This window comes from Phaseolus vulgaris, chromosome 2, assembly GCF_051622355.1.
Source record: "Phaseolus vulgaris cultivar YP4 chromosome 2, ASM5162235v1, whole genome shotgun sequence".
NCBI lineage: Eukaryota > Viridiplantae > Streptophyta > Magnoliopsida > Fabales > Fabaceae > Phaseolus > Phaseolus vulgaris.
The window spans coordinates 3558400-3698688 of NC_143499.1; the positions used below are offsets into that span (position 1 = coordinate 3558400).

The 140289-nt window shown below is 32.5% G+C and overlaps 16 protein-coding genes and 2 non-coding genes across 26 annotated transcripts in view; 8 read left to right on the plus strand and 10 right to left on the minus strand.

Annotated features, from left to right (window-relative positions):
* The first annotated feature begins 25795 nt into the window (after nt 1-25795).
* Nucleotides 25796-28198, plus strand: LOC137810257 (mannan endo-1,4-beta-mannosidase 7). Its single transcript, XM_068611431.2, has 5 exons — nt 25796-26287; nt 26376-26570; nt 26775-26897; nt 27097-27299; nt 27397-28198. Exons 1-5 carry the CDS (start codon nt 25964-25966, stop codon nt 27845-27847), a joined length of 1296 nt encoding a protein of 431 aa, XP_068467532.2. The 5' UTR covers nt 25796-25963; the 3' UTR covers nt 27848-28198.
* Nucleotides 28199-28665: 467 nt separating this feature from the next.
* On the minus strand, nt 28666-32813 carry LPPEPSILON2 (Phosphatidic acid phosphatase (PAP2) family protein). The gene is made up of 4 exons (XM_068611433.2): nt 32053-32813; nt 30144-30366; nt 29521-29594; nt 28666-28948 (listed from the first exon to the last, which is right to left on the minus strand). The coding sequence occupies exons 1-4, from the start codon at nt 32392-32394 to the stop codon at nt 28724-28726; spliced, it is 864 nt and encodes a 287-aa protein (XP_068467534.2). The 5' UTR covers nt 32395-32813; the 3' UTR covers nt 28666-28723.
* Nucleotides 32814-38066: 5253 nt separating this feature from the next.
* LOC137809869 (uncharacterized) lies at nt 38067-38922 on the plus strand. The gene has a single exon (XR_016519029.1). It is a non-coding gene; the product is annotated as an uncharacterized LOC137809869 (transcript).
* A 1911-nt stretch (nt 38923-40833) lies between these two features.
* LOC137809590 (heavy metal-associated isoprenylated plant protein 43) lies at nt 40834-42210 on the plus strand. 2 transcript variants are annotated; one of them, XM_068610704.2, is made up of 3 exons: nt 40834-40960; nt 41099-41196; nt 41268-42210. In XM_068610704.2, the coding sequence occupies exons 2-3, from the start codon at nt 41112-41114 to the stop codon at nt 41594-41596; spliced, it is 414 nt and encodes a 137-aa protein (XP_068466805.1). In that variant the 5' UTR covers nt 40834-40960; nt 41099-41111; the 3' UTR covers nt 41597-42210. The 2 variants fall into 2 exon arrangements, with proteins under 2 accessions (XP_068466805.1, XP_068466804.1); XM_068610703.2 differs by lacking the exon at nt 40834-40960 and having other exon boundaries at nt 40972-41196.
* Nucleotides 42211-42745: 535 nt separating this feature from the next.
* On the minus strand, nt 42746-48263 carry LOC137810260 (THUMP domain-containing protein). Its single transcript, XM_068611435.2, has 7 exons — nt 48104-48263; nt 47897-48013; nt 46995-47462; nt 46186-46325; nt 45973-46093; nt 44218-44358; nt 42746-43075 (listed from the first exon to the last, which is right to left on the minus strand). The coding sequence occupies exons 1-7, from the start codon at nt 48179-48181 to the stop codon at nt 43001-43003; spliced, it is 1140 nt and encodes a 379-aa protein (XP_068467536.2). The 5' UTR covers nt 48182-48263; the 3' UTR covers nt 42746-43000.
* Nucleotides 48264-50259: 1996 nt separating this feature from the next.
* On the minus strand, nt 50260-54649 carry LOC137810259 (hexokinase-3). Its single transcript, XM_068611434.2, has 9 exons — nt 54091-54649; nt 53084-53234; nt 52809-52988; nt 52257-52331; nt 51912-52067; nt 51735-51833; nt 51536-51663; nt 51008-51089; nt 50260-50917 (listed from the first exon to the last, which is right to left on the minus strand). The coding sequence occupies exons 1-9, from the start codon at nt 54360-54362 to the stop codon at nt 50564-50566; spliced, it is 1497 nt and encodes a 498-aa protein (XP_068467535.1). The 5' UTR covers nt 54363-54649; the 3' UTR covers nt 50260-50563.
* A 5607-nt stretch (nt 54650-60256) lies between these two features.
* LOC137810262 (beta-adaptin-like protein C) lies at nt 60257-67617 on the plus strand. Its single transcript, XM_068611437.1, has 15 exons — nt 60257-60829; nt 61907-62104; nt 62462-62575; nt 62693-62943; nt 63122-63257; nt 63353-63532; nt 63656-63748; nt 64065-64276; nt 64379-64442; nt 64527-64706; nt 65483-65575; nt 65820-66220; nt 66499-66688; nt 66766-66969; nt 67208-67617. Exons 1-15 carry the CDS (start codon nt 60743-60745, stop codon nt 67505-67507), a joined length of 2703 nt encoding a protein of 900 aa, XP_068467538.1. The 5' UTR covers nt 60257-60742; the 3' UTR covers nt 67508-67617.
* Nucleotides 67618-69355: 1738 nt separating this feature from the next.
* LOC137810261 (uncharacterized) lies at nt 69356-75526 on the minus strand. 5 transcript variants are annotated; one of them, XR_011080860.2, is made up of 11 exons: nt 74238-75433; nt 73782-74021; nt 72759-72888; nt 72503-72655; nt 72152-72396; nt 71946-72015; nt 71581-71787; nt 70812-71047; nt 70404-70495; nt 70190-70327; nt 69356-70022 (listed from the first exon to the last, which is right to left on the minus strand). XR_011080860.2 is itself a non-coding variant. In XM_068611436.2 (11 exons), the coding sequence occupies exons 1-11, from the start codon at nt 75113-75115 to the stop codon at nt 69828-69830; spliced, it is 2571 nt and encodes an 856-aa protein (XP_068467537.1). In that variant the 5' UTR covers nt 75116-75526; the 3' UTR covers nt 69356-69827. The 5 variants fall into 5 exon arrangements, 2 of the variants coding, with proteins under 2 accessions (XP_068467537.1, XP_090154216.1); XR_016518356.1 differs by having other exon boundaries at nt 70404-70482; nt 71946-72035; XR_016518357.1 differs by having other exon boundaries at nt 71946-72035.
* A 6324-nt stretch (nt 75527-81850) lies between these two features.
* LOC137810263 (CCCH-type zinc fingerfamily protein with RNA-binding domain-containing protein) lies at nt 81851-87887 on the minus strand. Its single transcript, XM_068611438.2, has 9 exons — nt 86152-87887; nt 85864-86043; nt 84199-84378; nt 84024-84121; nt 82998-83252; nt 82773-82917; nt 82441-82636; nt 82282-82339; nt 81851-82178 (listed from the first exon to the last, which is right to left on the minus strand). The coding sequence occupies exons 1-7, from the start codon at nt 87039-87041 to the stop codon at nt 82459-82461; spliced, it is 1926 nt and encodes a 641-aa protein (XP_068467539.2). The 5' UTR covers nt 87042-87887; the 3' UTR covers nt 81851-82178; nt 82282-82339; nt 82441-82458.
* Nucleotides 87888-90009: 2122 nt separating this feature from the next.
* Y14 (RNA-binding (RRM/RBD/RNP motifs) family protein) lies at nt 90010-92953 on the minus strand. The gene is made up of 4 exons (XM_068611439.2): nt 92557-92953; nt 92335-92471; nt 90921-91072; nt 90010-90360 (listed from the first exon to the last, which is right to left on the minus strand). Exons 1-4 carry the CDS (start codon nt 92828-92830, stop codon nt 90315-90317), a joined length of 609 nt encoding a protein of 202 aa, XP_068467540.2. The 5' UTR covers nt 92831-92953; the 3' UTR covers nt 90010-90314.
* A 5513-nt stretch (nt 92954-98466) lies between these two features.
* Nucleotides 98467-101392, plus strand: LOC137810266 (porphobilinogen deaminase, chloroplastic). The gene is made up of 5 exons (XM_068611440.2): nt 98467-98701; nt 98866-99271; nt 100215-100421; nt 100694-100871; nt 100975-101392. The coding sequence occupies exons 1-5, from the start codon at nt 98532-98534 to the stop codon at nt 101085-101087; spliced, it is 1074 nt and encodes a 357-aa protein (XP_068467541.1). The 5' UTR covers nt 98467-98531; the 3' UTR covers nt 101088-101392.
* Nucleotides 101393-103835: 2443 nt separating this feature from the next.
* On the plus strand, nt 103836-110444 carry LOC137810267 (uncharacterized). The gene is made up of 10 exons (XR_016518358.1): nt 103836-105185; nt 105620-105729; nt 105819-105881; nt 106004-106090; nt 106535-106698; nt 107053-107245; nt 107444-108238; nt 108894-109511; nt 109618-109683; nt 110234-110444. It is a non-coding gene; the product is annotated as an uncharacterized LOC137810267 (transcript).
* Nucleotides 110445-113486: 3042 nt separating this feature from the next.
* Nucleotides 113487-116441, minus strand: LOC137810268 (exosome complex component RRP45A). Of its 2 annotated transcripts, none has more exons than XR_011080861.2 (5): nt 115750-116441; nt 115479-115667; nt 115113-115365; nt 114250-114308; nt 113487-114063 (listed from the first exon to the last, which is right to left on the minus strand). XR_011080861.2 is itself a non-coding variant. In XM_068611447.2 (5 exons), exons 1-5 carry the CDS (start codon nt 116386-116388, stop codon nt 113864-113866), a joined length of 1344 nt encoding a protein of 447 aa, XP_068467548.1. In that variant the 5' UTR covers nt 116389-116441; the 3' UTR covers nt 113487-113863. The 2 variants fall into 2 exon arrangements, 1 of the variants encoding a protein (XP_068467548.1); XM_068611447.2 differs by having other exon boundaries at nt 115113-115369.
* A 1865-nt stretch (nt 116442-118306) lies between these two features.
* On the minus strand, nt 118307-123740 carry LOC137810272 (Protein kinase superfamily protein). The gene is made up of 8 exons (XM_068611451.2): nt 122619-123740; nt 122244-122528; nt 121688-122005; nt 120757-120984; nt 120169-120269; nt 119624-119738; nt 119245-119517; nt 118307-118618 (listed from the first exon to the last, which is right to left on the minus strand). The coding sequence occupies exons 1-8, from the start codon at nt 123069-123071 to the stop codon at nt 118481-118483; spliced, it is 1911 nt and encodes a 636-aa protein (XP_068467552.1). The 5' UTR covers nt 123072-123740; the 3' UTR covers nt 118307-118480.
* Nucleotides 123741-124995: 1255 nt separating this feature from the next.
* LOC137810273 (Pentatricopeptide repeat (PPR) superfamily protein) lies at nt 124996-128523 on the plus strand. 3 transcript variants are annotated; one of them, XR_011080862.2, is made up of 2 exons: nt 124996-127896; nt 128250-128523. XR_011080862.2 is itself a non-coding variant. In XM_090298091.1 (2 exons), exons 1-2 carry the CDS (start codon nt 125593-125595, stop codon nt 127449-127451), a joined length of 1767 nt encoding a protein of 588 aa, XP_090154217.1. In that variant the 5' UTR covers nt 125110-125592; the 3' UTR covers nt 127452-128110. The 3 variants fall into 3 exon arrangements, 2 of the variants coding, with proteins under 2 accessions (XP_068467553.2, XP_090154217.1); XM_090298091.1 differs by lacking the exon at nt 128250-128523 and having other exon boundaries at nt 125110-125624; nt 125717-128110; XM_068611452.2 differs by lacking the exon at nt 128250-128523 and having other exon boundaries at nt 124996-128110.
* Nucleotides 128524-130798: 2275 nt separating this feature from the next.
* On the plus strand, nt 130799-132985 carry AAE1 (acyl activating enzyme 1). The gene is made up of 2 exons (XM_068611453.2): nt 130799-131093; nt 131313-132985. Exons 1-2 carry the CDS (start codon nt 130890-130892, stop codon nt 132786-132788), a joined length of 1680 nt encoding a protein of 559 aa, XP_068467554.2. The 5' UTR covers nt 130799-130889; the 3' UTR covers nt 132789-132985.
* Nucleotides 132986-133119: 134 nt separating this feature from the next.
* LOC137810276 (ethylene-responsive transcription factor ERF020) lies at nt 133120-134450 on the minus strand. The gene has a single exon (XM_068611456.2). The coding sequence runs from the start codon at nt 134208-134210 to the stop codon at nt 133677-133679; it is 534 nt and encodes a 177-aa protein (XP_068467557.1). The 5' UTR covers nt 134211-134450; the 3' UTR covers nt 133120-133676.
* A 4924-nt stretch (nt 134451-139374) lies between these two features.
* Nucleotides 139375-140289, minus strand: part of LOC137810275 (Rieske (2Fe-2S) domain-containing protein) — a 3760-nt gene continuing 2845 nt past the window's right edge. The window contains exons 2-3 of the mRNA XM_068611455.2: nt 140149-140289; nt 139375-139769 (exon numbers count right to left, since the gene is read on the minus strand). The exon at nt 140149-140289 is cut by the window's right edge and continues 117 nt beyond it. Coding sequence (XP_068467556.1) covers nt 139581-139769; nt 140149-140289 — 330 coding nt within the window. The 3' untranslated portion in view covers nt 139375-139580. The remainder of the gene's footprint in view (nt 139770-140148) is intronic.

Here is a 140289-nt window from a genome sequence, read left to right on the forward strand (position 1 = left end):
GTATCACCCCTATAGAGTAGTTTTCGGATTATGTAATCCGAAAACTCACTTGAAAAAAGATTTTCGAATTACATAATCCAAAAACTATATAAGACATTCAAATTTTGTAATCCGGAAAGTAATCATGCATCTGAGAAAAAGCTTCTGGATTATGTAATCCAGAAGCTAATTACAAATTTGGAAAATTTATGGAGGTGAGAGAAGAAGGTATGGGGATGCAGGAAGAAAGAGTCCTCCAACCACTATATCTAGATTGATGATACCTTGTTGGACCCTAGGCACCCTTGAATCCATGACACTCATTTTTTTTACAAAAATCTCATTTGTGAAAACATGCAGCACATAAATCTCTAGTTGTGTGAGTTGTATGCTTTTTCCTAATTTACCTTCAAGATAATGCAACTTCTCTTTTCGCTCATCATCTCTTTAGTTATAAGTGCACCTTGTAATAAATTCTTTTCTCCCAAGAATGCACTTTGTGACTGATTGATAACCCTTTGTAAGACATGTTTCAGCCTATTGGCTGGAACTTTATGTATAAAGTATTTCGTAGAAATTTAGAAAATAAAAAACACATTAAAATTATTTTATGTATAAAATATTTCGTAGAAATTATTTTATTTAAATTTTTTCCAAATTAAATTTTTAATTTATGTATAAGTTGGTTTTAATTTATTAAACAGATCATTTTACATTTTTAATTTTTTTTTCTTTTGAAAGTATGTATTGGAGAAATTTATCAAAAAATAAATTTGTATTTTAGCTTCTAACAATAGCTCTGGAAATAATATTTAGCTTATTCGATGAGAACATTACAAGAACACGAGTTCTTCCTAAAAGGATCTTGAAAAAATTTCTCAACATATAGTTAATTTAGTTTTAAAGGATAAGATTACATTTTTTATTATTTTCTTATTATCTTTACTTACAGGGTAACTAGAATAAAACTCAACATGAATGCTACAGTAATTAAAATATTGAGAGAGAAAAATATTATTATCTTTTTACAGCGCACATACATGGAATAACCGGTGAGATAGCTCTATTATTTAGTATTTCTTTTAAGAAAATATTTCATGTAATGATGAATTATATTTACTAAATATTATGACAAAATTTAACACGAAAATTTATAAATCACAATTGTAAACTTGAATGAGTGTAAGTTGTCCCGACCAGTTCTTGGTCATCGATTTAGAGGCTGACCTCAGACATCGCACACTAATGCATGGTAATGAAAAGGGGTCGCTTAAGGTGGGCCCCAAACGCACTTACCAGGGGGTTGGTTAGTTTTTGGGTTGCTACTTTAAGCCTGATGTCGAAGATCGATATTGGACCTCACCAGTAGAGGGAGAAGATCGGGCATCGACCGTCAGGATGAAGTGAAAGCCCATAAGGTGGAACCTAGAAATTCGTTAAGATAACAGTTAAAGACAAGGGATATATGGGAAGCTTGAGGCACGAGGGATCCATGCATGTGGGATGTATGACGCATGAAGGCGCAACATCATGGACAATCCTAGGAGGCGTAAGGGCCCAGTAGAATTAGGGTTTCAAGGGAAGTTGCATGCATGGCACGCGGATAGTTAGGGCACCCGCGAAACAGATGACGCTCGATATTAGGTGCACCAAGTTGGAACCTGGGCGGTCACTCTGATGATTCGTTGCACTCCATTTAAAGGAAGTTCATGTGTCAGATACGCTAAGATTACACAATAGCAGCATAGGGACACTTCCCAAGGAACCCTAGACAGTGGTAACAGAACATAAGTAAACCCTAGTTTCAATCTATATAAAGGGTGTTAAGAACCCTAAGAAGGTACGCAACTTTTGAGACTAAAGTTATTTTATACACTTGAAAGGAAGGTTCGTTTGTGTGTGAAACTGTTTGATTTTTTTCCTAGGTGAATACTCATCCGTAAGACGTGAAATTTCTGGCGTTTTGTCTCAAATTCAGTCCACATTCTTACGTGCAATTTCAGGAAAAAATTATTTAGGGACAATTTTTCCGAAATTTTGTGAAAAACCAAGGCTATCCTCTAGAAAAATTTGTGAAATTTCGCCATACTTTCTGCAATTTTATTCTGTTTTGAAAAATTCACACAAGTACTTTCATGTGCTGTTTGCACCCTGCGAAGGAGGCACGTCCATAAACAAATCACAAAAAGGAGATATAGGGAAGAAAAGCCAGGACATTTTGTTTTCAGAAAACCGGTTTTGTTCACTCTCGGTCTGGGTCTTACTACGCCCTATTCCTTGAATTTTTTGGTCTGAAAATTTTACCAGACATTCGTCATTGTGTGTATTGAGTTTTGGTTGATATTCGAGACCCAGATTCGTCCCACAAGATTTTCAATAAATTTTTTATTCATCACTGCCAGGGTTAAAAGGAAGGTTCGTTTGTGTGTGAAACTGTTTGATTTTTTTCTTGGTGAATACTCATCCGTTTGACGTGAAATTTGTGACTTTTTGTCCCAAATTCAGTCCAGATTCTTATGTGTAATTTTAGGAAAAAATTATTCCAGGACAATTTTTCCGAAATTTTGTGAAAAATCAAGGCTATCTCTAGCAAAATTTGTGAAATTTCGCCCTACTTTGTGCAAATTTATTTTGTGTTGAAAAATTCACACAAGTATTTTCATTTGCTGTTTGCACCGTGCGAAGGAGGAACGTCCATAAACAAATCACAAAAAGGAGATATAGGGAAGAAAAGTCAAGACATTTTGTTTTCGAAAAACCGGTTTTGTTCACTCTCGGTTTGGGTCTTACTACGCCCTATTCCTTGGGTCTTTTGGTCTGAAAATTTTACCAGACATTCGTCATTGTGTGTATTGAGTTTTGGAGAGATTTGAGACCCAGATTCGTCCCACAAAAATTTCAATAAATTTTTTATTCATCACTGCGAGGGTTCAAAGGAAAGTTCCTTTGTGTGTGAAACTGTTTGATTTTTTTTCCTTGGTGAATACTCATCCGTTTGACGTGACATTTGTGGCGTTTTTTCCCAAATTCAGTCCAGATTCTTACATGGAATTTCAGGAAAAAATTAATCTAGGACAGTTTTTCTGAAATTTTGTGAAAAACCAAGGCTATCCTCTAGCAAAATTTGTGAAATTTCGCCCTATTTTCTGCAATTTTATTATGTGTTGAAAAATTGCGTTGAAAAATTCACACAAGTAATTTCATGTGTTATTTGCACCCTGCGAAGGAGGCACGTCCATAAACAAATCACAAAAAGTAGATATAGGAAAAAAAAAGCCAGGACATTTTGTTTTCATAAATCCGGTTTTGTTCACTCTCGGTCTGGGTATTACTACGCCCTATTCCTTGGGTCTTTTGGTCTGAAAATTTTACCAGACTTTCTTTATTGTGTGTATTGAGTTTTGGCTAAGATTTGAGCCCCAGATTTGTCCCACAAGATTTTCAATAAATTTTTTATTCATCACTGTCAGAGTTGAAAGTAAGGTTCGTTTCTGTGTGAAACTGTTTAAATTTTTTCCTGGGTGAATACTCATTTGTTTGACGTGAAATTTGTTGTGATTTGTCCCAAATTCAGTCTAGATTCGTACGGGGAATTTCAGGAAAAAATTATTCTGGGATAATTTTTCCGAAATTTTGTGAAAAACCAAGGCTATCCTCTAACAAAATTTGTGAAATTTCGCCCTACTTTTTGCAATTTTATTTTGTGTTGAAAAATTCACACAAGTACTTTCATGTGCTGTTTGTATCCTGCGAAGGAGACACGTCCATAAAAAAATCACAAAAAGGATATGTAGGAAAGAAAAGCCAGGACATTTTATTTTCGGAAAACCGGTTTTGTTCACTCTCGGTCTGGGTCTTACTACGCTCTATTCCTTGGGTCTTTTGGTCTGAAAATTTTACCAGACATTCGTCATTGTGTGTATTGAGTTTTCGCTGAGATTTGAGACCTAGATTTGTCCCACAAAATTTTCAATAAATTTTTTATTCATCACTACCAGAGTTGAAAGTAAGGTTCGTTTGTGTGTGAAACTTTTTTATTTTCTTCCTAGGTGAATACTCATCCGTTTGACGTGATATTTGTGGCGTTTTGTCCAAAATTCAGTCCATATTCTTACATGGAATTTCAGGAAAAAATTATTCCGGGACAATTTTTCCGAAATTTTGTGAAAAACAACGTATCCTCTAGCAAAATTTGTGAAATTTCGCCCTACTTTCTGCAATTTTATTCTGTGTTGAAAAATTGCGTTGAAAAATTCACACAAGTATTTTCATGTGCAATTTGCACCCTGCGAAGGAGGCACGTCCATAAACAAATCACAAAAATGAGATATAGGGAAGAAAAGCCAGGACATTTTGTTATTTGAGCCTCAGATTCGTCCCACAAGATTTTCAATAATTTTTTTTTCATCATTGCCAAGGTTGAAAGGAAGGTTCGTTTGTGTCGCAAACAATGTGATTTTTTTCCTAGGTGAATCCTCCTCCGTTAGACGTGAAATTTGTGGCGTTTTGTCCCAAATTCAGTCCAGATTCGTACGTGGAATTTAGGGAAAAAATTATTCGGGGACAATTTTTCCAAAATTTTGTGAAAAACCAAGGCTCTAGCAAAATTTGTGAAATTTCGCCCTAGTTTCTGCAATTTTATTCTGTGTTGAAAAATTGCGTTGAAAAATTCACACAAGAACTCTCATGTGCTATTTGCACCCTGCGAAGGCGGCAAGTCCATAAACAAATCACAAAAAGAAGATATAGGGAAGAAAAGCAAGGACATTTTTTTTTTCGCCAACCCGGTTTTGCTCAAATTTGGTCTAGGTCTTACTACGCCCTATTCCTTGGGTCTTTTGGTCAAAAAATTTTACCAGACATTCGTCATTGTGTGTATTGAGTTTTGGGTCAGATTTGAGCCCCATATTCGTCCCACAAGATTTTCAATAAAATTTTTATTCACCACTGCCATGGTTGAAAAGAAGGTCCGTTTGTGTGTGAAACTGTTTGATATTTTTCCTAGGTGAATACTCTTCCGTTTGACGTGAAATTTGTGGCGTTTTGTCGCAAATTCAGTCCAGATTCTTACGTAGAATTTCAGGAAAAAATTATTCCGGGACAATTTTTCCAAAATTTTGTGAAAAATCAAGGCAAGCAAAATTTGTGAAATTTCGCCCTACTTTCTGCAATTTTATTCTCTGTTGAAAAATTGCGTTGAAAAATTCACACAAGTACTTTAATGTGCTGTTTGCACCCTGCAGAGCAGGCACGTCCATAAACAAATCACAAAAAGGAGATATAGGGAAGAAAAGCCAGGACATTTTGTTTTCGCAAAACCGGTTTTGTTCACTGTCGATCTGGGTCTTACTACGCCTTATTCCTTGGGTCTTTTGGTCTGAAAATTTTACCAGACATTCGTCATTGTGTGTATTGAGTTTTGGCTAAGATTTGAGAACCATATTCGTCCCACAAGATTTTTAATAAATTTTTTATTTATCATTTCCAGGGTTAAAAGGAAGGTTCGTTTGTGTGTGAAACTATTTGACTTTTTTCCTAGGTGAATACTCATCCGTTTGACGTGAAATTTGTGGCGTTTTGTCCCAGAGTCAGTCCAGATGCTTACGTGGAATTTCAGGAAAAAATTATTCCGGGACAATTTTTTTGAAATTTTGTGAAAAACCAAGGCTATATCCTCTAGCAAAATTTGTGAAATTTCGCCCTACTTTCTGCAATTTTATTCTGTGTTGAAAAATTGCGTTGAAAAATTCACACAAATACTCTCATGTGCTGTTTGCACTCTGCGAAGGAGGCACGTCCATAAACAAATCACAAAAAGAAGATATAGGGAAGAAAAGCTAGGATATATTGTTTTCGGAAAACCGGTTTTGTTCACTCTCGGTCTGGGTCTTACTACGCCCTATTCCTTGGGTCTTTTGGTCTGAAAATTTTACCAGACATTCATCATTGTGTGTATTGAGTTTTGGCTGAGATTTGAGCCAAAGATTCGTCTCACAAGATTTTCAATAAATTTTTTATTCACCACTGCGAGGGTTGAAAGGAAGGTTCGTTTGTGTGTAAAACTGTTTGACTTTTTTCCTCGCTGAATACTCATCCATTTGACGTGAAATTTGTGGCGTTTTGTCCCAGAGTCAGTCCAGATTCTTACGTGGAATCTCAAGAAAAAATTATTCTGGGACAATTTTTCCAAAATTTTGTGAAAAACCAAGGCTATCCTCTAGCAAAATTTGTGAAATTTCGCCCTACTTTCTGCAATTTTATTCTGTGTTGAAAAATTGCGTTGAAAAATTTATACAAATACTCTCATGTGTTGTTTGCACCATGTGAGAAGGAGGCACGTCCATAAACAAATCACAAAAAGAAGATATAGGGAAGAAAAACCAGTACATTTTATTTTCGGAAAACCGGTTTTGTTCACTCTTGATCTGGGTGTTACTACGCCCTATTCCTTGGGCTTTTGGTCTGAAAATTTTACCAGACATTCGTCATTGTGTGTATTGAGTTTTGGCTGAGATTTGAGAACCAGATTCGTCCCATAAGATTTTCAATTTTTTTTTATTCATTACTGCCAGGGTTAAAAGGAAGGTTCGTTTGTTTGTGAAACTGTTTGACTTTTTTCCTAGGTGAATACTCATCCCAAATTTGTCATTGTGGCGTTTTATCCCAAATTCAGTCTAGAATCTTACGTGGAATTTTAGGAAATTATTATTCCGGGACAATTTTTCCAAAATTTTTTGAAAAATCAAGCCGATATCCTCTAGTAAAATTTGTGAAATTTCGCCCTACTTTTTGCAATTTTATTTTGTGTTGAAAAATTCACACAAGTACTTTCATGTGCTGTTTGCACCATTCGAAGGAGGCACGTCCATAAACAAATCATAAAAAGGAGATATAGGGAAGAAAAGCAAGGATATTTTGTTTTCTGAAAACCGGTTTTGTTTACTCTTTGTCTGGGTCTTACTACGCCCTATTCCTTGGGTCTTTTGGTTTGAAAATTTTACCAGACATTCGTGATTGTGTGTATTGAGTTTTAGCTGAGATTTGAGCCCCAGATTCGTCCCACAAGATTTTGAATAAATTTTTTATTCACCACTGCCAGGGTTGAAAGGAAGGTTTGTTTGTGTGTAAAACAGTTTGACTTTTTTGCTAGGTGAATACTCACCCGTTTGACATGAAATTTGTGACGTTTTGTCCGAAAGTCAGTCAAGATTCTTACGTGGAATCTCAAGAAAAAATTATTCTGGGACAATTTTTCCAAAATTTTGTGAAAAACCAAGGCTATCCTCTAGCAAAATTTGTGAAATTTCTCCCTACTTTCTGCAATTTTATTCTGTGTTGAAAAATTGCGTTGAAAAATTCACACAAGTACTTTCATGTGTTGTTTGCACCCTGAGAAGGAGGCACGTCCTTAAACAAATCACAAAAAGGAGTATTAGGGAAGAAAAGCCAGTACATTTTGATTTCGGAAAACTGATTTTGTTCACTCTCGGTCAGGGTCTTACTACGCCCTATTCCTTGGGTCTTTTGGTCTGAAAATTTTACCAGACATTCGTCATTGTGTGTATTAAGTTTTGGCTGAGATTTGAGCACCATATTTGTCCCAAAAGATTTTTAATATATTTTTTATTCATCATTGCGAGGGTTGAAAGGAAGGTTCGTTTGAGTGTGAAACTATTTGACTTTTTTCCTAGCTGAATACTAATTTGTTTGACGTGAAATTTGTGGCGTTTTGTCCCAAAGTCAGTCCAGATTCTTACGTGGAATTTCAGGAAAAAATTAATCTAGAACAATTTTTCTAAAATTTTGTGAAAAACCAAGGCTATCCTCTAGCAAAATTTGTGAAATTTCGCCCTATTTTCTGCAATTTTATTCTGTGTTGAAATATTGCGTTGAAAAATTCACACAAGTAATTTCATGTGTTATTTGCACCCTGCGAAGGAGGCACGTCCATAAACAAATCACAAAAATGAGATATAGGGAAGAAAAGCCAAGACATTTTGTTTTCGGAAAACCGGTTTTGTTCACTCTCGGTCTGGGTCTTACTACACCCTATTCCTTGGGTCTTTTGGATTGAAAAATTTACCAGACATTCGTCATTGTGTGTATTGAGTTTTGGCTGAAATTTGAGCCCCAGATTCGTCCCACAAGATTTTCAATAAATTTTGTATTCATCACTGCCAGGGTTAAAAGAAAGGTTCGTTTGTGTGTGAAACTGTTTGACTTTTTCCTAGGTGAATACTCATCCGATAGACGTGAAATTTGTGGCGTTTTTACCAAATTCAATCCAGATTCTTACGTGGAATTTCAGGAAAAAAATATTCCAGTTTTTTCCTAAATTTTGTGAAAAACCAAGTCTATCCTCTAGCAAAATTTGTGAAATTTCGCCCTAATTCCTTCAATTTTATTCTGTGTTTAAAAATTAACACAAGTACTTTTATGTGCTGTTTGGTCCCTGCGAAGGAGCCACGTCCATAAACAAATCACAAAAAGGATATATAGGGAAGAAAATCCAGTACATTTTGTTTTCGGAAAACCGGTTTTGTTCACTCTCGATCTGGGTCTTACTATGCCCTATTCCTTGGGTCTTTTGGTCTGAAAATTTTACCAGACATTCGCCATATTGTGTATTAAGTTTTGGATGAGATTTGAGCCCCAGATTCGTCCCACAAGATTTTTAATAAATTTTTTATTCATCATTGCTAGGGTCGAAAGGAAGGTTCGTTTGTGTGTGAAACTGTTTGACTTTTTTCCTAGGTGAATACTAATCCGTTTGACGTGAAATTTGTGGCGTTTTGTCCCAAATTCAATCCAGATTCTTACGTGGAATTTCAGGAAAAAATTATTCCGGGACAATTTTTCCGAAATTTTGTGATAAACCAAGGCTATATCCTCTAGCAAAATATGTGAAATTTCGCCCTACTTTCGGTAATTTTATTCTGTGTTGAAAAATTGCGTTGAAAAATTCACACAAGTACTTTCATGTGCTGTTTGCACTATGCGAAGGAGGCACGTCCATAAACAAATCCCAAAAAGGAGATATAGGGAAGAAAATCCAGGAAATTTTGTTTTCGGAAAACCGGTTTTGTTCACTCTCGGTCTGGGTCTTACTACACCCTATTCCTTGGGGCTTTTGGTCTGAAAATTTTACCAGACATTCGTCATTGTTTGTATTGAGTTTCGGCTGAGATTTGAGAACCAGATTCGTCCCACAAAATTTTCAATAAATTTTTTATTCATCACTGCAAGGGTTAAAAGGAAGGTTCGTTTGTGTGTGAAACTGTTTGACTTTTTTCCTAGGTGTATACTCATCCGTTTGACGTGAAATTTGTAGCGTTTTGTCCCAAATTCAGTCCTGATTCTTACGTGGAATTTCAGGAAAAAATTATTCCGGGACAATTTTTTTCGAAATTTTGTGAAAAACATAGGTTATCCTCTTACAAAATTTGTGAAATTTCGCCCTACTTTCTACAATTTTATTCTGTGTTAAAAAATTGCGTTGAAAAATTCACACAATTACTTTCATGTGCTTTTTGCACTCTGCGAAGGAGGCACGTCCATAAACAAATCACAAAAAGGAGATATAGGGAAGAAAAGCCAGGACATTTTGCTTTCAGAAAACCGGTTTTGTTCACTCTCGGTCTGGGTCTTACTACGTCCTATTCCTTCAATCTTTTGGTCTGAAAATTTTACCAGACATTCTTCATTGTGTGTATTGAGTTTTGGTTGAGATTTGAGCCCAAGATTCGTCCCACAAGATTTTCAATAAATTATTTATTCATCACTACTAGGGTTGAAAGGAAAGTCCGATTGTGTGTGAAACATTTTCACTTTTTTCCTAGGTGAATACTCATTCTTTTGCCGTGAAATTTGTGGTGTTTGGTCCCAAATTCAGTCTAGATTCTTATGTGGAATTTCAGGAAAAATTATTCCTGGACAATTTTTCCGAAAATTTTTGAAAAACCATGGCTATACACTGGCAAAATATGCGAAATATCGCCCTACTTTTTGCAAATTTATTCTGTGTTGAAAAATTGCGTTGTAAAATTCACACAAGTACTTTCATGTGCTGTTTGCACCCTGCGAAGGAGGCACGTCCATAAACAAATCACAAAAAGGAGATATAGGGAAGAAAAGCCAGGACATTTTGTTTTCGGAAAACCGGTTTTGTTCACTCTCGGTCAGGGTCTTACTACGCCCTATTCCTTGGGTCTTTTGGTCTGAAAATTTTACCAGACATTCGTCATTGTGTGTATTGAGTTTTGGCTGAGATTTGAGCCCAAGATTCGTCCCACAAGATTTTCAATAAATTTTTTATTCATCACTGCCAGTGTTGAAAGGAAGGTTTGTTTGTGTGTGAAACTGTTTGACTTTTTTCCTAGGTGAATACTCATCCGTTTGACGTGAAATTTGTGGCGTTTTGTCCCAAATTCAGTCCAGATTCTTACGTGGAATTTTAGGAAAAAATTATTCCGAGACAATTTTTCTCAAGTTTTGTGAAAAACCAAATCTATCCTCTAGCAAAATTTGTGAAATTTCGCCATACTTTCTGCAATTTTATTCTGTATTGAAAAATTGCGTTGAAAAATTCACACAAGTACTTTAATGTGTTGCTTGCACATTGCGAAGGAGGCACGTCCATAAACAAATCACAAAAAGGAGATATAGGGAAGAAAAGCCAGGACATTTTGCTTTCAGAAAACCGGTTTTGTTCATTCTCAGTCTGGGTCTTACTACACCCTATTCCTTCAGTCTTTTGGTCTGAAAACTTTACCAGACATTCTTCATTGTGTGTATTGAGTTTTAGTTGAGATTTGAGCCCAAGATTCGTCTCACAAGATTTTCAATAATTTTTTATTCATCACTACTAGGGTTGAAAGGAAAGTCCGTTTGTGTGTGAAACATTTTGACTTTTTTCCTAGGTGAATACTCATCCGTTTGCCGTGACATTTGTGGTGTTTTGTCCCAAATTCAGTCTAGATTCTTATGTGGAATTTCAGGAAAAAATATTCCTGGACAATTTTTCCGAAATTTTTTGAAAAACCAAGGCTATCCTCTTGCAAAATTTGTGAAATTTCGCCCTACTTTTTGCAAATATATTCTGTGTTGAAAAATTGCGTTGTAAAATTCACACAAGTACTTTCATGTGTTGTTTGCACCCTTCGAAGGAGACACGTCCATAAAACAATCACAAAAAGGAGATATAGGGAAGAAAAGCCAGGACATTTTGTTTTCGGAAAACCGGTTTTGTTCACTCTCGGTCTGGGTCTTACTATGCCCTATTCCTTGGGTCTTTTGGTCTGAAAATTTTACCAGAAATTCGTCATATTGTGTATTCAGTTTTCGCTTAGGTTTCAGCCCCAAATTCGTCCCACAAGATTTTCAATAAATTTTTTATTCATCATTGTCAGGGTTCAAGGGAAGAATCGTTTGTGTGTGAAACTATTTGAGTTTTTTCCTAGGTGAGTACTCATCCATTTGACGTGAAATTTATGGCGTTTTGTGCCAAATTCAGTCCAGATTCTTACGTGGAATTTCAGGAAGAAATTGTTCCGGGACAATTTTTCCCAAATTTTGTGCAAAGCCAAGGCTATCCTCTGCGAAATTTCGCCATACTTTCTGCAATTATATTCTATGTTGAAAAATTGCGTTGAAAAATTCACACAAGTACTTTCATTTGCTATTTGCACCCTGCGAAGGAGGCACGTTCATAAACAAATCACAAAAAAAAAGATATAGGAAAGAAAAGTCAGGACATTTTGTTTTCGGAAAACCGGTTTTGTTCACTCTCGGTCTGGGTCTTACTACGCCCTATTCCTAGGGTCTTTTAGTCTGAAAATTTTACCAAACATTCGTCATATTGTGTATTAAGTTCGGGCTAATATTTGAACCCCAGATTCGTCCCACAAGATTTTCAATAAATTTGTTATTCATCACTGCCAAGGTTTAAATGAAGGTTGGTTTGTGTGTGAAACTGTTTGACTTTTTTCCTAGGTGAATACTCATCCGTTTGACGTGAAATTTGTGGCGTTTTGTCCCAAATACAGTCCAGATACTTACGTGGAATTTCAGGAAAAAATTATTCCGTGATAATTTTTGCGAAATTTTGTGAAAAACCAAGGCTATCCTCTGCAAAATTTCGCCATACTTTCCGCAATTATATTCTATTTTGAAAAATTGCGTTAAAAAATTCACACAAGTACTTTCATGTGCTGTTTGCACCCTGCGAAGGAGGCACGTCCATAAACAAATCACAAAAAGGAGATATAGGGAAGAAAAGCCAGGACATTTTGTTTTCGGAATACCGGTTTTGTAAACTCTCGGTCTGGGTCTTACTAGGCCCTATTCCTTGGGTCTTTTGGTCTGAAAATTTTAACAGACATTCGTCATTGTGTGTATTGAGTTTTGGCTGAGATTTGAGCCCCAAATTTGTCCCACAAGATTTTAAATAAATTTTTTATTCATCACTGTCAGGGTTAAAAGGAAGGTTCGTTTGTGTGTGAAACTGTTTGACTTTTTTCGTAGGTGAATACTAATCCGTTTTCCGTGAAGTTTGTGGCGTTTCATCCAAAATTCAGTCCAGATTTTTACGTGGAATTTCAGGAAAAAATTATTCCAGGACAATTTATCTGAAATTTTGTGAAAAACCAAGATTGTCCTCTAGCAAAATTTCTGAAATTTCGACTTACTTTCTGCAATTTTATTCTGTGTTGAAAAATTGCGTTGAAAAATTCACACAAGTACTTTCATGTGCTTTTTGCACCCTGTGAAGGAGGAACGTCCATAAACAAATCACAAAAAACAGATATAAAAGCCAGGACATTTTGTTTTCAAAAAACCGATTTTGTTCACTCTCGGTCTGGGTCTTACTACGCCCTATTCCTTGGGTCTTTTGGTCTGAAAATTTTACCAGACATTCGTCATTGTGTGTATTGAGTTTTGGCTGAGATTTGAGCTTCAGATTCGTCCCACACAATTAATAAATTTTTTATTCATCACTGCCAGGGTTGAAAGGAAGGTTTGTTTCTGTGTGAAACTATTTGACATTTTCCCTATGTGAATACTGATCCGTTTGACGTGAAATTTGTGGCGTTTTGTCCCAAATTCAGTCCAGATTCTTACGTGGAATTTCAGGAAAAAATTATTCCAGGACAATTTTTCCGAAATTTTCTGAAAAACCAAGGCTATCCTCTAGCAAAAATTTTGAAATTTCGCCATACTTTCTACAATTTTATTCTATGTTGAAAAATTGCGTTGAAAAATTCACACAAGTATTTTCATGTGCTCTTTGCTCCCTGTGAAGGAGGCACGTCCATAAACAAATCACAAAAAGGAGATATAGGGAAGAAAAGTCATGATATTTTGTTTTCGGAAAACCGGTTTTGTTCACTCTCGGTCTGGGTCTTACTACGCCCTATTCCTTGGGTCCTATGGTCTGAAAATTTTACCAGACATTCGTCATTGTGTGTATTGAGTTTTGGCTGAGATTTAAGACCCAGATTCGTCCCACAAGATTTTCAATAAATTTTTTATTCATCACTGCCAGGTTTGAAAGGAAGGTTCTTTTGTGTGTGAAACTGTTTCACTTTTTTGTAGGTGAATACTCATCCGTTTGACGTGAAATTTGTGGAGTTTTGTCCCAAATTCAGTCCAGATTCTTACTTGGAATTTCAGGAAAAAATTATTCCGGGACAATTTTTCCCAAATTTTGTGAAAAACCAAGGCCATACTCTAGCAAAATTTCTAAAATTTTGCCTTATTTTGTGCAATTTATTATGTGTTGAAAAATTGCGTTGAAAAATTCACACAAGTATTTTCATGTGCTGTTTGCACCCTGCGAAGGAGGCACATCCATAAACAAATCCCAAAAAGGAGATATAGGGAAGAAAAGCCAGGACATTTTGTTTTCGGAAAACCGATTTTGTTCACTCTCGGTCTGGGTCTTACTACGCTCTATTCCTTGGGTCTTTTGGTCTAAAAAATTTACCAGACATTCTTCATTGTGTGTATTGAGTTTTGGCTTATATTTGAGCCCTAGATTCGTCCCACAAGATTTTCAATAAATTTTTATTCATCTCTACAAGAGTTGCAAGGAAGGTTCGTTTGTGTGTGAAACTGTTTGGCTCTTTCCTAGGTGAATACTCATCTGTTTGACGTGAAATTTTTGGCGTTTTGTCCCAATTTCAATCCTTATTCTTACTTGGACTTTCAGGAAAAAATTATTCCGGGACAATTTTTCCGAAATTTTGTGAAAAACGAAGGCTATCCTCTAATCAAATTTATAAAATTTCGACTTACTTTCTGCAATTTTATTCTGTGTTGAAAAATTGCGTTGAAAAATTCACACAAGAACTTTCATGTGCTGTTTGCACCCTGCGAAGGAGGCACGTCCATAAACAAATCACAAAAAGGAGATATAGGTAAGAAAAGCCAGGACATTTTGTTTTCGGAAAACCGGGTTTGTTCACTCTCGTTCTGGGTCTTACTATGCCCTATTCCTTGGGTCTTTTGGTCTGAAAATTTTACCAGAAATTCAAACAAGTATTTTCATTTGCTGTTTGCACCCTGCGAAGGAGGCACGTCCATAAACAAATCACAAAAAGGAGATATAAGGAAGAAAAGCCAGAACATTTGTTTTCGGAAAACCGGTTTTGTAAACTCTCGGTCTGGGTCTTACTATGCCCTATTCCTTGAGTCTTTTGGTCTGAAAATTTTGCCAGACATTCGTCGTTGTGTATATTGAATTTTGACTGAGATTTGAGCCCCAGATTTGTACCACAAGATTTTAAATAAGTTTTTTATTCATCACTGCCAGGGTTAAAATGAAGGTTCGTTTGTGTGTGAAACTGTTTGACTTTTTTCCTAGGTGAATACTATTCCGTTTGACGTGAAGTTTGTGGCTTTTTATCCAAAATTCAGTCCAGATTTTTACGTGGAATTTCAGGAAAAAATTATTCCAGGACAATTTATCTGAAATTTTGTGAAAAACCAAGGTTGTCCTCTAGCAAAATTTATTAAATTTCGACTTACTTTCTGCAATTTTATTCTGTGTTAAAAAATTGCGTTGAAAAATTCACACAAGTAGTTTTATGTGCTTTTTGCACCCTGTGAAGGAGGAACGTCCATAAACAAATCACAAAAAACAGATATAAAAGCCAGGACATTTTGTTTTCAAAAAACCGATTTTGTTCACTCTCGGTCTGGGTCTTACTACGCCCTATTCCTTGGGTCTTTTGGTCTGAAAATTTTACTAGACATTCGTCATCGTGTGTATTGAGTTTTGGCTGAGATTTGAGCTTCAGATTCGTCTCACACAATTAATAAATTTTTTATTCATCACTGTCAGGGTTGAAAGGAAGGTTCATTTCTATGTGAAACTGTTTGACATTTTCCCTATGTGAATACTGATCCGTTTGACGTAAAATTTGTGGCGTTTTGTCCCAAATTCAGTCCAGATTCTTACGTGGAATTTCAAGAAAAAATTATTCCAGGACAATTTTTCCGAAATTTTCTGAAAAACAAGGCTATCCTCTAGCAAAATTTTTGAAATTTCGCCATACTTTCTACAATTTTATTCTATGTTGAAAAATTGCGTTGAAAAATTCACACAAGTATTTTCATGTGTTGTTTGCTCCCTGTGAAGGAGGCACGTCCATAAACAAATCACAAAAAAAAAGATATAGGAAAGAAAAGTCAGGACATTTTGTTTTCGGAAAACCGGTTTTGTTCACTCTCGGTCTTGGTCTTACTACGCCCTATTCCTTGGGTCTTTTGGTCTGAAAATTTTACCAGATATTCGTCATTGTGTGTATTGAGTTTTGGCTGAGACTTGAGCCCCAGATTCGTCCCACAAGATTTTCAATAAAAAATTTATTCATCACTGCCAGGGTTGAAAGGAAGGTTCGTTTGTGTGTGAAACTGTTTGAGTTTTTTCCTAGGTGAAAACTCATCCGTTTGACGTGAAATTTGTGGCGTTTTGTCCCAAATTCAGTCCAGATTCTTATGTGCAATTTCAGAAAAAATTATTCCGGGGCAATTTTTCCCAAATTTTTTGAAAAACCAAGGCTATCCTCTAACAAAATTTGTTAAATTTCGCCATACTTTCTGCAATTTATTCTGTGTTGAAAAATTTCGTAGAAAAATTCACACAAGTACTTTCATGTGCTGTTTGCTCGCTGCGAAGGTGGCACGTCCATAAACAAATCACAAAAAGGAGATATAGGGAAGAAAAGCCAGGACATTTTGTTTTCGGAAAATCAATTTTTTTCACTCTCGGTCTGGGTCTTACTACGCCCTATTCCTTGGGTCTTTTGGTCTGAAAATTTTACCAGACATTCGTCATTGTGTGTATTGAGTTTTGACTGAGATTTGAGCCCCAGATTCGTCCCATAAGATTTTCAATAAATATTTTATAAATCAATCCCAGGGTTGAAAGGAAGGTTCATTTGTTTGTGAAACTGTTTGACTTTTTTCCTATGTGAATACTCATCCATTTGACGTAAAATTTGTGGAGTTTTGTCCCAAATTCAATCCAGATTCTTACGTGGAATTTTAGGAAAAAATTATTCCGGGACAATTTTTATCAAGTTTTGTGAAAAACTATCCCTTCACCACCCCCATGCGGATGGTCTACAAGGTTCATAAATACACCTCTTACTATAGGACGTTTACCTTGCCAACATTTAGATCCGGCTCTTCCTAAATTTTTCTGGTTTACCTCAACATTTCCCACTTGTCCAACTGTTGTCGAGCAGTTTTTGGATATCAAACGGACCTCCCCATAAGGTGATTTTAGTGTGGCCGATTTCCCCTCTTTTCTCTAGCAAAATTTGTCAAAATTTCGCCCTACTTTCTACCATTTTATTCTGTGTTGAAAAATTAACACAAGTACTTTCATGTGTTGTTTGCACCCTGCGAAGGAGGCACATCCATAAACAAATCACAAAAAGGAGATATAGGGAAGAAAAGCCAGAACATTTTGTTTTCGGAAAACCGGTTTTGTTCACTCTCGGTCTGGGTCTTACTACGCCCTATTCCTTGGTTCTTTTGGACTGAAAATTTTACCAGACATTCGTCATTGTGTGTTTTGAGTTTTTGCTGAGATTTGAGCCCCAGATTCGTTCCACAAGATTTTCAATAAATTTTTTATTCATCACTGCCAGAGTTGAACAGAAGGTTCGTTTGTGTGTGAAACTGTTTGACTTTTTTCGTAGTTGAATACTCATCCGTTTCACGTGAAATTTGTGGCGTTTTGTCCCAAATTCAGTCCAGATTCTTACGTGGAATTTCAGGAAAAAATTATTCCGGGACAACTTTTCTGAAAAGTTGTGAAAAACCAAGGCTATATCCTCTAGAAAAATTTGTGAAATTTCGCCCTACTTTCTGAAATTTTATTCTACGTTTTTAAAATACACACTAGTACTTTCATGTGCTGTTTGCACCCTGCGAAGGAGGCACGTCCATAAACATATCACAAAAAGGAGATATAGGGAAGAAAAGCCAGGACATTTTGTTTTCGAAAAACAGGTTTTGTTCACTCTCCGTTTGGGTCTTACTACGCCCTATTCATTTGCTCTTTTGGTCTGAAAATTTTACCAGACATTCGTCATTGTGTGTATTGAGTTTTGGCTGAGATTTGAGCCCTAGATTCGTCCCAAAAGATTTTCAATAAATTTTTTATTCATCACTTCCAGGGTTGAAAGGAATGTTTGTTTGTGTGTGAAACTGTTTGAATTTTTTCCTAGGTGAATACTCATCCGTTTGACGTGAAATTTGTGGCGTTTTGTTCCAAATTCAGTCCAGATTCCTACGTGGAATTTCAGGAAAAAATTATTTCGGGACAATTTTTCCGAAATTTTGTGAAAAACGAATCTAGAAAAATTTATGAAATTACGACTTACTTTCTGCAATTTTATTCTGTGTTGAAAAATTGCGTTGAAAAATTCACACAAGTACTTTCATGTGCTGTTTGCACCCTACGAAGGAGGCACGTCCATAAACAAATCACAAAAAGGAGATATAGAGAAGTATAGCCAGCAGGTTTTGTTTTAGGAAAACCGGTTTTGTTCACTCTCAGTCTGGGTCTTACTATGCCCTATTCCTTGGGTCTTTTGGTCTGAAAATTTTACCAGACATTCGTCATTGTGTGTATTGAGTTTTGGCTGAGATTTAAGTCCCTGATTCGTCCCACAAGATTTTCAATAAATTTGTTATTGATCACTGCCAGGGTTCAAAGCATGGTTCGTTTGTGTGTGAAACTATTTGACCTTTTTCCTAGGTGAATACTCATCCGTTTGACGTGAAATTTGTGGCGTTTTGTTCCAAATTCAGTCCAGATTCTTACATGGAATTTTAGGATTAAATTATTTCGAGACAATTTTTCCGATATTTTGTGAAAAATCAAGGCCATCCTCTGTGAAATTTCGCCCTACTTTCTCCAATTTTATTCTGTGTTGAAAAATTGCGTTGAAAAATTCACACAAGTACTTTCATATGTTGTTTCACCCTGCGAAGGAGGCACGTCCATAAACAAATCACAAAAAGGAGATATATGGAAGATAAGCCAGGATATTTTGTTTTCAGAAATCCAGTTTTGTTCTCTCTCGGTCTGGGTCTTACTACGCCCTATTCCTTGGGTCTTTTGGTCTGAAAATTTTACCAGACATTCGTCATTTTGTGTATTGAGTTTTGGCTGAAATTTGAGCCCCAGATTCGGCTCACAAGATTTTCAATAAAATTTTTATTCATCCTTACCAAGTTGAAAGGAAGGTTCGTTTGTGTGTGAAACTGTTTGACTTTTTTCCTAGGTGTATACTCATCCGTTTGACGTGAAATTTGTGGCGTTTTGTCCCAAATTCAGTCCAGATTCTTACGTGGAATTTCAGGATAAAATTATTCCGGGACAATTTTTCCTAAATTATGTAAAAAACCAAGGCCTCTAGCAAAATTTGTGAAATTTCGCCATAATTTCTGCAATTTTATTCTGTGTTGAAAAATTCACATAAGTACTTTCATGTGCTGTTTGCACCCTGCGAAGGAGGTACATCCATAAACCAATCACAAAAAGTAGATATAGGGAAGAAAAGTCATGATATTCTGTTTTCAGAAAACCGGTTTTGTTCACTCTCGGTCTGGGTCTTACTACGCCCTATTCCTTGTGTGTTTTGGTCTGAAAATTTTACCAGACATTCGTCATTGTGGGTATTGAGTTTTGGCTGAGATTTGAGCTCCAGATTCGTCCCACAAGATTTTCAATAAATTTTTTATTCATCACTGTCAGGGTTGAAAGGAAGGTTCGTTTGTGTGTGAAACTGTTTGACTTTTTTACTAGGTGAATACTCATCCGTTTGATGTGAAATTTGTCGCGTTTTGTCCCAAATTCAGTCCATATTCTTACGTGGAATTTCAAGAAAAAATTATTCCGGGACAATTTTTCCGAAAAGTTGTGAAAAACCAAGTCTATCCTCTAGAAAAATTTGTGAAATTTCGTCCTACTTTCTGCAATTTTATTCTACGTTGAAAAATTCACACTAGTACTTTCATGTGCTGTTTGCACCTTGTGAAGGAGGCACGTCCATAAACAAATCACAAAAAGGAGATATAAGGAAGAAAAGCCAGGACATTTTGTTTTCGAAAAACCGGTATTGTTCACTCTCGGTTTGGGTCTTACTACGCCCTATTCCTTGGGTCTTTTGGTCTGAAAATTTTACCAGACATTCTTCATTGTGTGTTTTGAGTTTTGGCTGAGATTTGAGCCCCAGATTCGTCCCACAAGATTTTCAATAAATTTTTTATTCATCACTGCCTGGGTTGAAAGGAAGGTTTGTTTGTGTGTGAAACTGTTTGACTTTTTTCCTAGGTGTATACTCATCCGTTTGATGTGAAATTTGTGACGTTTTGTCTCGAATTCAGTCCAGATTCTTACGTGGAATTTCAGGATAAAATTATTCCGGGACAATTTTTCCGAAATTTTGTTAAAAACCAAGGCTTATCCTCTAGCAAAATTTGTGAAATTTCGCCCTTCATTCTGCAATTTTATTCTTTGTTGAAAAATTCACACAATTACTTTCATGTGCTGTTTGCACCCTGTGAAGGAGGCACATCCATAAACAAATCACAAAAAGGAGATATAAGGAAGAAAAGCCAGGACATTTTGTTTTCGAAAAACCGGTTTTGTTCACTCTCGGTCTGGGTCTTACTACGCCCTATTCCTTGGGTCTTTTGGTCTGAAAGTTTTGCCAGACATTCTTCATTGTGTGTTTTGAGTTTTGGCTGAGATTTAAGCCCCAGATTCGTCCCACAATATTTTCAATAAATTTTTTATTCATCACTGCCAGGGTTTAAAGGAATGTTCGTTTGTGTGTGAAATTGTTTGACTTTTTTCCTAGGTGAATACTCATCCGTTTGACGTGAAATTTGTGGCGTTTTGTCCCAAATTCAGTCCAGATTCTTACGTGGAATTTCAGGATAAAATTATTCTGGGACAATTTTTCCAAAATTTTGTGAAAAACCAAGTCTATCCTTTAGGAAAAGTTTTGAAATTTCGCCCTACTTTCTGCAATTTTATTCTGTGTTGAAAAATTCACACAAGTACTTTCATGTGTTGTTTGCACCCTGCAAAGGAGGCACATCCATAAACAAATCACAAAAAGGAGATATAGGGAAGAAAAGTCAGGACATTTTGTTTTCGGAAAACCGGTTTTGTTCACTCTCGGCCTAGGTCTTATTAAGTCCTATTCCTTGGGTCTTTTGGCCTGAAAATTTTACCAGACATTCGTCATTGTGTGTATTGAGTTTTGGCTGAGATTTGAGCCCCAGATTCGTCCCACAAGATTTTCAATAAATTTTTTATTCATCACTACCAGGGTTGAAAGGAAGGTTTCTTTGTGTGTGAAAGTTTTTGACTTTTTTCCTAGGTGAATACTCATCCATTTGACTTGAAATTTGTGGTGTTTCATCCCAAATTCAATCCAGATTCTTACGTGGAATTTCAGGAAAAATTATTCCGGGACATATTTTCCAAAATTTTGTGAAAAACCAAGGCTATCCCTCTAGCAAAATTTGTGAAATTTCGCCCTACTTTTTGCAATTTTATTCTGTGTTGAAAAATTCACACAAGTACTTTCATGTGCTGTTTGCACCCTACAAAGGAGGCACGTCCATAAACTAATCACAAAAAGGAGATATAGGGAAGAAAAGCCAGGTCATTTTGTTTTCGGAAAATCAGTTTTGTTCACTCTCGGTCTGGGTCTTACTACGCCCTATTCCTTGGCTCTTTTGGTCTGAAAATTTTACCAGACATTCGTCATTGTGTGTTTTGAGTTTTGGCTGAGATTTGAGCCCCAGATTCGTCCCACAAGATTTTCAATAAATTTTTTATTCATCACTGCCAGGGTTTAAAGGAATGTTCCTTTGTGTGTGAAATTGTTTGACTTTTTCCCTAGGTGAATACTCATCCGTTTGACGTGAAATTTGTGGTGTTTTGTCCCAAATTCAGTCCAGATTCTTACATGGAATTTCAGGAAAAAATTATTTCGGAACAATTTGTCCAAAATCTTGTGAAAACCAAGGCTAGCAAAATTTGTGAAAGTTCGCCCTATTTTCTGCAATTTTATTCTGTGTTGAAAAATTCACACAAGTACTTTCATGTGCTGTTTGCACCCTGCGAATGAGGCACGTCCATAAACAAATCACAAAAAAGAGATATAGGGAAGAAAAGTCATGACATTTTGTTTTCGGAAAACCGGTTTTGTTTACTCTCGGTCTGTGTCTTACTATGCCCAAAAGACTGACTTGAGTGTCGGAGTGCAAACGGCCGCTAGGACGCTCCTTTGTCTTTGCAGGTGAGAAGTTTCTTGACAGAGAAGGTACAGTTCTCAGGCAAGGATAAAATGACCGAAGTGATTGTTGGAGACGACTGGCGAGACAAGTCAACTGGACAGAACATAAGTTAATTTGAACAAAGGAGCAAATTGAAATAAGTAAAATAAAATCATTTATGAATAATGAGAAAATTGAAGAAAAATGAAACCTTAAGAGAAAGCAGTTGAAGCATTAAATGAGAAGTGTGTTAGATTTCGTCATTTATTGCGCCAATCGTGGAGGTATAAATAAACACTCTTCTCATGCATTCAGACCACTTCTTTTTCTATACGTTTCTCTTCTAAAAAAATTTAATTAAGTTTTCAATATTTTATAAATTTAAATACTTTTATTAAAAATATTTATTTTATTAAATATTTAAAAAATTATATTTTTTAAGTAAGTCGCTATTATTTAATTTTATAATTAACTTTGTTGATTTTGTTGTTATTTTTATATCGTCATTATGTATATGTTTCTACCCAGAACATAAAAAATAATTTAATTAAATTTTAACTTTTTTATAATTTTTAATTGAATTCATACTAATTTTTTTAGTATTTAAATTTGTTTTTTTTTAATTCATTTGATTTTACAAATTAAACCATTAAAAATGAAATTTTCTTCATTATATTTTTTACAAACAACATCTTTTATTTTATAAATAAAATGCTGAAATAAAATAAAATCAATTATTTTTCGATGAAACAAAAATTTTAAATTTTAATAAAGACTCAATAAAAATACCTTAGAAAAACTTAAAACTTAATTAAATATTAAAAATATTATAAAATACTTTGCTATCCTTTGTTTATTTATCTAGGTTTTTTTTATTCTACTCTTAAAAGCAAATTCCGGGCGCAAATATAGTTAGTTGAGAAACTGAATGTTGTATAACTGCAGATGTTGCTACAAACCATGGGTCCAATTTCAGTGTTCTTCTTAGAACTTATGACAAAGTTATGACAAAGAAAGTAATTGTATTGTCAGTAGAGTTATAACTTCCACATATAACTTATGCACTTCTATCTATCAATAGTGTTGCTTACTAGAACAATAATTATACACAGTGAATCAGTACACCAGTTAAGTTCTCGAGAAAAAGATAAAAATCACGAACATATATAAATTTCAAGTTTTTCTTTGTCATAACTTTTCTATATATATTTTTCTACAACATTATTCTACCAACAATAGAGTGAAATATAATCAAAAACTAAGATCTGATACCATTATCAGATAATAACATAATAACTCAACTAAAATAAAAGAAGAACCGACACTCAAGAGGTCTATGATAATGATTATGATGAAGCAACGATGACTTGTGGTTTGAAAACACTTTTACATTGCCAAATATTTTTATGAGTAAAGAGCGTTGACCTCATGAAGTGGTAGATCTGTTAAAATTTTGCTTTTTTACATGACTTGAAATATCTTAATACTCCCAATTATATTATTCTTTATTGTTGATTAAAAAAAATATTGTTACAATTGATTTGATCAATTTGATTAAATTACAACCAATTTAATTCAATGGCATACAATTTGATTAAATTGCAATTAATTTAATTAAATTATATATATATATATGTATGTATCTTAAATAGGGATACTTAGAAGTCTTATAATAGTACTGCAACTGGCCCTTTCTTCTGAACTTACTGTTCTTATTTCTCATTTTTATGCAGTGAAAATTGTAGGTTAGCATTTTTCAGTCACTCTGGATGCATGTGGCATCCAATGGACCATGCATGTGTACTCGTTAGGTTACTGTCGGTGCAGTTCAACCAGTTAGTTGCATAATCTTCTTCTGCGTTAATTACACTGCCTCCACTCCATTGGAGATGCTATGGCTATAGATAATTCTGATACTCAAACAAAATAATAGTTCAATTTCAAAGAAAAAAATTTCTTTAATTTTATAGTCATAAAAAATACATTGAATAATTGTGTTTTTTAATTAATACATAACGAACTAAATGAAATTGACGAAAATATCATTGTTAGGTTGAAGTGAAATCGTTCCTCCCCCGTTTATTCACTACAAGAAATAAGGATGGTAGAGTCTCCAAAAAAACGATGCAAAAAGCAAAAGAGAGACGTTATATGGGGCTAATGTGAGCTTAGTGTCCCAATAAAAATAAAAGTTAATCTTTTGGTGATTATGTATTAGAGATGACCTCCAATGGGACACAAATTTACAAGGTAGTGTTGGTTAAGCCTACATAAAAAAATTATATTATTTAACTATAGCGTGTGGGATTATATATTATGGGTGATCCGATAATGGATCGATAGTAGATGGTCTCATAAGCTCAACAAATAATTACTACGATAGGCTCGAAATGGCTCTATACCATATTAAGAAGTGAACTTTAAGCTTAACTCAACCTCATAAAATCAACTTATAAGGTGAGATTGCACCCACTTATATACTATGAAATGTCATAATCTTTAGTCGATGTGGGATCTCTAACAATAATTAAACTTAGCGTTGTCATTGGGGACAATACCTGAGAAACAAATACTAGTGTCGTCTAGACCTATGCTAAATGTAATAAAATATTAACTTGCATCCACTTTGTGTCTCCATGCAATATCATTCTGCAACTTATTTTTGGATTGCATCTATTTTGTGTTCCTATTCTAGATGCTAACTTATTATTATTATTATTTTAATAATTTTTAACTTACATCCACTTTGTATCTTCATTCTAAACTTAATTTTATTTTGTCACTTAATTTTTTCCATTGCATCTATTTTGTGTCCACATTCTAAACGCTAACTTATTATTATTATTTTAATAATTTTTAGTGAATTAAAGATATTTATTGTGAACATAATATTTAACATTTATTTTTGTGTTTAAGTATATATCATCCATTTTAGTTTTAGTAGTTAGGAGTTGGTGATTCTTTTGTCATTTACCACTACAAAAGTTGGTAACATAACACTGTTCTCTTTCATAATGCCTAGTTAAAAAGTACAGTAGTTGGTTTCCCTGTTCTTACGTTATACCTAGCCTGTGTCGGTAGTTATAAGAGTCCTTTGTGGACTTCTATGATCCGCTTTTATGATTTTTTTTTTTTTAACTTACAAAATTATTTTCTCATTTTCTAAATTTTATTTAATAACATTTACAATAAGCCTACAAGTAATGTTTTCGTTTATGAGAACGTATTAAATGAACATTTAATTAAGCTTACCCTAACCTGCAATAAAACAACCTAGGATACAGAATATTTTAAACTATTGCAGCTAAGATCACACTACTTTCCGCGTTTTGGAACAAGAATAATTCCAGTAGGCAAAATGGCTGCAAAACATGAATGAACTCATGGAGAAATTTAGTATTAAACATTATTTTTTTTCCCTGCTACGGAGATGGGATTTAGAAAACTATTGAAGTCTTCGTCTTCCTCTTTCGGTCGAGTAGCTTGCTAGGGTTTCACTAGGATCTTTCTCGTCTTTGTGCTTCTCCTTCAGCTCTCAGTCTCGAGTGAACACCGAATGGGGGTACCTGCTGCAGAAGGCACTCTGACGCTCAAGTCAGTAAAGGGAGTAAATGACGTACCTTTTTTCTTGGAATGTGTGTTATTTATATTATTTTAATGGGCTTACCTTATTGGGCCTGATTAGTGAAATGAATCTCACTTATAAATGTATTACCTAATCCTTAATGACAGATTAGCTTCATTGACTTTGGTTTGAGCGTTAATGGATTTATGTGTCGGTTGATCGGACCATTCGTGATGGTTTCCCTCGTCTCGACCGAGTTTCCCTCATCTCGATCGAATTTACCTTGTCTCGATCGGGTTTATCTTGTCTCGGTCAGATAGATCGATTCTCGGTAAGAAAGACCGAATCTCGGGTCGGTCTCACCCTTACCAGAATAGTCACTTTCAAAAATCCCACATACTCTATTAATAATCTTTTTAAAATTACACACATCTTGTTTTTTCTTCTGAACAAAACTGCATTTGTAATTTAAGAGGACAAACTAGGTTTTCACTTTTCAGGTAGATCCGTACTTTTGCTTTTTCTCTTATCTCTATGGTAACAAGCATATAAACAAGAAGAGAAGCCATACATGTGTTTGTTGTGTAAGAGACTGAGCAAGAGATGAAGCATTTTGTCTTGGTCTTTCTTTTGGCCATTCTGGCCCCTCAGGAGTGTTTCCATGCCACAGTGGAAGCAAGGGATGGTTTCGTCAGAACCAGAGGCATCCACTTCATGCTGAACGGATACCCTTACTATGCAAACGGCTTCAACGCCTACTGGTTAATGTACACAGCTTCTGATCCATCTCAGAGGTTCAAGGTTTCCAATGCCTTCCGAGAAGCAGCAAGTCACGGCCTTACCGTTGCTAGAACTTGGGCCTTCAGTGATGGTGGTTATAGACCCCTACAGTATTCCCCTGGCTTCTACAATGACCAAATGTTCATGGTAAGACACCAACACTTTCGTCGTTTCTTGTTGGGTGTACTGTGTTCATATTTTTAATTTCAATTTCTCTCTGTTTGCTGGTATGAAGGGGTTGGACTTCGTTATATCTGAGGCCAGAAAGTACGGAATTAAGCTCATACTGAGCTTGGTGAACAACTATGAAAATTTTGGAGGCAAGAAGCAGTATGTGAACTGGGCTAGAAGTCAAGGGCAGTACCTTACTTCAGATGATGATTTCTTCAGGAGCCCTGTTGTTAAGGGCTACTACATGAACCATGTCAGGGTTAGTAGAATTTCTTTGTATGTGCAGATTAAAAACTTGGATAGTGAAATTTGCTTCCTTTAACCAGACAAGTTCTTGTACTTTTTGTCTCTTTTATTTATCTGTGTTCCTTCTACCGTTACCATCTCTTAAGATAAAGAAAAATGATTTTTTGGCTCATGGGAAACATAATTTCAAGTTCTGAATTTTGTTCATCCTTCACAGACTGTTCTTAACAGATACAACAGATTTACTGGCACCCGTTACAAAGATGACCCAACCATCATGGCGTGGGAGCTTATGAACGAGCCTAGGTGCACATCGGATCCTTCAGGAAGGACTATTCAGGTCAAATATTGTGTTCCCTTTCCACCCTTTTCCATTTAAATTTAAGCTAAATCTAGCACAGAAACATAGTACTTTATTCAGAAAGAGAAATGAAAATTTGAAGGATATGATTAAGACAAATTAACCGAAAGTGTGTAGTAAAGACGTCAATCACGGGCCTTGTTTCGTTCTCCATTGACACTTTTTTGTTTGATTAAAGGCGTGGATCACGGAAATGGCTTGGTTTGTGAAGTCGATAGACAGGAACCACTTATTGGAGGCAGGTTTGGAAGGGTTTTACGGTCAATCAACACCAAAGAGAAAAAGATTGAATCCCGGTTTCGACATAGGCACAGACTTCATTGCAAATAACCGAATCTCAGACATAGATTTTGCAACTGTCCACTGTTACCCCGACCAATGGTTAGTTTAGTTAGTTGAGTTAGTAACTAACTAACAAAAATTCAGTTAATAACATTCTCAGATTCATGTTTTTTTAATTTGATTGCACCATAAACAGGGTATCCAGCTCCAACGACCAGTATCAGCTTTCGTTCTTGAACAGCTGGCTCAGTGCTCACTTCATGGACGCGCAATACGCTATAAGGAAACCGGTTCTGGTGGCGGAATTTGGGAAATCGTTGAAGGGTTCGGCATACGAGAGGGATGAAGTGTTCAATGCTGTGTATTACAGAATATACGCTTCGGCTAAGAGAGGAGGAGCAGCAGGGGGAGCGTTGTTCTGGCAGCTTCTGACGGGGGGAATGGAATCTTTTCAAGACGGGTATGGAATCATGCTTGGCCAGAGTTCCTCTACGGCCGATCTCATTGCGCGCCAATCTCGGAAGCTGTTTCTGATTCGGAAGATCTTTGCGAGGGTGGCGAACATGCGGCGATGGCGAAGATCCAGAGGCAGCAGAGGATTTTCTGGCTCTGGAGGTGGAAACGGAGGTGGCCACGTTGGCAACTGAAACGGGATTACTACCTTACTACTTACTACTTGCATGTTACACACAGTTCAAGTTTGTTCTTTTGTGTTACACCGGTTTCTGACTAATACACTGCCATGGAGGATGCCCCACCAGAAGATCTTCCAGATGAATAGTTATTTATAGCCACTGGTTAGTTATGTACACTTATGTCTTCTTTGTTTCACCTTCACTCCTATACTCACCACAAGCAGCTCTTGAATTCTCCAATGGTATCTACTTCTAGGTTGCTCGACCTCACTTTACTTTTTAACTTTGGAATGAGAACAAAACAATGTCATTCTTCTTATTATAACCTAAAGTTTGAATGAAAAGTATATTATTGTAGCGTTATGGCCGAACTCAAATTCGTAAACTTAGTTTTTGGCCTCATTGGCTTATGCATGAGACTAGGAGGTTGTAGCATCATGAGCCGAATCTGATATTGTCTATAAACAGATCGCTTACCGATATTTATATTTATATTTAAAGACATTAATATCGTATCAGCATAAATGAAATGAAGAAATATCGGATAATCAATCTTAAATAGAAAACAATATTTAACCGAATTAAGATAATAATAAGACCAAATACAAAAAAAAAAAAAAAAAAAAAACACTGCCTTATATAAGAGAAAGAAAACATCTCACATAACACAATACAAAAAGCATTTTCAACTCATATTTTACATTATACTCATTATATTTTAAGCTCTTACCGACTTGACTTGAGCGTCGGATTATCTTCTATAAGTGGAGCCCCCTCATTTTCTTGTCTATAACAATTATAAATCCAAGACATAACATAAAATCTTAATCTTGAAAGAAATAAAATGAGATGTGTCATTAGCCCATTAAAGCACATTTCAATGTTTTACTACACGTCTTGAAGCCAATAACGAATAGCAAATAAAACAAAACCTATGCAGAGTCCCACCGACCCCAAAACAACAACGATTCTAACCCATAGATAAGATGCGAAAACATCCAGTATAAAACCGTTCCACAGCCAGTACCATAAAATAGAGAAAATGGATCCAATAACAGCTCCAACAACCACTTGGTTCACTGTATGAAGCTGTTGTGACACCCTCAGGTACGACTGCAAACATAGAACAAGCATAAGCAACTCATGCTCACAAATATTTTCTATTTTGATACTATAATCAAATTCAGAATTTCTATAAACCGATTCAGTACGCTAGGGCAATGGAGTTTTCAACTATACCATAAAAAGATAATACTTCTTATCAATTCCTTTCTATGATTTCACTAAGCTAAGGTAATGTACAGTGTGTGTCAAAATGCCAATATTCATATTAACAATTCAACCATATAAGTGAAAACAAGAGGATTTAGTTCTTAGAGAGCACTCTGAGGATTTAATATTCACAGTAGTCTTGTATACAATTTTACCGTGACACTTTGAAAACAATAAACATCAAATAAGTTGTGAAATGGCATGGTACAAGCTAGGTCACAATGTTCTGGCCTAGAAAAGTATACAGTATTTTGTAATGATGCACATGAACCTAATGAAGAGGTAATGGAGATAACCATTTTAAATGGATCATATGGATTGGCAGAAATTTGAGGTACCAAAAACACAAGGAATAAAAGCTACACCAACGAGGCAACAAACTAAAGGCTAAACAAGAAATATTATACACTTACAAAGAAAGAGCCAGATGTCAGGACCAATCCACTCAGGGCAATGGTAAATACATTTAGCCCAAGCCATTCTACGCCTGAAATATAAGAGAAACAAACAAATTTTCATAGTGAAACCATATAATTGTATACGTGTTTAAGAAAAACAAAGAAATCTAAAAACATCAGCACCTCCATGAAGTAACAGAAAAACAATTTTAATTAAAGATTTTTTTTGCTTGTATTTGAGTCTTTCACATGACTGCCACGAAAATTTTTATTGTCATCACTAAAAAAGGAAACTGAGATAATGGAGTTCTTCATTTCTTGAAGCAATTCTAAAACAAAAAGCAACTTGTTTTGCCAAAGAATTTCAAACCAGGCACTTCCCATGTTAAAATTTACAAACACGAAAACAACGTTAGTTCCTTTAACAACAATAACCTTTTGAGCTTCCAGAACTAGGAATATATACTAAAACATGGAAAATATTTAATGAGTGTAATGTTCAATCGCTTTATATTGCTACCTACCAAAAAGAATATATAAAAATATTTATGCAAGGAACAGAAAACTAAGATTTGTAGACCACCTCTCTTGGTAACTTATTTTTTTCTGAAAGAAACAACTGGTACGAGATATATTACCTGACAAAATAACAAAGAAGACAGCAAAGAATATGGATTGTGCATGTGAAGATGGCATCCCTGGGTCAGATTTCAGGGTTGAAGGTCGCTCCTGATTCAGTATATGTTTGAGCAAAACAGAAAGCAATGCATTCAAAATTGACCCTGCGGTAAACCATAAGGCTTCTGCATCATGCCTCCAAAGAATGAAACCACCATAGAGGGCACTTACTATCCACTTGCTCTGTAAATAATAGCACCAAATACATTAGCTTATAAAATATAGTTAAACTATAATGTGGACATAATTCTACAGTGATCACCCCTTAAGATGGGAATTCAAACAGATTGTTGAAATTTAAGTTTCAATACAAGCAAGCCAACCATCTTAAACTTAGTTTCATAAGACTAAAAGGTCTATCATGTGAAATGCCTGTGAATTAATTTATTTGTACAAATAACTTTAAACGATATCACTTAAAAGGAGCATTGATCATGGAGACAAAAATCCCATAGCCAGATATGGTGATTAGGATCAAAAATTGCTCCAAGGAAAACGAGGTCTTATAAGACCCCATCATTGTCTGAAGAACATATATAGAAAACTAAGAATGTTGTGGGAGAATCAGTGAATAATTCAAATATGTCAGTGACACTAGTAGGTTGCAAGTAACTTGGTGGGACATGTTCTCAAAACCACGATATATAACATGAAGTTAGTGACTAGAGCATATTTTTCTGTATTTATGGATGTGCAGTAGGTGCATGAAAGCCTTAACAGAGACTATTTGTTTGTTAAGAGAATGCAGAGTGGTAATGTAATAGGAACTTGGGATGTCTAAGTCCCACATCGAGTATTATAAGATGTTCCGTGGAGTATTATGGGATGTCTAATTCCCAGATTTCCAAGTGTTTGAACACATAACAATTGATGCCTATATCATATCAAAGTGTTACTGGCCTCTGGAAAAATACAACATTGTTGAAGTGCCACTATTTCTGGTTGTGCTAATATTAGCTGTTCTATCAATTGAACAATAAGCCACAACTATGAAGTATGCTCTTAAAGTTGGCTATGCTTAGCTTTTGGCTTTTTTTCTTGTTTCTTGATCCCTTACATCCATTTTTTATTCAAGCTGCATAGCAAAAAAGATAAGAAGTAAAAGAAATCTAGTTCAGTAGAAACTAATGGCGAGCGTGTATTAAGAATGTGTTTTCCAAAACTAATCCCTGAGTACTTCATTATTAAGGGAACATTCAACAAGTTGATCCTACTTAGATAAGCTTCTTCGTAAAGAATCTATATAAGAAGAAAATGAGAAGATAAAATAAAATGAGTATCTTCCATAAGCTAAAATGAACTACTGAGAAACTCAATTCAACTGGATTTTTTATTTCCTTCTCATAATTGAGAGTAGATTGAGTAGCTTCTGCACTCTTTATTTATTGATCATGATTTTTTGGTTTAACTTCAACATGATTTTTTGGAGAGCATATTCAAATGAACCTATTAGTAAGAAAGTGAGCATTTAAACCACGGGCCTAGCAAGCAAATGGATTTGGACTCTTTTCTCACCTTCAATAACATGATACAGATTATACAGTCATGTTAAAAAGAGAGAAAAAAAAAAGTATATTTCAGTGTAACAACATCATTAACTAGTGAATCCTCTTCCTAGCCATCAGTAACAAAATCATCTTTTTCTCTTGCAACCATATTCCACTTCTGCTAACATTCATTTCTCATAACAAACTCCATGCATGTCAGTAACCATGTCAAAAGAACCCTAAGACATTTAATAACATATATAGAAAACTTTGCCTAGAAGAGCAAACATTCCCACCACTAGGGGTGGGGATCAAAAGAGTGAAAATTCAGAATTGCAGTAGTCAAAACACTATTGTAAAACATTAGGGGAACATTACGAACCAGTCGATTGAGCTTGTATTCCACCTCATGGGACAAAAGCTTTGACTGAAACGGGGACGTCCCATCGATGAAAGCTTCTTGTTCAAACACTTGTATGTTTTCATCGCCTTCTCCATCTCTGAAAGCAGAAGTTCTCATAGATTCACCCATGCTTTTGGATACCCAGAAGGAGTTCCTTCTCAAAACAGGTCTCCTTGAATGAAATCCACTGCAAAGTAATGATCTTGAAGGAGGAAAACAACAATCAGGAACTGAAGCGTTTTTCAAGTTTCTTCGTTCAACCCCATTTGACCCCTGAAAAAGAGTAAAGGGAGTTTGGCAAATTGAAGAAGCTGCTGCCATGTGAGAGGAAATCCTCTCCAATTTATCTTAGAAGATGAAGCTCCAATCCAACTGAAAAAAAAAATTTAACACCTTCTACAGTGGAAAAAAATACATCAAACAAACATTTATAATAAAAAGGAATGATATATTTTAAAATCCAATTTTTTATACAACCACACTTTGATTCTTAACACTATTATTATAAAAAAAAAAATTATATTATTTAAATTTATCTTTTATTATATAACTCAATTGATTGATGGTCAAACTATTATTTTTTATATAATAATATAATAATATTTTAAATTAAAAAATAAAATATTAATTTATTGAATGTGAAATATATGTTTTGGTGAAGCTATAACCACCAGTGTTATTTATTATCTATGAAGGAGGGTGTTCCACGGAAAGTCCAACGAACCATTCTCTGTCCTCTCCACAATTCCAAAACACCAGAGACGACTTGTTTTCCTTAATAAAACGAATACATGTATTATTAATACTTTTTATAAAAAAATATATATGCATCTTTACATTTTAAAAAAATAATTTTCAGATCATGTAAAATAATTTCTATTCAATTCATATTATAAAATTCTACACTGTGAGTTTATTCATCTCGTAGTTTTATTATTAAGAGTTTATGATTATTGCAAATCTAAAAAAATTGTTATTTAATTTGTAGTGCTTAACATAAAGTTATTAACTAAAATATAATTTTAGGAAACCGTGACTGATGTTGATTTGTGTTTGTTGTGATCATTGTACACCCAAATGATTTGCAAGTAAAGAGTTTGTTGGTGATTGATGTGTAAATAAAAGCGTGGAAATTAGAGAAAATGTTAAATACGATCCTCCATGTAAATGTGGAATGAAAAAAGAAAGTCACGTTTTGTCGATAAAATATATATTGAGATGTTCGGGGTTTAGGATTTAAGATTAAGTTTATTTTATTGATATATTTCGTATAAGAGGTAATTTTGGATTAAAATGTATTAAAAAAATATTTTTTTAAAATTATTTATTATAAAAAAAATTATTTTTCTTATTAAAAAATTTTATCTGTGGGTTTTAATCTATTTAATTAAGATAAAATTATGAATTTAAGTATGAGAATCGTTAGAAGGTTTAATTAAATATAATTAAAATTTTGTTTTGCATCTATTTTCTTTCATATGCTCTTTTTTAGTGATCATTGTACACCCGAATTGATTTGTGAATAAAGAGTTTGTTCTAGGTGATTGGCGCGTAAATAGAAGTGTGGAAAAGTGAAGAAAGTGTTAAATACTATCCTCCCATAGATGTGGAATGAAAAAAAAAAGTTACATATTTGTATGAGAAACTATGAATGACAATGTGGGTTGGTTTATCCTGCGTTTGGCCCGCAAAAATGCAGGGTTGGATTGACCCTTCATGTGCAAGAAATACAGGTGCATTTTAATACTTCATTCCTTATAAGAGGTAGCGTGTGTCTACGAATCAACCCGCATAAAGAAAATATTTTAAAAGTAAAATTCATTAATTATAAAAAAAATCATTTTTCCTACTGAAAAATTAAAATTTTATCTATGTTTTAATTCATTCAATTAAGATAAAATTATGAGTTCAAGTATGAGAGTAATTATTAAAAGACTTAATTAAAAATAATTAAAGTTTTGTTTTGCATCTATTTTCTCTCTAAAAATGTATCATATGATCTTATCAAAATTTTGGTAAAAAAATATTTTAATAAAGATAACTAATTTTCAAAAAAAATCTTTTATTAAAATCTTTTCTTTATATTAATTTTTTAATAAATTTTAAATTAAATTTTTACACTTAACAACTAAATTTATTTTCGGTGTTACGCGGAAAGTCCAACAAACCATTTTCTGTCCGGTCCACAATTTCAAAACATCGGAGACGAGTTATTTTCCTTAATAAAACGAATACATATACTATGAATACTTTCTATAAAAAAAATATATGCACCTTTACATTTTAAAAAATTAATTTTCAAATCACGTAAAATAATGTATTTTCCATTCATATTATAAAATTCTACACTATGTGTTTATTAATCTCGTAGTTTTATTATTAAGAATTTATAATTATTGCAAATCTAAAATAATTATTATTTAAACTGTGATGATTAACATAACTTATTAATAAAAAAACATTTTAGGAAACCGTGACTTATGGTTTTTCTGGATGATCATTAAATTGATTTACCAATATTGAGATTGTTTGTGCGTAAATAGAAGTGTGAAAAAGTGAAGAAAGTGTTAAATATAATTCTCCAGATTGAATGAAAAAAAATATTTATTTTTTTAATCTGGGAAATCGTCATTTCCTTCACTTGTTAAATATATAAAAAAATTATTTTATTCGACTTGACACCATGATCAACATGGATTTTATTTTGATCAAACACCTAGTCTGACACCATGATTAACATAGATTTTATCTGGTTCCAACATCTACTTTGGCATCATGATCAACATGGATTTTCTTTGGACCAAACATCTAGTTTGGCACCACGATCAACATAAATTTTCTTTACCCAATTCTTACAAAATATATTTTAAAATAATTAATTTATAATCGTATAAATTCTCACTTCTAATCGAAACACGTGTGACCATATTTATTCTCCAATTTGTAACAAAATCTTACTAATTATTATATTAAATTATAATAATAATTTTCCAGTTTATTAATATGATATCAAATTAAGGCTTTCCTCTTTTTTTTCTTTAAATATTTAATTATTACTTAAATTGTTTCAATCAACCTAATAAAAGGTAAAATAGGACGTTTATAAATTATTATCACAATAATATTTTATTAACTAAATTAATTTTTAATATTTTAAAATAGGGAATAAACAAAACATCAATGGCATAAACTTATAACAACAGAGTTGGACACCTAATCACAAAACATGATTTTCTATATATGAATTTGTTTGCACTTTATTTATGTTGATATTTTTTTTGAGTTTTAATTATCAAGAAAATTTCAGAATAATTTTATGTCGCATAGCATGAACAAATCATCAATAAATAATATATAAGAAACGTATAATGATGTGACCGTTTTACTATATTTAATATATTCACATGTTTTTCCATTAAGATGCGTCGGTAAAGGAAAAGTAATGATATGAGAAAGAAAATAATGAATATTTATTCACATCAAAATCAACACATATTGTACAAACTATACAAAATCAACCATTTCATAGTTTAATTTTAATAATGCAATACTTTACTAAAAAACAAATACTAAAGAACAAACAATGTTGCAAAAATATTGAAATTGATGACCACGTCACCCCACATCAAGATATTCTAACCTAGGGTTCTATTGAAAATTAAAACTAGCTTCCTTTAGTCAATTTTGAGTAGGTGTGCTCACAAAGAGCTTTAATCTTACATGATCGAATGATAGCTTAACTTGCACCGCAAAATCCTAATTAATTATCTAACCATATCACTAGGACTCCATATAGACTAATTATGAAGCTAAAAACACCACATGCAACCCATCTTAACCAAACAAACTTAAAAAATCAAACTAAAAGGAAAAAAGAACAAAAATGGACTTACTCTAATTAAGATTCTGATCAGACAGTCTTGTAGTGATAGTTGTTAGGAGTTTAATGACAGACTCCGATCTTTAATCTCATGAGAGGAGAAGAGAAACTCAGAGAGAAAATAAAGGAAGTAAAAAGAGATATTGTAGAGAGAATATGATTTTTTAAAAATAAAAACTGTTTAATTGAATTTTTTTATTTTTTATTTTTTACTTTAATAATAAAATATTTAAATAACATTTTTACTCTGAAATTATTTCTAAATCCTTCCATAATCCAAATATATAATTAATAACTTCATTGAAAAAACACTTTATTTTTCAAAAACTTCATTATAATTGAAAAATATTTACACTATTTTAAGGATCCCTCTAAGACATAAAAGGTTATATCCACTGTGATACTTTTAAAAATTAAAATGTATTAAAATTACAATAATAAAAATAATTAAAAATTATAAACTAAATATCTGTACATGAAATACTTAACTAGTTTTAATTATGATTTGGGAAGGAAGGAGCCTGAAATAATTAATGATAAATCATAACTATTTATAAATTCAACTATTCATTATTTCTCTTTCTCATATCTATTACTTTTCAAAACCTATGCTGCCTATACATTTGTTGAGTGCCTATCCTCTTTATTACATTTACTTACTCATTTGTGTTTAGAAAAGACTTTTAAATATTAAAGTGAAAGAGAATATTAAAATGTCATGCAAATACGGAAACGTCAGTGTTCATATAATGAGGACCAGAATGCACGAGCGATGCCAAAAAGGTCACTTTTTGTTCACTCTTTCACGCATATTTTCATTATTTTACGATTAATAATATTTTGTTTAGTATTTTTTAATACTATCTTATAAATATTAAAGTTTGAAGCTTGTTTTACTTAAAAACAAGATACGAATTTTGTTTTTATTGTCCTAAAAACGTTTGAGAGGATTAAAGAAATAAGATATATATATATATATAAATTGTTTCCACCGTGAATTCTCTACAAAAGTTGCAGGGGTCGTTGATAGAAGATGAGATGACAACTAGTTTATCTTATAAAGAATAAAATAAAAATTTACACTTTATTTTATATATTTATATCTAAATCAATCACATTAATTAAGAGTTGTATAAATATATTTTTCAATGAATTAATAGAGATGGCTATTAATACAAGAAATAAGTCACCCCCTCACGCCGAGAGTGATAGTTAGAAGCTCGTGCGTGGGACGATAGCAGCCCGATAGCGGGTGGCTCTGATACCATGTTAAGAAGTGGACTTTAAGCCTAACTCAACTCCATAAAACCGGCTCATAGGGTTGAGATCTGCACCCATTTATATATTATGAAATGTCCTTATCTCTAGTCGATGTGGGATCTCCAACATTGGGAAGAGTAGATGGCAGCAGGTCTGATAGTTTAATTTTGGCACGCCAGTTATAGAGAGTTCTGCTTCTGGACCAGTTTTGATTCTTTTCTTAGATCACATGCAAGCAGAGAAGAACTCAGTGTTTGACTGCACTTTTCAACTTCCTACCTTATCATCCTTACCGTACGTTAAAGAATCCACAGAGATTGTTGTTCAACAGGATAAGTAAGGATACATCAACTTTAGACGGGTCTTTTGCCATTTAAAAGTTACTTATTCCATGCATATTCCATGGAATAAAACCTTAAATTAAGGAGTATTTAGAATGTAAAATCCATCGTACACATTCTCTAGTTCTCCATAATTCAAAAGTGGTTGTCTTGGTTCAAAAGAATATTTGTTTTTTGGTTTGGTTCAAATGAATATTTGTTTTTTGGTTTGTTCTCTTTTTTCAAGTGGTGTCTCGAACTTTTGATTTGTATGACAATGATTTCTTGATATATCTTTTAGCTTAGGTGTTTATTTTTGTCAGTGATACTAGACGACGATGCAAGTATTATGATGAAGTGTCTTATACCTTTTATTTTGTATAAAAACTGGACCATCCTAAATAGTTTACATTTATTTATTTTTATTGCTGATAAAAAAAATTATATATTCAGAGCCTCGAACCAAACTTACTTTAGTGAAAATTATATTTGATTTGGTGTTAGTTTAAAATATAAATTTAGTTAATGTGATTAATGGGAAGGATGTGAGCATGTGTAAGATATTAACCTCTTAGAAAAGCACTATTAGTGTAGAAAAAAATGGTGATGAGAGAGTTCAGAGTGTGTATATAAGAAGAGGAAGCTCTCTCTCTCTCTCTTGTTCTTTCTTTCTTTATAGACCATGGACGCAGTGGAGTTGAGCAAATTGAAAGCAGGGAAAAGAAGCATCGTTAACAGCATTACCAAGACACTTCGCATTCTCCAACTCTGCGTCGCTCTCTTCTTCCTTACGTGGTTCTTCACGCGCCTCCCTTTAGCTCTGCGACTCTCCGCCGACTACCTCCGCAGTCCTCTCTTCGTCTTCGCGGTCTTCAACGCCATCATCGCCGCCTCCTCGCCCAGTCCCGCCGATTCACCCAATCGAATTCCGATGATCCGGTGGCAGAGGCAGAGCACCGGCAGATCGCAACAGATTGGCGGAGTGTGTCTGAGGAAGAAGAGGGCGAGGATGGGAATAAGACGGCGGGACGAGAACTCCGGCGATCGGAGACGGAGAAGGGTTTGGAAAAGTGGTATCCGCAAGATAAGCTGACGAACGAGGAGTTCCGGCGCACGATAGAAGCGTTTATTGCAAAGCAAATGAGGTTGCTACGAGAAGAGTAGTCATAAAATGAAACATGAAATTGGCCTTTGAAACCAAAATCTCCATCACTGCACTAACCAATCAAATCAACTCTTGTGTCTATTCATTTCTTTCTTTTCTTCTTCTTACTTCTTACTTCTTACTGCTGTGTAAAAATAAATTTCATATTTTACAATTTGTATTACCATGTTTATAATCTTTTTTTAGTTTGAATAGAAGAGAGAAACGTGATTCTCTTTTATATTCTTTTAGCTGCATATCCCATGGTCTTCCCACCAATAACAATCATAAGAAGATAAAAAAGGATGGCAATGGGATCCTTTTAGTTCATAAAATATGGTTGAGTTTCACAATGTTGATTTTATTGGTAACGTATGATTACTATTTTAATTTAAAAATAGTATAATATATATAATATTATATTTAAATTTTGTTATAAAAAATTAAGAAATATTGTAATTTAAATAATATATGCATTTCAAGAAAGATAAAAACAACTATTAAATATTAAAAACTTATTATCGATTTTGTGAATATATTTTGAATTAATGATTAAGGATACTTTCTCCATACACCTTAATGTATTTTTTTCTTGCATTTCATATTTCAAAAAATACTTAAATTACAATTTGATATTTTTCATTGAATGTTTTTTCTGTCCGAATTAGCTCGTCAGTGGTAGAAGCTGGTTCATTGGCTTAAGCCAGTCATCTATCCAAAGAGCCTACCCTACTACGCCTCCTATAATAGATTCCGCTCCAAGCTTTCTTTCTTCATTTCTCTCTTTCATTAGATCATCACACAAACAACAAGTATTAAGGTAAGTTATTGAAATAAATGTTCGTCGTAACATATGTAAATGAAAGAAAAATATTATAATTAACAAATCCACGAACCAATTCAATACAAAATCATTCCATCAATACAAACATATCAATCAAAATAAGCCGCAAATGAGTCTATACCAAATGTTATTCAACAAATAAAATATCAATTGACACCATATGAAAGACATGTGTTAATTATGTTTCATCAGAAACTAACATTTGATCAAAACCAAGACTTAAATTTATAAGCAAACCTAAGAATAATAAAATAGGGTAAATTCATTACAATCCAAACTGCACATTTACATATGTCACAATGTGTAATAACTCCTTCATTAATTTCTCACCATGTAATAGCTTGTTAATAATACAACATATTTTTAATTATTTTCTTCAACTTATTAATAAGATAAAAATATTTGATCTTTAGAGTCAAATTGTAGTTGTTATAACTCTCAAGTCAATAATTATATAAAAGTAAGCTATAAGTATCTAAGAGAGAGAAAAAGATAATTTAAAGTAAATATTTTTGTTGGAAAAGTGCTTATATAGGTTTTTGTAGCTTTATATATTTAATAGGTTAATTTATGGAGTTGTAATTGAATACCATATTTGAGTTATAATAAAATATAATTGAAATGTTATGTTTAAGTTAATTAATATTAATTTATAAGATACTTAGATTATAGTATAAGTATGTTGTCCTTTATTAAGATGTTTGAAATATCTTTTCCATTTGATTAACTTTCCCCATATATTAATTGTTTCTTGATTAAAAAAAATTCTTTAACATTGAGAATGAGTCTAATGAGAACGAAAATCCAAATTATTATTTTTTTATTGTCTTGAGAATGTTGTAAATCACTAGAGATTATGACATTTCATTATATATAAGTGGATGCAAACCTCACTCTATCCTAGCTTGTTGGGCTTATTAGGTCACCCGCTATCGGGTCGTTATCGGACAATCCATAATATGTAATTTCACGCACGAGTTGTCACTCTCGACGTGAGGGGTGTGTTAGAGATTCCACATCAACTATAAATTAGAACATTTTATTGTATATAAGTGGGTACAAACCTCAATCTTATAAGTCGATTTTATGAAGTTGAATTAGACTTAAAGTTCACTTTTTAATAGAGTAATATTTTTATACTTAGAAAAATAAATTTACAGAAATGAAAGTATACAGAAGAAAAAAAAGACAAGAGTTTGGTTGAACCGTTCATTGGCTTGACAGTGTCAAATAAGTATTATAGTTCACCAAATATGAAAAAATAAGCAAATAATAAGTTTGTACGCAGAATTCCAAGGCTTTCGTTTTCAAGCAATGTCACTTCACAAGAACAATGCAAGTTGTAACAAATCGCAGACGGCAAAATCAACATAAAGAAAAGAAACATCAGGTAGGATTACACACGCCAACAGAACAAGAGACAAGTTTAGCCGAGGACGGTAAACAACCATACAAGAAAAGCTGTTAATAATTTCCCCATTTTTGTTTTTGTTTGGTTCACCTGAAATGATACATCTCTTAATATTGGAACACCAACGTTGTTGCTAACTTCACAAAACCTGTTAGTGCGATTTCAGAAGAAGCAGGTCCATGGTTAAGAAGACGGTGTTGAAGGTTGACATCACTTGTGTCAAATGCAAAAGGAAACTCCTCAAGACTGTGTCTTCCCTTCAAGGTAACCAACAACCCCAACACTAGTTCTTAATCTTTGTTTTATGGGGAATTTTAATTTTGATTCAATTTTAGGGGTGGATAAAATTGAAGCTGATGAAGGGAAGGGTACGTTGACCGTGACAGGGGATGCAGACCCATATGACATAATAGTTCGCATTAGGAAAGCTGGGAAACATGCTGAAGTTGTGAGTGTTGGGCCTCCCCCGGCCCCTCCGAAACAGGACCAGAAGAAGCCCGAAGAAAAAAAGCCCGATGAAAAGAAGAAGCCCGACCCAGTGAAGCAGGAGCAAAAACCGAATGAGCCCTACATGCAGATGCCATATTACTACCCGCCACACCAACCGGTAGTGGTATACATGAACAGATACGAGGAGCCCAATCCATCTTGCACTATATTGTAACAGAATGCTCAATTTTCAGCCAAAATCAGGACTGTTTCTTCCTGCACCTCCATACCTTCTTCTCTCACCTTCAGAAATTTTCGAATTTCCAAAATTATCCTTCTATAATATTTCGGATTACGTAATCCAGAGGTCATTTTTTAAATTTGTAATTAGCTTTCAGATTACATAATCTGGAAACCTTTTTTTTTAGATACATGACTACTTTCTGTATGGCATAATCCAGAAGTCTTATTTAGCTTACAAATTATGTAATCTGAAAGTCTTTTTTTAAATGAGTTTCCGTATTACATAATCTGGAAACTAATCTATGAGGATGACACAAGAAGGATAAAAATGTATTTTCATGTTATGTATGGAGGTGACAGAAAAAAATATGGAAGTGAAGGAAGAAACAGTTAGGAGAGAAATAGAAAAGGCATAACCTGTGGGACAAAATTGAGAATTTGTTTGGGCTGATTTTGAAGAAGAATTATTATTGTTTTCATGTATGTTTTGCTAAGCTGCTATATATGGTGTTTTTGTCAACGATACATACAGAACAAATTAGTATGCAGAACACGAAGGGTAATAGTAGTTTTTACTTTCTACAATAACATTTAATTTTTAACTAATTTTGTTTCGCACCTTTTGCAACATTTCTTAAGTTGAAGTTTAATGTTTTTGTTCTTCTAACCCTCAAACCATAACATAATGGATTTTGTTCACGTCTTAATGAGTAAACAAATAACGAATGAAGACAGTGATTGATGTTAATAATATTTATTAATAAATTTTATTTTAAATAAAAAATATTCTTTAAAACATAATTTTAAATAAAAATTTGAACTTAATATATAATCCAAACAATTTTTTTTATAAAATATTAGAATTTTCTTTTTATAAAATATTAGAAAAAAATAGTTTTCAAAAAACAAATTCAAATAAATTGCACCACTATAAGTTTAAACAAAATTAATCTCTACAAAATCAATTATAATTCCACAATTCTAAATAAAAATCCAAAATCTATAAAATTATATTCTAAAGAATTTATCCGTTGATTTTAAAAATATATTAAAACAAAAATGATTATAAAGGAGTAACAAATACTTGCAGGTACGACTACTATAATACCGTATTTACGTCGTAAATAAGTAGGTAGATAACTAAAGTACAAGTTTCCGTTACCATTGGAAATTTGATCCGCAGAAAGGTACATCTACAAATTCCCTAAGAAAGCCTATATTACTCCACTGCTGCATAAGAACTTACAACACAAAAGTAGTCAAAAGAAGTAACACTGGGTAAAATGAGAAGAGTAAAGCAGAAAGCACAAAGTTAAAAGGGTAAGTGAAAATATGATAAACTATTATAATGGTGCAAAATAGAGACAAGTAGATAAGGTGCTGGAAGACTCAGTCTTTATGATGTTAACTGCCTCAGATTGTACTTGGAAAGCTCCTTGTATTTCTCAATCACCCCGATCAAGCACACAGTCTGCCAAGTCAAAGAAAGAGGATCATTATGTCAAACTCAGAAAAACATACAAATTACTTACAATGAACAAACTCATATCACTCTATATAAATCAATTTTAGAAATAAAAAATAATTAATCACTTTATTAACTAAATTAGATATTATTTTAAAGACTAAAACAATACAATTATTGGTATATAAAATAGTTTCTATTATTTATAAAGTATATAAATTAGTTTCTAAATTAGTATCTAATTAATTACTAATTAATTTAAATTTTAATTACTAATTAGTTTAGATTATAAAGTTGGTACTTAAAATCTAAGTATCTAATTAAATACCAATTTATAAACTAGTTTATAAATTTTATTAACAATAGAAACTAATTTAAATACCAATAATTTTTTTAATCTCTAAAGTAATATCTAATTTAATTAATATGATGACTAATTATTTTTTATTTTTAAATTTGATTTCTATTTATTAATTTTATTGTAGTAGTATTAAAACATAATTCACCATTCAAAGAAGAAATGCATTTGTAACATTTTGAGGTATATTATGCCCAAACTATGCAAGTGCTTTTAGGTGACACAAAACAAGACAAAATCAGAAAAACTGCCACAAGAGAAGCCAGAAATTGGTGGTTTACAGCACTAGTGAAAGTACAGGTACAAATTTTTATTTTCCAAATATAGAAATTTAGACAGTTTTTCAAGAAAGCCATTAAATTATGGTTTTACATCAACGTTAAGAGGACAATTTGATGGGGCCAATTAAGCAGCTAAATAAAACAGCAGTCAATTTGAAAAGAAAAATGTAAGACAATAATGTGGCCCGTCATGACATCCAGTTCACAATATTGCTGAAGCTAAGGGAGAAAAAAATGAAATTCATACTTTGACAATCTTTGGAGAGTTGTATACAGCTCCTAATATGATAGATTTAGAAATAAATATATATAATAAAAGATAAATTTATAATTAAATGATATGAGAAAATATTAAAATAGTAATATTTGGAGTTGTAATATGATTGTATAAAATATGGGATTGTCGATGTATCATTATCCAGAAAAAATGACGTGATGAGCACACAAGATAAGCAGAGATGACGACATACAATTTCACTTAAACTCCAGACAGAGCATGGCTTTCTTACCTTAGCAATTTCAACTACTATAGTTTTATCAGGATTTTTTAGGTCAACTTTATGGGGTTCAGGAACTGACTTCGCCACAGCATCAATGATTTCCATCCGGTCAACACCTGTGTTCGCCCGAGCCTCGTACAGTACAGCAAACTACATACAAAAAGGCATGTCAAATTATGTAGAAGAGACACTAACACGGATATTGATATAACACGGACACATTTATAAATTATATAATTATAAATTATATAAATTGACAATAAAGATTTATGTGTACAAGTATATTTCAATTTTTCTTTTGTAGCAGAAAGATGTTTCTCATTGCTGGTTCAAAAGAATTTGTTTCTTATTTTTGTAATCATAATAAAAATTTATACAATAAATGAGTTTTTAGAAAATTAATATATTTATCCTTTTAAAAATTGTGTTAGAACCATGCTAGAATTGTCAGAAATCTTATTTTTTGAATTGAACACTTCACCGATACGTGTCATATGAGTGTCGATGTTCGATACCATGTGTCCGACACGGACACACCATTTAAGAGACGTGTTTGAGCCTCATAGATGTCAAGTACTGACAGTAGAGCAAACAAAAGGACCCAACCAGACAAAGAATTGAGCATAAACTTAGTCAACATTTGTATCTTGTAGAGATATGCATATTAGTACATAAATGAGTAGTAAGTCTTCACTAATGAAATTAGTTTTCCAGAGTGCTTGAAAGCAGACTCCTTATGCAGACAGACATAAGAATTGGAATTAAGTTTAAAATAACAATTTCAAATGCAATTCTGACAAGTCATTCGGAATCATAAAATTGGATTAGATTGTATTCTATACACAGTCACCACTGTGATTTTTAATAATAATATCTCTCCATTGCTTCTGTAAAAAAAATTATCATCATTGCCATAATCGAACTTTTAATAGATACAAATAAATGGTTTTATTGTAGTAATAGCAGCAAGGAATGGTGGTGGTAAGCAGTATAATTAATATTGGAAACCATGAATGGGAGCAGGTAGCTTTTGCAACAGTGCCAACACTAAAAGACACAATATAGGCAGTGCTGATGGAGACAACAATGAGCGCAAGTGATATCACGGTGTTATATCAATGTGAGAGATGAAAACAGTGGTAAGTAACAACATTGAACTTAAACAGCCATGTGCAGAGATTATATTTTTAACATTTGCTTCATGGGTCTGGGTTCAGAATTGTGAAGGATTTTATTTTGTTGTTTTGAAATCAAAACCAATCAGATTCCAATTCTAAAAATCACAACAAACATGAAAAATTACAATTTGATAGCCCTACATCTAACTTCAAATTAAGATCCCAAGGCACCCAAATGTAGCCCCACTTATTTCATTCACCAGAAATCAAAAAGAAATACCGTTGCCCTTGCCCCCCTCTAACAACAACAAAAATCATCTTTATGGTGTTAAAGAAAATTTAAGCTCTTGAAAGCCAGATAACCAGTCATTTTATGGTGCGATTGATGAAGCACGGGTTTGTGTATAGAGTTTCAATAATTTTTTAAGGCAACAAAGCTAGCTTTGCAAGCTTGCAAATAAACATAACTGAGTGTAGAAGTAGGAGCATTAGATAAAAGAGGAATTGTAAAATGCACTATAACGTACCTAGTACCTACTCAGCTATATTAATTTCAAAATATTAACAATGACAACATTTGTGTAGTTTGGAATGCATGTTCAAAAGAAAATGCAATACAAGCTTAAACACTAACGCAGAGTATTACCTTGTGAGGATTTTGAGTTTCCACAGGGAAGTACTGTTCCACAAGAGGCTTCATTGCTCTTGATATTTCCTCCTTTGATGCGTAACATGAGACTTCAATTGGCAAAATTCTCAAAATAAACCTAAAAGTAGTGAACACTGCATTGGTGTTTTTCTGTGCTTATGCTATATATATATACGCATACACATACATAAAGAGAGACTACAAATATACCTAGACATATGTTTCTTTGTTGATGCTGCTGATGTCACTATCCGATGAACTATGTCCTTGGGGCTTCGGTCTCCATCTTTCTTCTTCATTTGAACAAACACCACACCATTACAACCCGAATCCAGCTTGACAAACCGTCTCTGTTGGGAGAAAAAAATCACCTTAGCAAAACACAAAAATTCACAATTGAAAGTTGTAACAAATCCTAGTGTCAGATGTCTGCCACAGTACCCTCAAATCATACTCCAACACCATGAACTGAAGAATTGAACTTAGTGTCTATCTGCAGTTTTAATTTACTCTTTCCTTCAACCAAAAAATAAACTCTACCGAGGAAAAATGATAAATATAAAAGCTGATCCTGATACTACTAAATAAAAAATGTCATAAGCAGTAATTTACTCTTGAAGTCAGTTTTAGCCACCAAAGCATCTTTTGTGTCATTTTTTTATTTTCAAAAGTTTATACAAAAACAGCAAAAACAATCAAAGTTATTTTCTTTGGAACAGTGACCAATACTTACACAAGATGGCTTTTTCTTAATTAAAAGCAAAATAAGAAATGAAAATAGAAGATATTTTCTAAAAATAAGCATGTCCCGGATACAGAAATCAGCATTAGTTGCACGAGTACCAGCATATGCTAATGAATGAGCCACTTGTGGAGAGAATTATGAGAAAAACTATCATTGTCAGATAGGCCACAAAAAATGATTGGGTGAACCCAGTAAATATAAGAACATAAGATCTGTGAGCCAAGTTTTCCACTCACAGAATAAAATATATGCAGAATTAGTCTTATCAAGTCACCTTATTTTTGTCTCCCAATTCTTTGAATTCTTCTTCAATTAACTTATCAATAGACTTCTCTTCGACATTTGTTTTGCTGCACTGTTTCACAGCTGGTAGTTCATCAGCTGCCGCCTCTGTAGTCTTAAGATTGTCAATGTCTCCTTTACCCTCACTATGTTTATCTAATGCCTGAGTGGGTGGTTCATCAACTTTACAAGGATCTGATTCTCCGCCAGTACCACCATCAAGACCAACTTTGTCATCATTAACAGTATCCAATTTGGGCTTTTTCTCCGCCTTTTCCTCATCCCCCTCGTGCCGCTCCTCCGCCTCAGCAGCATCATCATCATCATCATCATCATCATCATCATCATAATCCTCACTACTGGAAGAGTCAGAGTCTGCAAACGTGATCTTTTTATTTATAGGTTTGCTGGGTAATTCCTTTACACTTGAATGTTCCCCATCAACTAACTCTTCATAAAACTGCATGACAAACAAACAAAAGCATGATATTTGTATTTGAACCCTTGCACTAACGGAAATTTGCATTTGCATAAATGCCAAAACTAAAAGTTAGTGGATATTTGTATCTCCCTAAAATTGAAGGTAAAAACTCAAGTTCATAAAATTCGGTCCATAAACATCGTGTTTAATTTCGTAAGGTATTTGAACTGTGCGACTATAGATTAAGACATAGGTGTAAACTTTTCAATTTTAGAGAGCAGTACATTTCATAATATATAAATTGATACAAACTTTTTATCAGAGTTACTCTTAAAATACACTTCATAATTGGTTATGAGATAATTATGAAATGTCGTAATCTCTATGAACATGAACAATTTGAATTGTAAAATTAGAACGGTTATGACGAGGAGAAAGGAAAAGGAAAGATGAAAATAAAACAGATATCATACGGAATCGAGAATATTGAGAGCTTCCCGAGAGGCTTGGTGTTCCCTTCCACCGTCACAAGTGATGAAAAACCCTTGCACGCCAGGCCGCAGAGGATACGAACCCTTCTTCACTGCTTTCTGAAAAAACTCATGAAAACAAACTCAGCCAAAAATTCTAGAAACTTCGAAATGCATAAACTACAGAAGAGAAGAGACGAGAAGACAAACGTTATAAGGAAGATAACGTCTTCTCTTTCTGCCGTTGACGGCGGCGGCGGCTGCATCGGAACTACCGTGGGGCGCCATTGCACACCAAAATACAAATTCGCAAAGCTAGGTAACGGTTCTGCGTCACTTTAATTTACGATTCACGCTCCATGAGGACAATAAATAGATTAAAAATATATTTCATATATTTATTATATTAAAAAAATAAAAAAAAATATATGATTAATGTATAAAATATTTAAAAATAATGTTTGTTTTTATCTGATAAATATATAAAATATTTTAAAAAATAATTTGAATAGAAAATAAAATATACTACAATGTGATCAACTGTATCTACTAAATCATGTAAATAAATAAATAAAAAGTGTTAAAGTATTTTTGGAAATAAAATAAGTAGAAAAATTAAGAAAACGTGAGAATTGAGCAAAGAAAAATGTATTAGGTTAGTGTAGTATTTATTTTTCCAAATATTTGTATGTATATATCTAATTTTGTGTTATTGTGATTGTACTAGCTGAATTAATACGTTAATCTAATTTTTATCTACCAATACTATTATGAATAAAAAATCGGATACAAAATTTGTGAGTACTCGATAATGTCACCTTAATAAATCTAATTTGATAAAGAGTTTTTATACATAATATGTGTTTAATAATGTGTGTTTAGATTGAGAAATAAATTTGTGAAAAAAGAGAAAGTAAATTTGTAGGATTAAAGAGATTATGTGACATTATTTGGATTAAGAGACGATAAAATATTTGTAAAAATAATTTATTAAAATTTATTAATGATATAATAGTTAAAAAAATTAAAAATTATTTTAAAAATAAAAAATATAAGTTACAAATTTATCATTCTTATTAAAAAAATATTTGAAATGAATGAATAAATTTTGTGATATATTTTTATTTTAAATTTAAATTAGTTAAATTTTTCTAATACATAATATCCAAAATTTCTTGTATTTTTTAATAAAAATTAAAAAATATAATACAAAATAATTTTATATTAAATTGGAATAAATTTTTTGGTATAATAGACTCAGTCTGTTCTTAGAATTCTTATGAATAGGTATAATCTATATATGTATCGTTTTTGTTAACATATGAGTTTTAGTCTAGTCCCTCCATATTTTTGTATTTTCTTTCTTTTTTCCTTTTTTTAATAATTTTTTTTTTCAAAGAAAAAGAAAAATTGGAATAAATTTATTAAATATATTAATAATTTATAAATATAATATTTATTATATATATGTTATTTTATATAACTATGTTTTTTTTATATTATAATTTTGTTTTATGAAATAAAAAAGTTATAAATGTGAAATTGCAATTACCGTGGGACTAAATGAAATTAATAACTCTTTTCATAGTAGATATTTACCACTTTAAGTTTTAAATAGGACACTCTCAATTTTTTTAGTTTTTTAATAAACATTCATATTTTTATGTTTTCAAAAAATCACACCAATATCCTTTATATTTTAATAAAATGAATCTTTCTTTCCTTATTTTATTTTAAAATATTATATTGATTAGTTTTAAATGAAAAAGTATAAAAACTTCAAAATATAAAAAAATATTTTTATAATAAAAATTGATTTAATTAAAAATATCATAAAAAATATGTTTTGACTTATAAATATATTAAAAGTTATATTCTAAGAAATGATTTTAATATAAAAAATAAATAAATGCTATAAAACATACTATTAAACTTATTATAATATTTACATATAATGTTGATATAAGTGTATTTGTAAGTAAGCACATCTCCCCCTTCCACTTTCTTTGTTTCACAACTAAAAATCTATTTTAATAAACTCAGTTCTATTTTCTCTATCTAACCACTCAAAATATGTACTCTATAACCTCATAAATAAATTAAAGCTTAAAATAACTGAAATTTAATTATTAGTTGTAAATCATTTGATACATGAAAAATAATTCAGAAATTCAGAAAGATGTTGCTTTACATGTATACCAGACCAACGTTATAGATGATATCTTCCAATATTGAGAACGAAAACTGTTAGGGTTGCCATGGACAACACCATTGAGGCTCTGTACTTGATAGTAAACTAGCAATTGTTAGAGATAACAGAAAAAACATTAGATTTAATATTTTTTAACAGAGAACAAGACAAGCAATTTCAATCTCCTTCCAAAGATTCAACTGACCAGAGATCAATGCCACAAACACTGCGTTAAAAAAAATAATAATCATATAAATGAACATAACTTGGTCAAAGAATAGACGAAACCTTTCTTTATACACAAATATTTAAAATAGGGAGAACAAATTTTGATTTACATGGCTATACGTGTGTGTGTGCCTATATATAAATATATATATATATACATATATATATATAAAGATATAAATATATACATATATATATATAAATATGAAACAATTTATATATATTTATAGCGGTGTACCCTTTATCCACATTTAGGATGAATAGGAGGCAGCAAGGAATGCGGCCCCAATGCCGGATCCATCTTCAGTGACCTTTAGAACAACGTGCTTGGCAATATCTTCCCCCAATATTTCATCTAGAGCTTCACGCAAGTATTCCCTAAACAATGTGTATTTAGAATACAACCCCCCTTCAATTGCCACCACTGTTCTTTTCATTTTCGTATCACTTCTACTCCGGCCACCAGTGATGCCGCCACTCCCATCCCTACCAATCTTTTTCAAGATACCAACAATACCAGCAGCTGCCAATCGACCAGCTCTCCGAGTCACCACATCACACACCTTCACCACTATTTTTCTTGCCTTCAAAGGAACCTCTGGAATCTGAGACAGACACTCAAATACAACAAAAATTAGTATTACTATTACACTACAGCAGGCAAGGGCAAAACATAAGGTGCGTCGCTTCTTTACCTCAAATGTATCAGTGAGGATTCTTGCTACTTCTCTCAAGTCAGGCGAGTTATCCTCATGCATGGCAGCCATCAAAGGAGTCCTGAATTTCCATCGGGTCATAGTTTTAGTTCGAGATTTGGAGGAGAATGGACAAGACATGCCAATATGCTCACCATTCCAGAAATGGAGCAAAACACAGCATATCTTGACCATCTACATAACTTCTAACACTAAGCGAAATTTTTTTATCAGGCGATCACATCAGGATCAAATAAATGATTCCAAGTTCACTTAATAAATATATAGCAAATTCACTTTCCAGAAGCAATAGACGCTTGCTTGTCGTGTAATCAAAATCATGTAGTTACACAATCTTTACCAACATGAGGAAAAAGTAATGGACAAAAATAAATGGACAACCATCTTTAAGACATTAAAATTGGTTAATAGCAATCAAAATGAACTTGAACGGCTACTATAAAAACCAGACTTTAAAATAAATTAACGGATAGTACATTACACAAACAGAAAGAACTCGGTACTCACCTCAATATGAAAGGCACTGAAAGCTTTGGAGAAATAGGGCCAAACATATCGGACTCTAATGACATCCTGAGAATGACTCTCCTCACTAAGTCACCAAGATACATTCCAGATATCATTTTCTCAAAACCCTGTATCCAAATCTCCAATATTTTAGTCATGACAAATCAAACAACAGAAGTCATCTGATGCAGAACCTCACCTGATCATTTGGATTAGGGCTCTCAGCATCCAAATCAATGTCATACGATGTTCTTGGCAAGTGAGATGACCAAAAGTTCCCCCATTCCATATTGACAACCTAAAAACCGGAAGAGTTAAACTTGCAGAAATTACATAAGCAGCAAAAAACAGAAGTGAAAACAAGAAAGAGCAATACCATGCGTCCAGATGTCATAAGAAGACCTTGACACTTGATAATAGCATCAACTCGTTCCAAATAACAGGCATTTGTACCAGTACCAATTATAATTGCAGCAACTGTATCTGGATCGTGATAATGCCCAACTGCTAATGTTCCAACAGTATCATTAACCTGTTGAAAACAAACATAAAATTATGTTTCACATAATAATAGTAATAATAAATAAAGACACCAAGGCAGAAATTCATTAAACATACATCATACCCAGTTGTGTAATTATTAGACATTGTTCTGGGCAGTACATTTTGGAGTTGGAGGATAGGAAATATAACTGGGGGTTAAAAGAAAGTACTTCCTTACCAAGGCAGCTACCCGAACATCTAGGCCGTTCCGTGTCAAGGCTTCTTGCAAACATGCTGCAACATCTCTTCCTACCTGACAACCCACAGTTTTGTTCTTAATATAACATGGTTATATATTTACACACTGCTATTGTTAGATCTTGTGCAAATTGAGAAGATTCTTTACTTCTATTTTGTAACTGTTAAAGTGGGAAGCACAAACAGCCATTTAAAAAGAAAAAAACTAATTTGGCCTATACAGTTAAAAGGCTGCACTGCACTGAGATCTAAGTGACAGATAACCGAACAAGAATTAAATTCAACTACACAACTAACTAAATGCATTGGGCTTATAAATAATTTTTTTATATAAAGTACAGAACTAAACAAACTATTACCCCATTCAAAATCATGCATTTTTCTCTTAAACATACAAAAAGTACCATTAAAGTTAGTGATCTGTTTTATGAGGAATAATGATACAAGAATTAACCATCTAGCACAATATTCCCTAGGAGTATAAGCTTTTCTAATTCCCAAAAAAGAACTTCTTTAAAGTCACCAGACTAACCATATCTACAATGGAAAACCCTTTCGTCCATTTGATTAAAATGCCAGAGGAAACAGACATTTGCTTCACAGGAAACGAGAATGTAAATCCAAGTTCTCTTCTATCCTGTGAAATATTGGAACCCTCTCCTTCTTTAGCGATGAAATCCTTCAATGAAGATGCAATAAAATCAAAGAGATCCTGCAGGCAGAAAATCCAATCACTTACCTCTACTATATTAAAAGATCACACAAACACCACATAAGTCCAAAATTTTAGAGTTTCGATCATGTCACCTCGCTTGTGCTGGTCATTACATTGTAGGGAATGGGTTGTCGCTCTACTTCATGTTCCAAGTCTGAAGTTGGTTGACCACTTAATTGAACCCGCAAAACCCTAAAATTTGTACCCCCTAGATGAAGTGCATAATAGGTTCCTCTCTCGGTCCTGATAATAGAAATAGAAAAATATATAAATACATCACATTCATATTGAACAAAACATATCAAAGTGGAGACAAAAATTATAGAATCAAATCTATTTAACAAATACCACTCTGCATTCTGAACAAAATTATGCGCAGGCATGATAACTCGTATGCCTCGCATCATGTGCGATCTGAGCATTGTAACTCAGGTAAAAACAGATATAGATACGATCACAGCCAAAACATTTGGATTCTGTAACTCAATCTTGCGTGTTTTCGATTTACCTTGATTATTGACACAAATCATGTGTCATAACATGGATTTTCAAAACCGTACAGTACACACTCGCAATGCATTTGGATGTTGCAAAAGAAAAGTTAAAGTTCAGCAGAAGCACCGGTTGAAAGAGGAATTTAATTAAAAAAAATGACAGTACTGTTAACCAGTCATGAGTCACAGATTGTCATATCATTGATTTTTACTATAAATATTCGAAAAATCATTCGAAATGTTATTTAAAACACTTAAGTTACAGCATATCAAATCAAACACATAAAAAAGAACGCCATTGTCATACTTAAAAGCAATAGATATAAATGCACACGGGTAGGAAATATGCACAAATCATAAGAGTGAAAGCACAAATAAACAGTAGCTTGATGTAATTAGACTACAACTACAAACACGGAATGACATAAAAGACAATAACAACAAAATGCTGAAAAATAGAAAGCGAAGAATCAAAAGAGGGGAAATGCACGTTGACTTCCAAAGAGAAGTGAATGGGGAGAACTTGACTCAATGGCACAGTTAGGGACAGTGAAGGGGCAATGCAATTTGAACCTAAAGAAGGAACAGAAGAAAAAGATTATTACCCATTAGGGAGATTATCGACGAATGTGAGAAGCATTTTGAGCTTGGAGCCACCTTCAGATGCCAAACCAGCGTGCATCTCCACAGCCATGGCATCCACCACTTGCCTCAACCTACCAACCCTAGTGTCGCACCCTTCCTCCAGTTCCCTCACCACATTCGCCACTTTCTTCCACTTCCTCCGGCTTTTCACTCTCCGCCCCACCACCACCGCCGCAACCGCGCACGTCGCCACAGCCACTGTCACCGCCACCCCCACGACCACTCTCCCCATCTCCCCCGATCAACCAAACTACATCCTACCCCACTCTCCCCCGATTGCTCACCACCACCACCAAACGCCGCCGTTTCACCATGCACGAAACGAAACTCTTACGAACCGCCGTCCTCAGACACGATTGCTCTCCGGCAAAGCCTTCCAAGTCGCCGGCGATTCAAGACGCGGTTGTTCTCCGGCGAAACACGCCGGAAAAAACCGTTGAGAAAAAGTGAGAGAGTGTGAGAGAGAGAGAGAGACGGCGGCTGGGTGCGCAGTGGTTTGGAATTAGGATGTGCTGGAATGGAAGAAGGACCTATATGGAAACTTTTATAACGTCTGCGTAAAGACAGATTTGCCCTCCAACTTCTTTCGATATTTCGGATTTGTCACGGTATCTCTTCGCGATCTTTTTACCGTTTATGACAGATTTTGAGGTTAATGACAACTTTGACTTCTGCTCTTCTTTTTCTCTCTTTCTCTTTCTCCCTTTTTTTCACCCTATCCAAATTAATACTCTTTATTTTTCTTTCTCTTTTTTACTTTTAAATTCTAATCAAAGCAAATAACTAAATAATACACAATAATTTTATACCTTTTAGTGTTTATTTTTACCCATTTAGTTACTTTAAATATATAATTCTATTTAAGTTTAAATGAGATTTAATTTCATATTAAGACACAAAAGATATTATAAAACTAATTTCTTAAATTTATGATCTGAGTTTGAATACTACTGTAAAAAATATAAATGTTATAATTATTTTCTTTTATTTTATTGAGATTTGAAAATACATTTTACTTGTTTTAAGAGTGAAATGAATTATAGCTTTTCTTTTGGACATTTTTTTACTAACTACCCACCTTAAAAGCATTTTTTTCAATCTTTCCATATTATTTATGTACACTTTCTATAATCCAATTCTTATTACTTTAAAAAAATTAATCCATTTTTTTTAACTCCAGGACAAAAAAGAATAATTATTAGTAAACTACCATGTAAGTTTCGGACAATATATATAGCATATAAATGCCATAGAATTTTTAAGTTAAAAAACAATCTCATTTTATAAAAAAAATACCATATAATAAAAAATGGTATCGGATAATGATAATATTTTAGTTTTATTATAATTATTCAATTAGTTTGGTTCTAAAATCCAATTAAATATCCTATTTTGGTGCATTTTTCTTTAATATATATTTTTTATGAATTTTATGTGATTCTGTACCATTACACATTTATCTCACTATTCCATTAAGCTTGAAAATTGTGTTACTCCATTTTTTTTCTATCACTTGTCACTTTTTTTCATCACACACATTACATTTTTTTTCTTGAAGGTGATGGATTTTTTCCAATTCTAAACCCCTTTCATAATTCAGAATTTATTGTTCAAATAATTTTTTTAATGCCTATTTAAATATGAAAAGAAAATATTAGCGGTTGAAAATTAGAGATAATTATATTATGGTGTATTTTTCAGAATTTTCTATTTTTTATATTAATTACTGATTATATTTTTTTAAAGTTTTTTCAAATCCATTGCAAATTAAGTAATAGCAAAATTATTTATTTAATCTGTTGCACTTAAATTTCATTACCTCTAGTCTAGATGTAATCAAATTAAAATTTAGATTATTTAATTATAAGAATAAACTATATAATACCTATTTTTTTCAAAGAAATTAAACTACATTTTTTTCTGACAAAAAATGAGAATAATATTTTTTTTTACATTAAAAAAACACAGTACTTATCTAAGATGGTGAATTAGAGCGACACGTGTCAATCAAATTAAAGACCAAAAGTTAAAAAATAATGGGTATTTTGGTAATCTCACACACGACCAGCACATTGTTATAAAATGATCGTGGTTGAACGTTCAAAAGGGCAAGACTGTAATTTTTTAAATTTCCTCGTGGGACCCACCCATCACTTGGCACTGCACCAGTTTTTCCCTTTCACCCAACTCATTTTTAAAACTTTTTTAACCAAAATATTAATCACTGTGTATTTTTCTCGATAATTTTTTAAATTAAACTTTGCACACTGCATAGTAACTAACCAACCTCTCAAAAAAATATTTATAACTATTTTATTTATAATTAATTACATAATACATAATATTTAGATGCAGCTTTTTTTTTAAATATAAAAAAAATGAAAAATAAAAATAAAGAAGAGACAGAAACGGCGACGGTAGCTGCGTATTCAATCCGTACAGTAGCAGCTGGAATCCGCTAAGTCCAGCTGTGTGTGCTCACAGACGCACCAGGCCAAACCAACCAACCTCTATTTATTCACATTCTTCATCAAATAAATAAATAAATAAAATATTTATTTTAACTTTAAGTTATAGAGATATAGTATTTAGAATTAATCATTTTGTTTAAGATATTATTTACTTTATAATTTTTAATATCACGGTTTTTTCTTAAAAAATATTTAATAAATTAAAAAAATAATATATATTTAAACTGTTTTTGAACTCGACTTTTAAACTATGGGAACTATATTGATTTTAAGTCTGAGAGATAATATTTAAAATCAATCATCTCATTTGATATATATTTTTTTTTAATTTTTGAGTTTCATCACGATTTTTTCAATAATTTTTTTTTAATAAATTAAAGAAAAAATATATATTTAAACTATATCTAACTTGGATTCCTAAACTATGTGAATATATGTGAACTATTATTGGTTCTACCAGAAAATTGTGTATTATTTTATTTCATAATAATTAAAAAACTATTTTTTTAATACAACAAGTAGGTAAATAGTTAATTAAATAGTAAATTTATCATTTAAAGAGTTTTTTTTTATATAAAAAAATATTTGAAGTTACTTGAGAGGGAGTGAGGAGATTTTTAGTTGTGAGAATGGGTGCAGTAATTGAAGAGGGAAGTTGGTAGAAGGAATGATCGTGACCGTACATTTATGAACTGTGTTTATGGAGCAACCAAATTGAAACCAGTTGACTTCATCGAGTGAATAAATAAAAATAAAAAATAAAAATATATTTTTGGAATCTTAATAACTTTTTAATTAATATAACACGTGCTAAAAATGAGTGTGGCCTACACCTAAAAAACAAAAACTTATTAGAGCTTGGGTGACCTGTGTCCCATGTGACAATGACAACAAACATCAACCTTTTTCTTCTACAATCACACTTCACACACTTACTACTATAATACTATCAACCTCCACATCACATTCCCAATAAATGTATATATTATATACTCATTAATACAACAACCATAGGCTTAATTAATACTAATCAAACCCATAACATTCAACAAATGGAAACAAGGTTTACCATGTTTTCTAACAATAAATTGCTTCCTTATTGGTTAGACTACTGAGGTGACGGTGCCAACGGATCTATTTTGTGTTTGATCTGTTTTGCGTAAGAAATATAAACTCATTTTATTGATTATGGTCAGTTTGTGTTGTTATTTTTAATTATTAATTCAAGTTGATTTTTTAGTGATGTGTTTAGGTCTTTAGTGTTTCCTTTTGTAATGAATAAACTACCTTTGAGATTCAAAACTATAAACTTTGAGTTTGGGTCATAACATGAAGTTTGGTGGAAGATGCATACACTATTTCTTCCTCACACCAAAGTATATTCATCCTTCTCTATGGTATGTTGTAAAAGTTTAAATGATCTATGATGTTTTTTTAATTGAAAAACATATTTTACACTGAATTTGAAATACCTTTTTTATATTGTATAATTTAAATAAATGTATTTTTAAATTATATGATTCAAAATATATTTTTATATTCTGAAACACATTTTATACAAATGTAAAATATATTTAGATGGTGAAATATGAAATATATTTTTGAATTATTTATTATACAATCTCGAATATATATTTTTATTATGTAATTCATAATGCATGTTCATAATACATTTTTATATTATATAATTTAAAATGTTATCAATCTATTAACCGTTTAAACTATTTCTCAAACCTGTATATATGTAGAAAAAAATTGTACAAGAGTGTTAGTAAATGAATGAAATAGTATGTTGATAAGTAAAAATCTAATTTAAAAACAACTTTTTAATTTTTGTGCTTCCATAATTAGTACTATATTCTCGTATTTTTTAAAACAACTCAGTTTAACTTATTTGTGTCTCTTCCTTGTATTGGTTTTCTTATTTTTAGGTGTGTCGCACGAATTTTGGTGGTGACTTAAAGTTAATTAGCTTCGAATACGTACAAAAGGTATGAGTGAATAATATCAATGGATTTTTTTTAGTAGTTGTCGTGCAATGTTTTGGATCACTTGATCCAAAAATGATTTTTTCAAAAACATATTATGAAATATATTTAAAAAAACAAATATTTCGAATTGGATGATACATAATATGAATTTTGACTTTCAAGTATAACATTACAAGACAATGAGGTCACTTTATATATATATATATATATATTACAATATTTCATAACACTTAATCCATAGAGATATTATATGCTTTTTGGGTTAGGTGTTTTAGTATATAGTGTATACTTTCCAAAATGTGCAATAAAAAATGTTAAATATGTATTGACATTCTAGAACACATTGTTTGTTTTTAAGAATACATAATTCAAAATGTGAAATATGTACTTGGGATTAGTCAATCCATAGCACATTATTTGTTTTTTAGAACAAAAAATTTGGAATGTGAAATATGTTCCAATTGGGCAACATGGAAAGATGTTTTGGAATTAACAATCCAAAACATTCCATAAACATCCACACCCCCTTTTTGGATTATGTAATCCGAAAACATTACGAATTTAATTATTAAAGAGTTTTTAGATTAGCCAATTTGAAAGGTAAAAAAAAACTGACTACTTACAACCATTATTTGATGAAAAGAGGAAGAAGTTGTTGGAGAAGAGGATTGTCACTCAATAACGTTCCATAATAAAATTGTGTGCAAAAACGACAATGGAATGTAACAACAAAAAGTTGAACAATAAGGCATGTAACGAGGGAGAGACAAAATGAAAAAGAAAAAAAACATAAAATAGATGTGAAAATGATTAAGATTGAAGATTAAATTATAACTTAAGAATATTTTGTATTCGTAGAGTAAATGTGATAATCATGGACTAAAGGAATTAAAATGGCAAATTCTTAATGCATCTTCATACATTCCCCCTGCACCTCTGTATATATTTTTTAATTCCAAGAATACCATTCTGAGTATGGTGGAGAGTGTGATGTCTTCTTAATTTTCAAGTGGTGGTGGTTACTTGTGGTGACTGGTGGTGAACGTTGACAATTGAGATAAGATAAGTGGTGTTTTTTATGGTAACTGTGTTTTTGTTTGTTTATTTCCCCCCTTCCCTTTAATTAAAATTGTATTTCAAATTGTACCATTCGAAAACCATAAAACAAAAAAAAAACCAACGAGTTACAAAAATGGAATACAAAATTAATATTCTCACAAACTCTCTCACACATATCAAATGACGAATTTGCTCTATGAAACATGACGATTGGAGAAAAATGGAAGTTTGGAAGTGCAACTGAAATTATTTTAAAAAGTGAAGTTATGCTTCATTTAAAATTATTTAAATTTTTAGAAAAAAATTAAAATTGATTTTTTAGAATTAATATATAAGTATGCAGTTAAAGATACAAAGATATGAAAAATTTGCCATTAAAAACCTTTAAAAAATTATGATTGATTTGATCCATCAAGACACCTTTATCTTAATATTGAACATGAGCAAGAACATAGACAAGCCTATTGAGGGCTTTACTTTTGGCACATCCCTATTTCTTTTTTCCATTCCCATTTCTCTAATTGAAATTTCTATTCTACTTATTCTTCCACTCCCTCTCATCTCCTTTTTTTTTCCTTTTACACCACACACTCATCACAATTCCTCACACCAGTTTTAGTTTGAAAAATAGCAAAACAAAGAAGTTGTAACATAGTTTTGCTCTCTTTTGACTTTGGTGGATGCATAAAAGTCTATAAGAAAAATTATAATTTATAATAAGAAAGTATTTTAAATATTCGCTCACATTAAAAAAATTAAAACTTAATCTTATCTTATCAGTTTAAGCTTTAAATTATTGTGTTATACCTTGAAAAATACATTTCCTTAAATTTTATTTTTTGATTAATTAAAATTAAGAATAATCGTAATGTAGAAAAAACAGTTGTTAGTTTACGATTATTCGAAGGAGTATGTTACTTGTCGTTAAAGGGAAAAGAGTTGCTACGACGCCGTTCTGTGTGTTCTCCCTCCCCGGTCAAGGCAAGCGTAGCGGTGTCGTTTTGCTGGTTCGGAATCGGAAATCGGAAACCGGAAATCGGAAATTGGAAGCGGAAGAAGAATAGTGTTGGTTACAGAATAAAGAAGGGAAGATGAGTAGGAACGATTCGAAGTACTTCTCCACCACCAAGAAGGGTGAAATCCCTGAGCTTAAAGAAGAGCTCAATTCTCAGTACAAGGTTTCTTCATTTTCATCGTTGCTCTTTCCGTTTCCACTTCTATTTCGTTGTCGTTTTTGGATCTGATTTCCATCTTCGCCACGCAATTTCATGCGTCTACATGAATTTATACAAATATTGATAGGCTAATCACTCTTTTGACTTCTCGTTTGAATGTTCACTCGCTGATCTATGGTAACGAAGCATCAATTCATTGGCAGTTGAAGTTTAGGACTCTGGTATACATATAGGGATTTTTAAAGTAGAGAAGAAATCTGAAAAAAATTAGACTATTTTTCATCTTTTTGGGAATTTGGTAGTTAACGTATGTAATGCCATCAACAATAACGAAGCGTTAGGGATTAGGCTGTTGGCTACATGGGTTAAAGGATGTCGTAAAGTTCTATCATGAATCGTGTTTATCGAAAAATAGTTGACCATTTAATCCTTCATCATGGTTTTGCTTTTGCCTCTAGCAATAGGACCATTCTTTATTTGATATGCTATTCTCAGTAGGACTTCTGCATGGCTACTTCTCACATGCACAAATCACCTAAGGCTAAGTTGTAGCAATTGTTTGTGTGGTGCTACCTCAACCTTTTATCTAAAGCATTAATTCCTAAATCCTATCTCGTTTAGTGTGTTTGGAACAGTCTTTGCAACACATTCATGTTTACTATTTCATGCTGAATTAGATGTGGAAGTTATACCGAATGGCTTCACTGTTGACTTGAAAAATTATGTCCCTGATGAGTGACTACTACTAGACACGCACTTAATATGCACTTGTTTAATGCATCATTGTTATATATTTGCTGCACTCTCTTTGGTTTATGCAGCTCAATATTTGACCACCTATGAGGCAATTTAGGTATAGTGTTACATTAGTGTCTCTTCTGTAACTTTTTATTTTCTTCAATTTAAGCACTGATCGTATGGTGGTGATCACTCATCACCATTTTAAATTCTCAGGCATGTTTTCTTGGACTTCTTTGTCTTACCTCTTTGCTGGCACCTCTTTTATTGATGTACCAGATATAATAGATGCAATAAAGTATGTGGATTGTGAAGCTTTTGTTTTTCTTCCATGTTTTGCAGGACAAAAGAAAAGATGCTGTCAAAAAAGTTATTGCAGCAATGACTGTTGGGAAGGATGTCTCATCATTGTTCACAGATGTAGTGAATTGCATGCAAACAGAAAATCTGGAGCTCAAAAAGTTAGTGTACTTATATCTGATAAATTATGCAAAGAGCCAGCCTGACCTAGCAATACTTGCTGTGAATACATTTGTAAAGGTAAAAACTGGAATAAATGCTATTTCCTCATGCTTTGTTGTTTATTACTTATTTTCTTATCCTTCACCATTGTTTATTTGTTGGCATTTTTTTTTTTACTATATGTTCGTTCTCTCTCCACCATCTTGTTATACCTATTTTTTATTATCACTTTATGAAGTTCTTTCCAAATCCACAAACACCAGTGTTGAGGATGTTGGTTTACCCAGGAGATGTGTATCTGAAAGTATAGCTTACTATTATATTGTAATATTTTGTACTCTTAAATCGAATTCTTCCCTTACTTTCCCTGATGGAAGTTATTCTGAAGTTGTAATGATGCATTTTTATCCTTTTTCATTTATAAAATACTGTCAGGATTCACAAGATCCAAATCCTTTGATTCGTGCCTTAGCTGTACGTACAATGGGCTGCATTCGTGTTGATAAAATTACTGAATATCTATGTGATCCCCTTCAAAGATGCCTGAAGGTAGGTACACGGCACTGTTACAACTTAGATGTTACAATTCCTGTAGTTCACAACAATGCCGAAGTTATTTTTTTGGTCCTTTTTGTTACTCATATTTTGTCTGATATATTTTGACAGGATGATGATCCATATGTTCGTAAGACAGCAGCTATTTGTGTTGCCAAACTTTATGACATAAATGCAGAGTTAGTTGAAGACCGGGGTTTTTTGGAATCCCTGAAGGATTTGATATCTGATAATAATCCAATGGTTGTTGCCAATGCTGTGGCAGCACTTGCTGAAATTCAGGAAAACAATAGTAGACCTATTTTTGAGATCTCTAGTCACACTCTGTCAAAGCTCCTCACTGCTTTAAATGAATGTACAGAGTAAGTTTGTTATATATTTTCTAACAAATAAAACTGGAAACTATACTGAATCCAGTTTTAACAAAACTCCCTTTATGATTTGTTCGTGTGGTTATTAATTTTTGTCATTTTGGCCTTTTGTTGTTCATCTATGGTTACATATTGGTTAACATAACATTACTTTTGCTTAACGTGCTAGATGGGGTCAGGTTTTCATATTGGATGCTCTTTCTAGATACAAGGCAGCTGATGCTCGTGAGGCCGAGAACATAGTAGAAAGAGTTACTCCTCGCTTACAGCATGCCAATTGTGCAGTTGTTCTATCAGCAGTTAAGGTGATTTTTTCCTTTTATACTGTTACCTCATGAATTTGTTGATACTTTGGAGATATTGTTGTCTTGGTTTACTAACTACTAATATTGACCATTAGATGATCCTTCTGCAAATGGAGCTTATCACCAGTACTGATGTGGTTCGGAATCTGTGCAAAAAGATGGCCCCTCCACTTGTGACCTTACTATCTGCAGAACCTGAGATACAATATGTAGCACTGCGGAATATCAATCTTATAGTACAAAGAAGACCGACAATTCTTGCTCATGAAATTAAGGTAATGATTTGAATATTATATGGTGAACTTGTTAGTGCCACAAGACCCATGGGCATTAGTGAAGAACTTTTCTGTCACATTTGGGAAGATGGGATGCTTATGGAGTGTATATTCTATCTGCAGGTGTTCTTCTGCAAGTACAATGATCCCATCTATGTAAAAATGGAAAAGTTAGAAATTATGATCAAACTTGCTTCAGACCGAAATATAGACCAGGTATTGTTTGCACATATTGTCAGTTCCTATTTTCCTCCCCCATCCCAAATTTATTTCATAGTTGGAGTTAATTTCTGTTGTTGTAGTGAGAACTTTGTGTTTTTGTAACCAGTTACCCTTTCACATGGATGAAACTCACAATATGAGCCATCAAACAATTTTATACTTTATACTTTAGATGTTTCCTTATTCTGGTAGTTTATTCCTGTGAACATAATATCTTCATTTATTGAAAAAGCAATTTGTTCTGTGACCTTTCACATGTATGAGATTCACTCTTTTTTTTTTTTTAATTTTTATATCATACTGTTTGCAGGTTTTATTAGAATTTAAGGAGTATGCTACTGAAGTTGATGTGGATTTTGTAAGAAAGGCTGTTCGAGCAATTGGTTGTTGTGCCATCAAATTGGAGAGAGCTGCTGAACGATGCATTAGTGTTTTGCTCGAGTTGATCAAGATAAAAGTAAATTACGTGGTTCAAGAGGCAATCATTGTTATCAAAGATATATTTAGAAGATATCCAAACACGTAATGTTATCATTTGCATTTATTTTTTGGGGAGAAGATAACATATTCAGAGATTACTATCTCACTTTAAAACTTTGATTGAACCTTTGTACTGCTTTGCAGTTATGAGTCCATAATTGCAACACTTTGCGAGAGCTTAGACACCTTGGATGAGCCAGAAGCAAAGGTACATTTTTCTGAGTTCCTTTGTAACTGTCATTATGCTCTTGCATAGGTGCTTATACATTCAAACCTTTTCCTGAGTCGATAGGCTTCAATGATCTGGATAATTGGTGAATATGCCGAAAGAATTGACAATGCTGATGAACTTCTTGAAAGTTTCTTGGAAAGTTTCCCGGAAGAACCTGCACAAGTCCAACTACAGTTGTTGACTGCTACTGTCAAACTTTTCCTTAAGAAGCCTACGGAGGGTCCACAACAGATGATTCAGGTCGTACCTCAAGATGCTTGTTTTATTCATATAGATATGATTAACGTGCCACTGTACAAAATGTTTTGATATTTCATGCTGGACATCTTGTGCTAAGTATGCAAATATATTCTTCTTCCCTCTTGTATTGAGTGACATACATATGCAATTTATAATTTTAATATCAATTGTCAGATATAATAAATAATTGTGTATATTCCTTGGCTTTAGCAACTTTTTAATTTTCTAATATAAAGTTCATAGCACGTATCTGTGTCATATTTCTATTTTGTAAATGTTTACAGATGGATAACTTGTCCTTAATTTCTACATTATTTATTTAATCCCTTGTTAAGATCCCACATTAGCTTAGTGTTTTGGCAAATTAATCCCTTATAATTACTTGCGCTAGCCTTTTTAATTAGCTTTTGGGTTTGAGATATGGTCATTTCATTCTTTATTCTAATATGACATGGACGGGCAAACGACCCCTTAAAATGGACTTGGAGTAACCCCCCCTTGCTTTTTGGGTTTAGATCCAGTCTATTCTCTATTAAAAAATATTTGAAAAGAGAGTTCGTTGTGTTATTAAAGAATGCAGATTTGAGATTATGTGTGGAAAATTTCAAAACTTATTGATTTTAGAAGATAAATCTGTCAATCTGTCTTTAGCTGTCCTGTCAAGACTAAAAATCCTCCCTTTTGTATTGTTTCATCTTTTCCAGCACAAAAGATTTTAATCAAGTATGATCTTTAGACTTGCATGCTAAGTTTCACTTAATTATGTATCTCTACAGGTTGTTTTGAACAATGCCACTGTGGAGACAGATAATCCTGATTTGCGAGATCGTGCATACATATATTGGCGTCTCCTTTCAACTGATCCTGAGGTTTTATTTCTTTCACTTGAATCTGAGTTTGTTTGTTTGCAATGATGTATAATAAAGTCAATAGTTGAGCTGCATATTCAGATGAAGGTTGTTTAGTCACCTAAATCATTAACTATTTATGGCGGACTGCTAAGTTTGAGCTATCATTCTGTGCTATCTCTCTAACCAAATTGAAATAATAGATTTTTTTACACCTTTTCTTAAGGGAGCTTTACATTTGATGAATCTAATCTGTTTTCTTCAGGCTGCTAAGGATGTTGTGTTAGCCGAGAAGCCCGTGATAACTGATGATTCAAACCAACTTGAATCTTCTCTACTTGATGACCTTCTTGCCAACATTGCTACACTATCCTCTGTTTACCACAAGCCTCCAGATGTCTTTGTAACTCGTGTACTATCTTCAGCTCAGAGAACAGAAGACGAAGACTATGTCGAGGGAAGTGAAACAGGGTTTTCTGAGTCACCTGCAAATCCTGCTAATGGTCCTGCATCATCACCATCTACTGCCAGGCAATCAGCACCTGCATCTGCAACTGGTGCACTAGCCACACCTCCATCTGTTGCACCTGTGCCAGATTTACTTGGTGATTTGATGGGCATGGATAATTCTATTGTTCCTGTTGATCAGCCAGCTACTCCTTCTGGGTGAGTGCATCTGGAATCATTAGCATATTTCTTTACAATCTAGTCTGATCAGTTGTGTATTTTACACATTGCATATAATTTGTTGTATGATTAACAGAATGTCACTTTTCGTATAACAATTGTGATTAATGATAAACTACGTTTCTCTGATATATTAAACATTAAAATTTTTGCGACATGAGTTCAACCTAGTTATCAAGATCCTGAGAAGTTTATGACACCTTAATTAACTCTGCGTGTGGAACCTTACCTAATTAGATCCCATGCTTTGGTTGCAGGCCTCCACTGCCTATTTTACTACCTGCTTCAACTGGTCAGGGGTTACAAATTAGTGCACAACTGACTAGACAAGATGGTCAAATATTTTATAGTTTGTTGTTTGAGAACAACACTCAGGTTACTCTTGATGGCTTCATGATTCAGTTTAACAAGAACACATTTGGTGTTGCAGCTGCTGAACCCCTGCAGGTTTGTTATTTGTATATATGGCTTTTATTTCAATATCTCTGTCAACCTATGTTTTAATAGATTATCCTTTTGTTCAGGTTCCACAGCTGCAACCTGGAATGTCAGCTAGGACACACCTCCCTATGGTTACATTACAGAATATGTCACAAGGTCCTCCTAGCTCACTTTTACAGGTTGCTGTAAAAAATAATCAACAACCTGTGTGGTATTTCAATGATAAATTCTTGTTGCATGTATTCTTTACGGAGGATGGTAGAATGGAACGTTCCAGTTTTCTAGAGGTATATCTTTCTCCCATTTGTTTGATCCTTTGACATAACTGCAATAGATTTGCAATTCACAACTCTATGACTTGTGATGCATACAATTTTCAATTTTTTTTGCATAGTTTCATGGACTTGATCAGTTTAGTCATCTGTGTTACACAGAAGGCCGTGTGCATTTGTGAAATCTTAAATAATTGTCAGTTTTGTTATTAATCCATAGAAATGGAGGATCTGATTGTTTACTGCGCTGCAGACATGGAGGTCCCTTCCTGATTCAAACGAGGTTTCCAAGGACTTCCCAGCCATTGTAATTGGCAGTGCAGAAGCAACTCTGGAACGACTGCCTGCATCAAACATGTTCTTTATTGCAAAGCGCAAGAATGGTAACCAGGACGTGTTTTACTTCTCAGCGAAACTCCCTAGAGGGATACCATTCTTGATTGAACTTACCACAGTGATTGGAAACCCTGGCGTCAAATGTGCAATCAAGTCTCCAAGCCCTGAAATGTCAGCACTTTTCTTCGAAGCCCTTGAGACTCTTCTCATGGGTTAAAGGGTTTTAAATTTTGCCTTTTCTTCTAATTTTGTTTATATATTGTTTTTTGTTAGCATATTTGATATACAGGTGTGTTATATCTTATATGGAAAGAAAAATTTCACTGACTCTTTTTGTAGTCCCTGGCTGTATTTCACTACTGCTATTCTTGTGATGCTTTTAGCTTTTTCTAGGGATTTCCATTTTTAGATTTTCATTGGAGATACGAGCAGTAAACAGGGGAGGGGGAGTGGTGGATGTGAAAAATCAAACCAATGCCGTCACACTCTCTAATGCTGGAAATTTTTCTATTGGCCCACTTTTGTTTATCAATATTGTTTATTGAAGGAATTATTAGCATTATTTGTTTGGATGAAAATTTTGCTAAGCAATTCATTAAATTAATTGCATTAGAGATGTTGTGATTACCCAGATAAATTGAGTGACATGGCCAAGCAAGAACATGGCTGAACAAAAGAAAATTCCAAGAACTTGCTAAAGCTATGATGGTGGTGGGGGGTTAATTGCATTAGGTTAAGTGTTGTAGATGCCAAATTACTGAAGATTTCCTCTCCAACTTGTATAGTTAGAGTTCCACTTGTTATGAAATAATGGGAGTCCACTTAAACTTAAATTGCAATTAGGTGACATTGTTTCCTCTGTACAATAATTCTGCTTGGCCTTTTAAAGTGGCAAAACCATGTTCATTTAAGTTGATTTTGATTTTCCATTTAAATCTCCATTCACTATCAATTGTACTAAATAAGTTTTAGGTTATATGATTAACTTTTTTCTGAATACCTAATATTTTTTAAAATTAAGTGTCTGATAAATTAAATATTTTTTGTTTTAAGTATGTTATATAAGTTTAATTATTTTGTATTTATATGTCATTATATGATTCAAAACATATAGATTATTATGATAAAAACATTGAAAGATAAAATAAAAATCTATAAATACTCACGAACTTGAATAAAATTAAATACTAAAAAAACATTTAACTTAAGAACTTAAATAGAAATGTTTACTCTATTAAGTATCCAATTTAAAAAAAAATATTTATTGAATAATTAAAGAAAAAAATAAAAATTATATATTAAGAATTTTGAATTTTATTTAAGATATTTTGTTCAGGGAAAGTACAATTTCATTAAAAATGCGCATTTTAAAACAAATACACCCCTAATCATTGACCTAAGTTGAAAAAAAATATCTACAATAGGACAAAAATACTTAGTAACACTATAAACCTTTCTAAATCTATATATAAGACGACACATACTTTTTGTGTTCTATTCTATAAAAAAGACACTCATCTTAAACTTCTATAATAGGATAACAAGCTTTCTTAAAAACCTCTCTAAATAATACTGCTTTTTGTGGTTTCTTCATACCCATACACTTCTTCTTTTGAGGTTTCCTCACACATGTTCACATTTCTAAATCTCCACAAATATAACAAATCTCTATTTTTTCATAAATAGGACAACACCTACTTCTTGTGTAGTGTCTCTTCACACACAAATTTATAAATTATTTTATAAATATTTGGAAGAAGATATTAAATCTTTTAAATATATGACAACTTAATAGTAAAAAGAATATTAATATAAAATAATAATAACAATAATATTCAAATATATGTTGTAGAGAATAAAAGTCCTTATATATTGGTTCTCTAATCTTGAGATTCTAAACATCAATTCATTTGCAAGTGAAACAGAGGTTTGAAGTTAACTTCCAGGGCGTAATCCAGGACGTGAAGAATAGAATAAGATAAAAGTGGATTCTGTCTTTTGCTTGTGCGGGATTTTTAAATATTTTTATTTGGATTTTCTCTATTTAATTGTGTAGTTAAGGAGAAAATGTAAATGTACAATATTTGCATAGATCCAAGGAGCAACACATGTTTTCAGGTCATTTGAAAAATTCATGTGGAATTACACAATTTAATGTAGTATGTTTGGTTGTTTGTGTGTATATAAACTTTCTGATAATAATAGATCTTTACACACCTAAAAAAATCAAACAATTTTCAGACTTCCTTTTCATTTGCTTGTTGTCATCCAAGCATATTTTCAGTAGTTAAAAATAGAAAAAAAAACAAAATAAAAATAGAATGCAACCATGATATCTTCTGCATGTCAAAAGAAAAACTCTTCCAACATCCCAAAGAAATCCCAAGAACCAAGCTTCTCCAACTGCAATTCCAATGGTCTCAATCTCAAATCTCCCTTCATGTTGGTATAAAATGCATAAAAGATGAATACACCACCAAGCTTGACCTCATTCAATGAGTCAAACTGCAGTCAAGATTGTAGTCATGGACTAAAATTCAACTTTGGTTTTCCTTTTGCCTACTTGACAGACTAGCTTCAGAATCTTTGGAAGATGAGTTACCAAATGATCTCCAAACCCCTTTCCATTGTCTCCTATTGTCAGTTTGATCCATGGCATTATTTCTAGTGCTATTTCCTTGGTGTTTCTTTTGAGAATTTCTTATTTCTTCTTCAGAATCAAACTGTGATCGCTGCAAAAAAAGGGAATAATGAAGAAATAAATACTCTCTGTTGAATGTAACGGACTTAGCTCATAGATTATATTATTCTGTTATTATGTTATTGATTCTGTTATTATTCTCGTAGTTGGTTAGAGTTAGAGAGTAGCTAGCCACTCAGATGAAAATGCAGAAAATACCTTGGCAGGATCTGACAGGACTGCATATGCCTCTCCAATTATTTTGAAAAGCCTATCGGCATCTTTGCATACTTCTTCAACAATATCCTTCAATATCTGATCATCTCCATTGTCACTTCTTGCCAAAGATTGGACAGCCTACATGGTATTAAAATAGTTAAAATGATTTCTTATGTATGAGGAATTAACAAAGAGAAGAGACTAATCAAACAACCTTGTCTGGGTGATGTCTAAGTGCAGCTTTGTGATAGGCCTTCTTGAGTTCAGATGATGAAACGGAATGTTCAACTCCTCTGCCATCACAATCTGAATCAGCAGATGCCTTAAATGATGATAATATCGAGATAAATTTGCAAGAGACAAGGCTCTCTAGTTACAGCATGCTATTTCTTGCACAAAGAGTGATGACAAATCCTAACACAAAACTTGTTTAATTTATCAACCTAGAGAGTGAGTTTATGAAAATCTGATGCTCTGAAGTTCTGTCAATAATGAAGAAAGATTTCCCTACATTCTATTATCACAAACAGATGATTGAATCAACAAAAGAGAATGGGTTATACTGATTATTGAGATACTAAGTAATGGTAAATAAATACTTATTATTAGTAGAAGAACTTACAAAATGAGGTACACATCAAGATGTATCCCCTTTTTGGCTTCCTCCTCTATTTCAGAAAGCCAAATTTGGTTATGTTTCAAATCATTGGCATAGTTGACTGATCTATCAGAAATGCCATGCTGATTGCTATTATCCCCATTTCCTTGAATGAGAAGAGAGACAACTCTCCTTATATCTCTTGCTGCTTGGTCATAATCTCTGATCATCTCATATAAAGTTGCACGTCTGGAAAGTGCCTGGAAGAGTGTATATACATATACATTATCCTCATAAATCATTTTAACAAATGTGAAGATGAAGTACTAATCCAAACAAGCCATTTAGTTTCATGTAAAAGAGAATATTTGAAAAATGCTAAAAAAGAAATATTACAGTATACAAGGAAGATTGAGGAAGCTCTAATTTTTTAAAAGCTCTTATATAACTGATGAGAAAGCAATATCATTAACAATGACAAGTTTGTGAGGGCCTTTTCATTTTTGTTCCAAGGTAACCCTTGGTAGTTTTATCCTATGTGTCAATTTATCTCTCCTTGTGATATCATTTTTCTGATCTAAACAAAATTAGTTTCACTTGAAGATGTTGGAATAAGCTAAACTAACTCTTAAAACAATTAAAATCCTAAGCTAGTTATTTTGTGTTATTAGAATGTTTCTCTTTTCATTCTAGTTTGACAGTTATAAATAGCTGTACACTTTTGTTCAATACAGTCATGAATAATACATTTACAATTTCAATTTATATCAATTCCCAACAGAAGAAAGAAAACCTTGGAGTATCTTCCATCTAGAGCTATAGCCAGATTGCAATCTGCTATGGCATCAGTAATTTGACCTAGAGCTTTATATGCAGCTGCACGGTTACCAAAGCAGACAGCTGTAAATGGACGAGACTCCACAGTACTTGATAGAGCAGCTGTATAATGTTCAACAGCTTCCTCATGCTTTCCTGCCTGAAATGCTTCATTCCCAGCAGTCTACAGTTGAATACATTTTCATTAGACATATTATAAAAAAAATTCATGCTACAGTAAAAGCAAAAAACAAATCAACTACAGAAGACAAATGCTTTGAAGAAAACAATTTAGCACTATAGCTTATTATTAAGAAGTGAACTTGTTCCATATTAACCAACCTTATGATGCAAGAGCTCACGTACAGTTACAGCTAGTGGCATTAGGGACTCCAAAACCTTGCTTCCACTCCTGCAGGGACATTATCAAAGCTGATGTCCATATTAAAAATAGGTATCACCATCAAAATATGTCCATCTTTTCATTGCTTTACTTTTTGAGGATAGGCCGTAGGAGGGTGAATGGATCAGTTGTTAATAATACTTACTTGTTCATGGCAGATACCTTGTCCTCTTGTTCCTCCAGCAAAGAAAGACCCTCTTCAAGCTTTCCTAGGTGAAAGTAGGATTTAAGCATCATTGAGCACCTCCAAAGCCTGAAATAGAAGCCTTTTGAAAGCTGTGCACTGTCCAGATCTGTCACTATGCAATCAGCATCCAAAGGATATGAATTCTTCTCAGCAGAACCAAAGGTTTCATCACACAGCTGGGTCACTTCCTCATATCTACATAGCTAATAGTTAAAGCAAAAGTTATCCAACACGGGCTCACAAACAGCTTAACACTGACTTTGACAGTTTTAGTAAAGTGCCAGCATATTATAAGACAGAAATGCAGACCATAAAAAGAGCCTCTGCTTTCATTTGAAGCAAATTTTCAGAGTATGAACTTATCGCCAATGCCTCATTTATATGTTCCAATGCTTTTTCTGCATCTACAGCTGTTCTTCTTTGCAAAAGTTCTTCAGAATGATTGATTAATTCCGATACTTTCTGCCATCCATTAAAGATTGTTATCAGTTCAAGAAGAGAGAGGTGAACAAGAAAAGCTAATTATCAAACCTATCCACTATGAAATAACTATAAACTCTCAAACCTGTGTCTTTTGCAAGAGATCAGAAGCTTCCTCAACAATTTTTTTATCTAAACAAACATCAGTGCCTGACTGTCTGCACTTCTTGGAATACTTGGACGCATCTCCAACTTCTCCCAAAGCAAGGAAACAACTTAAAAATAAGGAAAAGAAACGAACTAAGGGGTAAATCATCTATTTTAATTACTAAATATTGAGCATTTTAGTTGACAAATGCAATGTGCTTAGACACACCACCATGTTTTATCCTACAACAAACCAGCATAAGACAATATTCACAATATCAGAGATGCATTATAGACTAAATAGAACATTTAGCCAAAAGTCCTCTCGAAATCTTATGAAACTTTCCATCACAGCCAGAACATCTTGAACATAAGGTTATAAAAACTAAAATATATGATCTACAACGTAATGGTTGGAATATAAGAACTAGATATGAATATCATTAAGCATGTTACTTACTTAGAAATATAACCATTTTGTATCTTTTTGGTTTTTCTCTTTCTAAGAATACATCAACTACGTAATTTTACTATTATAAGAAGGGCTTTACCCCAAGTCTTAATTACAGCTTAGAGTGGTACTTATTGATAGCTTATCAATAAAAGACAAGTTGCAGGAAGAATATGTTTTCCTCTTTCTGGTTGTTTTTCTGTTTCTCGACCATTATAATGCCAGCATATATCTAATGATTTCCTTTGGCACACATCATTAATATTCACATTGTCAAAACCCTAGTTGATGCTTCCTTCAATTTACCCTATAATAAAGAATACAACATCATAAATCATTAATCCTGAGGCTCTACTCAGCATGCAAACAGATACCAATCACCTATAGCCTGTAAATCACCATTACCCTCCATCAACCAAGCCCATTAAACCTTCAATCCAACTGTTTTCTACCCAAGATTCACACAAGAAAACACTGCTTTTAACATTTTATATCCATAAGCCTTATCCTACGGATTCCATACAACTTAAATCACTATCCACAAAGGTTAGAATCAAAATGGGACCTTACTTTGCAGCTCTAAGTCGCACCCTGAGGAAATTTGGATCAATTTCAGCAGCCAGCATACAATCTTCTATCCCATCTCTCATCCTACCAAGAGACATGCGTGTGGCAGCACGGTTGCTATAGCATAGCATCAACGCCCTGCGACATCTCTGAGATGCTTCTTCTTTAGAAGCACAGTTAACCCCTTGTGTGTAACAATCCTCAGCCACAGACAGATTCCCATTTTTATAGGCTTGGTTTCCTCTGTTACAAAGCATATCCAGTATCGTGAGTATGCTATCAAAATGAAAGTAACTACTGAAACTTTCTGTTTGCTTGCATCATGCAAGTCCCATTTTCCTGAGTGTTCACTTTCCAATAAATTCATTATGTAGTTTCTATTTGGTAAAAGTATTACAATACTAAGAACATCATAACCAAGTGATAGCAGGCAAACTAAAAATATACATGCAAACTAACCTGAGTCGCCACTTTTCACAGGCCTCTTCAGCTGCAATGGTTGAAGAAGAAATGGTAGCAAGTTCCTCCTTTATCCCTTGCACCTTATTCACCTCAGAACCCCTTGTTTTGGGATGAGGAGAAGATGCTTTAGCTTTCTGACCTTGCTCGGGTGTGAAAGGAGAGGAAGTTCCAAAATATGGTGAGCCAGTCATAGATGATAATGAAACAGGAGAGGAATTGTAAGTATCAAGATAACTTTGGCCAACTTTTGCCCAATTCATCATTTTGGGATGACGTTTCTGGCTAGGAGATTGCACTTCAGCAGAAAACGTGAACCCAACCCCACCATTATTTGTTATGCCCACTTCACCATTTGCAGACTGCAAGCTTCCACTTTCAATTTCATCATTTGGATCATCACCACCACAATTAGTATCCAAATCTTTACACTCTGAAGCATCCACCTTTGTCTCTCTCTCTGCACCTACATCTTCACTTTCATTCTTATTCAAAAACTGACGAATGCATGTGCTGTTGCCAATCCCATCCACACCAAAACCAGATGACTCATGGGATGTCACATAGTTTTTTTGTGACACATTCATCTTTGCCTTCAAAATAAAGTCATGTGCCTGGAAAGGGACGGAAAACTTCTGTTTTGCTCTACTTTTGTTCATCCTAGGGGTGCCACTTTGTTCCTTCTTTGCACTGAATTTGAATTTATCATGAGCATCACCGAAGAGATTATTTTTTAGCGGTGGTGTCTTAAACTCAGGGAACGATGACCCTGAAGAATTGCTTTGTTTGGATGTGAACACAAATCCATCATCTCTTTGGTTCTCTTCAATTTTCAAGTTGGTGATATCCTCCGATGCAAAGTTCAGTTTTTTCTCCATTTCAAAAACCGCCTCTGGGGGTCACAATCAAAGTTTCATTTCCAAAATTGAAACGATTGAAAAATGGAGAAGCGAATCGGTTCCATGATCCGCAGAGAGGTTATGGAGACTCACACCGGCAGGGTCATCGGAGCTCCGGCGAGGGTGAATTAACTGTGCCCAATTCCCTTAATCAAAGAGTTTTGGTGGCAATGACTCAGAAGAAAGAACAAATGAAAACTGGTATTAAGAGATTTTGCTAACCACCCATCGTAACAATGAAGATGAAAAGACCAAAAGTACAAATTTTTTCAACAGGGTATGTTCGGATGTTATTGTATCATAAAATCATTATTAATAGTATATATAATAATAATGATCTTAGAACCGTTAACCTAAAAATAAGCACTTTTGTGTCTGTATTCATTTTGTAGCCTATCTTTATGTAACGACATGTGAATTTATAAATAAAATGTAACGGAAATTTATAATTAATGAAACAGTGTAGTAATTTATACCAGTTGATGATGAATAAATATCTAAAAACGGGTTTACAGTTAAACTGAGAATTTTTAATTATATGATAGTATATTTTTAATACTAAGAAGACTACAAAATATAACTATGTTTTTTTATGAGTTCTTTTATTGATGAGTTTATTAATCATTTTTTTATAAGAATATATACTATTTCTTTCTTCAATATTTGAGATGTATTTTAAGTATAAAATTGTGAAGGAAACACAGATCTTCAAATGGTGATTGATTCTATCTCTCGGACTAAGGTTGGAATACTGGTGACGTATGTGAGAATAATAAACTTTTCCTTGGAAGATTCCGAAAGGGTCAATATAGTTTCACATCGTTTAAGAGTCGAGGTCAAAAATAATTTGTATACTCCTTCCACCCTCAACCCCTTAAGACGCTTTTTTAATGACAAAACCAAAACTCAAAATCTCTAAAGTGGATAATATTTCGATTGCGGTGATCGATGATGTTATCTCAACGGACTTTAGAATAAAATATTAATATTTTAAGTATAAAAATATTAATATTAAAAAAAGTGTGAAAAATATTTTAAAATGAACAGAATATTTGTAGTATAATTTTTAAATGTTACTTTGAAAGATATCTCATCATCTAATTTTTTTTTTAGTTTAATTATCAAGTATTTTTTTTAATAAAATTGTCAATAAAAAATATTTAAAGCATTGAATAACAATTCAATATATCTTACAAATTTTGACAGATAAAATAAGTTTTTAAAAATTAAACCTATAAAAAAATAACTTAATTAAAAAATATAAACAAAATTTATGATAAGGGGAACTGTTACACTCCTTCCTATATTTGCTAGATCACTCTTTTATTATGAGTTGAAATAAATTATAATTATTAAGTGTGTGTATTGATTAGAGCATTTTATTTCAGTTTAACTACAAATTTTGAGTTTCATCAGCTTTAAATTTAAACAGTTTCTTCATGACTTTTTCTGAAAAAAGATTCATAAAATAAAATAAATTTATGTACAAATTAATTTGTGAAAATTCTCTTATACAGTTTTTTTTAAAATTTAAATTAATTATAACTTACAAATAATTAAAAAAAAGAGTTTATAGAGAAGTTATCCATAAGAATATAACTGTGCCAAAGGTTTTTTAAAAAAGTAATAGAATTATGTAAATTATAATAATTTTATTCAACTTAAATAGAATTATCTCGTATAAAATTATATTAGTTTGCATTGAAAATTTATTACAAATCACAAAAAAAAAATCCATTCTTTGTTTTTTAAGTTATATTCTTTGTAAAATTAATAAATTTCAAATAATATATATTTTTTTGAAATACATTTATTAGCATTATTCCTTTGTGATAATTAAGTTTACAAAAATAGTAATTTGGAAAAGAAATTAAGCAAAGCTTCCATCAAAGCTTCTCTTACAAAAAGATGTTGGTGTTAAATATTTTTAACTTTATCATATTAATATGTCTATTGAATGTCATACCTTGTTATTTTTAATAGGATGAATATATCTTCAATTATAAACTTAAATATACATTTCTTATATTACGTAAATCGAGTAATTTGTTATTTTTTAAATCAAACAATATTAACAGTGTGATATTTTTAAAATATATTTTTTACAACTATATTCAAGTATAAAAAACATATGTTAATCGATTATGAAGAGATTTATTATTGATTATGAAAAAAATAGTATTATAATCAATCAACTACCATTCTATGGACATACAATTTCAAGATAAAGTTTATATTTACTTCATTTATTCCAAACTTTTTATGTATTTTTTTATAGGTTACTTTCTTTACTTTCTATTTCGGTAGGTTCAATATAGTTTTACATCCCTTAGAGTTGAGAATGACAGTTTATATACTCCTTTCTCTTTTAATTTAATGAAACGTTTTTTAAGAACAAAATTGTGACGAAATACCGATCACCAAATTAGACAATAACTCATTTATGATAATTGATCATAACAATATTATCTCTTGACTTAAGTCGTTTCTCTTTTCTTACTTTTCAAAGAAGTGGCAATCGATTCGAATATACATGAGTACTAACACAAAGAATAAATAGACTAATGTTAGTGAAATTTTCTCTCTCAACTAATATCCAAGAATTTACCTATAAAGTATTTTATTTCAAGGGTTACTTGAACTTGTATCCATGATTCAAATAACAACAAGCTTAAATTTGATGCCAAAGTAACATGCATGAATTGTTAAAAGAGACCCAAAAAAAAGTTTTTACAAAATAAAATTTTGAATTGGAAAAAGTATTAGGAATAGCTTTTATAATGTATGATGCACTTTAAATAAGTGTCACAGGACAAAAAAGGGTTGGTGGAACAAAAGGGTACTTCCATCTTCTTTTTCTCACTTTCATTATATTATCACGTGTTTGTCTCCTTTTTAGGCTGCTTTTTAGTTTTTGGGTTTATACCTTTTTCACTTTCCATCATGTTTTTCTGATAAATATGATATCATTTTCATACCATTCACCATTTAAATATAAGGAAACACCAACACATATAATTCACATGGACCCATTATCATAATCATATCATATACTAATAATACACTTCAAATTTTAGGTCTTATGTCACTCACAATTGAAAAACACCAAACAAAATTCTAATCTTGCCTCAAAATATAGTTTATTGTGAAAATATAAATTCACATTATATACTTGATTGGTTAATTATTAAAATATATAAATTTTTTAAAAATGATCAAAATAGATAAATTATGGCAAGTTGGCATGATTTTGACAACTGAAAGTGAAATTGTGAAAAAGTGACTCGACTCCAGTTTAAATACATTAAAATTGTATCATCTTTACACGACTTAATCTTCAGAATATCAAAATCGAGTTAGTTTCACACAATTTATCTATTTCAATAAATTTTTTTCAATTTTGTTCATTTCAATAATAATTATCAAATTACACTAATTTAATAAAAAAATTACTATTTCCTTAAAACAAATCTTGGGTAATGTTTTATCCCATCTTAAAGTAAAGATATTAAACACAAACACACTCAATTAGAACTCTTCCAATTCAGTAACCATTATCCATCATTGCAGCTTTATTTTCAACATTGATCATTTGACCCTTAAGTGAGTGTTTAAGCTTGACATAAAAGTAATTAAACATAATTAGGTTAGGTAAAGATAGATAGCCCACATGCAATTTCACTATCTATATTTACATGTGAATAAAAGTCCTGAATTAATTAATTAATCTACAACTAATTTATTTATTTATTTGGCGTGAATTAGAAAACCAATTTCCTGTAAATAAATTTTGCTGTGTTCTAATTTTATCTATTTCATATTTTATTTAGAAAATTTTAAGTGATGACATAACAAAAGTAATGTGTACACAAATGATGGAAAGATTTATTGGGCCATGATATCAAACACTTTCACATTTATTGGGCCCTACATATGATAAAAGTTTCACTCAAACATTGAGAGGCTCAAAGTTCAATTCTGAATAGAGTTATGAATTATCACTACAACAACAATTCAAATCTTTCTTGGGTAGAGAGGAAGATAATTAATTTGGTTTGTCATAGAAAAGGAGGATTAATTTTTGAAAATATTGAATTAATTTTATTATTTTTTATCATTTTTTATTTAATTGTTTTATGTATGATCAACTCAATCTAACATTTTTTTTTTAAAGAAAATGTTTGTGCCGATAAACTTACTTAGGATTTATTCATAGAGATCAATCTCGTTGGTATAATAAACTTCCATATAATATTTTCTTAGAATTCTTTATGAATAGGTCTCGATTACGTATCGATTTTGTTAATATAAGAGTTTTGGTCTAGTCTCATATATTTACTTGTATTTCTTTTTTTCTTTCTTTTTTTAATAATTTTTTTTAAGTGATGACAGATGATTGTTGTTACTTGAAGTATCAGTTTAGCTTAGATGTCAAGTTTCTCAGTGATGCATGACATAAGAGCTTTTATAATAAAGTTTTTTTTTTGTCTAACTTTACAATTAAAATTTGTATTACCTAGTTTTACTCTACTAAACATTCAATTTTATTTTTTACTTGATAATTTCTTTTCCAACTTATTTTTCTTTTTCCTTTTTCCAAAACACACCATTAAAAAGTGCCACAACATTTTTTCTCAAAGCATTTTACACAAAAATGTTGAGCTTATTGTGAAAATGAATTGTTTTAAGTAATAATTAATTATCATCTATAACGTTTTATTAGAATATACGTAAAGCACAAAAAAGTAGTCATGATTTCGAGTAAATAGAAAAGAAATAGAAACAAAGTTTCTACTCATTAAAATGGCCAAATTAAAGACTTATACAGAGAGAAAAAAACATATACCCTAATGAATAAAAGATAAAAAAAATTTATATGTTTAAAAATACATGATGGAATATAGTCAAAATTATGATTAAATATGTTAATTCTCTAATTTTCGCCAAAATAATTGGTTTTAATCCTTTTTTTTTATCAAAGTACAAAAATCAAATAAATAAGTTATTTAACAAGAAGATTGAAAATAATTTTTACCAAAACCAAATGTAAAAATATATTTAACCATTAAAAATAACATTTTAAATAAAAATATAATTTTGTTTAGTATTAGAAATATTAAAATGAGTGAGAAGAGACATATTTGTATGAAAAATAATGCTTTGACAACTTTAAAAATTATATATATTTTTTTATACAATGAATTTAGATATAAATATATATAATAAAAAGTAAATTTATAATTAAATAATATGAAAAATATTAAAATAATAATATTTAGAGTTGTAAGTTGATTGTATAAAAAATATGAGTAATCTATATTTGAATAACTATTTTGTGAAGGAGTGATAATGCATAACTCATTTTTCTCTTAATATTTTATCAGTTTTATGATGTGAGTTCCAAAGGAATCAAGATCAAAGTGATGAGTGGGAGTAACATTTGAAGAAGTTAGTTTTGATGGAGTGATTTCCCTTCTGTTTTGCTGCACTGCAGCAGAGAAAAGAAATGAAAATGATGATGATTAGGGCAATTAGCAGTAAAATAAGATTGAACCCATGAAAGGGTTGCAGCAGAAGCTTTTAGAAAAGCTGCAATGCAAGGGTAAAACAAAATGAGCACTGCGTAGAAACTACCATAATTTAAGGGTATGGTAGGACAAACGGGCTCTGCCATCCATAAAACTGAAAGACTGAGAAACAAACATTTCAATGAGTTTGATGGTGAAAGGAGTGTAATGCTCACTGTACAATATTTTGTTCAATGTCTGTCAGCACCATGTGACAGCACAGGTGAACCCCTCTCTTTCTTATCCCCACCTCACATGTGGGTCTTCCACTCCCAATACCAGACAAATCCTATTTCTTTCCATTTCCAACTTCTCTCTTTCTTTCTTTAATACATTCCTAACTCATCTATAATGAAGCGGGACTATATAATATACATGGTTCGGATACTATTATTAAATGATGTGTTTATATTTATCGGATATTTGTAGAACACAAATCGGTGAAATGTCAAGTTCAACAAATATTGGTTGAATTTTTTACAATTCTAGTACATTTATAATACTATTTTAAAAAAAAATACATTAATTTTCTAAAACTCAAATTTATTATATGATTATAAAGGAACAAATCTTTTTGAACTAGTAATAAAATACATTTTTCTGTTAAAAAAAAACTAAAAGATATAGACATAAATCTTTATTATTATAATATATAGATTCGTGTTTCCATATCTTATATTTTAAAGATTATATGTATTTCCATGTCCTGTGTTATATAAATATATACATACTAACTCTATCAAAAGGTTAACTAACTGACCATGTTCATTACCAAAACCATGCATTATTTTTCCTGATTATGATTAGTTGGTGACATAAGTGTTCTGTTGTTGTTATGATTATGATTAGTCTAAGAGGATGCACTAACTTTTAATCTGATATGACTTGCAATTTGTTATGGTGTAACTGTGCAGTTTTGTCAACAAAGAAACATGTCTTAAATATTGGATTGTGCAAGGCAAAGGAAACAAACAATGGCCCCTACTGGTGTTGAAGAAGTGAAAGGGACTAAAAGGAGTAGGTGTTAAATCTTGTGCATGAATTAGCTTGAGACCATTAATGGTAAATGATAGCCAATAATGAAGACTAATTTGTGGTCAGGGGCAGAGGGAGCACTTCTCCCAAACAGGGAAAAAATAGTAGAAAATAGGAACTAAATGGTAGACCAAGTTTTATACATGAAGCTAAAGTAAAACAACAGTACTTTCTTCTGCCTCAGTCTGGTGAAACATACACATCTATAGTAATTTATGTGGAGAGGAATAGGAGTACAACAGAAAAGGAAAGGAAGAAAAGAAAAACTAGTCTTATAAGCTAATATGTCTGTCCAAGTATGCAACATGTATGCCTGCTGTTAGTAGTATGTATTGATCATAGTGCTGATCTCATTTGGTTCTTCTCTAGAGGATCTAATCTTCTGATCTAGGTGTATTTCGCTATACATCTAGAAGATTCTTCTATAAGCTTCTATAAATCTGCAAAGAAACAAACCAGCAACCAGAGAAGAATCATGAGATGATGTTTACTTGTAAAGAACAAACCATTTTTCCAAGAGTGAGAAGGAAACCAAAAACATACCCTAATAAAAATTATCTCCAGCTGGCCATTTCTAATCTTATTACCTACAATTCCAAATCTTGAGTAACGGAAAGGAGCAAGAAAAATGACAACTTGTCAGAAGAATTCTGTCCACATTATCATGCAGGGAACTGACATTGAGAGAGCAATTAGCAGTACCTTGAATTGTAAGGAAAACTAACGGGAAGCCGAGTCGCTAGAGGAGGTTGTTGGTTCTAGCTTTTGTTGAAAAGATGAACTAGATGAAAAAACAGCACTGTTGTTGACCTCTGCCAATGTAGAGAAGTCAGCATGATAATCTCCAGCTGCTTTTGTTGGTGAAGCAAAGAGACTGTCAGGGAGTGCCTGCTCCACACTTCTCAAAGGCCAAGAGAGGATCATGAAAGAACACAATATCAGAAAATTTGAAATGAAAAATGAGGAATGCTGCCAAAAATGATGCACCACAATGCAATAGAAATAAGAGCTAAGACAAAGTATGATGCTCATACCTACTACTAAGATCCAAGTTTTTGGTATTTCCACCATCCTTTATATTCCCGCTCTCAGAATCATCTAGCTCAACTTCTTTCTGCGACTGCTGCTGCTCAGATGCAATGCCTAAAGAATTGGTAGAAGTGAAGGTGCCACCATAGCCTGTCATTGAAACAACAAAGATGTAAACTGTCTATAATCTTGTTCATTAAACTGTCATAAGCTACCATCAATTGACTAACCCGCAATATCGCCTTTAATGCTATTAGGAGAAAGACCTGCATCATTAATGTGACCATGAAGTTGATGAGGCAAGACCAAAGGATTACCAACAGAAAGACTGCGTTGGTGATGGTGAATAGGATTATTCTTGAAGTCGGGAAGCTGTAGGTTCTTCAGCCCCCTTTCTTGAAGCTCAAGGACTTGCTGCCATTCAGCCTGCTCTTCCATTCTTCTTCTCAATAAGATATCATGTGGATTATACAACATCCTTGACCCTGCATAAAACAAAGTTGGTAATAATAAAATGAAATGAGCATGATAGACTCCTATGTGCAAAAACTTTTCTGGAAAGTTTGGGGAATTCAATGGAAAGGGAACATATATAGCAACTCTTTTAAGTACACTCTCAAAAAATTAAGTAGAATAAAAATGTCTCTTGATATTGGACTTAGGATCTAACTTACAAAACTGACATGTAAGGCAAGAATTGTCCAAGCCATATATAAGAACTATATATACCGAGTTGATGTAGAATCTCAAAACACCCTCTCACCTCTAGTCTAAACATCTAAAACAGAGACAGATGCAAGCGGTCCAATAACAACACCAGCTCCCATCTAAGAATAGACATCTAGAGCATAAAATACAGGTAACCCAATGAAAGTTCTACAAAAACTCTTAGAACATCTTTAAATTTGGGCCTAGAGACAACTCAATCCGACAAACTGACTTGTAAGGTAATGACTGCCGAAGCCTTGTAAGGATTACATTGGCCTCATATCAGTTCTATAGTTGATGTGGGGGTTTTACACATCCCAATAACTAAGACTGAACATCCAGACATAGACAAATAGGACGACCCGATAATGGATTTATGATAGACCCTTGTATAATCTTAGATTTTAGACTGTAGGACCCAACTCAACCCTACAAAACTAACTTAGAAGGTGAAAATGGTCTAAGCCTTGCAAGTGCTACATTGGCCCAATGATCCATGTCTAGTTGATGTAGGGTTTCAACAATGTCAATAGGAGAAATTTGATTACCAAGATGGAAATCATATGGTTCTTTAGAGCCAAATCCAGAAGGGCTCAAACATGGAGAAAGATCTCCTCTCTCTAATTGCTGTTGTGGATGTTGTCTCCTGCATAAAATAATCAAAACAGTATAAATTTAGGAATAGTAAGATACAAACAGAGTAAAAACATGATGCCCACTTACTTGTCAGGGACTTTTCCCTTCTCCTTGTAAGGCTTGACAAGTACGCGTGAATCACAGATGAAATGAGGATTCCCTTTGGATAATATGAGTCTCACTGTCTCGGGATAGACAAAGGTAACAAACCCAAACATCCGCTTTTGCTGATAAGGAATTCTCACGTCTTGAACAGGTCCAAATTTGCTACAAAAGAACAAAAGTAGCTATTCAATGAGCTCCCTCAATTTGGATCCAATAGCATGTGTGCAGCAATATGTACAGAAACAATAAGAACTTCCACATGCACAGCCACTACTGTGTTATATGCAATTGAAAATATTAACTTATAACGCAAAGTAATGTCAATTAGAGATTACAATTCCAACCATTACGAAGAAGTTAGCCACACCATTACAAAGACACTTAATCTAAAATAATAATAGAACAAAATATCACTTTTTAAACTGAAATCTTCTCCAGCCAGTTTCAAACCCTATACTATACACATGCCTGCATCTATCCTATTCCATCATTTAGCAATTACTATACCTTTCACATACAATATCTAGATTAAATCCTAAGTTTCAAAAACAAAAGTTGCCATGTATACCTTAGGATGGTGTGCACCATCAGGTGGATATCAGTATGCACAAAATTATAAGAAAGCAACTGTATAACTTTACATCACACATCAAACCTTTAAATCAATGTCATGCTCAAAAAACCCACTTCTTGGGCTTTTCTTTCAAACCCAGTATGATACATTACAACCTAATAAATTATGACAGATATTTCATACAATGAAAATAAAATTTAAATTCAATCATAAAAACACCTCACTTCATGTATAGCATCATAACACAGACTACACCAACCAAAGATGTAAATTTATAGTTTGAACAATACATACTATTTAGTAATTATCACGTTCGAGATTGTTTTATTTAGATATGGATTGACCAATGATGTAGATTATATCCTCTGACAAACCGATAGATAGTCATTGGTAAGCTGAAAAACTGCACAACTGTGTTGATCGAGACATGCATACACATCCTTGCGGTACTGATCATGACTTTTGATAAGTGATAACTATCAAGCTATGAACTTCCTTATTTGCCAAAGCTTCTTAACAAGAGAAACTGAGCCATTTTATCTTTAAGGGAAAACACATTGAAGTGATACCTGAAAATATGGGATTAACCCAGTCTCCTCATGGGAGACATACATCATGCCCTGGAAAGTTTATCGCCTATAAAAGACAAACTCTAAATGTTACACATACAACATAACTCGAAACTGAAATTCTAGATTCAGTAACATCATGACCAATGATTACTGAGTTTAAATTGGGAACTCAACATTACTGAAGAGCCAGGCCAGCAAAAGACTCTTAATCCCATGGCACACACAAATCAATCAAGGATCACAAATTCCACCACTCGGGTATCGGTATCAGCATCAGAGGCAACCAAAATCCATCTCTTTTGGAGCTTCCAACAAAAAACACACACTAAGGAGCTCAACCAAAAATATTTAAGATGTGCATCCAACGAAAACAGTGGAAAACCTGGATTAGTTAATAGCAACAGCAGAATCCTGCCACATTACACGTATGCAGTATAACATTTCACAACTTCACATTTTTCAATGGCACCACATTTGTGCATATGTTATAGCATATTCTACCTGAAGTACTCCGAGACATCTTCATCTTTGAAGGTACTTTCAGCAGGAAACGTCAAGTAAATCTGTCGGGAGGCCGAGTTGGGCTTATCCCCAGAAATTGGGGCTAAAAAGTCATTCCTTTCAGGCCTGTCCCAGCCAAAACTGCCGAATTCTTCCCCCATCATGAATGCTGCTGCTGCCCTGAAAAGCAGCACAAGAATGTACAACAGTTAAACATCACTTTACAGCTAGAAAGGCAAAACAAAATTAAACAAAACTATAGAGGATTCCTTCTAAATTGTGCTAGACCTTTGGGATTCCTGCATCAAAAACTCATAGTACTTCTCACGTGCGGTTGCAGAACTTCCAGACCCCAATCTTTGAAGCTGTGGGACCTTGAACCTAACAAAATCTTCACGGTGTTGTTCCATCCCCTCAAGCTTACTCGGAGAGCCAACAGTGGCATCCAGTGAATCCGAGAAAGCAGCATGAAGAAACTTACAATTGGTGCCATTTTTACAAAAACCTCTAGCAAAGTAAAGGCACGGCTTGTATCCAAGTCCAGGGGCAGCTTCTTCACACCCAAAACCAACATCACTCGCCGAGTAACTCCTCCTGTGCAAATGCGAGTCCCCAGAGTGCCAATTCTGAGCCCCAACACCCAATTCAAGGCGTGGATCGACCAAATCCTCGTTCTTGGAGGAGTCATTGAGGAAGGGAAAGTACTCATTCACCTGCTGCTCATCAACAAAGTCACACTCCCCGTTGACACGCGGTGAGAGTGCTCGGATGTTATCGTACGAGAGTAAAGGAGTGGACTTTGGACTAATGGGGTTGTTGTTCGGGAAGTTCCAAGCGTGAGAGTGAGCAGAAGGCGAAGAAGGGTTTCTAGCAAAGTCAAAACCGTTGGTGGGTCCTGCTCTGGAAAAAGGGTTGGTGGAGGAACCAGTGATTCTTGCTATGGGGTTAAGAGGCGAAGGAGGAAGCGACGGAGAAGAAGGAGTGGAGAGTGAAAGACCCATGTGCGACTTCACCCTCAGAATGAGAGAGTGAAGCACATGGTCAGGGCTACAAGCCACACGAATGAGTTCAGAGTCTTCAAGGTTCATGAGAAGGTACCCCATAATTTTCGAAGCATTCTCAGGATCAAAATTTTTAATCTTTGAAAGAACCACATTCGTGGCTTCGCATGAACCCATCAGAAACGAAAGCTTGGAAAAAGGGTGTGAACAAGAAATGAAAAAAATGCCAGAGGGTGGTGAATGAAGCTGCTGAGGAACAAGAACAAGAAGAAGAACAAGAAAAAGATGATGTTTTTGTTGTCTGTTACAACATACCTTAGCAGTAGCAGTAGGTTTTGGAGCCTAAGCATACGTTGAACAAACAACAGACTCACTCACTCACACACTCACTCTCACACTGTAATCTCTCTCCTATAGATTTCTCAGATCCACAACAGGAATGGATGGATAATCGTCAACAACATGAGTTACAAAATGCCTCAGGGTTTTCTTTAAAAAACAAAAAACAAAACAACTTTTTCAATTTTTTTTCATTTCAAACAAATGTTCCTAATAAATAAATACTCCATTTCACATAATGTTCTGCAAAAATAGAAGGCTTTCAACACTTTCATGTATATCACATTAATTTAAATACGAATACGTGTAAATGAGAGAGCATAGAAACTTATCAAGAATTTCATTTGGAAAATAGTAATTGGTTTATCCATTTTTTAAGAAAATATTTTTGAATTATTCTAAACTTTTTACTCGTCAAAGGAAGATATAACTGATATCTTAACAGCAAAACAAATCACTAAAAAGATGCTTCTTTTAAGGTACCCAGAAAATTGTTTTTTCAAATTTTTATGAGAATCAATTTGTTTATGAGTTCTATGTGGTGGGATTTTAAAAAGGAAGTGTAAATAAATAATATTGGAATATTAAACGTTATGATTTTCCACAAATAAATTTTGAAGGGTTTTTGTTTTGGAATAAATAGATCCCATGATTGAAAATGTGTAGTTATGAGAATTTAAAAGTGGTTTTAAGCTACAACCTATCAACCGTGTAATAGCTAAACACGCCATCGTACTAAAAAATGTTAACTCATTATAACTCACCTTTTTCTTTTGTTTTTTAGGTAAAATTATGTTTTTTTTTCTTCTTTTATTTGTATAATAATGCCCCACTTTTTGCTACTGTTTTCAGTTTCTCTCCGCAGATAAATTTAAAGTAATTAGCAACATTTCGTTAGAAAGTATACATTGAAAAATTATTAATGTTATAATTATTATTTAAATTATTAGTAGTTGATTTGAGTGAAGCTAAAGTTAAATATTTGAACTAACGTCTAAATTTATGTATTGTATATCAAAAAGTTTAGATAAACTCAACCAAGTGGTTCAACTCAAACTCATTATGACCATTTCACCTAACATGCTAGTTTCATCTAATAAACCTGATTTTCTTTTTAAACGAAAATGGTGTTAAGAGTTTATGTTGGGTATTCACAATATTTTTTTTTAAGTTTTTAATATTTTTGAAAAATCAAAATATGTGTTTGTTATTGCTGATTTTATAAAAAAAAATGTACTGGCATCAAATTTAGGCTGAATTATGAGTCATTTTTATTAAATTTGATAATTTGAATTAATTTTAAGAGAAATAAAAAAAAACAATTTTTTTGCAACCCAATAAAAAGTTTAATCCGTCATTAGTGAGAAATTAATCTATTTGACAATTTTTTATAGATTAATAATTGGACAAGCCCAAAACATGCTTCTTCCTAACCACAACGTGGTTACCCAAAAACAATAAGTTAATATTTGGAGGCTTAGCTCCTCTCTCAACTACTCCTTAAACTAATGAAATTCTATAATTAGTCTTTAGAACATTACATACAAATTTAATAGCCCCTTAAATATTAAAAAAAAAGTCTTCAAACTAATCCTCCCGGAATTAGAACAAAAAATCAAGCCATTTTTTTTTATAAATATCTAATATTTTAAGAACTTACTTAACTTCATCACTTTAAATACTATATAAAGGAATGATATGTTTGAAATCCACCATTTTTTTATTTTCTAGACGTTTATTAAGAGTTTAGTTAATAAATTTATTCAATAAAAACTTGTTTACTGTTTTACTAAATTGTTTCCACCAAGAATAAAATTTGTACATAGAAACTAGTTCATTTACTTCTCATGGAAAATTTTATCCAAACATATCTTAAATATCCCTTAAAAATATATTGCATTCTTTATCTCTATTTTAAGATTAGAAACATTCCGATTATTAGTTGAATATAATTATTAGTTGAATAATGATCTGTGTAACATAATCACTAACGCAAACACCGATAAAAGTACATATAGTTATTAGTTGAATAATAATTTATGTAACATATATAAATACATATAATTTCTAAAAGACAACCTAATCTATAATTTATATATTATATAATTATAAATTATATAAAAATAATAAAAATTTATATGCAAAATATGTTTTAATTTTTTTTAACGAAAAAATATTTCTCATGACTATTTTAAACAAAATTGTTACTTATTTTTATAATTATATTAGAACCATACTTATCAAAAATTCAACAAACATTTTTTAGATTTGACACTATATATGTGTCTGACAAAGAAACGTCATTTAAGATGCGTGTAAAAACTAACCTGAGATAATAATATATAAAGGAAGAAAAATGGTGTTAGAAAAACTAGAGTTCCGAGGTTTATGGAGAGTTGTAAGATTTGGTAGGAGAATTAGGAAAGGAAAAGAGAGGAAGGTGAAGACAGTGGCAATTGGTGGAATCGAGCATTTCACAATTAATAATTGCCAACCTTTCACTGAGTTAACATTTAGCATGCATGTGCCCTTTGACTAGTATTATTAACAAGTGTGCATCACACGCGGGTTTTATACTACTAAACGACAAACATTCACCAAACCCAAATATAGCTCTTCCATTTCTCTTTTAACTTTTTTAAGCCTTTAAACGTAACAAATACCAATACTCATGTAAATGCACGGACAGGTAAATACAAATGTATGAGAAAAATATTCATAAATTGAAAAAAGAGAGATTTGTAGCCCAAAAATAAAGGGAAAAAGGAGGCTCTGAGACACACTTTAAGATGGAACAGAAACAAGCTGCAAACGAAAAGAGACCCTACGTTCCTCAAACAGAATAACGTTACATGTGAGAAAAAGCATATCCAAAACACGTTACTATAATGAAACAAATGTATGTTAAACAGCATACACCATGATAAACTAGCTAAAAGTTTAAACCATTCAACAAGGGATGTATCAGATGAGAATCGTCAGCATCAAATATGTATTTTGCGTGACGGAAGCACAAGTATCAGAAAATTCCTCCACAGCCATAGAAATAAAACCAAGCTGCTCATTTAACGGTCCACACACATCAACACAAACATTTACTCAATACACATGTCAATATCTCCTCCGGGGGCTCCTGGAGCGCCGTTCACGAGGTGCTCTGCAAAATGATAAAGTTAAAATCATTCTTAAACACTGAAAAACTGTAGAATACAATTCCAGAAAACCTTAACCACATCACTAAGTTCTAGCTAGCCGAAGTTCTGTTCTGACCCGTGGTTTTAAAAACAATACAAGTATACAACGGGTGTTCGCATAAGGGGGAGAAACACAGCGTTAGTATCTGCTTAAGACAACTAAAAAGGGTAAGTTATTTTCATGTTGTAATAAACAAGTTGAAAATTGGAAAAAAATCTTTCACAGTTATCCACCGTCCAGGAAAATACACCATGTTTTCATTTTTTTTAGATCCTTTTTTAGACAAGGAGAAACTTATATAATATCCATTTTCATTTCTGTTAAACCCAAGAAACAAAGATATGTTTTACAAACTTTTAAGAAGTGATTTCACATTGGCTTAAATAAATTCCACATTGGGAAATACCAAACCAAACAAAGTGACACTAAGACCAACACTGCATACACATGGGACTTTAATGTTGCAAAAACAACACAATTCTGTGAAGATTTTATCATTAAACATGCATAATATAATCTTACCTAGCATTCTTTCTTCTGAGTGACTCATTAATAGGTCCACTGCTGAAGGCCCAGTCAACATAAATGGTTTGGGTAAGAAGCTCAGATCCATTCAAATTCTCTATTGCGTTTCGAGCTTCTTCAGCGCGCTCATATTCAATCAGTGCATAACCCTAAAATAAAAATGTCCATTAGTCCAAAAACCAAAACTTCCAAATGATAAGTTGCTGACAGAGAAATGTGATAAACAAAGTTATAGGAAGCAGGATAGCAAATTTGCATTCCTAATACTATTTTTTTTTATAAAAAAATCAATGTTTGTACATAAAAAGCACAAATGGCATAAAATCTTGCAAGACAGGAATTAACCCTGCTTGGTGAAGAAATAACAATAACCTATACATGGTTAGAAAAAAATTGTATGTTTCTTCCTCAGATTCTTTCAAACTCAAGCCATGAAGATGTTATACTTGCAGTACCACCAAATTATAAGAAAATAATGGAGGGCCAGCCAAATCCAAATCATTTCCTATTAATGAGAAACATAGTAACAACATTCCACAGAGTAACAGTTCTGGGCCGATAATTAACCAGCAAGAGAAACAAAACAAATGCCAGTAGAAGGACAGACAAATGTGGTAAGCAAAGTTATGGGAAGAAAGAGAGAAAAATTGCGGTTTAAAAAGATTAATCAGCGCTGTATGTACATAAAATTACATATGGCAGCAAATCTTGCTAAGAAAATCAATAAACCCTTCTTATGATTTACAAAGAGTCTAAACAGAGACTTGTCTTTTTAATTAAATGAACTAGTTGAATGAAGGCACGGAGGTAAACAAGGATACAATGTAATAGAAATGATGGAGAAATGACAATAACCTACACATTGGTTAGGAAGAATTTGTATCTTTCTTCCTTCACATTCTGGCAAAGCAGAGACGTCAGGATGGTATTGATTTTATACTCAACACAACAACTCCAATTGGGGAGGGGAGCGGGGATTTGTAACTTGTTCCCACAAACAAAATTCAAACCAAGAGCCATGACAAACAAGCAAAATAGGAACCAAACTAAAAGAAACATAGTCAAATGACTCAGATCACCAAAATGGATCAGCGATAATACACCAGATAGAAAACAGCGACTACCAAGTAGATCAAACATTTATCAATTTCCACTTAGATTATAACCATACATATATTTGTCATGCGTCGAGATCAATTACAATAAAAAGAAAAGGTGCTAGTAGAAACGAAAGCAGACACAAATTTAAGTCAAAGTACAGTTAAATTTCTCCGTAACTCAAACAGTGACCAGATAGTACGAGTATCCAATGGATTATCCTAGTGACTACGAAGCTCAATAAAACAATAGTAAAGAAGGAACAAAGAAGAAGAAGAAGAAGAAGAAGAAGAAGAGAGAAACAATTACTTACTTTGACAAAACCAGTGCGGCGATCGAGATTCAAATGCAGGTTCTTAATCTCTCCGTATTCACCAAAGGCATTTTGCAAATCATCCTCCTGCGCTTCCTCGTGCACGCCGGTCACCAGAATGATCCATCCTTCAATGGCTAGAACAAGCGAAAGAAAACATAAATAATTAATTAATTAAAAAAAGTAAAACCCTAACCCTAAGAAGAGGGAGAGGGGACTGACATCTCTGAGGGCCAGGGCCACCCTCGGTGGTGAGGGAATCGAAATCGGAGCCGGAGAGGCGAGTGTTGCGGTTGGCGTCGGTGTCCTGACGGAAACCACGACCCTTGGTCTTCATAGGGGCGGTGAGAGAGGAGGTGGCCGCGGCGGTGATGGCGGATTTGAGCTTAGGGTGAGGCGGAGAAGCGTCGGCGTCGGGAGCGCCGTCCTCGTCCATCAAGTCATCGTCCTCGGGCTCGAAATCCAAGGCTTCTCCGTCGGCGGCGCCACCTTGCATTTCCGTCAACACAGTGAAATGGAATTCGAAATTAGTTGGAGCACGTTTCAGTGTGTGAAAGAGAGTGAGTGAAAGAGAACCCTTTTATGTCTCTTTGTCGATTGCAATGGTAAAATCCTTTGGGGTTTATCTAGGGCACACACCCTTATCTATATTATTTTTTTATTTTAATTTTTTTTTTTACAAAAATAATTTTTAGATAAACCTAATGAATTTTTTTTAATTATAGTTATAAATTTTGAAGATGAATTTTGCATTTTTCTTATTTTTTGTTTGTTTGTGTATTAAAATAAAAAATAAAATGAAAATTATGAGATGTCCTACAATAATAGGAATTAGTTGAACCTAACGTTTTAATATTAATTTAAGCATCTATGAGATGGGGTTACTAACTAAAATTAATTATTTATCCATACAAAAGTATAATTAATGTAAAAGATATAGATATTTAAAAAATAGACCCTCCTTTGTGGGATATTTACTTTATCAGAATTAAATATCTTAAACTTATGATTTGACATTTGTACGTGATGTAATAGCAGATTTTACTAGTTGAAATATATTATAATATTATTTTTAAATTTAAACTTTAAATTTAATTATATCTGAGTTTTATAAAATCTATATAAATATATTTTTCATGTTTTCTATGATGTGATTTTTTTTATTTGTTATGTTGTTTTTTTTTTTGTCGCGAAGTTCGTTTGAAACGGTGCTTGAACATTTGCAATTTTTTAAATATATATTTGAATTTTGTTAAGTTTAGTTGAAATTTTATGAAATTGTATATAACTTAATGATTAAATATTAAAATTTGAATATCATGCTTGATTCACGATTATTTTAAAATTATTGTCTTAAGAAATGTGATGAAAGTTGTAGATAAATTAAAATTTACAATGACAGTTGATTTATAATTTTGGATTGTTGTTAAAAGCAATAAACTGTGGTAGTTTTTCACAAAATCATTGTCAAGAATTAAAAAAAAAATTATAAACGATAACAATTTGTTCTTAAAAATATCATTATTTTTATTATTTGAGGTCAAAATTTCATAATTTTTCTGTGTATAATTGTTTGTATATTGAATCGTTGAGTGAATATATTTATTTTGTTTTATTTAATATTGAATGTATAAACTGGTTTTATATTACATTAAATAATTTTTTTTCATTTTAAATTCAATATAAATATTATGTTGGATGAACATAAGCAACTTATTTTATCAATTTTCACAACACATTAAACTACATGATTTTACAATAATTTCTACACTTCATATTTTAAGTTTATTTTTCACTTATGAATTTTATGTTTTAAATTTATTGAGCCTTTACATTTACAATAGTTTTAAATATTTCATTTCACTATATTATTTCACAGTTATATATTATTGATTTATGCTTTCATATTGTTAACTGCAACTTGTTATTAAAAATGTCAATTACATATATTATTTAATTTCCGATGATACCTCATCAATGATAATTAGAAACCATCATCAAAATTTTGTTATTGTATGATACACTTTTGTTAATTAATCAGTATACGAAAATTTAGAAAATATATTAATAATAAAAAATTTAACATTGACAAAATATATCAATCTAAAATTTTAAAATAACAATGACGGTAATATTTTACCGCCTAAACTGTGATAAATATTTTCAAATTTTATTTCCTTTAAAGGTACTAATTTTTAATTATTATTTTTATTAGTTTTGCAAAAAATGTTATTGGAACTATGGTGATGCAATAAGAGAATCCAATGAATGGAACAAGTCTTATTTTTAAATTAAATTGAGTTGATTTAAATGAGTAAATTAAACAAATTAAATCATTAATAATCGCTCAAACTCCTCTTAAATGGCGTGTGTTCGACATCAGACACCGATACTTGTAAGACACAGTAGTAAAGTGTCAAATTCAAAAAATATTTGTTGAATTTTGATAATTTTAACACGGTTCTAACACATTTTAACAAATTTTAAAAAAAATAAATACATTAATTTTCTAAAAACTCAAACTTATTGTATAAATTTTTATTATGGTTATGAAAATAAGAAATAAATCTATAAAAATAAGGAACAAATATTTTTGAACCAACTATGAAAAACATCTTTATGCTAGAACAAATTTGAAACATATTTATACACATAAAATTTTATTGTCAATTTCTATAACTCACAATTATATAATATATAAATTTGGGTCTCTGTGAGGTAAATTTCCCATCTAGCACCATTTAGACTTTTATTTCCCTAACTAGCACCCTTTTGTTTTTATTTCCCTGTCTAGCATCCTTTTGTTTTTATTTCTCTATCTAGCACCCTTTTATTTTTTATTTCCCTATCTAGCATCATTTCAAAAATAAATGAATACATAATAATTTATTTATTTTTTGATAATTTTAATTTTGAATGTATTAAAAATTAAATATTTTTAATGTTTAAAATAGTTAGAAATATAATTAATGAATAAAGAAATGAGTTTTTATAAAATAAAATAAAAAAATTAAAATGTTTAGTTTAAAATTATTTTTTTAGAATGAAGAAAATAAAAAATTAAACCCTATAACAACATAAAAGTTTGTTGAATCTATAAACATAAATTACTATTTATTTTTATTATTATTGATAATGTAATCATGTTAATTTCAAGTAAAAAATACATGACATAATTACAAAAAAACCAAAGTCAATTATTATTAATTAATAGTGGATACACCGGTAATATTGAAGTGTCTATCCTAAATGCAAAATACTAAAAGAAAAACTAATGCAAATGTTACACTTAATGCTTAAAAATGAGAAGCAAAAAATGAAAAAAAAGTATAGAAAATAAAAACAGCAACAATAAAAAAAAAATGGTAGAAAAAAATAATAATTAAAAACATAAAAGATATAAAATAAAGGCAAAACAAATTAAGATAAATATAAAAATAAATCCAAATAAGATAAATATAAGAGATATAAAACGATATTAAATAAGTATATGTTGATCATAAAAATGAAAATAAATGAAATATAATAATTCATTTAATATTTTTTTCAATGGTACATTAAATAGTTTGTGCGAAATGAAACATAATTAATGACGAGAAGTGCACAATCCAGTAGTGTTGGAACAAATTCTTTATGTGTGTCTTGATGTTTGACAATATGAACATTTTTTTTCCTATCATGTTGTTCTTTTATGTCCATATTAGTTCTTATTTAACTTTGTTTTTTTATAATTATGTCCTGTATTTTTTACTTGAAATTAACATAATTACATCATCAATAATAATAATAAAAAATATTAATTTATGTTTATATATTCAACTTTTATGTTGTTGTAGAGTTTAATTTTTTATTTTATTCATTCTTAAAAAAATATTTTTTAAACTAAACATTTTAAATTTATTACTTTTTTATTTTTATTTTGTAAAAACACATTTCTTTATTCATTAATTATATTTCTAACTATTTTAAACATTAAAAATATTTATTTTTTAATGCATTCAAAATTAAAATTATAAAAAAAATAATAATTTATTTTTGAAATTGTGCTATATAGGGAAATAAAAAATAAAAGGGTGTTATATAGGGAAATAAAAACAAAAGAGTGTTAGACAGGAAAATAAAAACAAAAAGGTGCTAGTTAGGGAAATAAAAGTGTAAATGATGCTAGATAGGGAATTTACCCGTCTCCATGTCCTACATTTTAGAGATTATAAGTATTTTCGTGTGTCTGTGTCCATGTTGTATTAGTGTTCGTGTTTTTACTACATAGAATAATCCAATGATGTCGAAAAGTATCTTTAAAAAGTATATTTCTACAATTTCTTAGTTTGAAAAAAATACATTTATTATGAACCAGTCTTATTGAAAATAATTACATTTTTATTTAATTTTTTAATTATTTTGGAAGTGAAATAAAACTATCTGTTGTTATTTTGCACCTTGGATAATTACTTAAAACATAACCTGATATGATAGTTTATAAATATATTATTATTTCTATATAAAAAGGAAAAGTGTTATATAATTTATGTTTACCGAACCTATATTTAAATAATGTAAAGTGTTAGATAATTTATTTGTATCAACTTCGACTTTCTAGAAAACCAATTATAAAGTGTAACATTGAATTTGTAAAAAAAATTAATTAAGTTTTAAGTTTTTCCTAAATTTAAATATTTTTAATTACTTTTTTTATTTAATTTTTTTATTTTATTGAATGTTTAAAAAATGTATATTTTTCAAGAAAATCTATGCTCTGATTTTGTTGTCAATTAGGTTGACTTGAAAGTAGTGGATTATAAATTTGAGTATTTTTAAATGAATCTATTAAATTTTGTAGAATATAAAAATATAATATTATTAGTAATTTTTTTTAACATAACAATCTATTAATATGTTTTTAAAACAATAAATATTAAATTTTCACATTTTAATTTATTTTTTATCATTAAAATAATTTGATTTTATTAAAGTTATTTTTGTTAGCAATAACTTATTTGTGCCTTAATCTTTTCAAAGTTATTATTGTGTTATGTTATATTTGTTTTGTATAAGAGCTTTTTAGTATTTGACTAGTTACCTTATTTGTGACTTAAAAAAGTGGTAGCATAATTTATTTATAAGATATGTATGTCTCTATCTTAATTTATAGTGACATTGGTAGCATATTTATATCTCTATCACATGGAAAATAATTAAAAAAATGTTCGATTGTATTTATTTATACCAATATACAACCATCATCAATTGAACTAAATTAAACATGTTTGATGATTTTTATATATGATGAGATAAAATCATTAAAAGAAAAACTAATGTTGTTTTCCTACAAAGAGACATAACTATATATAATAATAATAATAATAATAATAATATAAATTAGTTTATGTATATTCATAATATTAACATTTAACTATTAGTCGTATTTGTAGGAATATTTTGTTCTTAATCCTATAAAGATAGTAAAGGTTTTTTAAAATATTTTACTTTATTTACCATATTATCCATCATGCATCTAAAAAATTTGTTCCTATCCCAAATTACCCGTGATTAAATTGAAACAATTTCTTTATATATTTTTTGGTATTGAAAGTTTTGAAACGAAGCCAAAGTTATAATACATTCACATATTAAATAATTATATGAATTTTTATAAAAAAATTTACTACTAATTAATAATTCACTCACTAATATGTTTTGAAATGTTCTTATTTGTTGTTAATATAAAATTTTCAACACAATCTTCTCATATCAAAATTCTCCAACTCGTGTATAAAATTATATATTATAGATATTCAATAGATAATCTGACTTAATAAATTTAACAAACATTTATTAAGATTAAGATGTGTCTTAGATAACTCTGATATTATATTAAAAGAAGAACTTTAAATATAACTTTATAAAACCTACTGTGAAGTTTGTCCATAAGTGATTATTTTATATATATATATATATATTAATTTCAGTTATTTAAATTTTTATTCAGTATTATTTTGAATATACATAATATTTCTCTTAACCATGGTAACAGGGTTGTTGGAACATATTATTATGCAGCGAATTAAAATAATAAAGCGTGTAATTTCCGAAAAGAAAATAATATTTTATTAATGCATATGAACTTTATCTTATCATATCACACTCTATCACAACACTCAACAATTCGCTCTTCTTCTCTTTCTCTTATCTTTGACATGAATACTCTTTCATCCACGCTCCACAGCGCGTGCCCTCTCCTTCCGCGGCCACCGGCGCCGCCGTCTCCGTCTTCCAAATGCCACACAAGGCTTCACCGCGTCAAGGCTTCCATTGCCGTCGAGCCGCAAACCAAGGTTGCTCTCATCAGAATTGGCACCAGGGGAAGGTATTCCTTTTCCCCATTTTCCCTTTTTCGCAAACCCTATCTTCCAATTGGGCTTCGCTATATTTTCTAGGGTTCTTCTGTAAACGTGTAGCGAAGATTTTCATTTTCAGAGTCCTACCATGAAATTGGGTCGTTCTTATATGTTTTTTTCATGTGTAGAGCAGTCCACTAGCTCTGGCGCAAGCACATGAGACCAGAGACAAACTCATGGCGTCACACCCAGATTTAGCTGAAGAGGGGGCTATTCAGATTGTGATAATCAAGACAACAGGTGACAAGATCCTCTCACAACCACTTGCAGACATAGGTGGGAAAGGTTTGTTCACAAAAGAAATTGATGAAGCACTGTTAAACAGTGAAATCGACATTGCTGTTCATTCAATGAAGGATGTTCCCACTTACTTACCTGATAAAACAATTCTGCCATGTAACCTTCCGCGAGAGGATGTTAGAGATGCATTTATATCCTTGAGTGCTTCTTCGTTAGCTGATCTTCCCCCTGGAAGTGTTATTGGTACTGCTTCGCTACGAAGAAAGTCACAGATACTCCACAGATATCCATCTCTTAATGTAAGTTAGTGATCTTTTTACTCATTATAAAGAATTGTTATTTCCTACATTTGTTTTGCTTAATTAGCTTTTCTGACCGCAGGATGTTATGAAAGTTGTTGTTACATACATTAGCAATATAATGTAAAAAGATAGAAAATTATGGTTAATGGGAAGTCATTTGAAGTTTCAATATCTATTTTTAAGATAACATAGAAAAGCAGATTGACAAATGGTCGTGTTAGTATTGTGTACGGTGAAGCCTAATCACACCAGTTGAAAAGAAGCACTTTGTGCTTGTCCACATTTAAAAAAATAAAAGAAGTTAAATAATAGAAATGGGTAGCTTGCATAATGCAATTAGCTAATGGTAGTTTGAAGAGTGTAGTTATAGGGATAAAATAGAACACAAAAGTGTGTACGCCAAAATTGCACATACCTTTTATGTATTGTTATAGATATCAATTTTTTAAAATGCTTATGAAAGTATGTAAAGTGAACTTGTATCACTTCCTACATTAATATATATTTTACAGCTGATGTCAGTTATGCATTGTGATTTGTGATCAAATAATGTAATGTCATATTGAAATCATTTGTGGATGCTAGAATGTAGTAGATAATCATTAGTATGCCCATGTTAACACCTTGTTAACATGGCATGTTAATAATACCTTGTTGACTTGGACTAACAAATTATGGTTGTGACTACTAAGTAACAGGCAACATGTCATCCTTGTGAGCCTTACTCTAGGGTTATGATCATTGTCTGTGTCTTTAAAATTTAGCCTTTTTAGAAAGTTATAGTCTTTATTCTCTTGCAGATTCAAATGGGCATTTTTTGCTGTTTTTTTAAACATTTCCTTTTTTCTGTCCATGTTGTTTAATTGGTCTTGTGCTACTTCATTTATGAAATTTAATTTTCTAGATCTCTGATAAATTGTTCTGGAATTTTATGTCTCAGGTGCAAGAAAATTTCCGGGGCAATGTCCAAACAAGGTTAAGAAAACTCAGTGATGGGGTTGTCCAAGCTACACTATTAGCATTAGCTGGGCTCAAACGCTTAAGTATGACAGAAAATGTAACTTCAATCCTATCAATCGAGGATATGCTTCCAGCTGTTGCCCAAGGTGCTATTGGAATAGCCTGTAGAAGTAATGACGATAAAATGGTAAGTGATTAAAATTTAGTGCTCAATCTTATCAGACCTGCTGATTTTTAGGGGTAGGGCAGGGGTTAATAGTGCCATGTAAGATCATATGTGTGTGCATAATTAATTGCAACAAATTCATTCTCAAATCAGAAAAAGATTGATTTATATTAAGAATCAGAAGCATTTTAACTCAATTGGATAAAAATAATACATATTTACATTGCACCTTGCATTATTCACTCATTTCAGATTCTCCATATTTATGACTTTTGGTTGATTGATTTCATCAGGCAGAATACATTGCTTCGCTGAATCATGATGAAACAAGACTAGCAGTGGTCTGTGAAAGGGCCTTTCTTCAGACTTTGGATGGGTCTTGCAGAACTCCTATTGCAGGATATGCTTGCAGAAACGAGGATGGCAATTGTTTGTTTAGAGGATTGGTTGCTTCCCCGGATGGAACCAGTGGTAGGAACATCTACTCATATATTTGTGTTATTTGACTCTGCATAGTTTTTAATCCTTCACAAGTAACTTTTCTCTAAGCTTGCCTGCAATTTCCTCTGTGCAGTACTAGAGACCACCAGGGTTGGTCCATATGCTGTTGAAGATATGATTGAGATGGGTAAGGATGCTGGCAAGGAGCTTCTGTCTCGGGCAGGACCTAACTTCTTCAGTAGTTAATTAAGGTTTGATGGTCAACTTTCGGTAATTGCTTCCCTGGATGATCATTCTTTGACGTTTTGTAGCTTTAGAGTAGATTGATTGTTCAATTGAGTTTGGGAAAGTGGACCTTAGGGTCAAATTGTTGTATTTTGAGGATAGTGACAGATATTTAGGTAGTTTGTATAATTTCCACGATAGTGGACTTTCGAGAGTTCATGCTAAACAACACCCCGGGTGTTCCTCAAATTCTCCAATATTTTATATTTCCTTGTTTACAAGCCACTTTGAAATAAAATGGTTAACATGGAATTTGGCAACTGTAATTATATTGTTAAAAGAGTGAGGATATTTCTTCCACCACCTCCATATTTTCGTCTTAATATGCAAATTCTCCTTTTGACATTTTGAACTGTGTAATTCAAAAATTTAAAGTGTCTTTCAGATTGGATTGTCATTTTGGATTGTGTAATCCGCAAATTTAAAGTGTATTTCAGATTGTATATTTTGGATATCTTTTTTTTTTTTTATTGATTACACAATTCGAAAGTAATTTTTTTTCTTAAATAAGGTTTCTGAATTATATAACTTAGAAGTTTTTTTTTTCTTAAAAAAATAATTTTTAAATTGTACAATTCTAAATTAAAATTAATTTTTGGATTTAAAAATATGTGAACGGAAAAATGTAACTTTTATACTTCGGCTGACCAATTTTATTTATTTTAAAAATAAGTTATGCTCAATAATTTACAATGTGTACAAAATTTTACAATAATTTATACATTCTGCACAATCAATTGAGTTAAACCCTCTGCTGAATATGTTATTGAGAAGTCCTTAAAAATATAAGATGTTTTAAATTAAAAATTATATATTAAGCATATTAATGAAATCAGAAGCCTTTAAAATGGGCCAATATTTATGAATGATCAAAGTGATGAACTATTTTTAATAGGTAAAGAAATGAAATATTTTGAGATAGTGACAATTAAAAACAGTGCTAATTATCGAGATAAACTTGTAACTTTTGTTTGACAAGAAAGAAATGAAAATACTTTTGATGACAATAATTAAGTTTTGGTAAGATATTATAATTCTTATATCTACACATGTTCAATAAAACTTTTTTTCATAAACAATTATTCGCTTCCTTCTACGTTAAGCAAGCAATTATCTGGTTCCTTACACAATAAGCATGCAATTATAAAAAGTATTGAAATCCGCTATTTATTGTAATCCTAAAATAATTTTGGTGAGTATGAATTACATAACATAGCCAATCATCACCATACCAATGTCTTTGTTGTTGAACAACAAGCTCTTATCTACACATCACAACAACTAAAGACTAATGCTTTCATGCTAATTTTCCAGATCAATTGTGATTTGTATTCAATACCTCCACCTAAAATATCTATTTTATCTTTAATTTTCTGGATACATAAATAAGATAATTCTATATATGTAAATCCAGAACTGAGATGTAACTTCTGGATACGACCATCCGCAGTCTTATTTGGACACACAAAAATATTTTCTAAACACTAAGATCTGAAAGTTTTTTTTTTCTCATTCTAGATAAAAAAATCCAAAAAAAAGTAACTTAAATTGATAGATGCATATCACAATTGTTCCACTGGAGGGAGAATTAGCCATGCTTTCATCCTATTCACCATTTTATAAAATCTTTAGATTAAAGACCCATTTGATAAACTTCGAAAATATAGTGTAATATTTTAGATTTTTTAAAACAGTATTGAATTAAAAAAAATATTAGTATCAAGTTCAAACAAAATTGTGAAAGAACTTTTTTAGAATTTGTTTCTAAATATATTAATATACAATCAACTTTTTTCTATTACATCAATTTACAAAACTTTTTTCACTTTCTACTCTCTCCTTTAATCAAAAACATCATTTTTTTTTCACTTTCTTTCTCTTCTTTTCTTATCTTTTCCTCTTCCTCCTTCTTGAAACAAAGTCTGATTGAATGTAGAGGAGTGAGTTGTGAATGGTGATGTGTTCCATGGTATGTGTCTCGAACATTCATTTTAAATGGTATGTCCGTGTTGGATATATGTATTGAATATCGACACTCGTACGTCACTCATAAAATACGTGTCGGTGACGTGTCCAATTCAAAAAATATTTATTGAATTTTAAACAATTTTAAGATGATTATAATATAATTAAAAAAAAATACATTAATTTTTTAAAAATTCAAATTTATTATATAAATTTTTATTATAATTACATAAATAACGAAGAAACATTTTATGTTAAAAAAAATTGAAACATATATTTATGTAAATAAATCTTAAATCTTTATTATTCATGTCCTTTTTTCTTGGCGAATTGGTTCAAAAGAAAATTGGTGGCATTTTTGAGTGGCTAAAAGAACAACCCCTACTGATTCTGATAAGACATTTTGATGACTTTATAGTGATGGAGGCCAAAAGTAGAATAGCAGAGGAGACTATTTAAATGGAAGCACAACCACTGATCACAGTATTCATAAAGTAGCAGCTGCGTCATACCAACTTTTGGTCCGAATCAAGAATCTTAACAAATGTTTCACCACTATTCTTCACAGTGATGCACGTAAACCAAGATAATCATCAAAATATAAACGCCACAAACTTTGAAGTACATCACTATCAGTAATAGTAGTGTTCATTTTTCTTGTAAAATACATCCTTTTCTTAAAAAAATCATTAATACTTCATATGCATTGAATTCTAAAGATAAACAAACCAAGTATCTGAGTTCATGTTTTGATAGAAAGAGATATCGGTGGACATCAAATGAGAGTTATGAAATGGAAATAGCATAGCATGTATAAACGATTGAAAGGAAAGTCAATATTTGAAAAGTAATGAAAGCATCTGGTGAAAGACACTTCCACCACTTTGATATCAATAATTACCTCCAAAGCTGAGAAACTGAGGCCATGTATGTTCTGCCTATTATTTAGTGGTAGTGATGATTGTAGAGGTTGTTAATGATAAGATAAAATGAATTATGACTTTATTATGGGAATCATTAGAGTTACACACGCATCCGTAAGAGGATATTGAGACTAAAGATCGAGAAATCCAGTTGACCAAGTCTAATGAAATGAGAGTCCACAAGATACGTTCAAGTCCAAGCCTAAACCCAAACTAGAGGATTAGTAAGTCGAAAGCACAAACCAAAATAGAAGATCGAGAAGCGCTTCAGATGAAAGAAGTTGTTTCTAGGCCCGATAAGAATAGTAGTGGTTAACCTTCACTTTCTCTTCTCTTCTCGTCATGGTTACTTATCAAGTTCATATCTCACATAATAAATTCTCTTATTCTTGGGGACCATGACAACAGTATTTTCCATGAAGTTTGGTTATTTATGAGCAGATAATAGTGATATTCGAAGCTTTTAAGAAAATGGTCCATTTGGGGTGCATGGTACTTCAAAAAGAACAGAACTTGTCCTTAGAGCAACTTACAACACAAGTCTTTATATTTTAAGTGTGGCTTGGTTTATCTTTGCTCTTTGTGTGGCTTGGTTTCCAATGACAACATCACCATGTCAATATTCCATCTGATATATGCCATCGTACTCTTGTCTTTCACCTGCTTCTTTATAGTTGTGATTTGTGCTTCGTGGTGCCCATATCAAAATTTCCAACAAAGCAATCAACGATTTGAGCAGAAAACAGATAAGTTTTGGGTGTTCAGTGAACAAACAGAAAGATGGGTTGAGGCAAAACTGCCCTATGATCTCCTCTCTTGGGTTAACGGTGACTGTAGAAAAGTGGGGTCAATACTTCAGACTGAGAAACAAAAAGTGTTGGAGCTTGAAGACAAACTTGATGAGCAAAAGACAAGTGATGAAAATAAGGATAGTAAAATGGAATCAGAGGATGTGGTTCTGGTTCAGAGGAAGAAAATTTCCTTGACTAAAATATCTGAGACATCTGTGTGGGTCACTGGTGTAAGTGGGTCTATCTATGAGAGGTTTTGGAATGGAATGGAATGGGTGATTGTCTCTCATGACTTGCCTGTATCAGCAGGAAATGCCGTATCAGTTCTTGTCATCAATCAGACGATTCTTGCTCTATCAGAAGCAGGGAAATTATATCAGGTAATCATCCATAAAGTTAGAAGATACATGAATTGCTGTGTATGCAATGAAACCTTAAACACTGACACACCAAGCATTGAGCATATCAACTCTAATTTTGAGAAATTATTACGCAGAGAGGAACTATGTGGCCTTGGCTATGACTATCTCGTATCTACATTTTTTAATTTATGACAAAATTTTTGTAATGTGTGTCACATGAAATTAGCTACCCGTATCTTCAGACCATGTAATAATTTCTCCATTTTCAGATACATGTGCACTTGCATGTAATACTATGCAATTCAATCTAACACAACTTTATGCATAGCCTGTTATGTTAAGATTCAACTCTTGGATAAGTATTCAAATGTAATAAATGAAGGGATACTCTGTAATTTGTTGGAAATTGGAACTGCAACAATTGGCCTTGTCTCATGGATTTTGCTTTGCAGCTACGAGGGCAACACAGTGAAAGTTCAGAACCAGTTTGGGTTGACTTCACAGCTACTTGTCCTGAGAAAAATCTTTTGATAAAGTCTGGAGTTGCTTCACGTGATGGACAGTAAGTGAAATTTTACTTTCTGAGATCAAACATATACACCATGAGCATTGCTAAAGCATAGTCTGTTGTGTTGTTACATTGTGGAGCAGGAGAGCTTATTTCTGTACAAAGAATGGAACACTGGTAGAACTTGCTTGGGTTGAGCCCCCGAGGTAAAACTCAGTTTTGGTGAAAATATTAGTAACTAGAATGTTAAATTCTAAACTCTTTATCCTTTAATAAATGGATTCAAAGGTATTGCTAATTTTACCTCAATCTTGACAATATAGAACAGATGGATAAATCATGGCCAACCAGCTAGAGCAAATGTAGCTGCAATAGCAGATGCTGCTTCAAGAAGAGAAGTAGTATACGCCATAAGGTGAGTGGTTTGTGTGTGTATGTGTTGCTTGAGGCACATTTTGTCTGCATTTTTATTTACTTTTTTTTTTCTTTTCTTTCATAATTCCTTAATTCCTACAAGGTTTGATCCTGTAGAATCTGATCCATTTCATCATTGAACGAAAAGTAAGAACAAAATCAGATCAATTTTTCGATCAAAAGTACTATGTAAAATCCTTGGATTTTTCCTCTTTCTCTGGATAGGTAGAGCGTTTGAATCATATCACATTTCATGAAGGATCTCTAATGAGTGTCATGCCTTTAAATACAGTAGTAGAAGGCTTTGTTGCACTAAATAACTATAAAGGCTTAGAAAGCATTATAAGTCATTACTCTCTTTTGAGGTCATTTCTTTTAATGAGAATCAAAAAGCACCCTTAATCTTTGGCTTCTGACAAACTTAACAAATGATGTGGGGCTGTAGTTCTGCTGGAGATCTTTATGAATATGACAAAGTCAAAACCATCATGGAAGAGACACATATGGCAAGATAAAACATCACAAGCTGCTCCTCTGATGTCATCTAAAGGGTGCAGTTTCCAAGGATTGAGTGATGATCATTCAGAATCTCTGTTCCTTTTAACAAAGGTCTGTTTGTACAAGTATTTTATGAACGTTGTAATCATTTTCAGAAAAAAGTGCCACCAAGACTTCTTCTCTTAACAACATCATAAAATGTGAAAAATTCCCTCTTTAAATAGTTTGTCTAATGGAACTTGGTGGAAGAAAAAAGTGACCAAGGAGAAACTATATTGTTGTCAATTCTGTGTAAAGCTGAACCATTGTATCAAATATGATTTTTTTTTAAAAATCCAATGGCTTTTGCACATCACTTGAACATGCTTAGCTTGGCTTGTACAGGGGTAACATTGCTTTTTGATGAATTTATTCTTATCCATCTAGGAGGACACCATTTTCTAAAATACTTGGTTGATCATACAGGAAGGCACTTTGGTAGAGAGAAGGTTCCATCAAAGGAAGTGGAAATGGGTAGTTCATGGAAAACCTCAAGATCAAAATTTAACATCTATTACACCAGCTCTACAAGATGAATCAGCTGAAACATCCTCCACTTCCTTATTCTTCACTACATCATATGGATTTGTCTTTGAATATCAAATTTCAAAACAATTAGGTGAGTCATCTCATCTCATAATATGGATTTGTCTTTGAGTATCGAATTCCAAAACAATTAGATCAATCATCTCATCTCATAATATGGATTTGTCTTTGAATATCAAATTCCAAAACAATTAGGTGAGTCATCTCATCTGATAATGAAAAAAAAGTTTTACAGCCCATTAATTTAACAGTTCCAACAATGAATTTCCAGAAGTATGGAAAAGTCACCAGCATCCTCTCCATGCAAAAGCAGCAAGAGGCATAGCAGGCTTACAATTGTACATTGGCAGAATACTGTTTCCACTAGATGATGGAAGACTTGCAGAATTACATACTTTAGGAGTAGGTGGTGAAAGTTCAGGACCATCTCAGCCTCAAAACATCCGAAGGAAATCATCAACCAAATATGCTTGGTCAATACTAGATGTGCCAGAGAGTGAGGGATGGAATGCAGAATACTGCACACAAGAACGTGGCCTCAGAAACTGTCTCACTGGCATAAAAGATGAGTCAGAGGAATCAGTAGTAAGTTCTGTAACAGGTAGGACTGATTCATTATTTATCTCTGAGTACTTCAGGTGGTAGACTGATTCAATCTTCAGAAGAATACAATCATGTGCCAGATAACTGGATTAGTACTAACTTTCGCTTGAGATTGATAGATGTGGGGAAGTCATTTTTCTTAATAACAGATGATGGTTTGATTCTTGAATACATTTGCATTGAGAGTGCATGGATGTGGCTGAGGCATGAGAGCTTTACACCAATGAAAGGTATATTGAGTAACTACAATGGAAGCTTATTCATGGTTGATACAAGTGGGAGTTTGCTCCTTAGAGAAAGAAGAGGCAAGGAGATAGCATGGAGGAATTGCACAGCTCTGAGGAGAGGAAGAAATGTTAATGGAGGTCAACCTTGGGATGGATTACAAGGCCAAGAAAGGAAGGTTACAACTGAAGACACACTCTTCTTTGTGAGCAAAACTGGAAGACTAATGAAGTTAGTGGTAAGTAAACTCTAAAGAATAACTATTCACTCTTCTTAAATTGCGTGTCCGTGATTCCTCTTAAATTGCGTGTTCGTGTCGGTGAAGTGTCCAATTCAAAAATATTTGTTGGATTTCTTATCATTCTAGCACGGTTTTAACACAATTTTAAAAAAGATAAATACATTAATTTTTTTAAAAACACAAATTTATTGTATAAATTTTTATTATGATTATAAGACACAAATATTTTTGAAACAGTCATGAAAAACATATTTCTGGTAAAAAATCTTAAACGTACTTATACATATAAATTTTTATAATCAATTTATATAATTTATAATTATATAATATATAGATCCGTATCTACGTCTTCTACATTTTAGAGATTATTCTACATTTTAGAGATTATTCGTATCTTTGTGTGAATATCGTATTAGTGTGTTAGATAGAAGAATAGAAGAAAACGATGAAAATATTGATCCTGCAGCAGTATTACATAAGTGCATAGATTTATAAAAAAAAAAAACAAAGTTTATGTTTAATTTAATTTTTTTTTGCCAATCATATACATGGATAGAATTATTTGGGGATAAATTCCTCCGACATCAGAATCAATTACAGCACCAAAAGTTGCAATAACTGGTGAAGTAAATATTATACAAAATTTTCCCAGGTTTCTTCGAAGAAGTTGAAATGGAAAGATTGCAGAAACCCTCCAGATGCTAAGGTTGCATGTATACTAGACCAGGAATTGTTCAGAAAAAACATAGTATTTGTCATTGGAAGAAATGGTCACCTATATCAGTATAACAAAGTGACTGATTTGTGGCATGAGCATTACCATTCTCAGCATTTGGTTCTATCACAGTCTCCTGGAACAGTTATAAGACCATCATTGAAAACACTCTCAGGTTCCCTCTTCATGATTTCAATAGATGGTGGCCTTGTTGAGTATCAATGGAGCTCAGTGTATGGATGGAACTGGGTGGAACATGGAACACCCAATAGAGATGTAACACTTGTAGGTTCACCAGGTCCAAGCTTTGAAGGCAATCAATTACTTTTTACTGGTTCTGATGGAAAAGTATACCTTAGATACATGCACAAAAAGTCATGGAAGTGGAAGGACTGTGGTTTCCCTTATGTGGGAAATAAACTGGTTGAAATTGAAGCACGTTCACATGGAGGATTCCAAGAAGAGAAAGTAGATTGCAGTGATAAAGATTCTGCATCACACTTGAAGAAGGGCCAAACCAACTTTGGTGACATGAACATTAGATGTGACTCAAAGGTAAATATTGCAGTCCAAATTCATAATTTGTATAATGACTGACATGGAATTGAATGCTAAAAACAACACATCATAGCATGGTATTGATTGAGTCTGATACACACAGGTGGCACCTACAAGACCAATTCAATTTTCTAAAGGTTCTGTCATATTTGAGCTCAGAGATGGCAGGGTAAGAACTTGAATTCAATGAGATTTACAATTATCTGATGACAAATCATATTTTACAATATGGTCTGAATATAACATGTTAACCTCTTAAATATAACTTTCTTTTGCTCAATCCATTTGCTGTGAGTGTTAGCATTTTGTTGTATGATTTGAAATTAACATCTACCAATCTTCACTAAATTGCTGAAACCTTTCAACATATAGCAGCATTTCTATCTATTAAAAAGTACACTTCTAACTCAACCTTATATAAAATCAGTTTATAAAATTAGATTTTACTCAATTGTATGCTAGGAAGTGTTGATAATGGACTCATACCTCAAAAAGCTCATTAGAAAGACATTCAAACTCATATGACTAAAAGACATTCAAACTCAAATAACTATTTATGAATGTTTGTCTGTTTGTGAGAATTCTTGAAAAATCTTTCTGTTTTAGTTTTCTTTTAACCACCAATATCAGAGATAATGAATTTTTTTTCAGATTCTATCAAATGCCAAAGTTATTAACCATTATAATTATTATATTTTTGACAATATCTCTTATGACAGTTGGCAGAAATTGAATTGGTGGAGAAGAGAAAATGGGTGTGGTCTCAGATCATTGGCACTCCAGCTAGTCTTTGCTCAGAGAATTATTGGAGTACTGTACCACACAACCTTTCTTGAATTTAATTCCAATGCATTATTGTTGTGAAAAGGTTCTACACTCACTCAATTATGCATTCTTACATTATAATAAAGAAATAGTTTTTTCCAAACACTTTTTCAAGTTATTCAAAACATGAGAAATAACCGATAAACTTAATTTATAATAGATTCGAAATAATAAATAATTTTGATATAATGTGAATTTTAAGTTTAACTTAATTTTATCAAATTATCTTATAAAATATGATTTATATTCATTTATATATTATAAAATATATTAATCATAGATTTGGATTTGTAACCAATAACCTCACAAGTTAGTTAACTAAGAAATTGTACACTATATATAACTTTACCTTTCTACACAAGTTATTTAAAAAAAAATCTAAAAAAACAAATTTATAGCAGAAGGTAATTCTCAAGTTAATGAGGGTAAAATTAATACATTGGTAATATTTAAAAAATTAGTAAAAGTAATTATTTTTGTTGGTGTATGTGATTTTATCTAAAGTGTCTTATTTTAAAGACAGATGATATTATTTATACACTTTTGATTATTAGGTATAATTGATATGAAGTCTTATATTCTATTAAATGAATTTCACATTATTTTTCTAATAATATAAAATATATTAAAAAAGACGTATTTGAAAATGTACTATTATACTCTCTCTTTAAAAACATTATTTTATGTTTTCTTGAGAATCGATTTCTCTAACCCAAGCAAGAGAAAAAAAAAAGCAAGGAATTACAGATGCTTGAGCTAGTTAATTTTAATTTCATGAAGTTTTTATATAATTTTGAAAATATTTTTTAAAGCCCAAATTGTAATTAACTTGCTAAATTAATATTGAAGACATTTCGAAATTTCTTGTAAATATATTAGGTAATTTTTAAAAGAAAACACAAATAGTTAGGAAATCAAATTACTTTAACGTTTATGTAATTTGAAAAGATTATGAGGTGAAAGACTAGGAAGAATTGTATGCAACTTTGGAAATAATTTTTGAAACCCAGTTCAGTTTGAACTATGAACTTGTAAAATATATTCCAGTGAACTAAATGGCAGTTTGGTGACTCTTTCTTCCGGCACAACTTCCCCCACTTCCATAAATTTTCGTATTTTCAAAAATATTCTTATGTAATATTCTTTTCAAAAATATTCTTATGTAATATTCTTATTACATAATCTGAAAGTCATTTTTTAAATTCGTAATTAATTTTCGAATTATATGATCCAGAAATCTTTTTTCATATGCATAATTAATTTCTGAATTATATAATTCAGAAGTCTTTTCTAGCTTTCGGATTGTGTAATCCAGAAGCATTTTTTTCAAATGCGTACTCGGATTATATAATCCAGAAACTACTACAAAATCTAGACTTATGGATTATATAATCCATAATACCATTAATGAAATATGAAAATGACACAAGAAAGATAAAAAAATATTTTTATGTTTTGTATGAGATATCAAAAGAACAGAACATATGGAGGTGCAGGAAGAAACGGTCTAGTTTGTTTTAGACAATGCCAATGAATTAGCAGTTCAATCGAGTCAAAATTGATTGAGTGCAGAAAGCAATTGCCTTCCTTGCACCCCTACATTGCACTACAAAACAAAATTAAAAAAAAATGCAGACATAAATCCGAAAAGTCAACTTCACAATATCAATTTGAACCTACCTAATCATCTTTCAAAATTTTCAAAATTACCCTTTATTCTGAATTTGAAAATTTTAAAATACAATTCAAAAATCTCAAGTAAATTCATAATAAAAGAAACATTCGGTAAAAGAAAATCCAGAACAGAATCTAGAAATACACTCTGGAAAAGAATTTCCAGAATTCAAAAATATGTTCTGAAAATTCTGGAAGTATTTTTTATATACACCCTCATTTCATTTTAAGATCATTTTCTTCATTTCCCAGAGACATTTTTATCATTTTAGTGGAAAATTGGGTATAGGTTGAAATTGATATGGTGTGGAAAGAATTTTACAACTGAAAACAGTTTTATTTGGTTAAACATGTAGCCCAATTTGATTTGGCAGAGCTGGGCCGAATACTTTGTAAACCTTATATCCATCTCCTATCTCAAGACTGTTTCTTCCTGCACCTCCATATCTTCTTCTGGCACCTCCATACACAACATGAAAATACATTTTTATCCTTCTTGTACCACCCCATAAAATAACTTCTGAATTATGTAATGCGAAAATCTTTTTTCAAATGCGTTTCCAGATTACATAATCTGGAAGTATCCAGAAATATATGAAAAAAGACTTCCGAATTATATAATCCGGAAGCTAATTACAAATTTAAAAAATGACTTCCAGATTATATAATCCAAAATATTACATAAGAGCATTTTTGGAAATACGAAAATCTATGGAGGTGAGAGAAGAAGGTATGGAGTGCAGGAAGAAGCAGCCCTATCTCAAAGTCGCGTACACATAATTGCATTTTGTAGTAGAAAAACTCATAATACAAAATAGAAATGGAATGAAAAGGTTTGATTCAATCTATTCTCTTTAGTTTTGTTGACTCCATTGATCAACCTCCTAAGTGGTTCTTGGTTGGCATGTGCAACACGCTTACAAGATTAGCAATAGAAAGCATATATGGTGCAATTGACAATTATTTACTCCTTTTCTGCTGGGGATCTCAATTATTTTTTCTCTCTATATTTAATGTCAATATAATTAGACATGTTTCTAATAATTCTTTTTTAGTTTATTGAAGCTTTTGTAATTCTTGCTTCAGTTTACTTTCAATAACAAACAGATCAAGGCTTTTACTTAAGAGTTTTGTATGGTTACTTTCTAATTGTCTTAGTTCAATAACCCATACAATAAAGTGTGTTTAGATGAGACAATTTAAGAAATTGTGAATTTTAAATTCCTTGAAGTGAACGAATAATACTGATTATGAAGACTAAATTGTAATTTTAGATTAAAAAATACAAATGTACCTGACTTTCTACATAAATGCGATTTTGATCACCCAAATGCGATTTTGTTTGGTATTCGGTTGAAGAGACCATATATAACTCAATCTAAGTTGCCATTATCTTCTTGAATAAAAACTAATAGAATTAGCTATAATCATTACACAAGTCTTAGAAGAATGATTTGAAAAACTAGAAGACAATAACAAACAATCAGGCATACATTTGGAGAGCCAAAAAAGTTACAAAAACCATATAATATTATCTCAGTATTAGAAATTTCTATAACCGAAAAACAATTTAGATTCCATTACCCCATCTACTGTTTACAACGTCCTACATCTATCACATACAAGAAGAAACAAATCTCAAGTACAGGCTTTAAAAGTTCAGGCAACTTCATGTGCATGTGTGCATCTTTCCTATTTGTAATGCCCCTAAAAAGAAATTCTCCCAAAAACATGAAACCCTTGCTTCTCCCCCCAATTGGGAACATTGGAACTCACTTCTCAGTTTCAACGGGTATACAAGCACAAGCTTAGAAGATGAACGGTGATAAGTCAAAAAATCATTAACTAATTTAATTTTGGTTATTGGAAGATACTTTTTTTTTCCTCTTATGTTTGGGCTTGACGGCATCCTTCAGAGTCTTACCTTCATTGCTCTGCCCACCGGTTAGAGACTTGTCAATTGGAGAAAAATCTGTCTTAATTTCCTGTGGTGGTTCCTTGGGCTTAGTCTCACTTCTTGAATCCTTTCGTTTAATAGGAACTGATGGTCCTGCATATCATACAGCTATTCTAATGAGTGGAGGCACTCAGGCACCATTAGACCACACACACGAGTAATTGACAGACACCAACTTATAATTTGAAATGGATAATGAATCCTGATAAGAAAAAAGCCTAAATAAAAGCAACAGAAGAAAGCTAATTTCATAATTGAAGATGAAAGAGCAGCTATTACCCCGTGAAGCCAGAGAAGCTTTTAGAAGATCTGAATCGACAGCCTCTGAGTATGGATCCCTGAGGAAGTGAAGGAACAACGGTGTAAAGATATAACATGCAATTTTATTAAATTTAAAAGAATAAGTGTTACTTATTATGTCCTTAACATAGAGAAAATTCAGAATGGAAGGATCTCAAAATGGTAACTGTTCTCACCGAATCTCTCATCAAAAGCCTAGAAATATTTTTTCTATACGTTACAATGATCAATTGACGAAAGCATTAAAGTGTTTAGTTCTCCTTCCAAAGTATAACATGCCTTATAAGAAGCAATAGCTCAACCATAAAATCGAACTAACCGAACAGTACAGTAACCTTATGATTTTAAGGAGAGAAAAGTTAATTTGCTATGAAACTCTTTAAATTCATGCAGCTCGGAGTCAGCAAGATTGAAATCAAATATAATTGTTGCCTCATTGACCCCAAAATGATATTGTTGTACCAAGACTCAATTAGTTGAGGAAGTTAATTATTTTTTCTATCTTTTCATAAATTGATTCATTTAGTTTGATCTTGTTGAGCAGTGAAAAACTATCAAACTTCATCCTTGTGGTTTGCTACTTTGCTTTATCATAGAGTTCAACTACTTTTGCTCAAAGTGTATATTAATATTAATTTTTATATCAGAGATAAACTCTTACTGGTTTAGTCTATAAGTGGAATCCATGAAACATAAACTCTCAAATTTGACACCTTACTCTGCAACTTGTAATAGTGATTACTAGTTTCATTTTCTTTTGTATACAATGATTATAAACAAATTTCAAAACCAAAAACGAACAAAAAGAAAAGTATTAGTTTTTGGACTAGCTGATAACATACCAACTTGAAGATCCACCGGTGAAATTCTTCGAGTCTCCATCCTTACTATGTTCTTGTCCTGAAGGTGTGGCTTCACATTCCATAGAATTTTCCTCTTCTTTCAGCTTCAAATTTTCCAAACCGCTACCATCCTCATCACCAACTAATTGATTTTGTTTTTCACCTATTCCAGCAGAAGCACCACATACATCCACAACAACAGACGAAGAGTGCCGCTTAATCTTCCTTAACGCCCTTTCATTGTTGTGTATTTCTACCTAATCAGAGAACACAAACAAAAAAACAATTTACCAAACACATAGACTACAAAATTGATATGACACTCAAACAAGTGAAGCAATATACAGTGAAGAAAAGAGAACTCACAGCATCCTTAATCTTAGTTGTAATATCAATAGCTTTATCATGAGCAAGTTTCAAGCAATGCATGATAAATCTATGAGAGACACCCTCTCCCCCAGCCTTCTGAATCGCACAAACGTCGCCGTTTGAATTAAGCGTCGCAGTCATGCGTCCCGTCATCACACACTCTTCTTCATGCGTAGGATCTATCACCTACACACATAAACCCTAAACCCTAACTAAAAGCTCCAAAACCGAAATCATGCAAAAAGAAAAAAAACGGAAGAATCCTTACAAGGAGATTTTCATTGCTGAAAAATCCAAACGTAACAGCAATCGGGAGATGATGTATAATCAACGGAATCGGATCGCGCTCTTCGGGAGGATGCACCACCACTTCCTGGCCGTCTTCTCCGGCCAGCGAGCATTCCGGCCGTCGGAACGTCAACAGAGAAGCCAGCGCCGCGATATTGGCAGCGTCAACGAGATTTCCGGCATTGTCGAGGATGTGGATATCAACGCGAATGGCCCAAACGAGTTTGCCGGAGAGGACACAGAGCGACTCGGTGTCGATGGCACGGCTTTCGCGCAGGCCGCGGTCGACGACGCGGCCAAGCTCGACGGCGGACTCGGCCGGGCGACCGGGCTCGAAGGAGGGGTCGGCCATGGGAGAGAACTCGGTGAAGATGGAGAGGGAGCCCTCGTTGGGCCTGTCTTTGTAGGGCCTAACGAGTTGGGCTGTGACGAAGGTGATGACGTGGGTGTGGCCCAAATGGACCTCCGCGGAGCCGTCTTGCTTGGCGAGGTTGATGGTGAGCTTGCGGTGGTCGGAGGGGCGGCGGCCGTCGACACGGAGGTCGGACAGAAGAGCCGCTTCGATGAATTTGTTGTCGTTGAGAGGCATTCGCCAACTGTTTGCTAGCCTCTGCTCCATCTTCACTGCCTCTGCTTCGCAATGTTTGGGTTTTAGGTCAAAACTATTCTTATTACTTCAATATCACTCTCTGTAACTGGGTTTATATTATGTTATTTCAATCTAAATATTTTTTTTTTCTTTTAATAAGTATTTTACGAGATATATATTCTTTTATTTAATTTTAAATGTATTTTTGGTTTAAATATTTTTTATATTTTACTAGTGGAAACAATCTGTATTTTTTTATTTTTATCATATATATATATATTTATGTTTAATATTTCAATTCATATTTTTTTTAAAAGTAAAAAACCAAATAATAAGAAATAACAATTAAACCAAAATAATAAAAAGGATAACATAAAAATATAAAAAAAAAGTTGTTTCATACAGTGAGAAGTGTTTTAATCTTGATAAACTGCTTTATTTCATGTTTTTGACAAACTATTTTACATTTGTTTTTTTACAAAATAACAGTATATTAATTTTTAAAAATGAAAATGGAAAGCAGTTTTCAATTAATTACAATAATAATTAGTTATTTAAAAAATAAGAAATAACTCAAATATTTAAAATAAAATATTAATAAAGATAAAATAAAATAAAAATTGTATATATCAAGTTATAATAGAAATTTCAAAAAGTATAAATTATAGTTAAATACTTTAAATAATGATATAATATTAGTAGCATAATAAGTATACATTTAATATATTAATATATTAATGAAGACGGTAATGGTAGTCACATTTAACTTTTATTATATGAATATTTTAAAGGTATAGAGTTTTCATGATATTTTAATTTTTATATATTTTATCTTTAACTATTTACTATTTTAATCTTAATTTCACTATCATTTTATTGTTTTTTTTCCATATATACAATTTTATATCAATTTCACTTCCTAAATATATTTATATCAATTTGATTTTAAACTTAGTTGACTATTTGATTAAACAACTCTACCTCAACTAGAGCTCAACCTTAAATTGAATTAAGGTTGATAATTCTACTTAATGACTTTGGCATGATTAAAGTTTAGTCTTAGACTGATGTTAACCATTCTAATGAATGATTATAGTTTGATTAAAGTCCAGCCTCATACTGAACTAAGTTTGACTATTCAACTGAACTTCTCTAGTTCGACTAGAGATCAATCTTAGGTTGAACTTAGCTCGGCCAGAGTCCAGTAAAAAAATAACTATTAAATATGAGAAGACATGATCTTTTGTTTCTAGGTGCTTGGAATGACAAGCTCTCGAGGAGTTTAAGAACCTGCAGAAGATCGTTTAGCCTTTTCACACTACTCGACTCGAGACTGAGGTCCCATGTCCCATTAATTAGCCTAATCTCTTACTAAAAGGGAATGAAACTTATCTAAAAAGTCGATAATAAAACTTACTAATAAAAAATCAATAAAACTACCTAAAATTTTAACTAAAAATAAAGAAATATTTGCATGTTGTACTTAAAATTAGTCAAAAAAATATATATAAACTTTAAAGATTAGATAATATTAATTAAGATGGAGGATAACAAACAACTAACTAAGTCTTATAAAATACATTTCTCACTAAATAAATTTTCTAAATATCATAGTTTGAGACTAGTTAAGCTTTGAATCAGAACAATAATCAATAATTTTAAAACTTCATTTCACATTGTAAAATGTTAAAATTTATATTAAGGTATTTTAATTTTGTTGCCCGACATTTAAAACTGCAGAAAAAAGAAAGAAAAGGAAAAAAATGTCCAAGAGACTATTACACGTAAATTACCAAAATCAGGAATTCATTTACATGAAAATAGATTGTATAACGTGTTTTTGTGTGCAATTAGTGATTTGTGACATTGCATAACGTGATTATTAATAGAGTTGAAGTTTGTTTATCTTGGCATATATTATTAGTAATGGATCTGTGTGTCATTATCTGATAGAAGCCTGCACCAATAAGAACAGCACAGATGAAAATATACCTTTGCCTCATCAATAATGAATCGTTAAGAATGCATGGTACATGTTTGGTTTATTGCCATTAGAAACAACCCAGTTTCTTTTCCTTAAAGATTTTACATTGCAGGCCCTTTTGAGCATAATGGTATGGTTTTACGGATTGGCCTTTTTGACGCTACGGAAAACATCTTGCATTAATTTCTCATGCTCTTTAAGCATATCATCAAGGTTTCCACCCGGACGCATCAATGGTCCAGAGCAGTGTATCCTATTTTTCTTCGGCATAGGACCCTGAAATAACAACACAACAGGTATATCAAAAACTGTTATGTGCCTATTATGATTAAAAAATTAGTTTATTGGAGTGTGGAGTGTATGTTTTGTAGTGTTAAGATATCAGCACCCAGAATGTAAACCCTAGAGAAAAGTTGACTAACTACTTTTGCTTTGTTTTTAACATTCACAACACTTTCCAATCTTAAATCTTAAGGTTGTATGTGTACTACTTTACTATCAAATGGTAGATTTTGTTGGAGATCTCACATCAACTAAAGATTAAAGTATTTCACAGTCTGTATGTGGGAGGCAAATCTCATCTTATAAACCGGTTTTATAAACTTAAAGTCTATTTTTTAATATGGTATCAAAATCATTTCGAACCTATTCTAGCAAGAATTTGTTGGACTTATCAGATCATCCGTTATCGGATCACCCATAAATATATAATCTTAGGTGCAAACCTCACCTTAGGCAATCTGCTATCGAACCACTCATAAATATATAATCTGAGGTACAAAACTCACCTTATAAACTAGTTTTATAAGATTGAGGCTTAAAGTCTACTTCTTAATCTCTGGTTATTTAAAAGGTTGGAAACCAGAAATGATGTAATGAAGAGAAGGTAGGTTGTTGTTTACCATGCTGGATTCACGAGCAGACGAGCCTGGTTCCTTTTTGACGGAAGAGGTACATAAATTTGCTGTTGCTTGATTCAAATGAGACCTCTGATTGGTCAAATATGATTCTGGTCTCTTACACACTGAGGATGATCCTGCTACACTGTTGTGCATCATGGTAGTAGCATGCGTGTAGCCACCATGTACACTTACTATGCCTCCACCATTTTCATTGGGTTCCCCATTCTCCTGGCATAAATATTTTTGACGGTACATTGAAGTATTTGGTTTCCTCTGCCAATGTTCAAGTATTCATGACTGTCAGAATCAAATAAGGTGTTGGACTATGAGGCTTGAAAACACCTCTTAAATTTAAATGGTGTGTTCGTATCAAACATACCCGCATAGATATATTTCCATGAGCATTGTACTGTGGTGAACCCAATGCCTTGGTATCTCCTGCTCCCCTAAGAACAGATGCTGGTGCACGTCCTCTAACAGCTTCCTGGTTTTTCCTGATTGAAAACAAAAGGTGAAGTTCTATGAATGTGAATATGGCACTTTTAACCACAACATTAAATGGTACCAACACAACGTTCAATGTAAAATCTTTAATGGGATGCAAATGTTTTAACACAGTCTTGGCTTCCACTAAAACATGTATCTCCATCATAGAGTTCGGTCACTGTTCTCATATAGTTGTGCTACTTTCATTTTTTTTTGCTGGGAGGAGATCTTTAGCTCTACCATGTTTCCACCAAGGAAAATGGTACTAATGAATAACGTGAAAAAAATTATCATGACTATCAAATCTAGTTAGCAAGAGAAGGATGTAAATTATGTATTTCTGTGACATAACATGAAAAAAAGTCAGTGAGACTGTTAATTAATCACTCAATCAGAATTCAGTATCTTCAATATCTTGGGTATTAAAACATATAATACCTTGTAGCTTCCTTGTCTCGACGCTTGGAATCAAACTCCTTGCTTGGTGAAAACTTTGGTAAACTTGAGGGATCACAAGGTAAGGGATTTGTAGTGAAGAACTAGCAAATATCCAACATGAACAGTAATATGGTAAGTAGGATACCCAAAAACACTGATAGTAAATAGAACATCGTCACTTTGAAAAACTAGTCAGAAAAGCCTAAAAGAATGTAAGGGGGAAATAATGACAGTTGGGACTCTTAAAATTCTAAACTTTTAACCGTTCTCAGTGATGATTCTTAAAAGAAAAATGTTACTTTGACAAAAGTAGATTGAAATGTAATAGTTTACAACTGTGATTTGATAATACAATTTCAAACTTGTTCTATTTCAGTATAAAATTGTTTCTCTTTCCGATTGTAATATGGTGGATGGTTGTCAATATATCATCACTCTTAAAAAAAGTGAAATGTTAAAGTAACTTTACTCTTAGCTGTCACATGTTTTCATTTAAAATGCACTAAAAGCACTTATAACAGCATAAAAACAAAATTAATTTCCATGTAAAGTATGTTAAAAAAAGAATAAAAGGCTTCAGAGAATTACCTCACTTTCCAGTGCAGAAGTTGCTGATCCTCGACCTTCTGGTTCTATTGTTAGGAGCTTATCAACAAGAGCCAATGCCGGGGGAGAAAGATTTTTAAATGTTTCAGACACTTGGCGGTTGTAAGGGTGTTGTGGCTTAAAACTTGTTGCATGAGGAAGTTTTGTTTTCTGCCAATAGTCTTCAGATGGCGAACCACAAAGTTTAAAAATTTTGTGCATTTGTTCCACCTGCGTATATTAAATCATTCTCAAAGTTAAATTGCAATTCCTTGTCTGTGCTTAGTAGTAATAGAAATTCTCTGTTTATTATTCTCTTTTGTTTACTTGGTTAGCGAACCTTCTACCTCAATGGGTCTTGTTCTTAGAGTGTAATCTATACATATGAAGCTCTAACACTCATTTTAAATGGTGTGTCTGTGCCGGACACATGTATCGGACATTGACTCTCGTAGGACACATATCGTGAAGTGTCAAATTTAAAAAATATTTGCTGGATTTCTAACAATTCTAGCACGAGTCTAACACAATTTTAAAAAGGAAAAATACATTAATTTTCTAAAAACTCAAATTTATTGTATAAATTTTATTATGATTATAAAAATAAGGAACAAATCCTTTTGAACTAGTTATAAAAAACATTTTTCAACTAAAAAAAAACTAAAACATACTTAGTGCACATAAATCTTTATTGTCAATTTATATAATTCATAATTATATAATATATAGATCCGTGTCTCGTGTCCTACATTTTAGAGATTATACGTATCTTTGTGTTCGTGTCCGTGTCATATCAGTGTGTGCTACATTATACTTTGATTTGACTTGAATATATGAACTAAAACACAGGCTCAATTGACAATAGACAAAATTTAGAAAAACGGCACCATTTTAGTATAAGAGCTAATTATGAACATTGGTTCATGAAACCAACCTCTGTTCTTCCAGGCATGATCGGCTTCCCCGCTAGCAATTCGGCTAGAATGCAACCAACACTCCACAAGTCAATTGCATCTCCATACTCTGTAGCACCCAGCAAAAGCTCAGGTGCTCTATACCACAGAGTCACAACACGGCTAGTCAATGGCTGCTTTTTTTCAGGTTCATATACTGTTGAAAGACCAAAATCTCCTATTTTGAGATTTCCATTGTTGTCAACCAAAAGATTTGAACCCTTGATGTCACGGTGCAACACACCACGACTGTGGCAATGCTCAAGCCCACGAAGCAGCTGCTGCATAAAACATTTTATCTGCAAAGCCAACAAGTAAATAATTGGATAACATACAGCTAAAAAAACTACCACTGAATGTATTCCCTTTATACCTATTCACCATTCTGTCAATAGCCAATTTAGCTATAAACTCAAGGTAAAATGTCTGTGACCAGAATCCACTCAAGGTAATCATTACTAAATCCCAGAAATTTGTTCAAAAATAGTAGCTATTTAAGAGTACTTTTAATTAAGTCTTAACATGTAAGGCATGTACCTGTGGTTCAGTTAACTTCAAGCCATGTGTAGTTGCTAGCCCAGCAAGGTCATGTTCCATGTATTCAAAAACAAGGTACAAACTGGTGGATGTTCTTGAGGTGACAAGACCCTCAAGCTTCATGACATTAGGATGGTCAAGTTGACGCATAATATAGATTTCTCTTGCCATGAACCGAACACTTTCCATATCTGCACTTGAAAACCGAACCTTCTTCAAAGCCACAATTTTACCTGTCTCAAGGTCACGAGCTTTATGCACAGTACTATAAGCCCCTTGTCCAACCTGCACACACAGCATTCACTTGCATGTAAATTGTTTGAGACATTTTCAGAGAAAAGGGGTGGCATGAAGTAGTGATATTTTGAAACTAACTTGGTCTAATTTTTCAAAAGAGTCTGCCCTTCGAGGCACCCACCCTTTGATGGCTTCTGCTGCCACTGAAGATAACCAAACAGGCCATCCCAAATCAACTTGTCCTCCTGCAATATGCTGCACGCTAAGTATTCTGCTCATCATTGGCAATTTTTCATCTACACCAGAACTCACTGTCATACACTTCTGGTGCTGGATTTTTGTGGCATCTAAGTGGTTGCTTTTATCATCTGAGGCCACTTTGGCAGTTCCTCTGATTGATTGTGATGATGAATGAATCATTCGGGGCACCGAACCATCCCTGCTATTACTAATATCTAACTGTGCAGTTGAGACAGAAGGAGCAACCAGTTGTACTGAAGACTTGTTCGATTCCTTTTCTTTCTCTTTCTCTTTCTCATATTCATCAACTCTGTATTTGTTTGAGGAGTCTTTTGAGCAGATGCACCCCATGTTCTTACAAAAGGGGTGTTGCTTTGTTTATCCAATAACCAAATCAATCAACAAATCACTCCCTTTTTGTGAAACTTGTTAAACAACTGGGTACACTTGTATTTTCTTGGGAACCCAGAAGCTCCCACCCTTCTAATTCCTTTAGTCAAGTAGCCATTTACCGTGAAAACTTGTATTGGGTACCCTTTATTATTGAGAACAAAGACGATCATGCCAGTGGAAAACCCACCAACAAAATCAATGTTGCAATGTGTCTATCAACAAGAATTCATGAAGAACGAATACAAAGTTTTTTGCATTGGATTCCCAGATTGTAGAATCTTAACAAGGACTCAAATACCAAATGGCTTGAGATTTTGAAAATCAATCACTGTAAATGAATGAACAGAAATGTATAATAACCACGGAAGAACAAACAAAGAAAGGATTCCCCAATCAGAGGGTTGATGATTCAACTGAAAAGGAGGTAGATGAAAGAGAATGAAGGAAAAGAGCTCAAATTCCTTGACCTTTGACGGGTGAAAAGGATAAAACCGTGTGGAGAATTTGCTGCAATGAAAAGAGAAGGGCACAACAACATTAACAACAACAATGCAGGATGATTTTCTTGGTTTTTTGTTGAAATGGAAAGAAAAAGAAAATGTTTTTGATTGTTGTTATGTTGTGTACAGAGGAAAAGCTGAAGGGAGGGAAGGACATTAAGGGAAAATTGAAAAAAGAAAAAAGAGTTTATTTGATAATGGGAAAAATGGTTGGAGAGATGGAAACAGAGATGAGGGATTTGCGGGTTCTGTGCGAGAAATGCGAATCACCCAACAAAATCTTAATTTCACAAACAGTTAAACTAACGTTAATACCAATTAACGATAATAACTGCCGCGGTTTAAATATTTTTTTTACAAAATATATATATATATATATATATATATATATATATATTCGAGTATATAGAAACAATTAACTCTTCCTCTAATCTGTTCGGCTTCTCGATCTCATTTCGGTTTGAACTGGTTCTTGGGTGTATGATATGGACTCTCACTTGTTGAATTTGGCCAAATTCAACTTTCAATTTCTCGTAACACTTGTTAGGATAAGTTTTAAATGACTCTGATATATTACAAAATGAACTTTAAGTCTAACTCAACCTCATAAAACCGGCTCATAAAATCGGGTTATGGAATGAGGCTTGCATTCACCTATATATAATAAAATATTTTCATTTTTATTCTATGTGAGATATAAAAAAAAATAACTAGTAAAAGAATAAAAATTTGATTGAATTTAAATTACCATTCTTGTAACTCATTTATTTTTCCAACTCTTGTGTTTTGTGAGTGGAGTAGACCTTGTAAATACAGTGAGTATGCATTTTGCTCTGCAAAAGCTACAGATACATCACTTTTCAGAAGTTTCAGATATCTGCCTCCTTTTTTCAGCTTAATTAGACCAATGAGTTTATTAGGCGGATTCTAGTTAAGAAGCAAACAATTAAAGCTAAGGATATCATTTTCTAAATTTAATATTGCAAAACCGATTAGAGATAAAAAAAATATTTTATAATATATAAGTAAGTGTAAATAAGTTTTAATTCTTTTTTAATATGATATTATAATTATTTATATTTCATTCTGAAAATTTGTTGAGTTTATTACGTTATATATATAAATTCTAAATAATTCATAAAATGAAGTTTATATACTATAGAAATACTTGTTCCACTGCACTTACGAAATAATTCTACTAAATCTAAGTGAAAAACAATTTATATTTTCACATACATTTTTCTTTCTTAATCTATTGACAAATTTTAAGGAGAAAATGACTTGGATGATTGATGTTAGTTTTGTCCTCTATAAGCACTTTATTTCATAAACTACCCATTATGCTTGTATATTGTTAACATGGTTTTGTGACATTATAGCCTTGAAGGATTAATATAAAGGATATTTTTAACGTTAAGCAACAAAGATTTATGGTGTTTTTTAAGAAGCTTTCATGGAAAACATAGAAATTGGATTATAAAAATATAACAGTGTTTAAGAAGAAAGGGTTTTGATGGACAAAAGAAAGGTTTTGAATTTGGCAAATCTAGTGCAACTCTGCATCACCCACAAAGATCTTTCAGCCGGCAAGCTTCTTCATGCTCGACTTTTCCGTCTCTGTCTTTTCTCTGACACCTTTCTCTCCAACCACTTCATCGAATTTTATTCAAAGTGCGATGAAATTGCCTCTGCCCACTACGTGTTCGACAATATACCTCACAAAAACATATTTTCCTGGAACGCCATTTTGGCCGCTTATTGCAAAACCCGCAACTTGCAAGACGCATGCCGTCTGTTCCTGCAAATGCCTCAGACGAACACCGTCTCACTGAACACCTTAATCAGCACTATGGTCCGGTGTGGCTATGAACGCCAGGCACTGGACACCTACGATTCGATCATGCTGGAAGGAGTTAAACCATCGCACATAACGTTTGCTACCGTTTTTAGTGCTTGTGGTACTTTGTTGGATGTGAACTATGGCAGGAGAAATCATGGGTTTGTGGTTAAGGTCGGTCTTGAAAGTAATATATATGTCGTTAATGCTCTTTTGTGCATGTATTCTAAGTGTGGGCTTAATGTAGATGCGCTTCGTGTTTTTAGGGACATTCCTGAGCCTAATGAGGTTACTTTCACAACCATGATAGGGGGATTAGCTCAGACAGATAAAGTCAACGAAGCTTTGGAATTGTTTAGACTAATGTTGAGAAAAGGGGTTCCTCTTGATTCTGTCTCCTTGTCCAGCATATTGGGTGTGAGTGCGAAAGGGGAAAGGGACATTGGTCTCTACCATGGTCTCTCAAGTAATGCACAAGGAAAACAAATTCATACACTATCAATTAAACTGGGATTTGAGAGAGACCTCTATTTATGCAACTCTTTGCTTGATATGTATGCGAAAATTGGGGATATGGACAGTGCTGAGACGGTTTTTGTTAATTTGAATCAACACAGTAATGTTTCTTGGAATATAATGATAGCTGGGTACGGGAACAGATGTAACAGTGAGAAAGCTGCAGAGTATCTTCAGAGAATGCAGTATGATGGATATAAACCAGATGATGTTACTTATATTAATATGCTGACAGCGTGTGTCAAGTCTGGGGACTTAAGAACCGGGCGTCTAATATTTGACTGCATGCCATGCCCAAATTTGACTTCATGGAATGCTATACTCTCAGTCTATAATCAGAACGGAGACCATAGAGAGGCAATTGAACTGTTTCGAAAAATGCAGTTTCAATGTCAACATCCTGATCGGACTACTTTGGCCCTTATTCTCAGTTCATGTGCTGAATTAGGACTTCTTGAGGCTGGAAAAGAGGTTCATGCTGCGTCTCAAAAGTTTGGATTTTATGATGATGTCTATGTTGCCAGTAGCCTTATTAATGTGTACTCCAAGTGTGGGAAAATGGAGTTGTGTAAGCATGTGTTCAGTAAACTGCCTGAAGTAGATATTGTATGTTGGAACTCAATGTTAGCAGGATTCTCAATCAATGCTCTTGAACAAGATGCCATTTCTTTCTTCAAACAGATGCGACGACTTGGCTTCTTCCCATCTGAGTTTTCTTTTGCTACCATAGTGAGCTCTTGTGCAAAACTTTCTTCCTTGTTTCAAGGTCAACTGTTTCATGCTCAGATCATAAAAGATGGTTTTCTAGATGACATATTTGTGGGGAGTTCTCTAATAGAAATGTATTGTAAATGTGGAGATATACATGGGGCCAGATGTTTTTTTGATGTGATGCCTGGTAAAAATACCGTTACATGGAATGAAATGATACACGGTTATGCACAGAATGGAGATGGTCACAGTGCTCTATGCCTTTATAATGACATGATTTCATCTGGTGAGAAACCTGATGATATTACTTTTGTTGCTGTTTTAACTGCTTGTAGCCACTCGTCTTTGGTTGATGAAGGACTTGAAATATTCAATGCCATGCTGCAAAAATTTGGAGTCGTGCCAAAGTTGGATCATTATACTTGCATCATAGATTGTCTGAGTCGAGCAGGGAGATTCCATGAAGTAGAAGTCTTTCTAGATACCATGCCATGTAAAGATGATGCAGTTGTATGGGAGGTTGTGTTAAGCTCATGCCGTATTCATGCTAACTTAACCTTAGCGAAAAGAGCTGCTGAGGAACTGTATCGACTGGACCCACAAAATTCTGCCTCTTATGTGCTTCTTGCCAACACGTACTCTTCTTTGGGAAGATGGGATGATGCACGTGTTGTAAGGGATCTGATGAGTGATAAAAAGGTCCGTAAGGATCCCGGTTATAGCAGAAGTATGTGCAAGAATGATACACAAATCATTCTAGAAAACGAACAATAATCTCATTATGATGGTCGTTGAAATCAAACCACCTCTGCAGAGACCTTGATTATTTCAACAAAAGGGAGCTCTAATTATGGAGCGAAACCATAATTATAATGGTGAACTGAAGTGTGCCCTGTGAAGGTGGCAAATACGAATATTAACAGGGGTAGATAGGTGAAGTGGTGGTGGTTCGATTTTTGTCATCTTGTCTTTTTGTAAGCCACATACATGTGCGCCACATAAGAGATTGTGTGATTTCAGAAATTAGGTGACTAGTAGGTGTAGGATAAGGTGGTAGAATGTGGAGGGATGAGCCAAGCATGAAGTTAGTATCAACAAGAGATCTGATGGAGTGGATTCTCTCTGGGCAGTGCTGTCCAGGTGTGATATCAATCCAAAATAGTTGCCAGTCAACTGCTTGGGCAGTTCGAGGAGTTGCTTCGAGGATGAGTTAATCGAGGTATTGGTCCAAATGCGACATCATCATCTAGTATTTTCAAATGCCTTCTTGTTTACTTTATACTGGACCTTCTTGAACCAAGAGGGTATTGTTAGTATGATTTATCATGTTATTGCTCAAATATAAAGTTGTTAACACCAAGACTAGTCACTAGCGACATGCATATGCATTTGGATTGTCATATCCTAATAATGCTTGTGAAATATATTCTGATCTCATTGAATGTATGGCTGAATCTTTAAATTGACCGAACTACTTTCATGATGTATGGCATAATCTGTCCCTTGATTTCTGTTATTGCATGCGAGAATATTGATGTGTTTCTATTTATCTTATTGTATGATTGAGTGTAGACTTCTCAGTCTTTGTTTATAGCCTGAGGCATGGGCTCCTGAGGAGGAACCTAGTGATTTTTTCACTTTTTCAAAGGAGGAGCCTCCATGCGTGGAACTCAAGGGAAATATTTTATAGGTGTAGATTAGAGTATGATCAGCTTGTGGTAGGTAGAGTCTTTGTGTTATAACTGTCATTCCTTTCTTTTTATTATGCTATGGGATTGTACATTGGCTTCTTTAGATGAATGGATGGAATCACTTATTTTAATATAGATGTATATGCTTTACACTTTGTTGAATACTTTCCATGAGGATATATAAGAGAAACTTCTCCACAAACTTTTCTATAAGAAGAAAAATAAAATAAAATAAAGGTCCAGGAGCAACCAACAGATGGAAACCAGAGTGGGGCAATGCAATCTGTCTCAAAATGAAGAGGGGCAAACCCATCAAGGGGAGTGCGCCATGTTACATCAAGGATCCTCACTCAATGAAGAGTGTGCGGTGAGGTGATGTTCAGGGGCAATACTGTGATCAGTGGATATCTGGAGTTGAAGGAAAACAAGATGCATATAAAGGAGGATGGTTTATGAGTGGTGACTTGGGAGTGAAGCATCTTGACGGATACATAGAGCTTAAGGATCGTTCTAAGGACATAATTGTGGTGGAGAAAATATCTGCACTATTGAATTGGAAGCAGTGTTTTTTAGTCATCCAGCAGTTTATGAAGCCGCTGTTGTTAGGGTCAGCTTGTGCATTTTGAAGCTGAACAAGGGGTGCAGTGCTACAGAAGAGGAGATAATACAGTTTTGTCAGAATCTTTTGCCTTCTTTTATTGCTCCTCGAACTGTGGTGTTTTCTGATCTGCCAAAAACTTCTGGAAAGACACATAAATATGTTCTGAGGGAGAAGGCAAACACCATGGGAAGATTGTATAAGATCTTCTAAAATGTTTCTAAGCCCGTGTTTAGATGGAGGTGGGAGAGCGAGGAAGTGCGAAATAGGAAACTGAATGTTTCTTCTGAGTTGCAGAGAAAGGAGAAGGGGGAAGAGAGAAACTCAGAGTTTAAAATGACTTATAAACCCTTAATTTTATTCACTATTCCACATTTATATTTTTTTAAAACTATATTACACATATAATAAAACATAAAAAATTAATTATAATAATAAAAAGTATATTAATATTGATAATATGAATATTTAAATATTAAAATAACAATAATATTTAGAATTAATTTATAAAATAATAATATTAATTAAAACAAAATTTTGAAATAATAATAATGAATATATTAAATAAATTAATAATAATTAAATCAATTTATTATATAATAATAATATTATTAATTATTATTTTTACTTACATAAAATATTTAATAATATTATTAAAAATAAATAAAATATTTATAATAAAAATAATAGAATTATTTATATAAATAATTTGTTTATATATAATAATAATATTATTATTAATTATAAAAAATAACAAATAAATTTATTAATATTTTAAAATATAAGAGTGAATTTGTAAAAATCATAAGAAACTTGTATTTTTTCTTTTCTAAAATAATTATTCAAAGAGAATAATATATAAAATTTTAATTAAATCAATTTTACATAAAAGTATTTTTAAAGATAAAAATAAATTTGTAAATTTATAATTTATATCTTTAAAAATAATTCAAAATACTTTATTAATCATCGCATCACTCACAAACTTCAACAAACTTTCCAAACACATAACTTTAACATATTCAATCCAAATACCTTCAACTTTCTTCACACTTTCTTCTAAAATCTTAACACTTCCACTCCTCAACTTTTGACTCCTCACACCCTTTAATCCAAACAAAGCCTAAGTTTGTTTTCATGTTGTTAGTTTCAGTTCTATATACAATAAAATATGTCTATCTATTTGTATGAATAGAAAGTTATTAGTAAAAAAACCTCAATTCAATGATCTTATCTTTTTATCTCAACTTGAAGACTGACTGGCTTTATAAACTACCTAAAAAGAATTAATGTAATTTCCAGGATGTTCAATAATTAAATGATAAAAAACCCAACTGATCAAATTTAAAAATTAAATAATAATAAGTAATTAAATCTAGAGACTAAAATATTAATAAATAATTAAATGTGATAAGATTTAGAAACTAAAATAACAACAAAGCTTAAATTAAAGAACTAACTGAATTTATAAGAATATAACTTATATTATAAAAAGATAAAAATGGCAAATAAGTGGGTAACATTGAAAAATTCATTCATGCAATTTAAAGAAACTGTTTATCCTTTGGACACTCGTCTTAAATGACGTGTCGGTGTCAGATACTCGTATCGGACACCGACACTCTTATGATATTTGTAGAACATGTATCCGTGTCCAATTCAACAAATATTTATTGAATTTTTGATAATTATAATATGGTTTTATCACAATTTAAAAAAAAAATTATATTAATTATATAAATTTTTATTATGATTAAAAAACAAATATTTTTTAATCAGTCAAAAACAAATATCAATCCATCATCCTTATACAGACGGTGAAAAGCTAGCGTGAAACTTGTTATTATACTTTCACCCACCGTCATCCAAACCAAGTGGTCTTATTCATAAACATTCTGGTGGTTGTTTGTTGCAGAAGAGATAATGGAGGGAAGTCTCCGCTGCTCTGCCAACTACGTTCCGCTCACTCCGATCACCTTCTTGGAGCGCGCCGCCGTCGTCTACCGACACAGATTTTCTCTCGTCTTCGGCGACGTTACCTACACGTGGCAACAGACCCACCAGCGCTGCATCAAACTCGCTTCTTCCATTTCTCAACTCGGTGTCGGTCTTTCTCCCCGCGATGTGGTTTGTTTCTTTCGCTCCTACCCTTTTCCTCAATTTCACTCTTTTCTTCTTCACACTCCCCATTAGCCATGTACTCATTATTGGATTGGATAAAAAAGTCAAACTTTGTTATGTTTTTTTGCTTTTTTATTTGTTTGTTTTGATTCGTTTGGTTGTAGTGGAACATGTTGTGTATCGAACTAGTTTTTTATTGCTTGAGGTTGTTACGAGTTTGATCAGGTTGCTGTGTTGGCCCCTAATGTTCCAGCTATGTATGAGCTACATTTTGCTGTTCCCATGTCGGGTGCTGTTCTCTGCACTCTAAATACCCGTCACGATTCTGCAATGGTTTCATTGTTGCTAAAACATTCTGGGGCTAAACTTATTTTCGTTGATTATCAATTACTTGATATTGCTCAAGGGGCACTTCAAATCCTGTCAAAAACCACCACCAACCTTCCCCAGTTGGTCTTAATTTTGGAGTGTGGTGATGGATCACCTTCCCATGCTAGCAACAATGTATCCCCTTCTGGAACCTTGATGTATGAGGATCTTGTAGAAAGAGGGAACCTTGAATTCGAGGTGAGGAGGCCAAAAGATGAATGGGATCCAATCTCACTCAATTACACTTCAGGAACTACTTCCAACCCAAAGGGTGTGATCTATAGTCACAGAGGTGCCTATCTTAATGCTCTGGCTACTGTTCTGCTTAACGACATGAGGTCTATGCCGGTGTATCTATGGTGTGTTCCCATGTTTCATTGCAATGGTTGGTGCCTCCCTTGGGGTGTTGCTGTTCAGGGTGGCACAAATGTCTGCCAAAGAAATGTGACTGCTGAAGGGATATTTGACAATATTTTCAGGCACAAGGTCACCCACACGGCAGGTGCACCAACAGTGTTAAACATGATGATCAATTCACCACCTGAAGTCCGGAAGCCGCTTCCCGGAAAGGTGGAAATGATGACGGGTGGTGCGCCGCCTCCGCCGGATGTGATCTTCCGGATGGAAGAGCTGGGATTTGCTGTGACTCATTCCTATGGTTTGACAGAAACTTATGGTCCAGGGACAATTTGTACATGGAAACCTGAATGGAACAATCTGTCTCGAGCTGCACAAGCAAAACTCAAGGCCAGACAAGGAGTTGCCCATGTTGGATTGGAAGATCTGGATGTTAAAGATCCCAAAACAATGAAGAGTGTGCCAGCTGATGCAAAAACAATTGGTGAGGTAATGTTCAGGGGCAACACTGTGATGAATGGATATCTGAAAGATTTGAAAGCAACACAAGAGGCATTTAAAGGTGGCTGGTTTTGGAGTGGTGATTTGGGAGTAAAGCACCCTGATGGATACATAGAGCTTAAGGATCGATCAAAGGACATCATCATCTCTGGGGGAGAAAACATTAGCACAATTGAGTTGGAAGGAGTGATTTTTAGTCATCCAGCAGTTCTTGAGGCAGCTGTTGTTGGGAGACCTGATGATTATTGGGGAGAGACACCTTGTGCATTTGTCAAACTCAAGGAGGGCTGCACTGCTACAGCAGAGGAGATAATCCAATTCTGCAGGAATCGTTTGCCTCATTTTATGACTCCTCGAACTGTGCTGTTTGCTGATGATCTGCCAAAGACATCAACTGGGAAGATACAGAAATTTGGTCTGAGGGAGAAGGCAAGGGCCTTGGGAAGCTTGACCAAGAACACTAGCCGTTTATAAGAAGACACCATAACTCTGAAATTTGAATGTGATGTTTCTTAATGTTTTGTGCTTTCAGGTTGTGATGTTCCATTATATATAAAATAAAATCTTCCTATTTGTATGATATAAATTTATGCAATGCTGTAACAAAGATAAGATACTTATGACAAGTCCAATGAACAGAAGTTTGAGTCGATTTATAAAAAAAAAATATAGTATAAACTCCCCAATTAAACCTTCAGGTTTTTGTTAATTAGATTTACAAAAAAAATTATCAAATTAATTTTCGTGTGGTACATATTGGCCTTCCATAAATACAAATGTGGTGCAGTATTAACATGCCATGTCATTTAGGTTAAATAAATTTTATAAATCTTAACCAAAAATAATACAAATGCTATTCTCATTTTACATGAGCATACTTTGACTTTTAATAGGAGTATTTGATTTCGCTGTGCATAGGATTCTGTCTCCGTGCTCCCTCCCTAGTTATCTATACTTGGTATCTACTTCTGTGTGCCCACCACCTATTCGACAAAAATCCCAACCAATCAAGGTAACTTTTTCACTCCTTAAATACTCACATAACCAGATTCTTTTTCCTTATAACAATGTGCATAAATGCAAATGGTGTGAAAGTGTCAAGTTGAACAATTTCATTTTTGAGTGGATAACCTTCCTTTTCTGACCCTTTTAGTTTCATTTTTCTTTGTTTCAAAAGGACAACGCAAATTACATCAGCTGAGAAACAGCAAGACTACTTACTTTTCATTTGTAAGTGTAACTATGTACACTATAGACATCAAAGTCAAAAAACATCACTGTAGTTGAAACCTTGACCACTATAATCTTCCTTCTTCTCTTTCGTTGCTGACGGCTAGGGAAAGTTTTACTTCATTTCCCCACCTAAAGATAATCTTCAATGGAAACGTTCAAGCTAACTCTTTCTGTACAATCTTCACCACTTCCATTCCAAGTCCCAGAATCATCACCCTCCAAACCATCCCACCAAAACTCATCAGAATCATCACCACCTGCTCTAACAGCAACCTCCATTTTCTTCTCACTCTCCTCACTTTGTGCCACCCCAGATGAAACTCTTCCCTCAGAAATGTTTCTGGCGTCAACATCCATTCCAACATCCGAAGCCACCTTCTGAACAGACCTCGGAGACATCTCCCTCAGCTGACCACTGTAGGAAGACAAGGTCTCGGGTAAGTTAAGTTTGTCCAACGAAGAAGGCCTCCTCAGACAGTACACGGCGACGTCGTGAGCCACCGCCGCCGCCTCCGGCGTGGCGTAGGTTCCCAGCCAGAGACGCTCTTGCGTCCCCGGAACACGAATCTCCGACACCCACTTGCCCCATTTGCGCCGGCGAACACCCTTGAACTTGTTTTCCCTGCTTGAACTTGTTGCATTCAAAGCTGAAGTCTTACTCATCTGGGTAACTGAGATTATGGTGTTTGTGTTGAGTTTGTTGAATACTATGAGAGAAGAGATAGATGGTAAGGTTTATATAGGGTTGAAGAATTTGAGAGTCAGAGATTGAAAGAACCAATATCGTAAGAGGTCGGTGGAAGAATCCAAAGTCAAAAATTTCTAAGTCAAAGTAAAAAAAAAGAGCAGAAGCAATGGAAAAAAAAAGTCTGTGCATGCAAGAACTTTTTTCATTGAATACACTGTTTTAATTTCCAACTTTCTTTTTTTAGTTATTGTACTGCATAGGACGACAAAGTGGATAGGTTCTGAAAAATCGAGATGGATTGTCTATTCTAATAATTTAATTTGTTTAGAATCGTCTTTTGTATAATTTGTCATCTGTACGAGTCAAGTGCAAGATGGAACCGACTGACTTGCATAATTCACATAACTTATAAATTTAGATTTTTTTTTTGTATTTTTATATTTTCTTTCTGTAGTCTCATATTTTAAAATTATTCATTTCAAATTTTACAATCTAAAATACAAATTTGTATTATAGATTGTGTAATCTAAATATTGTATAATCCGAAATCTAAATTTTAACTTCTAGATTCTATAATTCTTGAAATATCTGAATTACATATTCCGAAATTAAGAAAAAAACATTCTCAAATTTTTATTCATATTTTATTACGCATGTGTCGTGGAAATAATAATGTGAAATCATTTAGCTAATTCATCTAAATAAAAAAAAAGTTAAATTTATTCAAAATTTATATTTAATTTATAAAAATAATTTCTTATACAGGTTGGCCCACATACCCAAAACCAACCCTTATGTGAGATAGGTCGAACCAATTCAACCCACATTTTACGAACCAAATACAAGATGGATCTATACAAAATGTGTCACTCTGTATTACCATTTTTAATTTATTAAAAATTTAATTTAATTTTTCCATTTGATTAAAAAAATTACTTTTTATGTAGGTTGGCCTAGGAACCCAAGACCAACCCTTCCTCAAGGCCAAATCGAATCAGTCCAACTCACATTTTACGAACCAAATACAAATGTATCAGTCTCTAATACTATCCTTATCTATATTGGTGTCAAATTAATAGGATTAATCAGGACATATGTATTATTAATCTAAACTCATTAACTCGAAAAACTAACAATATCCTCAAAATAGATTAACTTGCGATCATACTTGAATGTACATTTAATACAATATTTATTAGTTCTGAATATCAAGACTTTAATGTCGAAAAATAAATTATAAGTAGTTGGAAAGTATTGTTAATATATTTTTTATCATAATTTGCGTAATTTTAATAAAAGTATTTATTTGTTATTGACCTGTTAATATATTTTATTTAAACTCGTCATCATTTTGTGTGTGTTGGAAACGAGTCTTCCACTTACTAAAATATGTCACATGCGGAATTTGATTCAAATTGCTGAGTCTTTGCTTTAGAAGGCCACGCGCATCTGAGAGGAGTGAAATTCACACAATTACTTGGAAGCAAGTGTGGCGCGTGAGATGAGTCGGTGTGATGATTAGCACGTGGACAGTAAGAAGTAACGTGATGATATGAAGTTTGATTAATGGCATTTAAGTTCCTTAGACCACTTCTTCTTATGGAATAAACACGTGCCGACTTCAAAATATTTAATAATAATAATAATAAACATATTTACATCCACGACATTATTTCTAACATTTTCAAGTTATGAAACTCGGACACTCCTCTTAAATAGCGTATTTATGTTGGAAACATGTATCGAACACTAACACTCATAGGACACGTATCGATAAAGTACTCAATTCAAAAAGTATTTGTTGAATTTCTGACAATTCTAGTACGAGTCTAACACAATTTTTAAGAGAAGGAATACCTTAATTTTCAAAATTTAAAATTTATTTGTAAAATTTTTATTATGATTATAAAAAAGGAACAAATCCTTTTGAATCCGTCATGAAAAACATCTTTATGCTCCAAAGAAAAACTGAAACATACCTAGTGAGATAATTTTTTATTGTCAATTTATATAATTCATAATTATATAATATATAAATCTATGTCCCTATGTCCTATACGTATCTTTGTGTCTGTGTTATATCAGTGTCCATGCTACATAGTTTTCCAGCCATCTAACTAGTTACTACTTTATCACAATATAATTTTAAAAGTAATGTAAGCGATTCGATTGATGGGATTTGGTATAATACTTAAGAAGATTTTGTAATCGAGTATTCTGGAGTTAAAGAATTTAAGACAAAATACCAAATGAAAGTAGATCAATTTTTTTTCATTATCGAAGAAGTGCATATTTTACCAGAATTTTCTTCCATAATGGTACGGAACAATGTATGGATTCATGGGTCTACGTGTCTATATAGATCCTCTTCATGGATGTCATTCGTTGGTTATTGGGGGCATCCCGAAAACGTCCGGGTAAAATTAGTTGATTTTTTTGTTTGTTTTTATTCTAACTTAAAAGACTATTTGTTAAGTATGTATAATAATTTTTATCTTAATTATAAGAATGGGATCTTTTAAGAATTTTTTTATTATAAGATGGTCTTCATTTAAGATTGTGATACCAAATGCAAGTTATGCATGTCCATATGTGGTTGATTTGGTATAGTTGTGAAAGTTAAGGAAACGATGGTGAGAAATGGTGTGTGGTCCAAGACGTTAAAGAAAGTTAGGTTCTCCAACTAGACCCACTTGTGTTAAGAAAATACTCCAATAATTCATTTGGGGTTCATTCATTTAAGAGACAACAACTTCACATCTAAATATAATATAATATCATATTTAATTTTTATTGTAGCATAAATATTAAAATCATTATAATATATAAACATAAATAATAAGTAAATATTTACAACTATATTATATTACAATGAAATGATTACTTAAAACAAATAACAAAATAAAATAAATTTAAAATTTATTAATATATTTTTTATATTAAAAAATAAATAATTAAATTTAAACTTTAATATATATTATATACAACTGAATTAAATTTCTCATTGCTCTCAATTTAAAAACTCCACTTTCTAAATTCAAATCCGACATGAAAAAGTGGAAATTTGTTCTTTTGTTTTCATTAACAACAATGGTAATGGAAACAACATACAACCAGATGACTACGTGTCTTCTGCTAAATAAATGGGAAATGCCTTCAAATAAACTCTGACTTTATCTGCATTTAATTTTTTACATTAGCTAAATATAAGTATCTTTTATATTGAAAATGTAAATTTAGAAAAAGTATAAAATACTCTTTACAAATTAACTTATATAGACTAATTTTAACTTTATTTTTTTTTAAAAAAGTAAGAAAAATGTTACAAAAATTAGTTCTCATAAATCAAAAATTGTAAAAGAATATCTTAAAAAGTCAACCTTAATCTATTTGAAGACATTTGTGTGAAGAGAATAGTGGTTGAAGAGTTCAACTTGGGTTCCAAAACTAATGAATCTAAAAACAAATATCTGAAGCACATTACACGTTTTGGTGGACGCAAAAAAGTGAAAATTTATCGTTTTATGATTAGATATGACCAACTATTTCGAATCCAAATCAGCAATTTGTGTCCATTTTGACAACAAAATAGAACTCCTTTCCTGCCTTAAAAAATCTTTCATAAAAATATCACTTTTCTTCAAACACATGGTAGCCATTTGTTTGATCAAGAAAATTAGCAAGTGCTGTTTAAAAATATTATAGATGAATCTCTTTTTTACAAACTTATTAACTACGAAATTATGTAGTGCGGACACTAACACTAATATATATAATTTCTAAAATGTAAAATATGTAGACACGAATCTATATATTATATAATTATAAATTATTTAAATTAACAATAAAAATTTATCTACATATATATATATATATATATATATTTTTTTTTTTTTCTTCTTATAACAGAAAGATATTTCTCATGACTGGTTCAAAATGATTTGTTTCTTATTTTTATAATCATAATAAAAATTTATACAATAAATTTGAATTTAGAAAATTAATATATTTCTCATTTTTAAAAATGTGTTAGAATTGTCAGAAATTCAACAAATATTTTTTGAATTGAACACTTCAATAATACATATCTTACGAGTGTAATACAAATGTCGATATCCGATACATGTGTCTGACACAGACACACCATTTAAAAGAAGTGTTCGAGCTTTATAGCTACGAAACCTTGAAGCCATAATGAATTCTATTAAGTGAAGAGATATTAAAAAGAATTCTCTCAATCAAAATAACAATACTTCTTTTTCATAATGGTTATATATTACATCTGTAACACAACACAACTCTTAGAAGAGTTCTTTTCTCTGGGATTTAAGCTTGAATAATGCACAGACCAACTTTCCCAGGGCTAAAATTCAACTTTTTACTTCAAAGAAAGGGAATGACAAGGATCAAATTCTAAGGACCCTTTCTTTTAAGATTTTTTCTTTTGTTTTTCTTGTTTCTATCACAAAATTGTCACATTATTTTCAACATATTTCCCCATTTGAAATTTTTGTACAGAAAACACTGAAAACAACTTTCTAACTCTCATTCCTATACACATCTTCTATAGTAGAAAACAAATTAAAAAGTAATATAGTCCTTTTGTAGTTAAAAGTGAATTTTTTTGTTGGTGAATAAAAGCCATCAGTTCCAAAAGCTTACACAGTTGGGTCAAAACACATGAATGGGTTGAGTTATATTTTATGGCTAATTCTCCTGCTGATCAATAGTGATTTGCACCCAACACTGTACAGAACTCTATTTTACCCTTACTCTTGTGGATATCTATATCCACAACATAAATAAGATAGTTATGGATATGCAAATCTGGAACTGAGATGTGTCTTTCGGATATGACATCTGCAGCACAGGAATGCTTTCTAGACGCTAAGATCCAGAAGCTTTTTTTTCATCCTGAATGTGAAAATCCGGAAAAAAATGACAAGGACAATTTGGGATTTAAAAAAAATGATGGATGCATATCAGAATTAATCTGGTGCAGGAGAATTAGCCATATTCTGTCTCTATCACAAACCAAAGAAGCACTTGATGATGATCCACTATCCCCAGAGAAGAAATGCAGTGGTTGAGCATCCTACTTGAAAAAAGCCATTAACAAAAAGGGAGAAGAAGACCATATTTTGGAATGTCACTGACAATTATGACCTTTAAAAATGTGTATGGTATACAGAGAGTAACATCAAAACACAAAACAAAAAGTTGTACATTTACCAAGATCTAAACTCACAATATACAACACTAGACAGAGGACATACAAAATGGAAATGTCAATTCTGCTGAGGATGAGATGAATATTTTCATAGCTGATATAACACAGATGATGTCTAATTGAAAGCATTAGAAGCTGAGTATAAGAAGTCCAAGAAACCTGTTCCCTTTAAAAGACCCTTACCTGTTAAAAGCTCAAAATCCAACAACAGGAGGAAACCAATAACAGCTGCTCTACCGTTTATTATTTCGTTCTTCCCAGTAAAACCAAATCCCTCTTGTTCTTCATCAATAACCATTTTAACCTAACCATGTCACACAACTAGTCAATAAGTGAAAATGACAGCCATGTAGTGTAATAGCATCGGTGCAGATTAATTATCAGTTTGTTATATACAGTACCAGAAAATCATTAAATAAAAACCAATTTTAGAGACTAAAAAAGTTATTAGTATCTAAATTAGTTTCTATTATTGATAAATAGTTTTTAAATTGATATCTAATTAGCTACCTAAGTTTTTAGATTCTAAAGTTGGTATCTAAAACCTTAGTATCTAATTAGATACCGATTTAGAAATTATTTATCATTAAATAGTATCTAATTTTGTCAATATAGTAACTAATTATTTATGGTTTCTAAAACTGGTTTCTATTGAATGATTTTCTTATAATGACAGTTGTTACCTCTTCAACATTGACATCACTTGCTGTTACACCAGGTTGAGCTTTCCCACTGAAGACAATTTCAGCAGAAGCATCGGATTTGCCACTTCTCAGGCTGATATAGATATTTTGTTCATCTGTTTTCACAGGATAGGTAAAGAG

What these genes read in the sequence shown, in the direction of transcription:
- LOC137810257 (XM_068611431.2), top strand. Translation starts at nt 25,964, where the DNA reads ATGAAGCATTTTGTCTTGGTCTTTCTTTTGGCCATTCTGGCCCCTCAG. An exon ending in ACTACATGAACCATGTCAGG is followed by an intron (nt 26,571 to 26,774) that starts GTTAGTAGAATT and finishes CATCCTTCACAG; the next exon opens with ACTGTTCTTAACAGATACAA. An exon ending in CACTGTTACCCCGACCAATG is followed by an intron (nt 27,300 to 27,396) that starts GTTAGTTTAGTT and finishes CACCATAAACAG; the next exon opens with GGTATCCAGCTCCAACGACC.
- LPPEPSILON2 (XM_068611433.2), bottom strand. Translation starts at nt 32,394, where the DNA reads ATGGCAGCAGCTTCTTCAATTTGCCAAACTCCCTTTACTCTTTTTCAG. An exon ending in AATACAAGCTCAATCGACTG is followed by an intron (nt 30,367 to 32,052) that starts GTTCGTAATGTT and finishes TATTATTTACAG; the next exon opens with AGCAAGTGGATAGTAAGTGC. An exon ending in TGACATCTGGCTCTTTCTTT is followed by an intron (nt 28,949 to 29,520) that starts GTAAGTGTATAA and finishes CTATGTTTGCAG; the next exon opens with TCGTACCTGAGGGTGTCACA.
- LOC137809590 (XM_068610704.2), top strand. Translation starts at nt 41,112, where the DNA reads ATGGTTAAGAAGACGGTGTTGAAGGTTGACATCACTTGTGTCAAATGC. An exon ending in GACTGTGTCTTCCCTTCAAG is followed by an intron (nt 41,197 to 41,267) that starts GTAACCAACAAC and finishes ATTCAATTTTAG; the next exon opens with GGGTGGATAAAATTGAAGCT.
- LOC137810260 (XM_068611435.2), bottom strand. Translation starts at nt 48,181, where the DNA reads ATGGCGCCCCACGGTAGTTCCGATGCAGCCGCCGCCGCCGTCAACGGC. An exon ending in GACGTTATCTTCCTTATAAC is followed by an intron (nt 48,014 to 48,103) that starts GTTTGTCTTCTC and finishes GAGTTTTTTCAG; the next exon opens with AAAGCAGTGAAGAAGGGTTC. An exon ending in TAGTAGTTGAAATTGCTAAG is followed by an intron (nt 43,076 to 44,217) that starts GTAAGAAAGCCA and finishes TTGACTTGGCAG; the next exon opens with ACTGTGTGCTTGATCGGGGT.
- LOC137810259 (XM_068611434.2), bottom strand. Translation starts at nt 54,362, where the DNA reads ATGGGGAGAGTGGTCGTGGGGGTGGCGGTGACAGTGGCTGTGGCGACG. An exon ending in GGTTTTCCATTGTAGATATG is followed by an intron (nt 52,332 to 52,808) that starts GTTAGTCTGGTG and finishes GTGGGTTGTCAG; the next exon opens with GTAGGAAGAGATGTTGCAGC. An exon ending in TCCTCACTGATACATTTGAG is followed by an intron (nt 50,918 to 51,007) that starts GTAAAGAAGCGA and finishes TGTCTGTCTCAG; the next exon opens with ATTCCAGAGGTTCCTTTGAA.
- LOC137810262 (XM_068611437.1), top strand. Translation starts at nt 60,743, where the DNA reads ATGAGTAGGAACGATTCGAAGTACTTCTCCACCACCAAGAAGGGTGAA. An exon ending in CAGACCGAAATATAGACCAG is followed by an intron (nt 63,749 to 64,064) that starts GTATTGTTTGCA and finishes TACTGTTTGCAG; the next exon opens with GTTTTATTAGAATTTAAGGA. An exon ending in CAGCTGCTGAACCCCTGCAG is followed by an intron (nt 66,689 to 66,765) that starts GTTTGTTATTTG and finishes CCTTTTGTTCAG; the next exon opens with GTTCCACAGCTGCAACCTGG.
- LOC137810261 (XM_068611436.2), bottom strand. Translation starts at nt 75,115, where the DNA reads ATGGAGAAAAAACTGAACTTTGCATCGGAGGATATCACCAACTTGAAA. An exon ending in AAGCAGAGGCTCTTTTTATG is followed by an intron (nt 72,397 to 72,502) that starts GTCTGCATTTCT and finishes TTTAACTATTAG; the next exon opens with CTATGTAGATATGAGGAAGT. An exon ending in CTTGATGTGTACCTCATTTT is followed by an intron (nt 70,483 to 70,811) that starts GTAAGTTCTTCT and finishes TTGTGATGGCAG; the next exon opens with AGGAGTTGAACATTCCGTTT.
- LOC137810263 (XM_068611438.2), bottom strand. Translation starts at nt 87,041, where the DNA reads ATGGGTTCATGCGAAGCCACGAATGTGGTTCTTTCAAAGATTAAAAAT. An exon ending in TTGATGCAGGAATCCCAAAG is followed by an intron (nt 86,044 to 86,151) that starts GTCTAGCACAAT and finishes GCTGCTTTTCAG; the next exon opens with GGCAGCAGCAGCATTCATGA. An exon ending in CATTAAAGGCGATATTGCGG is followed by an intron (nt 82,918 to 82,997) that starts GTTAGTCAATTG and finishes TTTCAATGACAG; the next exon opens with GCTATGGTGGCACCTTCACT.
- Y14 (XM_068611439.2), bottom strand. Translation starts at nt 92,830, where the DNA reads ATGCAAGGTGGCGCCGCCGACGGAGAAGCCTTGGATTTCGAGCCCGAG. An exon ending in TGGCCCTGGCCCTCAGAGAT is followed by an intron (nt 92,472 to 92,556) that starts GTCAGTCCCCTC and finishes CGCTTGTTCTAG; the next exon opens with CCATTGAAGGATGGATCATT. An exon ending in CTCAGAAGAAAGAATGCTAG is followed by an intron (nt 90,361 to 90,920) that starts GTAAGATTATAT and finishes ATCATTTTGCAG; the next exon opens with AGCACCTCGTGAACGGCGCT.
- LOC137810266 (XM_068611440.2), top strand. Translation starts at nt 98,532, where the DNA reads ATGAATACTCTTTCATCCACGCTCCACAGCGCGTGCCCTCTCCTTCCG. An exon ending in GAAGTAATGACGATAAAATG is followed by an intron (nt 100,422 to 100,693) that starts GTAAGTGATTAA and finishes TGATTTCATCAG; the next exon opens with GCAGAATACATTGCTTCGCT. An exon ending in TTCCCCGGATGGAACCAGTG is followed by an intron (nt 100,872 to 100,974) that starts GTAGGAACATCT and finishes TCCTCTGTGCAG; the next exon opens with TACTAGAGACCACCAGGGTT.
- LOC137810268 (XM_068611447.2), bottom strand. Translation starts at nt 116,388, where the DNA reads ATGGAGCAGAGGCTAGCAAACAGTTGGCGAATGCCTCTCAACGACAAC. An exon ending in TCAGCAATGAAAATCTCCTT is followed by an intron (nt 115,668 to 115,749) that starts GTAAGGATTCTT and finishes TTATGTGTGTAG; the next exon opens with GTGATAGATCCTACGCATGA. An exon ending in AGCTTCTCTGGCTTCACGGG is followed by an intron (nt 114,064 to 114,249) that starts GTAATAGCTGCT and finishes TATGATATGCAG; the next exon opens with GACCATCAGTTCCTATTAAA.
- LOC137810272 (XM_068611451.2), bottom strand. Translation starts at nt 123,071, where the DNA reads ATGGGGTGCATCTGCTCAAAAGACTCCTCAAACAAATACAGAGTTGAT. An exon ending in TCATGCCTGGAAGAACAGAG is followed by an intron (nt 120,985 to 121,687) that starts GTTGGTTTCATG and finishes TAATATACGCAG; the next exon opens with GTGGAACAAATGCACAAAAT. An exon ending in CTGCTCGTGAATCCAGCATG is followed by an intron (nt 118,619 to 119,244) that starts GTAAACAACAAC and finishes TTGTTATTTCAG; the next exon opens with GGTCCTATGCCGAAGAAAAA.
- LOC137810273 (XM_068611452.2), top strand. Translation starts at nt 125,127, where the DNA reads ATGGACAAAAGAAAGGTTTTGAATTTGGCAAATCTAGTGCAACTCTGC.
- AAE1 (XM_068611453.2), top strand. Translation starts at nt 130,890, where the DNA reads ATGGAGGGAAGTCTCCGCTGCTCTGCCAACTACGTTCCGCTCACTCCG. An exon ending in GTCTTTCTCCCCGCGATGTG is followed by an intron (nt 131,094 to 131,312) that starts GTTTGTTTCTTT and finishes GAGTTTGATCAG; the next exon opens with GTTGCTGTGTTGGCCCCTAA.
- LOC137810276 (XM_068611456.2), bottom strand. Translation starts at nt 134,210, where the DNA reads ATGAGTAAGACTTCAGCTTTGAATGCAACAAGTTCAAGCAGGGAAAAC.